Raw genomic sequence first — 144,179 nt, forward strand, 5'->3', positions numbered from 1 at the left:
CTGAGCTGGTAATATATCTAAATAAACTAATATTAAATCATTTTAATTCCTCTCAGTTTGCCTGTTGATCCAGAGTCTGGATGCTTTTTAACAAGACGTCGAGACATTTTCCAGCCGCGTCGATCGCAAACAAAACCAAAACACACAATCTTTTCAAACCCTGACCACATTTTGTTTGTCGTGCTTTAACCTGAGCGGACCAGAAGCAAAGAAGTTTCACAACACAAGGTTTCAACACGGCCGTGGTTTTGCTGAAAGATTCGCTGCCAACATTTATTCTGTCGCTCGGGTTGACGAAGCAAAACTTTTAGTCCAAAACAACATCACACAGAATAGTTTGTGTTGCAGTTAGACGCCTAAAGCAACGGCTAAAGATTTTTCTCTCCAATCATCATCAGACACGTCGTGCACCTTGTATTTTACTCTTGTAGGTGCGTTTCTTACAAATGGCTGTATTTCGCAGGAAGCCTGAAAACTGCAGATACACTCAAACTGCTGTTTCTCTTGCTGCAAACGTGTCCTTGTCCTCGCTTGTTTTCACGCCAAGACTCTTGTCCTCCAGAAATATTTTTGTCTGACTTGACTGACTGTCGTCTTGTAGCCTTACTTCGTCCCAGCTGCCAGTTTTGTAATCCTTCCCACATGATTTGAAACGAGCTCAAGTGTTTGTATAGCCGGGGATAGAAAAACAATCCAGAAGTATATTATTCTCTTCCCAGACATGAATTTCAAATAAAACACAAATTGCCAAGGGAAACACATTTTGTAAGAGAAACAAATTACAGGATGATGCAACAGAGAAAAACAACATTTGGTGCGTTTCACTCTTCTGTCGGAGCAGCCGCCGACAAACAGAGCCGGCGAAAAACAAACTTGGACTTGTTTGTACATTTCTGCACACAGATTTTCTCCATCAGTGAGGCGAATTACTTTTAAAGTTCCAGATGGCGACATAATGGCGACCCGGTCGTCTCTGGTCAGATGAAAAGGTCGAGCAGGTGGCGTGTGTTTGTTGATACAGGAGCGAGGACGTCAGGGAGATCAGGCCAGATGTGATAATTGTTCACAGTCGGAAGAAAAAACAAGAAGAAGAAGAAGAAGAAGAAGAATGTGTGTGTGTGACATTGTCGCTGGTCTGTACTGAATTTCTGAAACCCTCCAACGTCCTTTCTCCTTCTCATCTCTTTTTCCTTCTGCTCTCTTTCATCTCCTCCTCGTCCTTCTTCACTTCTTTTTCCAACCAATTCCTCCTCTGTCATCGCAGCCTTTCTTGTTCTCTTCATGCTCTTTTTCTGTGATCCAGAGTGAAAAGTCTCAGCGACCGTCTACGAGACAAATTCCCGTTTGCCTTCAATTTTAATCCTCCGACTTTTCAGCCCGCGGCATCATCAATATGTCCGACGCTTGACTGACGTTCCAATCAGCGTCTGTACTTTGTGTTCGGTGTTAATTTGCTGATGTTAGCGTGCTAATGTGCTAAACTAATCAAGTGAACTGCAGCATAATGTTATCGTGTAATGACTGTCACGTGGAAATGCTTGTAGACTTTTGTTTCATCCTCGTCTCTCTCTGATCTTTTCTTTTTTGTCTCCTCACCTAGAAATTCCTCCTTCTGTCTCGTCGTCTTTTGTCTCCTCCTACCTCTCGTCTTACCTCTTCTCCTTCTCTTCTTCACGTCCTCCTCATCCTTCTTCCCTTCGCTCTGATCTCCTTCGTCTCTTCCAGCTTCTCCGTCTTTGTCTGTCTTGACATCCCTCTCCTCTCTCCATTCTCCACATTCCTCCCGTCCTCTTCCTCTCCTCTCCTTCCCGTCATCTTCTTCTTCTCTGCTTATGTCTCTGTGCACTGCTGCCTCCAGGAAGTGCCTTGTCAATGGGAACTATTGAGCGTGCCCGGCCCGGCCCAGTTGGGCCCCTCTGGCCCGTCAACAGTTGTCTTGGAGAGGGACAGCAGCGGCCAGAGCTGGCGGTCCTCCCGTCGAGCTCCTTTGACTCGGCCCCGGCCAGAAGCTGCTGGGCTGCCCCGCTTCCAGCCCCAAACAAGCCGGTCCGGAGCCAGCGGTGGTGCTGCTGGTGGAGGATGTGTGTGTGTGTGTGTGTGTGTGTGTGTGTGTGGGCTGCTTAGTTGGCTGGCTGAACTCGGTGTCACAGCACAACAAACCCTCCGGCTGACGGTCGCTGTGGAGTGGAAGCTACATTTCTGTGATTTCTGTGTTTGGCTTCTTCTCTGACATGATGTGGAGGAGAAAAAAAAAATCCCAGTTTTCTTTTCTTTGGACTCAGATTCTGATCCAATGTGCAGCGAAAGTGTTGAGACGTCTAGTGCAAGTAAACTGAATGCATGAGGAAGAGGCAGAAGACCACTCATGAGCTGAAACGGACGGACGGATTACCTGAAAGAAGAAACTACTTTCTTTTGGAGGCAAAAAAATATAAAAGGGCAAACATTGCTAATTAAACACGTGATTAACAGTCAGTTAATCTAAAACTCACTGTGCCACACTGTGCGTCGCACAGCAAAAAGAAAACAAAGCGATCGTTTCGCTGTCTTTCTTCTTTCTGTACCATAATTACACATTAAATATACGTTCTGGCTGCAGCCTCAGTGACCTTGAAGCGGATCAACAGACGGATGGATGCATGGATCTACTGTGTAATTATCCTAATCAGATGCAGCCTCTGTTTCTGAGAGAAAACGGGTGAGACACAGTCTATCTGTATATATATATATATGTGTGTGTGTGTGTGTGTAACACTGCAGTCACACCATACAGAAACTATGCTCAGATGTGGCCTCCCGTCTGAAAAAGACGAGGGCAGGAAGGTTTCGTCTGATTTTGTTCGGCTCTTCTCTGGCAAACACGCAGCGACTGTACAGTGCGGCTGCATGTGATACTATAATTACGCGATGTACATACTGCAGTGTGTAATTATACTACACAAAACCACAGCCTGCGGTTTCTCTTCCAACGAGGGAGGCTGCTGCTGAGTTAAAAAAACTGGGGAAAGCGGGAGACGTCTGAAACGCTCGAGCGCTCGTCTTCATCACGCAGACGCTCCTACGTATGTGAATTCATACGAGGTGTCGGAGGTCGAGGATACGTAGAGCTCACTGGCTTCCCACCGGCGTCCATCTTGCCTCTCCTCAGCTGTACGCGTGCATATATTACTGTACTGTATTTACGGTGAACTGCATGTGTGTCAGGATATAAATTACACATGCAGCCTTTGTTGTTACGCCACAAAGAAAAACAGCAAGATTTTATTTTTCCTCTGCTCCAAAGAAAACCGCGCTGTGAATGTATGTACGCATGAATGTGAGCTCATAATAACCACATATATACACTGAGTGCTGCTGTGTTATTATACACACCGCAGTTGTGCCGGCTCTGTTGTTTACAGAAAGGAATAGAAGTATGACATTTATATGCTTTACTGTTGTTGTAGGAAAGACATGTGAGTTCATGTAACACAAGACGGTATTTACACCATACGTAGGACGAAGCGGGGGGATAAACCACATCGCTGGGCGCTTTTATTTTGCCGTACGAGAATGACAGGAAGTGTGATAAACATTCCTAAAATGCACGACTATAAACGTACATTATGAGAGGGTGTAATCATACGTTTCCAGCAGCTGTGGGCTGAGATGCTGAATAGAAGACGTAACAGAAGAAAAATGCTTTCTTTGCTTTTGTCTGTCACGATGTGAGGACGCTCCAGATACTTCATGCACCATTTCAAACTAAGATGTGACTCCTGGAGCATCTTTCTCGACAAATATAGAAGATACATTGAGTTTATTTCGCTCTGCTTTGACCTGCAATGAAGGAGGAAAACAACAAGAAAGGAAAGTATGTTAAACCTCCCTAAATACTCTGTATAAATTCAGTCTAACCACTACAGAGACACCTGCAGTCCGCAGATGGAAATCAAATTAAATCATCCATAAATACACGACTGTATAATCGCTGTATATAAACACATTACACAAGTATGAGTGTGTGTTTAATGGATCGTATGGATCAAACATACTATGAAGCTTTAATGTAGCCTCTGAAATACGACGGGAAGATTATATGATTTTGGAAATATGTAGTCATTTGTGTACAAAACGAGGAATAAAGAAGGAACACAGTACGGTCAGAGGAATGTGGACAAAGAGCTCGGTGAACTTTTGGTCCGGGTTTCTTATCCCGGGCCAATTAGATCCAATTAAGGTAGCTCTTGCTGCTCAAGCAAACGAGGATATTTTAGACAACAATGTGCGTCCAACTCTGTGGCAACTGTTCCCGTTTCAACATGGCAGCGCCCCATTTCACAGAACCGTAACGTCCATGAACACAACACAATCGCCAGAGAAAATATTGGCAATGTACATTTTTTTTTTTTTTTTTTTGCAAAACCACGGATGTGTTGAAACTTTTTGTTTCCTTATGCTGATTTTTCCTTTTTCTTTTTTACATTATGAATACACTGTGCTAATGGTCTGGTCGGGTTTCAACACGAAAACCAACTCGGTTAGGGTTCGAGAAAACAACGTGTTTTTGGCCATAATGGTTCTCTTGTACAAACACAGTTGGAAGTTGTCCCGATGTCTCGTAATCCAGCGGTCTCACGCTTTAAAACAGCAGTCAGTAGTTTGGCAGGCAGACGAGGAGCTGAAATAACCTCCAAGTTTGACCGTCGAATCATTTGTTCACTTGAGTTGCTGAGTTTAACCACCTCGAACATCCAGATTCTTGGTTTTCATGACAAAAGATGTTTAAATTCAGAGACTCCTGTTCGCTCTACTTCCTCTCTACTCTTTGTGACGTTGCGTTCATCAGAATCAGAAATCCTTTAATTTCCCTCAGACGGGGAAATTTGTTTGTATGATGATGTAAACATCAACATAAACACCTGACAATGGAGGTGATCTCTGCTGCAGTCAGGTTGATAAACAGGAGTGAAGATAAATCCAAAGAGTTAGAACTCATCTCTGAGCTCTGGATCAGAGCAGAACCTGACGTGACTCTGGGTGTTTATTCGTCCTGAAGATCCGGCTCTGCCTCCTCCAGAGCCGACTGGACCCATATTATCATGTCTTGTGTCATGTATGGGTTCCAAATTGTGTCTTACATCGTGTTTTTGTGGTTTATTGCGACTGTGAAACCATGAAAATGACACCTGTATATGTTAACATATGATTTCACCATCTTTTCATGTGTTCACTGCATGATTCATGGCAGTATTGAATTATTTATAATATGATTTTTAGATGATAGAAGCACTCTACCGTCATACACTCCATTTTATCATCATTTTAATGCAGCTTCCCTGAACGCTGCTCGCGGTGCTTTCCAACACTGTAACTCCGTATTGATTCCAGAGAACAATGGAGGCCTGGAGGGGCTTTGTAGTGCCGAGCTCTTGACAAAGAGGCCTCGTGCCGTTTGGAGATAGAAATGCAACGTGGAGCCCAGAGCCGCCGGACTCACCTGTCACTGCACACTGAGGAGCGTTTAATCTCCCTCACAGCTCATCCATCACACGCTGACAGCACAGGAGACAGCGGCTCTGCTTACATGCACACAGTGTTCAGTCTTTAACCTGGTTACTCCAGCGTTATCAGATTTTTTTTTTTTTTTAGCGCCGGGGACGAATAAAGGACCTTTTCCCGGTAAATAATTCTTTCGATAAACCAAACATCTAAACGCCGAGACGCATCCTCCGAGGGGGGAATTTAATTCACATGCACAGGAGCAGCCTGGTTCTGATCAATGCGTATACATGTCATAACTCTGAATAACCTTGCTAAGCTCGTAATTTAATTACGTCGTCGTCGGTAGATTTGGATGTCAATAAAACAGCATGGCAGCCGAGCAGCAGCTACAAACACCGCTGCCGCGGGAATCCTCATTTATTTTCCCTGTAGGCTATTAAAGGAAGCCTCCGTCACTGAGGGAGCGCAGCCCAACCCTTTCATATTTTTTATGGAGCAGACTCGCCGAGCAGACGGGAATATTCTATTAACTTTTTCTGACAAGAGGGAAACTCAATCCCACAGTATCAAAGGTTCATGTGAAGGTCTGGCAGCTTAACCTGAATAATACTTTAAGTATGACCAGTAGCAGGTTGGATCTGGACTTGTTTTTTTTCCCCTCCTGCCGTACAGGTCGACTGTACCGACGCTCGTAGCGCTGGACGGACTTCTGTTATTGTGTTTTGCTTGGTTCCGTAGCTGTTAAAATATGTGTGATGTGTTCTGGACACTTTTAATAACAAGCCTGCTACGTGATGATGACATAACGTTGCTCTTTAGCGTTCCCTGGATGGGAGCGGCCGCTGTGCTGCAGGAGCTGGAAATGTTTTAAATGGCTGCGTTACTCAACCTGAATTTAAAGTTTAAAACATCATCTCATCGAGTGGAGTATATTAAACTAGGATTTATTGCTTTAGGAGCAAAACCTTATGACCAATTTGCACATTAAAATAACAATAAGCTTGCTGCTTTCGTAATCATTCAGGCAAAACTGACACCAGGACATCCGACTTCTTATTCAGACATTTGTAATAATGCTAATCACTGTAAATGCATTATTGTTGAGGCTATCCAATAGATACAATATATATATAATATACACAAGTAAGATCTCGTGATTCTTCTTTCTTTTTCTTTCCGATTCTTCTTCTTCGTCCTATTTAAATGTCATAACGACTACAGCAGGCTAAGAGCATTTTTGAGGCTTAGACCTTCTAAAAAATCAAGCTAATTATTAGAGCTTAGCTCAGGTAATTAGGTGAATACCATAAAACACGGCTTACATGTTTTTGGGTTATTTTGACACAGCGTATTCCCCAGTTTAGCACAGTAACAACAAATTAGCATCCAAACTAGCCAGAAAAATAGTTTCAGCAAAATGCAACCAGTGCTAACATTAGCAAGCTACTACTAGCTTCTACTTGTGCTAGTTAATTATGAGTAGATATATTATGTTAAGATTAGCAAACCACCTCACAAACATGAACCTCAGCAACATCTAATTGTAAGTTGCTTTGGTTGAAGTCTTTTTTTAAACTCAGTTAAATTGTACTTTTTTTTTTTACAAAAAAGCAAAACATTTTCATGCCCAAAAACTGGAAACAATGGAATGGAAAAACCGAAAGCTCAAGCAGGAGCTGCGTTCAACGGCTTTGTGAAAGTCAGGCTGACGGCTCAGAGAGATAAGCTTCACGTTCTGCTCTCCGTATTAACCTAACAACTAACCTCAACCAGAGGACGGACAGGAGCAAAGCAAACCCCACAAAACCCTTTGAGCTCCTCCGTCTGCAGCTGAGCTTTAACGTTTTGTCTTTTGATTTTTTTGTTTTGTTTCTTGGTATTCACGTCCACGAGGACACCGGGAAAAGTTACAGCCGTGATGTGAATGAAATGTTATGCTGTGGGAATCTTTCTCTACTGCTGTGGTGGTACTCAAGACTTGTACAGAAAAATAGTAATACTACAGCGTAACATATTCTCTATATAAAAATGTCACGGCTGGTAAAGGTGAGGCTGGTTTCTGCTTCTTTATCCTGCTTGGTTGCCTATTCGTTATCAGATAAATAATGTTTTCACACAAAGAAAGAAGCAATTTAATGTGTAACATATGCCGAATTCACAAGAAAGCCCAAATGAATAACAAATTTGTCCTTGGCAGCGTTTTGCAAAATTATAAAGGTTTCTTTTACTAAACAGCTCTCAAAATGTAGTGATTTTATAAGGGAATCTGGGTTTTTTTCCTCCCTCTTCATCTCCTTTGCTTTGCTGTACCTGCTCTGACCTACTGTATGTTTGCCATCTGCTGTTGTGCAAAACATTCCCAAGTTGTAAATTGTTATTAAGTATTATACATGTTATCCTTGTTGTAGGAACTAATATAAAAACATGAATGTTGTATGACATTTACATTATTATATAGACTGACCTCTCAGCATCTCACGCTGTGACTGAATTCTCGCACCACCGGTCACATAAACCGATGATACTCAAGTGAAGTACAGTTCTGGATAAAAGCAGAATCGGATCCATTGAATGTGCATAAAAAGCAGCGACCCGATCGGTCAAGGCTTCTGCTGCACTCTCGGTCCACAACAGTAAAGTTTAAAGAGTCAAGAACGAGACGAAGAGATGCTGATTTGCAAACTAGCAAAAAAAAAAAAAAGCTGGACAAGTTGAGGCGAACTGTTGAAAAATACATGAGCTGTGCTGTTATTTTGCGGCATAAATAAGTGTGTTTCATCATCCTTACAGGATACAGGCTGATGGCGGCGATGTGGGGAACCGCAGGGGTGATGTTTTCATCCGGTTCTTGTTATTGATCTGTTTGCAGGATGGAATCTGATTTGGCTGAACAGATGACTGAATAATCAGTCAGCTTTAATTTTGGACGCGCGTGGTGGAGACCGCCTTCACCGGGAAAGTTAAGCATAGTTAAGAAGTTGTGATATAGTTTTTTCCTCATTTTGACTTCTATGTTCTCCTCGGTAGGTCGATATAGTTGCTGGGTCACAGTTTTAGGACAGCAGGACATCTCGCCGCAGGAACCACGACTGACCGTGACTTGAACTCTGATACTCAAGAACTCGCAGCAGCAGTTTGCACTTGAGGACATCATCGCGTTACGTATGTCTGAGTTTGGAAATGTTTCTGCTGCTTTTAGTTTATTTATTTTATCCACTTGTGTGTTTATAAGAGCGGCGCTGAGGCCATCTGTTTAATCATTTAACTTGCTTAATCATCTGTTTCTGCTTCTTCTTGGTTTTTTCCTCTATGGTTGCTTCCTCCGGTCATGTCTTTCTTTCACCTTCTCTGTCACAAAGAAAACAGGAGTGTGATTGTCTGTCTACTTTTCCAGTTTTCACCTCCTCATTTTGTGTCAAAAACGTATCCCACACGACAGCCAACAACGCCACGGTCCTGCGATTTTAACCCGACGACGTCATCGTGCGTCAGCCTTCTGCTAAAATATCCTCCACTCCATCCGCCGCAGCCGTGAACTTCCTGTTCACACCTTTTCGTCCAGCTCCGACTCCTCTGCACACGGACTTGCATGAGCTCTGTCTTGACGGTAGCAGCTAAGTTTCACAGGCCCGCTTTAAATTCCACATCGGTAGCACTGTGTTACCTCACTGTCATCAGTCATGTTCATTTCTGGCTGACAAAAACGGAGGAAGTGTGTGTGTGGGTGTGTGGGTGTGTGTGATAGGAACGCTCTGCAAGGTCAAACAGAAATGTGAAAAGTGAAGGTGAGAAAAAAAGAGATGTATTGTCGGCGCTGTGTGTTGTTAAGTTTGTCATTGATGCGACTTTGGAAGCTCAGGCGTCTGGTGAAAGGGAGATTTGTGCTCTCGGTGGGTCGACTGCCTCCAGGTTATAAAAATAAAAGAGTCGGGGCACGAGAGAGAAAGTGAGTGAGAGAGTAGAAAGAGAGAGAGAGAGAGAGAGAGAGAGACGGCTGTCTTTCTTTGTTGTTTACCTTGAACGTGAGACGGACGACAGTTTGTTCGCATGTGGAACCGCTTTGCCGTCCTCCTTAATGACTCCTAATTTCACGGCTAATAAACTAAACAATGATGCCTTTGAGTCTCGCTCCGTTTATGAAGCATTGCCACAAGACAAAATCACATTCTTTTCCAGTCAAAGTGCAGCTTAAATGTTCCTTACTTATCTGCCCGTCGACCTGCGAGTGCACTCGGCTTGTTGTTTTTTGTTTTTTTCCAGATTATCTGTTTGAAGTCCGAACCCTCATGTCGGGACTTTATTACACCAAGACTACATTTAGTGGGGATTTATCTGATTACTGGCTCAACTGAATAACAAATCCTTTTCTGATTGGCAGAAATATATAGCTGGTATGTTGTATTTCAGGAGCAGGGAGTGATTAATTCACAAAGGCCCCTGGAGGTAAAAAAATTAGCCCTCATTATTCTCCTTTTGTGGTAATTACTTTAAACACCTTTTCTTTTATTGGAGCCGTGGTTCGCAGAAAACAGTAGAAAATACAGAGCTCGGTTTGGAGCAGCGTCAGCAGTAATGTAGCTCAACCAGCTGATGTACGTTACAGCCCTCGGCATTCGAGAAAGATGGCGTACGAAGAGCGAGACGAAGCTGCATCTTTGTACATTTCGTATATTGTGTACGTGATAATTACACAAACTAGATGCACGGTGCCGCTCTTGCTTGCGGTGATTTCGGAGGAAAAATGTCCCTCTATTTCCAGCTCACCACCCTGGGAACAAAATCTGGAGCCAGCACAGAACGTAAAGTCCGAATCCAATCTGATGGAACGTATACATGCAGGAGTAACGCGACTATCAATCGAATAATCTAGGTGTTCTAATCTGACTATGAGAAATCCGATCCAGTCCGATTTTAGTCAGACTATACATATACATGAATCTTAAAAATCCGATCATAGTCGGACTAACCCAGTAATTTTTTTTTTTCTTGAGTGTCATGTAAACGCACTGAGTGGTTTTGGTGTGATGACCAAGAAGAAGAAGAAGAATTCACTGTTCATTAGAACAACAATGGCGGCTCCTCGAGAGGTTAGAGTCGCTGCTCCTGCAGCATCAGTTATATCAGAACTGGAGAGTGTTTTTCATTGAAAGAAGTGCACAAATTGTCACTGAAGGATTTTCTTGATGGAAAATATGTCTTCACCGTCCTCACCACTGGCTTCCTCCAAATGAACCAATCTTCTGCCGAGTATTTTTTGAAGTGTCTGTCCTTTTTCAAACAAGGACGACTTTTCAGATGTCTGTGTAAAAACCATCTGCTGTGTGAGGTTAACTGAAAACTCTGGAGGTCTTTTTGTAAACTTACATAAACGTAAATACGACAAACATTTTATGCCTTAATTAGAAAGGAGGATGTATCTACGTGAGATTGTGTCTGAGCAGGATAAAATTACAAGATTCTCATTATCCAGTAATTTCCCACGGAGCGACGGTGTTGCTGCTGCACTGAGGGGAAAACAAAAGGAAAGAACACAAGATTGTATCTGTTGATGTATTGTTTCGTACCAGCCCACACTGTGTTTTTGTATTAATATCAACGTATTTACATAATTGGACAGCTGATGGTTTGTTTTCTCTCGCCTCCAGTGTTTGTATTCTATCTCCGGTAGCAAAGCTTTCACATCTTAAACAGCAATTTTAAATATTTAGTCAATAACAGCAACTGTATAATTCATAATTATCCCACGATTATATGAATATTCATTGTATCTGTTGCAGGGTGCTGCGCTGCGATACTGTAAGCTGTGACCAAAACATAAAAGCCTCAATCCCTGTTTGTCAAACCAGTCGTCTAAACTGCAAACATGTAATCAAATGCATGAAAATAGTGTATGTTGGAGCAACACTATAGATGGAAATGTCATGCACTCATAGGAGCACCGCAGGAGTTATGAGTTGTTTGCATGACCTTTCTCTCTGTAAATCACTACGTTAAACCACCAAAGGGAATCGTAAACGCGCCCTGCCCTCCTCCGCCTTGAATCTTCCTATTGAACGCAGAGATACAAGCACCGTGACCTACACCAACATTTTTCCCTCATGATCGCACATCATGGGTGAACATGTCAAAACAGCTCAGAGACGACTCTCAACAACCAGGGCCCTCCCGTCACCCTCTAATCCAGCAATTAGAGACAAGGCCAGGGAGATGGAACAGATGTTCCATAAATGGGAATGGCAGAGGGAGTCCTGGCCGCCGATGGTATTCCTAATCTCTCCGAGGAGGACGACCATGGAGAGAAAAAGGGAGCAGCCACCCTGCTGCAGCACACACGGAGGTCAAACAGGACTCTTCTAATAACTCACGGCGCTTGTTTTAGGCAACACTGGGTACTAGACGGGTGGGGTTTGCTTCTCGAGGAGGTCACGATGCTTCGAGTAAAGTGATCTGACAATCACCCCTCATACCTTGGGGGGATGTGTGTGCGTCAGTCTTTGTAATTTTCCGAAACCTGACATGCACCTCCACAGAAATCTAACTGCACGTCGCAGCGACGCAGACCACAGCGACTGTGACTGATCTGCTTGGCAGCGTCACATTTCTTTCTTCTCCTGAGCAAAGTTAACACAGGATTATGACCTGTAGTTGCCCCAGTAAACACATCAACCTCTTCGGCTGAATGCTGTCGCTCCAGACCGGCCGACCGCTGCTCTTCTTGGGTTTTAAGGGGCCACCACACCTCCCAGACTCAAACCAGCGGCCAACTGCTTTTATCCGACCACTCCGTTACCTCTCGTCTGCCAAAGACCCAGATTTATTCCTCAGGTGGAGAGTTAAAAGGGAGGATTACTTCCTGAACAAACATTCAGATGCAAAATCATGATAATGAAGTTGTTGTTTTAGTGTACATAATGTTTGAAGCTCTAATAAAGGTTTGTTTGGAGTTTTTCTGCCCTCTAGTGGTCATAAATCACTTCATGCAGCTTTAAATATTAGATTATGATGAGTCAGTTGTTCATTAACCAGAATTTACAACAAAACTTTTGATGTAATTATTCATTTCATAGTCTAGTGTCGTCCATACTTGCTCCACCATTGATGACTATAGATAATAGTTGTAAGCGTCCTCAGACTAAATTCTTATAAATATGTAATATATGTAAATGTTTCAAATGGCCTGTTGAGTCTTTGTCCACCTGTTTTTCCAATAATAGTATTGTTGGATGCTGGTTTAAAACAGGAAACAGCCTGCACAGCACTGTTGCAGATGGTGTGAAACTGATTTTTACAGTCCGGGTTTGGTCCAAACGCTGATGTTTTGAAGATGTGTCCAGCGGTTACACAGTGAGCTGCCTTTGGCTGCAGCGTCAAACAGTTTTATGTGCTACTTGCGGTGTCCAGAAACACAAACGCTGTGAAATCAGTTGCGGTGATAAATCGCTGTGAACTCAAGGAGAGAGAAGAACAGTCCCTCGAAATATGATTATGCATTTATGTCCTGTGTTATTCTGTTTTATTCGCTGAAAGTAACAGCTCAGCCCCAAATCAAAAATACAGCTTCTTCTTTTAACTGTCGCTCTTTTCATCCATCCAGAAAGTTTCTGTCTGAGCTGCTGAGTTTTGGAGATATCAGCTGTAGAGACGTCTGCCTTCTCTTTAATAATGTGGACTCGGCTTGTGAAGCTCAAAGCACCAAGAAAATACATTTGAAAAACTCAATGGCAAAGTCTCTTTCCAAGGATTCAGCTACCAACCTCATCACCCCGGAGAAGGTTCAACACTGTTCTGCTGAGTGGTGATGTTAGCGTGCACAGTTAGCTGTTCCTCCATTATTATTATTATTATATGCTCAACAAAAGTGTTAATGCAACGCTTTTGTGTTTGCTTCAGACTTTTTTCTGTGTGAACTTCTCTCGGATTTTGAGCTTTGTTCTGCGTTTCAGGAGCAGCAGGTGGAAAGATCATTCTGGCAAAGCAAAATGTGCTCAGTGAGACAAAGTTCAACAGATTTGTGCTTGAGATTTTAGAGATATTAGTCTTTTATGTGCACAGAAAACGTTTTAGATCCTTTACTTCAACTTGGAAGCAACACAAAAGTGTTGCGTTTTGATAATAATGGATGAAAGGCTTCTTTAGTCTCCTTAGTGTTGTCTTTTCTCCATAAATCGATTTCCTGTTGTCACTCTTATTTCATTTCTTTTTGTCCTCAGAAATGCACCGCCAGACTTTGCTTCAACTAAACATAATGTATTTGCAGAACTACACTGTGTTTCCCCAGTTTTCCTGCTTTGTTTCTGAGTAAAAACAATGATTAAAAATAGAAAAATATTGGAAACCAATTGTTGCCTCTCTGACCGACACCTGAGAAGAAAACCCCGCTGTCAGAGAGGCATCCACGACCTAAGCAGCAAACAAACCTATGTTGGTCCCTAAACCATCATCGGGTCTATTCCTGCAGCTCGGTGGGACCCGAGTTCTCCAAGGAGCGCTGAAAACCGGATTGTTTTACACACACCTGTTCCCGGACGTCACTCGGCTACACGCCTGTCTCACAGGGAGCGCAGTTAATCGCTGATTTGGCACACTTACAGTGACAACATACCAAGGTCCAGTTTCAGGAACCCAACAGACACATTCTCACACACAAATAGACACAGAGGTACACACATTAAAACACACACTTTTACTCACACACACACACACACAGTGTTACGACCACATTAGCACAATGGCGCTGTAACTGAAGTCACTGAAACCTCCTGATGGGACAAACAGTCCAGCCGCTCAGCAGCCATCTTTGATTTTCCCCCTCCGACTGTTGACTCACCAAAATAACTTCAAACTGTGCAGAACACACAGCGCTGCGCTTTGAAAGCCAGAGCTTGCAATTATTTTCAGTTGTGTGCAGAAAAAAAAAGGGTGATAGTTTGTGTATTCTGGAAGGCTTGACGCTTTGTGGCTTCAACTGAATGGGAAACAATTAAAGTGCCTCTTGGCAGCACATGAAGCCAGACGGGGATAAAAATGGCTTTTCAGCTCGGGTGAGGCCTCTCGGCTTCGGTTTGTCTGGAGTCATGAGAATCTTCGAGAGAAAAAAAAAACCCTCCTGGACTCGGGGTCACTTTCAGCTTTGTGTTTCTTCTTCTCCTCCTCAGTTCACGAGCACAGGATGCTTGTACCCACACAGTGCAGACAACTGAGAGTCACGAATGTTGAAATGACCTTTCCTGGCTAATTCATGTACCGTTAGCATCTGTGAATGTGTGATTTCTTACAGGGTCTTTCTGTCAGTGCACAGCAGCTCATGTAACCGGCAGCCAGGGCTAGCAGGACGACTAGCGAGCTACTCTGCTAGCATGAATTTGTCGTCTTATTACTATAGTAGGGTAAAAAATCCATGCTAACTCCGTTCGATGTGCTGCGCTGTTGTTGCATTTGTCTGACATGAAAGGAGCTAAAGACAGATTAATTTGGTGAAAGGCACAATGTTATTTTGGAGGAAGGTTTCCTTGATTCAGCTATTAATTTAGTTTGTTTCTCATCATTTTTGACATTTGTGAGGGGATAAAGAGACTCAGCAAGTTGATTAATTGTCCTTCTGTGTCGGTGTCGTCATCACCTCTCCGGCTCCTCCTGCTCCGGCTGAGAGGTGGTTTAAAGGTCGCACAAGCCGCCCAGAGAGGCAGAGAGGGCTTAATGACCGACAGCCAATGGTTAGCAGAGGAGGGGAGCCGGGAGAAGGAATCGGGAGCGGGGGGGGGAGGAGAAGGAGAAAAAAGTGGGACTGGGAAGGAGCGAGGAGGAGGAGGAGGAGGGGGAGGAATGGAAAGCGTCCACCAGCGCAAACACCTCTGAAACAGAAACATCCATTTAGCAGCGAAAACAAGCCCCCCTCACAAGACCTCCGTGAATGGGCCACTTCAGCCGGCCGAGGAAGTTCCAACGAGGGGCAGGATGTTCCCCTCAGGACGCACTTGAGACGGGCTGAGGGCCAAAAGCCTGAATACATAGACCCCTCTCTCTCCCTCTGTCACTGTCCAGCTTTGCCCTCCCACCCGGGCCGAGTGGCTTCAGAACCCCCCTTTCCAAAAAAACACCCCGTTCTCCCTCTGCTGGCCCGCCCGCTCCTTCCCCTCCTACCAGCCGTTTGCTGAGCCGCAGCCAGCGAGGCGGCGAGGGAGGGCGTGGAACTGTACTCAGCAAACAAAGACGGAGGGGCAAAGACTTTCCGTGATTAAAGAGCAGTTAAGATGCTATGAGAGGCTAATTTGTTCACTGTGTGACAGAATCAACAGGAACTGGGGGCAGAAATCTGTGCCGCCTGCATTTCCTGCTGCAATTTGAAGGAGAATACGGCTTTGATTTAGATTTATGGCTCGTTTAGTGACGCCTACAGTCAGTTTACTTTTCCTTCAGTGCATCCTTTATGTACTCAGAGTTTCAACACTATCTCGAAAAACAATCCTTAAAGCGTTCACATGCACACAAGTAATCGGATTAGATTAAGAAATCAGATTATAGTAAGAAATCTGATAAATGTGTTTACGTTCAGTTTGCATGCAGACGGCCTGTAACGCTGCTTCTTTGTGTGCTAATGCAGAGACACGTTTAATGCAGGTTGCACGGACGTCAGCATGAATCCCTCCAAGTTTTACCTCCAAAAAACTCACTAATTAACACGTCATATCTTGTTTATTTACTTGGTGGTTTTAGGGAGGTTATGTATCAGGCGTTTCGTGGCCAATAGAGACTTGAGTCTCTGCTTGTTGCCAGGTAGACTCACGGTAACTTAATGACCTTGTTCACAGTGTATCTGCAGGTTTCAACTGCAGCTCACAGACTTTTTTTCAGGATATAGATCGAATTAGAGCGACGTGACGGGAGGAAGAATGTGAAATCGGCAAACGTGTTTGTTTCTGTCGTCATTTTCAGCGGTAACTGTAACGAGGTCCGACCTATCTGACGTTTCTGCCTAGCTTACTTTGTGTGCTGTGTTTCTTTGCTAGAAGATAAACTGCAGCTGCATTTTCACTGTCATTAAATGAAAGAACCAAACTAAAAGCACTGGATGGTTTGCGTTGCATTCGTGGTCCCAGGAGGATGAATCCCCTGAGAATTAAACATGGGACCCGACCTCATTTCAAGTCGTATCCAACTCGTCATCCGTCCAGTCTTTTAGTCCAGAGCTTGTTTGTGCTCAGTGTAGCCGAAAGTTTGTGCCGAAAAGGAAAAAACAAGCCACCGATATCTGCGACTGTACCAACAAAGAGCTCAGACAAAACAAACCGAGACACTCAGCAAACAAAGTCTCTGACGTGTGTGTGTGTGTGTGTGTGTCTGTGTGTGTGTGTGTGTGTGTGTGTGTGTGTGTTCCTGCGCTGCTTTGGTTTCATTTCATTAACACAAACATCTAAACTCTCTGATTTGTTCGCCATGAATCACAAAGTCTGTCTGGGTTTTATTTTTTTTTGTTTGTATGTTTGACTTGTTTTTCAGCCACGGGACCCAAAAATATATATATACGCTCTCAGTGACAGACACGGCGATGACAGCAGAGCGCTATTATAACATGTTTATTGAAAACCTTTTTTGACAGCATAGTTTGTCAGGCACAGAGAGAGAGACAGAGAGAGAGACAGAGAGACAGAGAGAGAGACAGAGAGACAGAGACAGAGACAGAGAGAGAGAGAGAGAGAGAGAGACAGAGAGAGAGACAGAGAGACAGAGAGACAGAGAGAGAGACAGAGACAGAGAGAGAGAGACAGAGACAGAGAGAGAGAGAGAGAGAGAGAGAGAGAGACAGAGAGAGAGAGAGACAGAGACAGAGACAGAGACAGAGAGAGAGAGAGAGAGAGTTGTGAAATTGTTGTTTTTTTTTCTCCCCCCAGTGGGAGATGTTTGCCCGGAGGGGATGTTGTGGTGGAATGTTACAGAGGATTCATCATGATCAAAACAGGTACATCGCAACAAACAAGCTATGAATTAAAAAAAAAAAAATAAAATGAAATAAATCACATAATGCCAAAATGGTTAGTTCCACCTTTTTTTTCTATGTTAGACACATGAGCACAGAGGGAGGGGGAGAAATAAATTATGTGGGGTTGAAAACAAACGACAAAAACATGATTTTTGTCTCTATTGTTGTAGAAAAACCTGACGTGGAATGCAAAACGTAACGGAGGAGAGAATAAACTGTGTATGAAAGGTCGTTTCTTCTCTAATATTCGGTACAAAATAGCTCACACGGCTACATAAAACTCTACTCGTGTACATCAGCGCAAACAAAAAAAAAAAGCACATTTCAAACTATAAATTAATCTGGACTAATGTCGTCAGGTTAGAGCTGCAGGAGGAAAATGAAAGCTGTGTGAAAACTAACCACTCCAACCTGAAATAAACAAAGATATGTGGGTTGTTTTGTGTTGTGATCTTCAATCCTGATTTTTGTCTTTATGTTGCACATAAAAAGAGAATAAATAAGTCAGTCAGAGTGGAGACGACAGGTGGTTAAAGGCCGATGTGTGACTGTACATACAGTAAGAGTCCCTCCCTGCCGAGGCCGCGGCTGTTTATCATTCACAGCAAAAGAAAAACACTGTGAGGAATGTGTTGTTTTTAACATCTGTCTGTTGAGCAACGCACATCTGTCTCGAGGCCAATACAGACACTTTTTTCCATCAGAGCCGGTGATATATTGCAGACACAAACACTGTTTCAGATTATTATTCAGTGTTTGCACAAAAGATTTGATGGAAAAACATTTAAATTAAATTATTTACGGCACACTAAAACTCCTCACAAAAGTCAAGATTTATTATTTTTTTTGTATTTAGTTTAGGCAGCGACATATTTCAGAGGGAACATCATAAGAAATACCACATTTTATCTTCAGTTTGAGTGGGAATCCTGCCAATGCTAGGTAGCTAGGCTAATTAGCTTCCTCTTTCTGGGTGGGAGGTAGTTAGCTTAACCTGCCAGCTTCCACTTTGTGAGTGAGTGAAACTTATAAAATGACAGCTCACTAGTTGTCTGGTATTGCTACATGGGCTAAGCTAAGCTAATCAGAGCAGCCTAATTGATAGCTTGTCTGTTAGAATAAAACAGTTGCTATGTCAACATGCCTTAGCATTAGCGCAATTAAAAGCATGCCGAATTAGCTCTTTGTACTTCCTGTTTGCAATGTACCAAAGAATGTCCCCAAAAAATATTTTGGTATTTCTTTGATTCTGAAAAAACTTAAAATTGTGACAATTCTAAGGCAAGTTCTGTATTGTATTTTTCTCTGATTTCTTATTTAAATATAAACATGTTCATTACGTCTTTTTTCTCAGATCTGACTTTGCTGTGACTCAGAGATTGAGTCCTACTTTCACGCAAATTGCAGCAATCTGGCTTTACAAAGTTTTTAAGCATCTAAATTGTTTCCATGAGTCACTTCACTATTGCTGACTTGCGCTGATCAGCAGGACATTTTTAGTCTCATCACAGATATTGCTTTACTTTCGTCGCCGTAAACAAGACAGATGTCAAAAGCATACTCTTTAAAAGTGATTGAACAGACAGAGGCCGTCAGTATGAAACAGGGCAGGGAGGGCATCCGAATAAAATACAATAAAGGATAAATTAAGCCAGGAGCAAAGCCTGATGGGGGCCATCAGTATCTAGTAAAATGACTGCTCTACATCATCATCGTCATCATCATCATCTTCTGGCTCTTTAATGAAAAAAAAAAAAAAAAAACAACACTGAAAAGCAGATAGCTATGAATAAAAATACTCTCACCATAGGGAAAGCTTTTACCCAGCATGGAAGAATAAATAAAACAAAACACCATCCGTTTCATTAGATCCATCCACCTCTACACAAGTGCCTGTTTGTCCGTCTTGTTCACTTGATAAACAAAAACAAAAATAATATCTGGCTAAAATGTACATAGCCTGCTTTTAGTGAGAACTGCTCTTCTTTATTTGTATGTATTTCCTTTTTTTAGTTGCAATTATACATTCAAAACATGATCAAAATCATTCAATTAATCTCCTTTTTTTTTCTTTGTTTCGCGAAATTTATTCCAGGCACTTCATAGATTTCAGGGCCAAAAAACTGCACTTAACAACAGAAATAACCTTTCACTTTACAAAGACCTTGTTTCTGCGCACAAACCGACGACAGAGTAAATAATTTGGTGCTGGAAAAACACAAAACCCTCCCAGTGTAGCAACAGAATTAAACACAAATTATCTTTTTAAGTACTTTTAAATATTGGGGGTGGGGAGATTTCATTTAAGTACCGACACAAGCTTGTTGGGTAAATACATCACATCTCTCTCTCTACACAAACTCAGTCCACACACTGGAATAAGGCCATTGCACAGTAAAGTGTTAACACCTTTTTTCCATTTAGCAGCGAGTGAATCGTGTTTCTGAACCCTTCGATGCCACTTGAATGTCTCTTTCCCTTTTTTCTTTGTGACTTTGCTAAAAACAGACTCTGTAAACATTTCAACCCTTGCGTTTTTTTGGGGGGGTCGGCTGGAGGAAGACGACTGCATGAAAGGATAAACGGAGATAACCGTTTTGGCAATCCCATGATCCTTCGCTGCGCGCGTGCCCTCCGCCCGCCTACATTCGACAGTGCAGTTTTTGGTTCAGAGATCTGGTGAACTCGATGAAATAGACTTTTAAGACTAATTTGGCACTTTTTCCAAGCTTGAGGAAGGATCCACCACAGACTTCAGAGTCTCCTTTAACAAACCGACATATAAACTGTTTATATAACGCTGCGTGATCTGTCAGTCTCACAGCGTGCCTTCATTTCAGTATTAATACTATAGAGCAGCGATGAAATCTCAAGCGACTGGGCAGGTTTGTTTGTTTTTAGTAACACTCCAGCACGAAAGGACATTGACGGCTTTAAGTGTGCACACTGGTGCTGCGTGTCTTGCGCAAGGGCACTACAACACCGCACGCAGCTTGTTAGCATCGACCCTGTGACCTTTATCTTACAATATAAGTGTGTGAAGCCTTCAGAGAGACCTTCAAAGACAAAATCCACCTAGAGATGATGTGACACTGTTCAGATAATGATCACATACTGTTTAATTCATTTTTTAAGAGCTAGAACTAGATGCTGACACTGAGACATATTTATGTCTGTTGTTCGGTGGCGACCTCTAGTGGCAGCAGTAATTATTACAGCTGCAAAAGAGGAAGTCAGGTGAAAAACTCGGGAGACAGCTGTTTGTATCCAGTGTGAAAACACACGGCAACAGAGAGTTATTTTAATTTGTTAATGTTGTAGTATGCAACCTATGAACACTTGTATAGAAGTAACATATTTATTCTCATCCACTATGTTTCCTGAACCTGACAAAGTAGTTTTATTGACTTTCTTCAACTAAGAATAAAGTTGTTTTTCGAATGGGAATGAAAATCCAGTGTACCAGTTTATCCAAAGAACAGAAATGTTTTCTGGACTCAAAATCCCAAAATGCATTGCAGTTAAAACACAGAATAATCTCGGGTAAAGCAATGCAACTTTCCTTTCCTTTTTTTTTTGTTAATTTGCTCTTTTAAAAAACGTTCTGTTGCATGTTTTCACCTTTTTCTCAACACAACAAGTTCATGCTCCCCTGATAGCTTTCATTGCATTCTGGGAAATGTAGTATCACTGCTCACATGTCTGAAATGGCTCATGTTGACTATTCTAACATCTGATGCGTTTTGATTTAGTCAATCTATCGCTAACGTCTCTGCAGACAGTTGCAGTTTTGCATAAACACTAATTTGCAAATGTCAGGAGTAAAAGGGGAAGCACGGCATTGTGGGATTTGTAGTACAGTAGCGTACATGCCGTGGCTGGGATTTGGGAGAGAACACTATATTGGATTTTACTGAACAGTGAAACGTCATCAGCAGGAGGATTCATCCTTTAACGAGCTGCTGAGGTTTTCTGAAGGATTCTTATGATTCACAGCTATTTGTTGTTGTTGATGTTCAATTTGTCTTTAAGTACTTCAGTTCTACTAAAAAGGCCTCTCTGATACATTTATCCAAGCGCCGCCTTTTTCTTGCCCAGCAAGAGTCAAATCGTTGCTTTCATATTGCAAAAAACGTCAACTTTTCAAACCAGGTTTTGAACTCGGTTGCAAAACTTCCGGCTTCCTTCTTGCAGGAGCCTTCAGTTCACGACTCGCTCTCAAAAAAAAAAAAAAAAAAAAAAATCATCTTCCCGTCTGTCATACATTCTTAATTCTTAAAAACTGTAAACAAACAAAATAAAAACAGATGGATCATAAACCAGAGGAGTCTGCCAGTTGTGAAAAATAACGTCGCAGTTCTGTTTGTAAAATAAGTTACAAAAAACAAAAAAAAAGAAATAAAAATCTTTGCGTACAGTACTAAAATCCTAAACTAGACCTTTCAAACTTAAGAACCACATGTTAAGTCTATAAATATCTTTACAAATATACACGTTAATTATTCAAATAAACCTTTTTTCTGTATCACTTTAAATGATTAAATGATTTACACTTTCATGACAGTGTCTTCTAGATTGCTTCCATCCTAAAAACAATACTTTAAGAAAAGGTAATTTTTTTGTCTTTTAAGTACATGGCTGTGGACAGCAATATGATACATATTTGCATTTATATATTTACAATAAATCATTTTTCTAGATACATAATAAAAAAAAGAAGAAAAGCCTCCAAACTTTAAGTGTATTAATTACTGAATGGCCCTGATGCTTCGATTTTGTGCCACGATTATCACAAAACTGTTTTGTTTTTTTTTGTTTTTTCCCCCGGGATGCTAAAACGTGTCGATGGGCGTAAGAAATCGATGAGAAACACTTTTAATATGCTCGTGTTGTCCTCTCTGCAAGCTGCGACGTGTTATCGAAAGTCTACGGAAGAACAAGTCCCATCATCGAGTTGATTCTGGCTTTGCTGGTATGTTGACGGGTGTTTTCTTTTGTTTCTGAAGATCGTGAAGTTTCATCGCGATCTGCGGGCTCCGTGCAGACAGGAGGATAAAAACTCTGAGGTCCTCGCCTACTGGATCGCCAACCAGTCACTGACCAATGCCCTTCATTCCCTCCTCTTACATCCTTTTTTTTTAAAAAAGTCCTTTTCAGTCTCAGGAGGTTTTTTTTTTTTTTTTTTTTTATCCCAGTAGGCACGGAATGGTTTCATCCCCACAGATTGTCTGTAACAAAAGACTGGCCCGAGTACAAAAATATAATTTCAATTTCTGAAAAGACGAACACAAACATGGTTCAACGGCAAAAAAAATAATCCTTCAATGTTTCGAGAGTCTCTTGGGTAGCAGGAGGAGGAGGAGGAGGATTTCGAGTTTAAGACGAATCGAAGAGCTGAAGCACTGTGGAAGTATTGCATGCAGAGTTTTTCATTTCCATATCTTGAGGAGCTTAAAGTCACTGAGAGGTGTTTGTGTTCGTCACAAAACTGCGAGGGGGAGGTTAAAGTCCGACACCCCCCCTCCTCAGCTCAGACTCTATGTCCTAATCACCCCGTTACTGGGGAGCTGTTTGGGAAGACAGGGCTCGTCAGGCAGCGGGTCGTGGGCGAAAACCGAGTCGTCTCCTGAGGAGCAGGTGCTGTTGGAGTCCTGACAGGTGGGCGAGTACTGCTCGAAGGGCACCGCCAGGTCCAGGTACTCCTGTCAGAGGAGAGGTCGGAGGTCAGCGGCACGTTTATCAGAGGCGAGACAGTGAAGAATTATATAGTTTACTGCAGAACAGGTTTACAGGACAGTTTAATAATCTGATTTTTTATTATTTCATACTATAACAAAGTAAAATTCTTGTGTTTTACAGTTCAGTGTGATATGAGACTTTATATTAGCTCAGATTTTAGCATAAATGTTGCATTTTCCTGGCAATAAAGCTGCACTACAGTAACTTGCTATAATGCCTCACAAGAAGGAATAATAACCTTCCACATCATCAGTAAAAAGTTCCAGATATCCAAGGTGAAACTAAACTAACGTTTTGCGTTCTTCGCGGCGCTTCCGTGTTATCGGTGAGCAGCAGCTGTGCGTGGAGACTTACATCGGTGGAGGTCATCGATAAAACCCGGTCGTGATCTTCTACCAGCTGTCTGAAGGTCGGTCTCTGCGACGGCACCGCGTGCCAGCACTCCCTCATGATCATGTACCTGGAACAGCCATCGAAACCACACATACATTTAGAAAACGCGTCCTCAGATGTCAGGCGGACCGTTCCTAGTAAATTCTGTCGGTCTGCTTGATCTGCAGCTGCGTGGCGACGGCCTGTAATTGAGGTTAAAGACCAGTTTTCGCTTTCTGTTTTTTTTTTTTGTGTGTGTGTTTCCAGCTGCAAGCAGACACCACAGTTTACAGCAAACCAACCACAAGTGCATGAATCTGCAGCCGGGGTGTCATCTCTGTCTTTCCTATCGATCGGGTTTATCCGCTGCCTGTAAACGAGCTGAAACTGAACAATGGCTCATTAAAAAAACACCTACAGCTCGTGTGTGCAGTTGGCAGGTTTGTCCATCCGATGTCCCTCCTTCAGCAGCTTAAACAGTTCCTCGACTGGGATCCCCGGGTACGGCGAGCCTCCCAGGGTGAAGATCTCCCACAGCAACACCCCATAGGACCACCTGAACACACACACACACACACACACACACACACACACACACACAGTGAATATGGATTAGAGCCTGAAGCAGCGACGGTTCACAGAGACGCTTGTGTTGATAAAAAACCCACTGAATCTGTTGTGTGTGTGTGTGTGTGTGTGTGTGTGTGTGTGTGTGGAGGATATTGATCTTCAGTAATGTTTTCTGCACCCAATTTAAGAATCAATTTGACTTTCTTATTGTTCGGACAGGCTGGTCAATAATTGTAGATATCAACACCGCAGCCCTCGAGGCGAGAGAGGAGATGAGCGAAGAGTCAGTGGAGGTTTAGAAATGGAGGACGTGTTTCTGCTTTGTTAACGGACGCTGAGGTGAATAAAGATATTGAACAGGCTGTGTGATCAGATCGAGCTTTTACAACCCAATAATACAGCAACACAACTGCTTTGTGATATAACTGCATTAACAGAATCTGGATTTGCATCTAAGTAACTTGATTTTTATGCATTTTAGTCACTAGGACAGTAAAAAAAAATGATATATTGATGTTGTAAAATAACGTGAGCGGTACAAGATGTTAATCCTGTGGATTTACCCTGGATGACAGTAAATCTCTCCTTCACGCCTGAAGGTCTTTTGTTCTACTGGACGCTGATCATATAACTGATTTACTGTCGAGCTTTTCTATCCTTTAAATCATTTCTGCGAATGACTCGACGCCAGCAGCTCTCGTGTTTTGGGCGAGCACCGTGTGTCGCTCTCAAGGTGCGCTGAGGTTTTCCCCTCTGCTGATTTTATAGAGTAACACATCTGAAGCTTTTCAAAATAAAATCCTCACCTCCACGAGAATTGGCAGTGGGGGTAAAACTCACTGGCGGGAGAATCAAGGGGTTTTGTTTCAGCCTGAAACCCAGCGAATGGATTTTATTGTGTTTTACTGGTGGAAGCTGTCACTTTGAATCACAACGTGATGATGCAAATTCCTGTTTGTCTGTGTGAAACAACCCTGTAAAAAAAAAAAAAAAAAAATCCTGACAAAAAAAAAAAAACATGGCTGCCTGACGGTTCTCGCTGCCAGTTCTGCTCTCAGAGCTGTAACCGTTTTGGAAAGCTGCGAGAACTGTGACGCCAAATGTGCCGTGTGAGCTGCTGCTGCACGCAAAAGTTTCCTTAAATTTGCTCCTTTTTTCTCGCCGTTTGTTTCGTTGTCTGACTGTGAAAGTGTGCGACGGATTAGTCTGAATGTGTTTTAATTGTTCGCCGTCTGTTCCAGAGTAAGATATTTCAGTAAAAAAAAAACCCAAAACCCATCAGGGGTCAAAAGTCAGAGTCCCCCCGGGGTGTGTGAGAGTAAACTGGCTGCAGAGCGACTACTGTATGAAGGGAGGAGGAGGAGGAGGAGGAGGAGGTTTGGCGGGAGGATTGACTCTGTAATCCAGACCTGCTGAAATAACAGAACAGGCTGATTCTCCTCTCTGCCTGTTCCCAGTCTGGTGTAATCACACGGCGAGCCAGTGTTGACAGGGGCCCGTGTTTGGCTTGGATGGCTGTGCTGGGGACACAGCGTCTGGCCGAAGCCGACAGAAGGAGGGGGGCAGTTCGGTTTAGTCGGAGGGGTTCAGCAGCTACAAAACAGATCGACTGTGTGACCCCCCCCACCCTCCTTCGCCTAAACTCGCCTTTCTTCTCCTGATCGCTGCCAACGCCGGAGCAATCAGAGGTCGTAAAAAAAGGCGGTGTTCGTCTGATTCCTTTTGAGTTGTTGTGGAAAACACCTTGCGATAAATCCACTGACCCTCTTTATCTCCTTCTGTTGGATTTGCGCTGATAAAACAACGGTAAAGATCTCCGTCCGTGTCTCTCGCTCTCTCTATCTGATGGAGATTAAAGAACAAACGCGGCGAGGAATGCGGAGCCGCTGATACACAAGAAGCTCGGGATTATCGAGCCGGCGCAGATGACAGCGAGCGGGAGAAGGGAACGCCGCGATTCCATATTCACACGCACAAACTCCGGCGTTTGATGCTAACGCGCTCAGTCACGATATTTCAACACCCGGATTCCTCCGCTGTGCGGCGGCTCCACATGAGTGGACGGTTGGCATGCGACGGCCGGTTTGTGCAAACTCACACATCGCTCTGGTGCGTGTAGACCCGGTCGAACAGAGCCTCCGGAGCCATCCATTTCACGGGCAGGCGACCCTGCAACAATAGAAGACACAACAGAACCGCAGCGGTCAGCAGAACCATTCTGTACAGAGCAGACGGCAACAACATGAACCCAAACACACGCAGATCACCGCCGCCACCGTCCTCACACCGAGAACTTCAGACCGCCACAGTACGAATATGAATTATAATCTACTACATATCGACATTAAACTTCCCCAGTTGATAACTTACATTAAAACATTGCATACATCTGAAAATACTGTACACAAAATCATGTTTTTAGGCATAAACAACTTCAACATGAACAACTTCCTCTGTGAAACCATCAGAATAAAGAAAGTACACACATATTTAGACCAAATGTAGCGTAAATTTTCCTACATTTTTAACAAATACCCCCACAAATGTACATTTTCATCAGACATCTGAACTAAAATCAACATATAAATGTGTATTTTGGACATTTCCTGTCTAAGTTATGGAGGTGAAATGGCCTGAAAATTGACCAGAACATGAAGGATTTCATCTCTAATATCAACCCTCAAAAAGGTTTTACTACCGCCACAAAAACATATTAAAGATTGAAGGGGGGATTAATCACACTGGATGTTGGATATTGATCGTCCTGTTCTCTGAAACAGGTCCAGTTGTCGACCATTCAGCACTAAGAGCTCTTTGTTCTTGGACAACTGAACTCTGGCTGCTTGAGCATCAAACCCACGTGACAGACGTTTGATTCTTTAAGTCTTTAGTTGTTAGAAACTCTGAATCAAAGTGTTCTTTCACATAGTTTCATTTTTACTGCCTGGATCGTGTTTTAAAGGTTTTCTCTCTCTTCCAGCACACCTGATTCTAATGACCGGGTCGTTATCGGGCTTCAGCAGAGCCGCAGATGACGAGCCGATCATTTGAATCAGGTGTGCTGGAGCAGGGGAACATCTAAAACTGGCCCAGAAGAGTTTTTTTTATAACATTTATCGAGTCCACAGGGAAGATTCTGGAGAAATTCTTACTTCAAAAACAAATGAAAAGAAGCTGTTTCATGCTTTCAATGGAAACTGTCTGAAAAAAAAAATATCCTTTATCTCACTAAAACCCAACTTCTTGGTCCAAAATGATTATCGGATACTTTTCATCATGACCGACGGAGACTCACGTTCGTGGTCTTTTTGTAGTAGTCTATATTGTGCACGTCTCTGGCGAGACCGAAGTCGGCGATCTTCATAACGTTGTCCTCCGTCACAAGGACGTTTCTGGCTGCCAGGTCTCTGTGGATGCACTGAGGGAGGAAGAACAAACGGATCAAACACGCGTCGCACGGACACGTTCACGCTCTCGGTCATGAGCACAGGCGCACTGTAGGCTGACAACTTCCATTTACTGCTGTCAGACTTAATTACTCGCACCAACATGGTGGATTCTGACCTTTATTTCAACCCTGGAACCTCATTCTTACTCTGATACGTACTCCGAACCATCAGCAAACCTTAAAACTGATTCAAAGTGAACCTCAGTGACGGTTATTTGTATTTTCCTTAACCATAATTAAACTAATCTTTCCTAACATGCTTTGAAAAATGTTTTTAATTTCTGATTTTCTTTAGAAAGCATCCTGAAGCTGGAGGATTTTCCTTTATATCCTCCAGGATGATAATTATTTCCTCCACAACATGCACGAGGCGGCTGACCTTCTGCGAGGCGAGGTACTCCATGCCTCGGGCGACCTGGTAGGCGCAGGACACCAGGTCTTTGAAGGTGAGCTGCTCGTCGGGGATTTTACAGGTGTCGAAGGAGTAGTCCATGCCGGGCGGCCGACGTGCCCGCAGGTACTCCCTCAGGTTGCCTTTGGATGCGTACTCCACCAGGACGTACAGAGGACCTGCGTGCAGCACAGAGCTCAGAGTCACTTTCAGAACACAGTTAATCATCGCGACAATCGTCTCGATAATCCGCGCGGAGCTGCGGCCTCACCGTCCTGCGTGCACGCTCCCAGCAGGTTGATTATGTTTTTGTGTTTTCCGATCATCTTCATCATCTCCATCTCCGACACCAGGTCCGACAGATCTTTATCTGTGGCGTCATCTGGGACGAACACGAGGGAAAGAAGACATAATTAAGGATGTTGCAAAGGACACAAATATATTCATTAGTGATTTTATAAGATGAATTGATTTCAGTCCTAGAAGGAGCTTTTATCTGATCTCATTTTAACAGTGATGACTCTTTATGACCTACAAAGTCAAACGAGACCATCTGTGAGGAACTCAGCGAGTTCGATTCTGACTCATCTGGGTTGGAAAAGTCATAAAATTGAAGCTATCTTTATGGTGGAGTGCTGAGGATGAATTCTCACACCCTGACGCTGCGGCAACAACAGAACCAGAACCAGAACCACCAAAAACTCTTCATTTACTGTCATTAATGACAAAGAAAAGCAGCAAATCTTAACGTTTAAGAAGCTGGAACAAGCAACTGTTTGACATGTTTGCTTGTAAAATTAATTTTCTTTCAATCTGCTGATCAATTAAAGGAACAGTGTCAGGTTATTTACAATTATGACCAATTCTATTTCAGCGTAGAAGTTGAATTTCCAGATGCTAGACGAGCTGAATGAAGCCGTTTTATGATGAAACAAGTCTCCAGCGACTGTGATATTTTACTGTAGAAAAGTTTTGTGGACTACGAAGCTTCACCCGACGGATCAGCTCGGGCGTGAGGAGATAATGGATGAATTCAGAGGGAACTGATCCATTTTATCGACTAATGAACGAAGACTACAGTTTGAGCATTTCGCAGGACATGAGACCAAATGAAGCAGATTAATTTTGATGTCTATGCAGGAAGGGAATCACAGAGCACAGTAAGATCACTGGCTTTGTATTGATCACTCACCTTTCAGCATTTTCACAGCAACAGTGAGCGGCTTGTTGGGCTTCTCCTTGTCGATGCCGACGGCCTCGGCCATCACCACCTGACCGAAGCAGCCCTCGCCCAGAGGTTTACCCAGAGTGAGCCTGAAACAAAAGCAGCACGATGTAAGACCTTCGATTTCCACGACACAAGCTGCTGAGCGCTGCGTTTCATTTCTCTCCGCAGTTTGCTGAATGAGACTCATTTGACTGCCAAGCAGAATGAGCATGGAGGAAGGTGTCGCGGCGACCTTGATGTATTGACGGCTCGCGTGTTTTCACAGCACGTCGCGCCACAAGGACAACAACACGGTGTCTGTCAATCCTGAAATATGTCGCCTGGCCGCCATGTTTCCCTCCCGACAGGCGTTCAGACGGCAGTGATGAATGTCGAGCTGTGGAAGTATTTTTTCCTTGTTTTTTCCTCACCGTGTTCGAGGAAACTCCCATTTGGGGTCGGAGGGCAGCTCCAGCTCCGAGACGTTGGCGAGCATCGGCCCGTCGCTGGAGGACAGGCGGGCGATCCGGACCAGCGGGGTGTTGGAGTTCATGGAGGAGTTGGAATCCAAGGACACCTGCTTGGGTGCAAAAGACAGACTGTTATAGTCTCTGAAGAGGAGGACATGATGTGTGTTGAGACAAGAAGACAGAGGGAAGAGACAGAGGACCTGACTGTCCATCAGCACGGAGGCGAGTAGATGATTCATTTACATTTTTGGTGAACTCAAAAGTCGATTGTGTGTTCAGCTGCTTGAGTTGCTTTAAAGAAACTGAATTAATTTCATTTCATTGCTGCTGGAATTCATACATTTTGTATCTATTTGACTTTAAATGTAAAAGACAAGGACATTAAGGTAGTAAATAGTAAATCTAATTAAAACAAATATTTCCTGCTAAGATGCTGAGAAAGACCTTGTGTTGGTTTTCTTGATGTAAAAACAACGTTAACAAATGAAATAAATGATTAAATAACTCGTCGAGATTCTTCAGACTGCGACTCGGGACCGACGAGCTCTTTCAGCAGCTCCAACTTTCTCTGAAAAACATCCTGACTTCTGACTTTTACAAACAGCCGGCCTGTGGCTGTGCACAGGAGGAAGCAGGAGGTAACAAAGACAAATGAAGGAGGACGCGGAGGTGGGCGAGCGCGTGGCGAGGCGAGATGGACGTCTCGATCCATCAGTGAGCTCCGTTCCCAGACCGGCGGACCTGCCACCGAGCCGGCGGGCTCCACGTCCTCCCACCATTTATCTGACTGCTGAGGGGAGCTGATGGCTCCGGCCCGGCTTTTTTTGTTTTTTTTGATGAATCTGTTTGTGTCGGAGTCTGCCGGCTCGGCCTCCTTCAGGTGGGGTCCTCAAACAAACATGTCCACTTACCAGACTTCCCTCCTCAACTTCGTGACTGGAGGAAAATGAGAAAAACGCTGTGAAGCTTAAAAAAAAAAAAAAAAAAAAAAGCCCTGAACACAATTTCAGAGGCATGAAAAGTAATATCTGATAGAACATGCCAGGGGTTTATGGGAGATTTACTCAGAGTTATGAAAAAGAAAGGAGAGAACGGGGAGATTAGCTTTACAAAAACTAAGCAAAGATTACAGAAAAATGCAATAAGATCTTTCCCTGTGCTACCTTATAAGAGCATTTATATAAAGGTAGCCGAACAGAGAGGATTTGTGGGCTACAATTAGAGCGCCGGTACCTGATATAACCCAACGAGACCGCTTTTATGTAACAAGCACAAACAAACTTGGAGTAAAAATTCACGTGTTTGCTTTCCAAGAAGAGTTTTCTTTTCTTTTGCATCTTTTTTTTTGCATTTTGAGGAGCTCAAACCTTCAATTACAGAGCTGGAAACAGCACACAGCTGCACATGGTGGCCGTCCAGCAGAGAGAGAGAGCCGGATGACAAACTCATCTGTGTTCACATCATCTGTACATCCACAGTCACAAGATCGCAGTCTGGGTCACCAATATTGCAAAAAAAAACCTACGAGAACGAGAGCCAAACTGCACTGGCTGATGTTTTTCAGAAGATTATATGAGACAGAGAAGTAATAAGAAATGAAATAGGAGCTCAGGAGCTCAGATTGAGGTCTTTTCGTGAGAATAGAGGAGAAGACGAGGCTGAGGGCAAACTAATTAGAAAGCCTGAACTCTGTCCGGTCCTCAGAAAGCCTTTTTCCCTTCTTGGACACGTTCTGACTCAGACTCGTCCTGGTGGAGCTGCTGATGGATGCTGACTCAACTGTATTTTCCCCCTGCTGGTCTAAAGAGAGCAACACCTCAGAGCGCTTTCCGCAAAAACACCCCCAATTATCTCTTCCGCAAATAAAGATATTTTTGTTGAGTCCTGTAATCCTTCAGACTTTGTAGAGTCTTACCTGTTTTCAGGGCTTAACTCAGAGGATTTGTCGCCTGCTTGGGGCAAGAAAATGCCACCTAATGAGCCTTTATGAGCCTCAGAGCGGGCAAACTTTTTAATTATCCTGATAACGGGACTTTAGCCGGGTGGTGGTTTTACAGGATGAGGGTGAAACTCCAAATATGTATCGCACAGTCTGCAGGGAGCTCAGTGGCAAAGCAGAAACAGTCACTCTCTGAACCAGGTATAAAAAAAGAACATCACCACTGAACCCTGGTTTCCTCATCTCGTCTCGTTCTGTTCGATTCTGTTTGGTCTTGGATTCGACTCGGACCCGACCGAGGCTCGTCCTGAGACAGGATGACGTGAGGACTTCTGCAGACTGCAGGCGGCGGCGATGCAGCTGCTCCACTTTATGTTTCTCTCCAAACAGTTGAGGGGCGAGTGTGCGTTACACCGAGAGTGAAATCTAAAACTAACACTGACAGTCGCAGGAGGGCATAAATATCCCCGGGCTGAATCGCCTCCAAGATAAATGTGAACACATGTCACCAGTGTGATGTCTTCCAGCGTCCGCACAGCGTCATCAAAACAGCAGGACGGAAAAGAGATCTGCGACAGTTAGACGCACAATAACCACCTCTATTTATTTATACTCTGAGCGTGCACGAGTCCTGTTCGTCTTTGAAAGTAAAAGACAGATATTGCAAGAAGCAGAAATGCTTCTGCAGGTTTCTCATCGTGGCACCGCCGCTGAAGAAATTACACTATTTTTCCACGACTCTCCGTAACTACTTCAGGGTGCTTCCTTCACTTATTATTCGACTTCTTCCTTGAGGTTGTTTTTTTTTTTTCAAATAGACTCTGAAATTCAGCTGGAAAAAAACAGCAAAAAAAAAAAAAAAGATGCAATAAATGTGTCAAACAAGTTCCTGATATGTTTTGATTTTTTAAAGATTTTAGTTTATGATTTGTCCCGTCTCTTTTCTGTGTCTGGAATACAGGCTGGAAATTAAATGTTTTCCAGGAATACCAGGACGCACAACAACCTGTAATGTCTCCAGACCTCCTGATGAAGCCAACGCAGAGGGAAAAAAGGCCCTCATGGTCCATCACGTTGGACCAAAGTTATTATACGAATGCTACGAGCTAAGCTAAGAAGACAGGGAGAGAGGAAAAGAGGGGAAAGTGTTTATACGAATCTTGTATCTACTTTCTGTTACCTGTCTCTTGAGGGGGAACTTTGACAGCTTCTGCACGGGCGGCGTCGGCAGCGTCTTCTGCGTCGTCATCCTCATGCGGCAAAGCACGACGATGATCACGGCGAGGATGAAGAGCACGCAGCCCGTCACGTAGATGAGGATGTCGGCGTAGTAATCCTCCTTCTCTGGGCTCACTGCTTTGGGAGGAGGACGTCAGAAACATGGACTGTCAGTCACTTAAGACTCATTTTTCTTAACAATCAAGAAGAAATATGGCTTTGCTCAGTAGCACGTCCCGTCCCAACACATTCTTGGAAGCAGTTTTGGAGGTAATAACATCTATAAATCAAAACAAGAACAGATCAGAACAAGGTTTTATCCTGCAGCAGGTAATTGCACCTGTGATCTGCGTCTCCGCAGGGAGGTAATTATTGTGTTCAACACCTAACACGAGTGTCTTTAAATTGCCTTGTAGCCTTGAGACATTTAAACAGACGATCTGCTCTGATTAAAAAGCGTCTTTCAATGGAGGCGGGTTGGCACGTTCTGTTTGTTCAATTAAAGGGGCAATGACACACTTACGGCACGTGTCGACAAGAAAAGATCTGCGATAATGTACGATAATTAGTTTGAAAATGAGCGTCGAGGGTTGAGGGTTGTGCTACGGAGCAAAACACAGAGGCAGCAATCACAGTTTATAACATCTGAAGTGGAAGAAAATCCGGACCAGAGTCCAAAAGACCCGGAGAGAGAAGAGGAATATACCTGGAAGCACCGTCAGCCAGGCAGAGTGGTAAGCATAGCCGATAGAGTTCCCTGCCAGACAAGTGTACTCGCCCGCATCCTCAAAAGACACATTGGTCAAGAAGAGAACCTCTAGCTCCTTATCTGTAGTGTTAATACCAGCCGTCTGTGGAGGATGAGAGGGGGATAAGATGGGAAGAAAAAGAAAAAGAGAGAGAGAGAAGAGATATCATGAGCCCAAAGCTTCTAAGAGGAAACACCAAAACACACCCTGCAGGAGAAGATAGGAGCGCCAGAAACACCTGAAATCACCCAAGCAGCAGCTTCACCTTCACCTTCACCACGCTGCGATAAAAAACTCGCTGGTTTAATCTAAAAAAAAAAAAAACACACACAACCTTGAAACTTTTCACACTGCAAAATATATCTTCCTTCCTTACAAAGGATTTTTTAGCCTCTAACAGGTTCCGAAAACAAGTGAGAGAGTCCGACCGCTTTCCTCTGAATTTTATAAAAAAAAAAACTGGTTGAAATACTGATGTAGTGATGTCGGAGTTTAATGGATTTCTTTAAGAATGGCTTGATAATGTCAATTTTTGCAGTGCAGGGTCGGAAGTTTCTCTCGGTTGCTGCTCCAACACAAGTTTAAATTAAACCAGCGTAAAGGTCACCTGGCGCCAAAGCAAAGCAAATCCCTTCACCGCTGCAGAAATGATGAGCCCTTCTACCAAAACATCAATGTGGTGATCAAGAAATCTTCCATTTTAGACCTTCTTTAAACATTCTCATCGGCTGTTTATTTGACAGAAACACTCTTTGGATCTTTTGGACGTTTTTCTTTTAGGTGTGCCCCAGGGATCTATTCTCGGTCCCTTGCTTTTTGCCATTAAATCTAAATTCATGATTTGTAAAGATCTTAAATACGAGATTCAATAAGAAAATCTCCACATTTCTGATCGTCTCAGCTGAGCAAACCTACTTTGCAGTACCATTAAGATTCATAGTTACCTATAAATAACCCTGAAATCACTCATAAAAGTGAATTGCTGCAGTTGTGGCTTTTCCCCCCCCTTTGACTAATGACTGGTGTGATGACCTGTGGCGGAGTCCGTTTCAAACCCACTGTCTGATGTGGCCCGGTGGGGGGATTCTGGTTCCTGAGGCCTCAGTAATGAACAGTGACATCCAGACCGAGTCATGAATCAGAGTCCCGCTGCATGCTTTCATATAAAGGCACATTAATACAGCTGGAGAGTGCACTCCAAGGGAAATCAATACCGGTGTGTGTGTGTGTGTGTCGGCGGGGGGCTTTTATATATACGTATGTGTGTTTACGTGTTTGTGTGTAAAGGTGGTTTGTGGGGCAGCGAGGGCGAAGCTTCTGAAGTCACTGCAGTAATTAAAGGTGTGTTATTGTGTTTGTTATTGATCGGTGCAGGAAGACAAAAAGGCACCGGGCGTTAAAATGGATCGCTAACAGAATGTGAGCTTTCCCAGCAGAGGACTGTGTGTGTGTGTGTGTGTGTGTGTGTGTGTGTCTGTAAGGAAGCCAGAGTGAACCAATCAAACCCACAACCATGAGGAAAAGGACGAGACAGCGGAGGATCAGAGGTGGTGGATGGCGGCCGTCGCTCAGGATTTACCTGGATCGTGCACCTTAAGCCAGAAAGCGTTTTCCGACTTGCCTACAAAGTTGGAGGCGCGACACCAATACTTCCCGGCATCTCTGTCTGTCACGTTGGACAGTTTCAACTTACTGTGGGCCTCAGTGTGGTTACTGACAACACTCTGTGAAGGGGAGAGTTGAGAGGCACAGTGAGGCCTTTACAACGAACACAGAACATCCACACAAATTCACTCCAAACAGGTGAGATTCTTTCTGATTTTTTGTACTTCTGTTTGTAATTTATTGCAATTTGTTGCAGTGAAACTTGCAAATTGAAGTTAAAACATTTCAGATGCGAGTTTCTTTTGCTTTTTTTGATCAGTGTCATCAGAGGTAATACTTTATTTTCATCCAACTGAATAATGTCCAGTAATATACTACGATTTTTTTTGGGTGGGGGGGAAATATTGAAGGTTGAATTTAGGCATTAGGACGTTTAATTTCCCCCGACCAAAGTGCTCACCAGAAGTTAAGCAGGAGAGTGATAGAAATGGAGGTAAATCAGGGGATGAACAGACTTTCACTCAGTGGAGAGTGTCGCCCGCCACTGAGTGAAAACCAAAATCAGTTGGGGTTCTTACGGTTGTCTTTCGCTTTACGGTAGCTAAACGAAAAAGCTAAACTGGTAGTGGTAGCTGTACAGTTTAAGGTTCTGTAGATGTACTGCTAATTTACATGGAAACCTTGACACACACACACACACACACACACACACACACACACACACACACACACATGAAGCGAAGCAGGCCGTCTGTTTTGTGAGATTAAAAGCATAATAACGTCGAACCTGTAAAACCACAATCACACACAGACACTGCACAGCGACACAAGCTGTTTAATAGTAGATTAAAAGGCATTACAGTATGTCAATCTCCTCAGAGTGTGTGTGTGTGTGTGTGTGTGTGTGTGCTGCGTACATGAACACACACACAGACTAAACTCACACACACACATTGCACGTGACGGGCTCCCCAGCAGAGAAACTGCTGATGAATAATTAAACGGGCAAAGCACATAAAGAAGAAAACATATCATGTTTTACAGTTGCTTAATGAACATCCAGGGCTCGGCTCCAGACGCCTCCCTCCCTCCCTCCCTCCCTCCCTCCCTCCACGCTGGGGTGAGTTGCTCATCGTTAACTCTTTTTCCAGGCATCAAAAGAGCGATTCAGGCAAAAAAAAAAAAAAAAAAAGGAGTTGCATGACCCCCTCCTCCCACCACCACAGATGTATTTAAGTCCTACAGTATATACGCCACACATGAGATGTCGCAGAGTCTGAATGAACTGTGGTGGGGCCGGAGACACACACACACACACACACACACACACACACACACACACATGAACACACGCGAACACACACATCTCGGTAAATACTGTTTCAATTATGTGGTAGTCGAAAATAGAGCGTGGAGCCGCGGTCTGGGCTGACAGGCTTCTCTCCCGCCTCTCTCTTTCTTTCTGTTGGCCTCCTCCTCTTTCTCTCCTCCCTCCTCCTCTTTCTCTCCTCCCTCCTCCTCTTTCTCTCCTCCCTCCTCCTCTTTCTCTGCCTCCTTCCTCCCTTTGCTCTCAGTGTGTGTCACCACCTCCTTTCTCTCCCTCCAGATTCACTTTCATACAATGTTCGTTCGTTCTCTCACGTTGGAATAAACAAAGATATCGATTGGACGTCTCTTAATACGTCTGTCATATAAATGTATCTTTAATTATCACTTGTTGTGCTGAAAGAAAAACAACTTCGCGGCTGTTTCAGGCTGTTAAATCAATCATGAATTACTCTGAATGAGCCAGTTGTAAAGGAGCAGTTCCACATTTTCTTAGTGAGCTGATATTTTCCCAGCACTTATGTCAACCAGCTTATTTATCAGAAAGTCTCTTTACGTCCTCTAAAAGAACCTGATGAAAGTCTGCGTACCGAATCGCTATTAAATTAAATGCACCACAGATTTTTCTCTCCATAATTATCAGTAAATTATGTAACTAAGAAATCAGTTTAAATAAATTCTGATGCACCATTATTACGTCAATTCCTGCTGTAATCTTACTTTCAAAATGTTTTTATAATCCGAGCCATCATGTCAGCACTGCGTCTCGACAAATTTACCAAGATTCAAGACAAGTATAGAAAGTATACTTGTCTTATCTTTCTTCCAAACATCTCATTGCACTTATTATCAGACAGAGTAATGGGAGGGTCGACTCCTCTAGATCTTGATGAGAAAGACTCCTTTAAGTTGTTATGTTCATTTAAATTTCACAATTCACGCTTTTTATCTCGTATAGCTCTTCAGTTTAGTGTTTATTTATGGTGCATTCACTCCTCAGTCCTGATTAGCGGCGCTATGAATCCTTTTTGAATGTTTCATTATGTTTGTCTCTTCTCAGTGTTGTGTGAAGATGGATGTTGTTGAAAAACACTCTGTGTTTTCAATCTAGTAATGATTATAAAACTACAGGATTACAGGATCCACCGGCGAGAGGCTGCGTTGATACTGAGGGATATTAATTAAGGCTTCAGCTGCACAATAATCCATCACTGATGCAGAGCGCTGCAGAGGTGAGAGCCCGAGGACGCTCTCCTGCCTTCATATCATTATTTTTCAACTTACTGCTCAACAAAGTCGAGCTGCGAGGAAGCGACGAGGCCTGAAGTGTTCATTTTTCTGTCTCTCTTCTCCTGTTTCAGTTTCACCACTTTTCTTTCTTGCCTTCCCCTCCCACTCCCTCTCCGAGTCTCTCTCTCGCCCTCCATCTTTACCCACCACTCTGTCACACATTCTCTCTCCCTCGCTCTCTCCCTGCTGACTTTGCCCTTCCTTGTGTTCCTCCACTCATTTTTTCCATGGCTTTTTTGGGTGCCTCTTCCCTCTTTCCTCTCTCCTCCTCCTCCTCAAACCACGCGACGCAGCACATCTGACGGCAGCGGCGGTTAACAGAGCCCGTCTCTCTCCCTGCGTTGCCGCCACCACGGCAGTTAACTTAGTCCAAACCAGATGTTTGTTTTATTCCCTCGCTCTCTCTAGAGGCAGGAAAAAAAAGAAAAGGGAGAGGCCAAATAAGAAAGCAAAAAGGCCTTCTCGGGCGTTTCGATGGGAGTCTTCCTTTCTTTACTCTAAATAAAAAAAAACACGCCTCACAGCGGGATCAGGGTGTTGTCCTCCTCACTGAGGAATGCTTTCTGCTCTATTCTTTGACACCAGCGCTGTCTGGGGAGGAGACGACACCTCCAGCTAACAGTCTTAACACGATGTGACGCTGTTTGTTTAACATTTATCTCACGAGGGAGCGTCACAGACAGACAGACAGACAGACAGACAGACAGACAGACAGACAGCATGCACGGGACAAAACGAGGAACACCTGGAGACACGAGTCAGGTGCATCAGCAACAAGGTGCATCAAGTGAAGCAAACAAAAGTTTAAAATCTGACCCTGAAGGAGTCATTTTCTAACTTTTATCTGTCAAAATGAAGCTCAAGTTGTTGTCGACTGTTATTTATCTGTACGTCCACATCAGATGTATGGACACATCACAACTGATGGGATCAGCTTGTGTTTTCTCCTTCATGTCGAGATTTTTGATGGAGAAAACAGCATGAAATGAAAAAGAGAAGAAGCTCAGAAACTTGTGCTTGTTTTTCAGCAAATATTGATTTCATCCAGCAAAGGAATCTCTTTGTCATTGTGGCGACCGTCGATCCGTCTCATCACGACTCAAACAACATCATTGACAGCGTGAAAAACCGAGCTGATGGTCAGACGTTAATTTTCAGGCTAACTGAGAAGTATGAGGAAAAGATGCGTGGTTTTTTTTACGTTTGGCCCCAGGTGTCATATATTAGAACAGAAACCTACAATGTGATTCACTGTTTGGTTAATGAGAGCTCATTTTCTATATGCTGCTGTACGAAAAAGTGCAGGTGAAGCTTTTCTTCTCTGTAATGAAGGTGCAGCGTTCGAAGGACGGGCCTCGTCAATTACACGCTGCGGTGAAAAGAGCCGTGGGCCGTGCAGACCCACCTACTGTAGAAACTCATTAAACAAGACATTTAGGAGAGATTCATTATGAGAGAAATTATCATACGCTGAATCTACTCCAGGCAGACGAGACTCATTAGAGCGTCAGGCTGCAGACCCACCTTCAGGATGTTGACGTAGGGAACGCCGTCGGGACCGTAGCGGCTGCCGTTGACCTCGATGTGCTTCAGCCACTGGATGTGTGGCTGGGCGTCGCTGTACACCTTACAGTGGAACTCCACGTCGCTGCCGACCACCACCGTCTGATTGGCCGGCAGGCCCGCCTGGAGGATGGGCCTGTGAGGGGAGCGCTCTGCGAGGAGAAAGTCATTAGAGGAGTCAGGCATGGGAATGATGCGCTGCAGGAGATGTAGACGTAGGTACACTTAAAAATATCTCTTGTGGGTTTTTAAACCACTCGTGCATGATAATTTATTCGTTGTTTACACAGACGAGAGAGAGCGAATGTTTCCGGCTTGTTTACCTAGCACATCCAGCTGGTAGGTGTGGGTGATGGCGCCGTACTTGTTCTGCACCACGCAGGTGTAGTTCCCCCGGTCGGATGGCACGGCGCTCTCCATCACCAGGCTCCACTGCTGGTGTCTCAGCTGAAGGGAGGAGAGAGAACAGAGAAGTCAGGAGGGAGCTTGGTGTCACATTTCCTCTCGTGATAACAGAATCAGGTCCAGTTTGTGTGGATGTCTCAGGACTTTCTACATCATCCTGTACAGAACATTTTGGAAGCAAAACACAACACGAATCCTCCTTTTTTTCCACAAACGGGCGCTCTGTCCGGAGCGAACCATCCTCCCCCGGCGTCAGATCTCTTCCCTCGCTCCCTCCTTTGATATCCTCTGGTACAAAACATCACAGAGCTTCCATGCAGGTCGGTAAACAGCGGTGTGCTGTGTGCGCCGCGTGTTTACTGAGGTGCAAACCCCCTTTGAACCGACATTTCAAATGCTAATACAGCTCAGACCGCCTTTCATTAACTTGCACGCTCGTTTGATGCGGAACAGAAGTGATTTGCAGAAAATCTGGACTCGGTGTCCGGTGCAGACTTTGGCTCGTGCTTAACAGAAATGTTTGGACGCAGAAGAAATGTGACAGGACACGCATAATGATTCTCAAGATGCGTGACTGCTTAATCAATTAAACAACGTTATAAACAAAAGCGCAGAGTGTTAGAGCGATCGTTTCAGACGGGAGAGCAAAGAATCCTGCAGCAGACAGACAGACTTTTTTTTTTTTTTTTTGCACCTTCTGAAATTGGTTCCACTGTGCCAGTCAAGAGCAATCCATCCCCGGAGAGTCGAAGGGTAAATTTTGCGTAGTAATTCAAACCAGGTGTGCGTGTGTGTGATGGCAGCGGCAGACAGATACTAACTCGACAGATTCGGGAGCTGCTCGGCGGCACGAGCGAGGCGAGAACAGAGAACCCCGCCACGCATCGATGGGCAGAGTCTCCACGGGCCAACGGGGATGACCTCCGCAAGCGTAAGTGGAAACATGCGGCCGCTGTGCGACAAGCGTGGAGCGAACGGCTCCCGAGAGACGGGTCAGAACCGCTGAAGACGGGAGTGAGTGATGTCAACAAAGAGGCTTTTCAGGGTGGAACACTTCACATCACCTGCGTAGGAAAATGTGCCAACCCGGAGAGGGGCTTCGTGTTTTCACAAACGTTTAACCCCACGCGTTTCGGTGAGCGGCCAGCCATTCACAGAACGTATATATTTGGAGATACACTCCTCCTCCTCCTCCTCCTCCTCCTCCTCTGTCTTACAGTACACACTCCTCCACTCTCTCTCTCTTGGAGGCGCACGCGGAAAATAATGTAACAGTGTAAATATTATGCCTGTGTGTGCTTTTTGCAGTTGCGTGGTAACATAGACCAGGCTCGACGCTGGCAAATGGTTTTTCAGAGCGGCTGGCTCCACCCCGTCTACCCCCCTCTCAGAGCCGAGGAGTCAAACTGGAGTCAATGGCTGCTCTCATGAGCAGATGAGTGACGCCTTCTGCTGCGGTCGCCGAGAGGAGGAGGAGGAGGAGGGGAGAAAGAAAGGGAAAAAAAAAAAAAGTCGGCGACGCATGACGAGGGAAGCTAAAAGGTGGTAAAATACGAGCTGGAGTCGACGCTCAGAAGAGGCCAAGACCACCAACAGAAACAGAGCGAGGCTGTGATCCGAGTTATGGTCTTCATTTCAAGAAAAGATCTGATTACATCTCAAAAGTGGCTTTTAAGTACTCGTGTGTACTTTCGTACTTCAGGGTTCATACTCCCTCTTAAACATCAAGGACGTTTCAGGGCTCAGTCGCCTCAGACCCAGCACAGTTTGAGACCTGGATCAGCATCATCCAAAAGTCTGAGACCACACTGAAAAATATTATCGCTTAAACCTGGAAACAATCTTGATTCAGAAAGTGTGAACGGTTTCTAACCACACGGTGCACAGAACTTTAAAACACATCAGTTGCATCCACAGCACGACCAGGCCGACCCAAAGCTCCAGCACCATCAGAAGATCAACACGCCGGGCTCGGTTACCCACAACATCCGGTTCTGTCCATGCCACATTCACCATTAATCCCAATATGAAGATATTGGAGGACATGTTCTTTTCAACGACCCGTGTCTATTTATGTCCATCGTCAAAAACTTTTTCTTCAACCAAGGACTCAAAGACTCGTGGGAACCTTCGTCCACTGGACTCCTGACCTCACTACATTCATCTGACAGCTTTACTTACTGTACACATTCTGATTTTTTTTTTACTTCAACCAATTAAGATCTGAGCTTAGTTTCAGCTCAATAAAACACAAATGTTTGACACAATCGTTGGAGTTGTGCGTAATCCTTTAACTGAACCTGACGGCACGGAAATCCCCAAAAGTGGACGTGAAAGATTTACAACCCGGCAGATTTTTTTTTTGTCCGGTTTTGTTTCAACACGTTTGATTATTTCAACAAATCCAATTTTTTTTTTTAACAGGTTTTAACAGAGCAAACCTTCAAAATAAAGGCTCAGCTCTTGATGCTTTGAGGCTAATACGTGTTGACCTTTAATTTCATTTCTAATTCTGCCGCTGTTAGACTATGTTATACATTTGGGACAAACAAATATCCCATAAATAAATTGTTGTGCTTTAAGATCTAAATACTGGATTTTTACTGCTGCAGCTCCTCAAAGTGTGGATAACTTGACGAGAGAGGCAACAACCCTCCCTGAAGTTAATAACTGTGTGCTAATTAACAACTCTGAGTGACATTTACACTTTAATTCTCGCCTTTCTTTCCCCTTGGCTTTTTTTTTTTAATTACTCCCCTCCCACACATGCCACTTGCTTTTTATTACCATGTTACACTGGCTAACCCCCGTTGAACCTGCAGCATTAGTCCCCAAACGTGATAATCCCATCCATTCCAATCACGCCAGATTCCAAACAGAATTAAATTATTAAGGAGCTTACGTCCGAGTCGTACGAGGCTTTAAAGGTTTTAGGGCTTTTGGCTGTGGACCTACAGAAGGGCACAAGCCATGGGAATGGACGGGGAGCTTATACGCTGCAAAAAGTGAGACTGTTGAAACCAAAGAAAGGAGGTTGGGATTTGTGTTGAGTTGCATTAAAATATCTTGAGACGAATAAAGTTATCTGCATTGTTTGAAGATATTTGCTTTCCTTTCAGCCTCGCCATGAAAAACAGCGGGGCCGTCTCACCCTACCGGGTCGGATCTGCACTTAATCGAATCAAAAACAAGAACTCGCGCTCGCTTTAATGCCTCATAAAGACGCAGACATTTCTTGCAGCGGAGCAGTTAGGAAGCTCTGCTCCCTTTATAGTCCCAAACCCTCCGTCTTCACCTCGCAAAATAGCCCTGTCAGAACCAGCGGGGCCAGTTACCAGAATTTATGACTGTGTCAGAGCGGACCAGTGGCCCGGATCTGCGCTACCGTCTAATTTGACCCACAGAGAAAGCGGAAGCTGATAGAAGCGGCCCTCAGGGCTCGCTATTAAAGCTGGAGAAGTTTGTGGGTCTGTTGACTGAATCTGGCTCCACACGCCACTGCATCAACCTCGACGGAGAGGACCGAAAAAACTGAAAGTACGAGGGGTTCAAAGTAGAGAAGAAATGGGTTAGAAAACCATAAATACCATAATCTGTCTTTTGATATCAGCGGTGTGTTTGGGTAAAGCGGCAGGGGAGAAAAAAGCGGAACGACCGTGGCGGGTCTAAAATTAAAAAGGAGTCCAAAAATAATCTTGCAAAGTGTAGGAATTCCTACGCGGCCTACGGAGACTCACAATCCAGCCTGTGTTAGAATCTGGATCGGAAAAAAGAAGAAAAAAAACCAAAACACGGATTTAAAGTGCTTAAGGTCTTAAAAGTAACGGCGTGGAGGCAGTTTAAGAGCGCGGCCTTTTGGAAACCTGTCAAAACAGGGATTGAAAAATCAGTTAAGCGCCGAGCGACCTGGACGGAACGAAACACGATAATTACTTTACACAACTTTTTTGTCTCGCTTGTGCCGCCGCAGTTCAGCATGAGCACAATAAAATCCCTTCTGCCATATGTGGCACCATACAACAGCATTGGCTTTGGCTGTCGAAGGCTCAGCCCGGCTCAATAGGCTGCCGACACGCCCATCTCTCCCCACCTCCATGTGATGGCTCAATAGAGGGGTGACCTTTGACCTCCGGGCCCGGCCCCTCCATAATGGGAGCCGGCTCGGAGCGCCACAGTTGTCTGGGAAGGCGCACAAAGCTCCTGCTGGAATTTTTTTTTTTTTTTTTTTTTTCACACATCCTATTTACCGTTTCATTTAGTTTCAACAAACGTACCGTTTAGTTCTCAATGGACTTACAAAGCGCTCGTGAGGTAGAAGTGAAAGTCTGAACGGCCTGACGGGACAGAAAACACTGAGAAGATGTTCCGACTAGTTCAGGTCCGCAGAGCTCGAGAATCAGAGGATTTGTCGGATTTAAACGCTGATATTAAGATCTTATTTTGTGGAGACTCGGGCTGTAAATCAGAGTCAAGTGTTTCTCTCCACACTTCAGTTTCGTGTTACCCTGAAAACAAAAATAGTCGGCATGCATCCCCAGAAACACGTTCCGTCCGTGACAGGCATGTGAGAAATTATCTTTCTTAAAAGCAGCGTGTAATTACATGTATTTTCATATTAATGTTCCTTTATTTATATACATTTGAGCATTTCTCACCTTCTTTTAGATCATTTTCACATTGCTGCTCCCCTCGTTGTTAAATAAAGTTTACATCAAAAATATAAACAGTATCGTCAAAACTGCCTTTGAATTCGGTGACTGTAACCAAATTAAAAAACACCCGTCTGTCTGAGTCTCTTCACAATAAAAGCAACGTTCCTTTCCACCTTTCTTTATGAAGAAAAAGGTTGATAAATGTAATTCATCCTTGATTAAACTGACAGTTCAGGAAAACTGAAGTAAAGTTTTGTGTCCGTGAGACGTTCACTGGATATTTAACTCACGCAACACTGCAAAAAGTCCATCTCACATCCACAGTCAGTTCTATCAGGACGCGAACATGATGCGACTCTATATGTCTTCATATTTTATATAAATAAATGTCATCTCAGGCTTGTATAGAAGATGAGGACTAACTGTTAAAATGAGAGTCTTTAGGGAACAAAGGAGAACACGCTGCTTCCCCAGAGAGAGCCACTTTCAGCCTCTCCTGAGTGAAGACAGGAGGCTTTTCTGTAGGCGGGTAATGGACCCTAATGGTCCGTTCACTCGGTAACTTTTCCGTCACGCGCTGCAGATCTGAAGGCACTCAGACTAAATGACAAACTCACTGGTGGGTGCTCCATTGTGCTCATCAGCACGGCTCGGTTAGCAGTCAGCCTCGGGAGGCGTGCGACAGAATCATCCAGTCGCCCGTCCACAAACCCGAAGAATCAGACACGGGCTCGAGTCAATTCAGCGTGAATTAGCCACGGCTGTCAAATCAAAAGTGATCGTGTCATTTTAAGACGGCGGCAGCAGGAAGACAGCTTCACCTTGGAGGGGATAGAGACTTTAGGAGGCCATTGTCGGGCTGTCAGGACTCCGGGTGTACCCCCCGTCTACCCCTGACCCTGCTGGGTGAACTCGTCACAGGCAGATGTGAGGTGGGGTGACGAGGTCTGTGACACGGTGAGACTCAATGCAACGCAAAAAAAAAATGTCTGCCCTGACAGAAGACAGTGTCTTTGTGTCTATTAGGGGTCTGTCCGAACAAAGACAAGTCAATCTTCAGCCAGGTTATAAAAACACAGGTTGTTTTCTCGTTTAAAAGTGAAGTCAGACTTTTTCAAGCTGTTTTTTTTTGTGTCAAGGTGGAACAACTTTACATCGACTACGTGAGCTGTAACATAAACCAGAAAATCACACATTTCTTCTTCTTCCTCCTAATTGTATGGTGAGAACAGAACAAAGAGAAGCAAATAGTGATGAAAAGTGCTAAAGAAACAAGCCGCCGCCGGTGTTTCTCTCGCAGTGTTTGACGGACAGACGATCGCTGGGAAAAGCAAACAAGTGGCAGGAGGGAAAATGAGCATCTGAAGGATAATCATGTTAAAAATGAGGTGACAGTATAAAAAGAATCAGACACGTCACTCAACCTTATTGCGGATAATGTGACTTGATCTGCAGCGCAAATATCTTCAGTCGCTGCCGACGTGAGTGATTTCTTGCAGCGTGCAGGCTGGTGGTGGCATGACCACAGGCTCTGAATGTAGGACGGGGTGAAGCCGTTACCTCTGACCCCTCTGAAGCCGGGCCGCGTCACCCAGCACCCTGATTATATTGAGGGCTGACCTCTCTGCTCGCCTTCCCTGCAGGCCCACAGCCGCCACATGGTGATCGGCTAACTGGATTTTAAATCAGCTCCGGGACCAGGAGGGAGGGAGGGAACGCCTCGATAATGCCACCTCGATCTCCATCACACTCAATTACTCAAACCTAAAGACACGGGATTGTGATCTTGTTCCAGATAAAGAGATGATATCAGTAAATAAAGATTGATTGATTGATTGATCAGTCAAATCACGAGCTGAAATCCTCACACGGACTGAAATTAGATGCAGTTTGCCTGGCAGGGAATTCACAGAGGGGAGAAGGAGCGAGAGAAATGTCTCAATCAGGCCTCAATCACCTCTTAACGTCTCTATTAGAGCCTGATGATGGAGAAATACAGAAAGCCAATTTAAAGGAGCAGTTCACCCAAAATTAGAATTCAGTCGTTATATCGTCACCCACACGCTGATGGAGAATCGGGTGAAGCAAAACAGCGTCGCAGCGTTCCACGAAACAAGTGAAACAGCCGGGGACTTGTTTTAAAACACAAGAGTTTTTAGCTGAATGTTCCTTTAATATCTCCCTTAGAGCTGGAATAAACTGAGAGAAATCTTCAAGCTGTCTAAAGCCGAAGCTGAAGTTAACAGAACGTGAGTTAAAATGGTAAGTTGTGGTTTAGATGTTTTAACTTTGACCCTCACAAAATAAAGACAGCTGAAGTCGTAGAAGCCGTTGAAATATAAAAATCTAACGCGCCCCGGTTGGACACTTATCCTAAACACTTTTTACAACACCCTGAGTGCTTTTCCTTGGGTGGCCACGGTGCGAACTACACCCACAGCGTAGAAGGTCGGTGCCAAGCTCGACCCGTCTGAGCGGAAAAATGTCCAGGAATGAAGTCTCAGTGGCTCGTTGACAACTTACAGTGTCACAGCTCACACTTCCACAGCACGGTACAAGGCCGAGTGGACCTCACGATGGATACGCAGCTACACACATCGCTCTCTAATTACACATTAACATCCTATAGGAGCACGGCACAAAATGGCTGCAGAGGGAGATGAGCAAGTGGTCTACTGTGAGACATTACACTCATTAACTCGCCGCCGGTGAGTCGTTTTACAGAAAAAAAAAAGGGGACACGAGGGGATTCAGTGGAGAACTCAGAGATCCGGTGATCAGATGGATTAAATATAAAGAGCTCCGACTGGTCAGTTTGGGATTAATACTGCTTAGAAAAAAAAGAAACCAAAAAACTATATCGTGCACGCCGAAGACGCTAAAAGTTGCTGTCGGGGAGCCTCGCGGCATCCTGAGGCCTGGTGACAGGTGTGTGTGTGTGTGTGTGTGTGTGTGTGTGTGTGTGTGGACAGAGGGAGGGAGACAACTGCTGTTGGTCTGCTGGGAGCAGATGTTGGAGATCTTTGTAAACTGTTAATAGCTGCAGGATCTCATTACATTTAACTCTTTAAATGCCGGAGCCTCCGCCGGGCAGAGAGGGAGAGGGAGCGTCTCTCGGTGCCTCGAGGTGGAAGATGCCGCGGAAAAACAAAACAACTGCCTCCTTTTCCCTGCTAATCGTCTTCATTACAGAATCCACTCAGCGAATTAAAGATTATGCAGCCTAATGTTTGATGGAATAAACAGAATGAAGTCAGTTTTAAAGCGACAAAGGACAACTGTCCACCATCACAAAGACTGAATGTCACCGAGCTGAAGTTAACGAGGACGGGGCGAGGACAGAAAGGGGTTGGGAGAGGAGGAAGAATTCACATCTTTAGGGCAAAATTTGAGGATTTAGACATCATTAAAGTTTGAGTTTATTTTCAACCAAAACACACGTTCTGACTGTTTGAATTCCGATGTCCTTAACGCAGCGAGCTCGTCTTTTAATCCTACAGCTCCGGGGCCGTTTAAAGCAACACAAAAGTAAACCAAGCCCTGTTACTTTAAGCAGTGCCATTCCACATGAGCACTCAGTGTTTAGAGTGAATCCGATGACAAAACTGAGCACAACAGCTGTTTGCTGCACTGCATTACTGTCAGCGCTGAGCTATCACGCGAGCACGCACGGATCTGTGGACCACTCGGTTTTCAGCACAGCAGCATGACCCTCTAAATTTATTCCCATCAGGCCCCGGGGCCCTGCTGGAGGCGGGCGGGAGGGGGGGGGCGTCCGACCCTGAGGTGACTTTCCCCCCAACCTTTATTTACCGTGAGAAGATTCACCGAGCATGAGCGCACTTTCAACACTCTTCTTCACACTCGTCCTGTTATAGATATTCACACCAGGGAGCATCGCAGCGCTCACACTGATCTACTGACGGACACACAGCAGCTCCACTCGACATGCGTGGGATTAAAATGCCTTGCTAAAAGGCACTTTGATGGGCAGCTGGAGGAGCGCAGAGCATCGCCTCCTCCAGATTTGAATCTTTAATTTTCATTTTATCCGTGTTTGAAGGTCTCTCACCTTGATGCCTCCCATCCTCTGCTCCCCCTTGAACTCTTTGCCGTTCTTCAGCCAGTGGATGGTCGGCGTCGGGTTCCCGGCCGCCGCACAGCGGAACTTGACGGTGTTGGCGGCAGGAACGGCCAAGAGCTTCTTGTCCATCCGGTCAGGCCTGGTCCAATACGGAGCTTCTGTTGGTGAAGACACAAAACAAAGATGCTGCATCAGTCATGAGAAACTAAACATACACATCAGGATAAGACAGTGAATATCGAGTTATTCGCGACATGATCTGAAGGACGGTCAAGGTGAGCGAGTCATGACACATCTCACGCCTCCAATTCTTTAAAATCAGTGCGAGGAAATTATTTGAAATAATTCTCAAGCATCCAGTTACTCAAGAAGTCAACGTCAAGTCTCAAGTAAGTGGAGCAAGTCAAGATTCGTCTAATATCGAGTCTCCAATCCCTTTTAAGAAAAGTCAAGAAATACAAGACAAGTTAAGCCTGAAGTTTAAGTTTTACTCAAGTTTAAGCCCTGATTCAGTGGAGATAAAGTGTCAAGACTTTTGGGGGTAAGAGTGAGACTCAAGTCAAGTCTCGAGTCCATCAGGGCAACAAAGTCTTCGTGTCTGTGACTTGAATCTGACCCGTTCTGCCGTGACGAACCTCTCTTTACCTTTCTGATGTCTTCTTAGATCATAGAAAATTTGGGGGAGACCCTGCAGGAATTCATCGTAACATGTTTTTGTAAATTGCTAGAATGCGGCACAGATGGTGAAAGTTGCTCCTCTGCCCTGTCTTCAAATTGGGCCATCTTGTGCGAGTTATGTGCTTTGCCAGAGCAGATGTGTGGTTGTGGTTTCCCTGGAGGTCTTCCCTCGCCGCTCTGGTAAACAACACGCAGTACCTGCACACATCTCGCTCCAGTGTCAGGCTCAAACCGCTCCGTCCGCAGAGATACAGTTAAGTTTAACGGTGTAAAACACAGTTTGACGGATGCTGAAAAGGACATAAAATGGGTGCGTGAAGCGTCACGAGGGGGCCAAACAACGCTCATCATCTCCTTCCAACCCCCCCCATCCAGATAACAATGCTGGAGTTCATTTGAATCGTCCGATCCTGAGAGTTTGGAAACCTGTCAGGGCGATTTATTGAGTTGTATTGAGAAGACGGCGGACAAAGACAGTGGAGCGAGTCAGAGGGAAGCTATTGTTGGCGGCTGTGCGGGTGTTGGAGGGGGGAGAGCGCCGAGGCATGGCTCACTCACTCTCTTTATACGTCTGTGTGCGAGGACAAAGGCAGGGGAGGTGGCTGACCGGTCATCAGATGTCTCTTTTACTTTCTAAATGCAGCAGCAGAGAGAGGAGCTAATTACCATCTCAATGTCTGCGCTTGTGTGTGTGTGTGTGTGTGTTAGTGTGAGTGCTGTTGGACTCAGGTCTCAGCCCGAAGCAACGCGTGGGCTCCAACGATAAGTCGATCAGTCGACTGAGAGAAACATAAGTGCAGACTATTTTGATTTGATAAGTTTTCAAGTAAAAAATGTCAAATATTTACTGGTTCTCTTTGCAGTTTATGGCATTAAATGAGGAGCTTTTGGACAACAGAAGAGATCTGAAGAGGCCAGACTCAATCATTCAGTGAAAATAATCAACAGACAACAGATGACTGAGGTGAAATCAGAGCGGTGTTGCTGTGCTAAAGTACTAAAAGACTCTTGAGAACTAACTGTGACCAGTGATGGAAGGTAACCAAGTAAATTTACTTTTACTTGTGCTTCTGATACTTCAGATTGATTTAAAATCATTTCTTCACTTTGCTCACCGGCTGCAGCAAAGGCCGACCGTCACATCGCCTTCGTGACGCCTTTGCTTGGCGCGTAACGTTGCACGTTGAACGCACCACAAAGACTCCAGCAACTTTCCAAACCACGAGGCGGTAATCGTCTGTAATCGTCACTCCAGAAGGGGAAACCGGAGGACTCGTGACTGCAGATACACAAACTATCTTTAATGCTGTCGCTAAGACAGGGTGAAATCATAAAAAACAACAGCGACAGGCTCAAGAGGCTTTCCCCCTTTTCTTTTTCCACTTCTCTTCTTTGCACTTATCCGCAAATGAGTGATTTGTCTCGCCTAAAAGTCTCTGCCGAAAGCCGCCAAAAAGGGCCCGACTAGTGCTAATGATGTGGGACGCTCTGCTAAAAATAAAGCCTCAGATGCAAACCAACAACCTCGACGTTGGCCGGCGGCTGACCTTCGGCCCGGCGCGTCACATCCCTCAACCACCAGCACGACACCGGCAGGTTTTCATGTCAGCGGGACAACTGATCAGTCAATCAGAGAGGTGTCGCCATTAAAGCATCACCTGTCTGTGATTTGTCTCTAATCCCCCTCATGTGTTTGTGAGTCTGTTTATAATCACGTCTGGGCTCCTCTGATACATTTCTGACACACATCTCTTTGGCTGCTGCCATCAAACTCTGGCTCCGGCTTCACAGGAGTAATTACAACCAGACGGAGAGAGACAGAGACGGAGAGAGAGAGGTTCAGTGATTAAAGACGCTTCTTCTTATAAAGCAAACAAACAGAGTGTTTCTTCACCGTATCGAACGGGTCCGTAGACTCTGTGTGTGTTTATGAAGCTCTAATGGAGCAGCTGAGCAGCTCTCTGCTTGAGTTCGAGACTCCCCAGCTCGCTAAGACAAACGCTCTCCACGTGCGACGGCACACCGACCGCCTCCACCTTAAAAGGGAAATCTCTGTTAGATTTCATTACTTCTCCCCCTCCGCGTCTCCTCCGTCTCGGCGTATTTGGAGCGACAGTCGGCGCAGCGCGGGAACAACCCTCCAAGGAGTCTGAACACATTGTTTTCTTGGCAATCGTAATCAGCCACACACACACTCGGTCAAAGAGAAACACACACTGAGTTTTTTAAACAGTCTCTTTCCCGATGTGTGGTCCTCCTCCCTCCTCCTGCTGCTGCTGCTGCTCCTGAACTCATCTGAGCCTGAAAACACCTTCTTCTTCTTCTTCTTCTTCTTCTTCCTCCTCCTCCTCCTGCTGCTGCTGATCCTTCAGCCACAATGACGCTTTTAAAACCCAAAATAGCTGCATGTGTGGATTCAGCAGAGCCGGGGTTCCCGTCTCGTCTCCATGGTGTTGTCCCAAAAACACCCCGGGGTTGGTTTACTTGCTGACCTTTAGCGCCGACGTGCTATCTGCTATGTTTCTGCACAAGATCGCCTGTCAATCACAGCGAGTGGGCGGTGCTGTGACGTCTTCTTTAACTTGATCTTCTGGTAAAGATGGTTTGTTTTCTGTTGTCATTATCTACACAGCACTTTCCGTTTTAAATCCCGCCTCGTTCGCTCGTTTAGGAGAATGCTCCAACACTGTTTTACTGACTGAATTTCTGTTTTTGGGGCGAACTGTTCCTTTAACAATCAATGAAATCCTGTTGCAGAAGCTCAAAATACGCTTCAGGTGATCAAAGACGAAGAGAAACCTTCTATCAAAACTGTGATACAATGAAAATTTCACCTCTATTTTCTTTGATTTCTTTAAGATTTAAGTGAACAAGAAGTTTACACCGAATGAAAATAGGTTGTTATTATCAATTTGCTTTATTTTGGTTAATATTGTGGTTTTAAAAAAAAGCACACAGCCAAGAGTTTTTCTTTCTTATTCTCCAAAGACTGATACAGACACAAGAAGGTAAAAAATTCAGCCCGCTTTTCAAATCCAGAAACAACAACAGTGGATATTTGTATTCCAGCCTGAGTTTGATTTACAGCGGCGTCCTGCTCTGTATGCTCAGCAACACGCAGGAATCCCATCCCGTGTCTAATTGGCTGGATGGTATTTCCTCAGCAGAGGGGAGTGGGATTTTCTAGAGAGTGGAGGAGGGAGGTGGAGGGTGGAGGGTGGAGGGGGAGGCCGTGGCAGATACCCCTCAAACCCCCACAGGGCCTGGGGAGGGAGGGAGGGGGGGGGGGTCTGCAGAAAACCCTGCCCTGCATGGATCTGCAGCCGCTGTGGTGGAAAGTGGTTTACCATAACATCTCCTCTCGGTTACACCTGTCAGCTGCCGAGGTTAAGTGAGGAGCGGAGCCTAAATATACTCTCCTGTTGTCGCTGTTTGTTTGGTTTACGTTGGATAACAGAAGCGGCAGCAGGGAGACGTCGGTCGGCAGGAAACTCACATATTCATATTCATAAGATGGATTCACCGAGGGGAGGTTTTATATTACAGCCTCACAAATGAGGTTGACAGCGAATACAGGATCAGGTTATATATATTTTAAGTTTTCAAGCAGACGTTCTTCACACTTTACAACATCTGCTGCTGCTTAAATATCTCTTTGATTTAGCTTCTTTTTTTTTTTTTTCTCCTGTCAGAGTTGGACGAGATCACAGGAGTGTCTGTATCAGTCTGACGTTTCCACTCAGGCTGTCTGCAAATTGTTACAGATCTCAGTGAGAGTCGGTGGAAACGAAACAAAAAGAAGTGATTACGTTTTGGTGGCGATACAGGAGTTCCCCCCCCCTTAATGATTTATTTTCTCTTAAGATTTTAAAGGTTTTTCGATATCTTTCTCATGAACTGCTCGCTGCTGTTACTCAGAAGGAAAGAAACCTGGCGCGTGAATCCAGTGATTGTCTGCCACTGTGTGTATTTTGATGCCGATCCAGACGCAGATTTAAATTCTTTCAATACTTTCTATCAGTGAAATAACACGTTGTGCAGCCTGTAAATGCTGAGTGTGATTACACTTTTTCTTCGCCGTCACACTCCTACACACAACCCCCCTGCAGCGCTCGGCTCACTTTTCCTCTGACTCCCGGCTCCGTGTTGCGGGTCGGAGGAGCGTGACTGTGGCTGTGCATCAGCCCGACTTCAGCGCAACAGCAATTAGCCGGAGCAGGAACACGCCGCGGTGCCGATCGCCACGGCACAAGGCCCTTCAACGCTCAGACACCGATCTGGGGAAAAGGAGGAGGAGGAGGAGGAGGGGAGGTCTAATTGTGTAATTGTATAATTTGCCCTCGCTGACGCCTGCGAGCACACAGGCAGATTTCATTACAGATTACACTGGGGCTCTTTGAAGGCAGGCTGCCCCGGAGGGCCTGCAGGGACTCAAGGCAAACAGAGTCGGAGGAATGGCGGCCGCGGAGCAGCGTAGCGTGGCCCGGCGTCCGGCTCTCTGCTCTCCTGCCAGGGTAAACAAGGAGGCTGCATAGCTCGGGAGCACGGCACAGCACAGATTAGGCTCTGTTAACATTCCTCCCCCCGACACACACACACACACACACACACACACACACACTGCCCTTTCACTACACACTGAATGTGTACGTCGCTTTCCACACTGCAAAAAGTAGCCACCGTATTAACTCAGGCTCATCGTGTGCGGCTCTGTCTCCCACCTCTTCTTATTTACTCTCTGTCAGATCTGCATGAGGTTTAAAACTCGCTGCATCTCACCAGTGAGGTTTTCGGACAGGAAGTGCCGGACATTCGGTCCAAACCAGAAGAATATTTTCCGTTTCGACTGCATCTCTCATACGTGATGATATTTCTAAAATAAGATGATGCAACCTTGATTCCAGAGTTATGTGTTAATATTCTAGAATTTTTCTGAAAATTATCCAAAATGTTCAACCCAGAGAAAACAGTCATTTTGTTCAAAGGAGGAGAAACTTGTAGAAAAATAAGCTGTATAACATTCAAACGAATCTGTAAAACTGCTTTACTTCTCTCGTACGCTCCCAGGTTCACTGAGGCAGATGCTGCTTATTCCGTCTTAATGGTTCTCAGGTTGTGTTTTTGCAGGAGAACACCTGAATGTTTGGTCTTAGATGTAGCAGCTGTTTATTCTATGCATTTTTGACTTTTGTGCATACGTAAACGACAAGTCAGGTCACTGTAAATGGACCTTTTGCATGGCTGAAGATACTCAGAAGCTCTTTTTGTGTCTGCACAGGCAGAATCAGGTTTTTGTCTCATCTCTGTTGAGTTCAGACCCAGGTTGGAAAGTGTTGGGATCTGAGTGTAAAACTGGGAAGACGCAGAGTTAACAGACACAAATTCTGGTGTCACTTCGTACAAACTGGTCGATGATTCCACTTGTGATCAGCGTCGTCTCCACAGGAATGACTGTGGCTGCTGGGAGGGCGCCTATCTTCTCTGCCTTTTTCCCAGAAGGCCTTGGGAGACAGCTGAGCAAGTCCCGGAGGCTGGTGGAGAGTGAGCTCATGGCTGCAGCAGCCTGTCTGTGTGTCTGTCCGTCCTCCAGCATCTCTTCAACAGCTCAGAGTGACTCAACTCTTCAAATATTCTCTCCTCTGTGCCATCGTCTCCTTCTCGCTGTCAATCAGCGACTGTTTTCCCTCCCCTCTCCCTCATTAATGTCCCGACCCGTTCACCATCTCCTCGTCTCTCCCTGCGTGTGGACGTGGACGCTCTTTCCGCTCGCCGGCGAGGACTCTCCGCCTGGCCGAGTGGCTCGTCACATGGCTTCCTTCCTGCTACAGCCTGCTAATTAGCGGTGGCTTAGCGGACATTAAGCAGCGATAGGGGTTTAACGTTTCTGGGCTAATCCCTCTGCTTTTGGCCGGGAAATCGGAGCCTCGTATGTCATGAGGTAGACTTACACCCAGAGATTAAGTCTGGCAGTCTGAGGCTATTTACCGGCATTCAGGATGTCTGCTGTAAGCTGCCGCCGCCGCTACCGCTGCCACTTCGGCCCGTTCAGAAAACACTCACAGGCTTTCAGCGCCGCATTCAGAACACATTCAGGTCTGCACAGCGCAGGTGTTAAGATTATCCACAGCACAAAGACAGCAACAGGAAGCTTTCTGCAGAGTTTCTCTCCAGCTTATTCTGCTGCTTTCTTCTGTAAATCTCTCTCTCAGATAAGAGCATCAGCTAAACGCCTTCAGGAGAAACAGGCAGCGCCGTATGAATACAAAGCTAGATTACATTTTTAATCCTGCAACATACAAATGAGCAGAATGCAGGGATTAAATGCTGGAAGTGATCGCGCCAAGACAAAGAACACATTCCTGTGTTACAATAGTAACGATTATTGTTCATTTTGAAGTCATAAAACAAGAGATTCAGATAAACGATGAGGTGATTATTGATCTACAGCTGCGACTGCACTCAGACAGCAGCTTCAGTAACAGTCTGTCTCTGTCAGCGCTCCTCCTGCACAACAACTGCCTCATTAACATACACGTTTCTTTTCTTTCTTACAGCGGGATCGAAAAGGCAGAAGCTCCCTTGAACTTCTTCACACCTTCTGCATCAGCAGACGTCTCCAACACTTGAAGGGAAACTCCTTTTTGGGGGGTTTTGACATGATGTCTTCACTTAAAGACAGGCTCTTTAATGCATTTTTGGGGCACTTTTTGCTTTATTTTGATAGTAGAAAGAGGTGTCAGGGTATGAGGTGCACCACATTACTGGTGGTAGCACTCTTTGAACAGGATGTAACCCTCGGTAACTGTAATCTCCTCAGTTCCTCACTCTCCCTCGCTTCATCTCTATCCCATCATCTCTTCCTCTTTGTGTCGTCTCTCTCCGACTGTTTGCGCCTCACCTTCTGGCGTCTCCCGGCGTACTCCTCACAACAAAAGCGGCGCAGTGTGGCGTCTGGCTGGTCGAGAGCTTCGCCGAGGGGGCGGAGACGCTCTCCGTCTCCCCGGAGTGATGCCGGCTGACAGAACAGAGCGTGTCAAGCGCTCGCAGCCGGCAGAAGCCGTCCCTCGTCGCTCTTTGTTCACCTGCACCTGAACTCCTCTGCGAATGCCAAAACAGCTCGCATCGGCGCAGAGCGCTGAGAGAGGATGTAACCCGCCAGAGACGGCAGCGGCTTCTGATCCGCAGCACTAAGTTTGGTGCTCTGGGGAGACGCTTTTAATGTGAGCACAGTGAGACAGCGAGTGCTTATAAGAGCCATACAATTCCAATTACAGATAGAAAACTCCTAATCAGTTCCATAAATCCAATAAAAGTCACGTAATTGCCGATAAAAAAGCTCCTTTCTGAGCAATCCTGCGGCTCCTGCAGACAGAATCCTTCATCACAGCGACGAGTGAAACGAGTCCAAACTCTGAGATGCAGATTAACTGTTGACATGAACAAACTGAAGGGAACATTTGTGTCTCACAAGCGGACTGAGGGACTGAAATAAAGACTTTACTCTCGCTTGTCTTCATGTGATTAGGTCAACTTATCATTCAGGGATACAGCAGCAGCACCAGAGGCAGCCAGGGTGACACTTTCTGCCCGTGGCCCATCATTTAGTTTCATCTGTGGCCCACATAAAGGGAAAAAGTTTGGGCGTTTCTGCACGTAACTTCTTTTTAAGGACTGTTTTGCTTTGTTTGTCTTCCCTTATATTGTATTTCCATCCAGCTGGATCCTAGTATATCGTTACTAAGTAATCACAGCCACTAAAACCTGGACTAATGAAACGGTTGTGATTAGTTTGGTCGATCGATCCGCTTGCAGCTTTTCTCCGCACACAGGTATGTTTTCATTGCCTTGGCCGTGAATCTTTCTACAATCTAAGGGAAACAAATCCGTAGCAGAAGTTTAAATCTTCGTCACTATAAACACATTCACAGCAGAGTGTGAGGCAGGTGCTGCACATTAAGCTTAACGACACAGTTCACGGTGCCTTAATGGAAGTCAGGTTGTATTTTTGACGTGAGAAACACGTAAATGCTTCGTGTTTAAATGGCGAGACGACCGGCAGCTGGAGGACGCTTTGTTCTCTTTACACGAGGGCTGAATTTTGAGATTTCAACGACAAGTTCTGCAAAAATAGGCTGAAATTAAGGCTGCGAAAGGATGCCGGTTCCATACAAGGTTGTTCATCATGACACCAAACAGCAGTGTTATCTACTGATGTTAGTCAAGAAGTAGTAATTGAGAATTCACCATTTCCATTACCTGCATCTTCTGGATCTTCGTCGTAATCTTCATCATCACCGGACGACAGAGAATCTGAGAAGGGAAGCAGAAACATGGCGGAGGAGTTAGTCAAATCTGCAAGTTCATTCATCTGGACGACTTCTTCATTTGAACACAGTGTGTCATTGTTTAAACTACTTGACCTGTTGACCATCAGATAACACTGAAATCACATCCGTAAAGCTCGTCGAGTTAATCATTTCGTGCACGACGAGCGGAGCAGAGAGAAAAAAAGAGAGAGTTCTGTGCGTGTCAAACGCCCGGCGGAGCTTAAATGGTGTGTGTTCGCAAACACGATTAGACAAATGTACACACACACACACACACACACACACACACACACGCTGGCATGTGCATGAGTGCGTACTGAAACTGACTCTGCTCACTGAGAAACTCATGAATGAGTCCACAGTTCTCTGCAGCGTGGCGGCTCGCTCGCATGTTGCAACCAAAACATTTCCACAGATGTTAAAAATGAGAGGGTCATTAGTACTGCTCGCGTGAGTGTGTGTTTTCACATGTGCATGAACACACACACACACACACACACACACACACACACACACACACACACACACACACACGGCCTACAACAACAACTCTATCTATGTAACACGCACTAACTCTTTAGCGTAGCAGTTAGTGTGTCAGGCGACGTCTAGGTCTAATTACTCTCCAGCAGCAGATAGGACTGTTTAGATTTGAACGTATCACACATTTCCACGGCGCTGTAATTATTTTTCGATGTGACCTTGACGCTTTCAGGGTTCAGCGCCGCAGGTCTGGTTAATGAGAGCCAGCTGTTACCTCAACAGCCGCGGTGAGCTCAAACTGCTCCTGAAACTCCTGACTAGCAGGTTTTGGCTGTGCAGCTCAGCGGAGAGGAGCTCGTTTTACTCATGTTACAGTCCAGACTGAGGCTAATGTCAGTGAGTGATTACTGAAGCTAGCAACTGTGGACACGTAGCCTGCGTTTGCTGCAGTTAGTGCTGTTAGCGTGTCTCATTATCTCTTATACTGTCACTGCGCAAAGTTTACTGTGCAGACATTTTTTCTTAGTGCTACAATGCTCATGTTTAGTTCTAATTTTTGCTGTGTGAATCATCTCTGCGTAGCGTTTATTTGCATGCTAACATTTTATTAGCACTAAACACAAAGTACAGTTGAGGCAGGCAGGAATGGTTTTTATTTTGCAGATAATCGGTCATAAAATATGTCTAAGTTGTTGAGATATTTCAGTCCAAGAACCAAAACTGAGGACAAGCCAACAATCAGATGGACACTCTTGAAGTCACACCGCTAACGGGGCTAAGAAAACAATAATTTCATTCATAAATATAGAACAACACTCGCTGGAGTCCATCGAGACGATCAGATACGTTTCCAACAACTCCAGATTTATTGTAGTAGCTTAACAAAACTTTTATATACAAACACAGACAAATGCACTCACACTGTCCTGACTGCAGGACTGCACAGTTGAAGTCAGTCTTAAATCAGTCAATCTTTATTTAAATTTATTTTATTTTTTGCTTAATTAAGCAACCATTTCTGTATGTATGTGATCTGCTGCTCGAACAGAAGTAAGGAGAGTAGAAAACAAGACTCAACTTGAAACAATGGATTCTCTGATCAACTGTTGACTGATGCCAAAGAGTCTCAGTAAATTTGGAAACAATTAAAACACTATTTGTTTTTGCTACAAACTGAACTACAACCGACATATTTCACCAGTTTTCTGTCTACAAGAAGTTCTCTGATCACCCTCCAGATATTCATGCTGCATTTACAAAACCTTTAAACACAATTTTCATACATTTCATGTTGCTAATAACTTCTTTCATCCCCCTCACATTACAGCGTGTGTGTGTGTGTGTGTGTGTGTGTGTGTGTGTGTGTGTGTGTGTGTGTACAATACGAGCCATCTGGACGCCGTCCAGGTGCTAAATCTGATACCGCTCCTAAATATCTGACACCTTACTCAAATATTTGAGGAAAAAACACAATAGTCCATGTGTGTTTTAGAGTCTGTGTTTAGAGTGGAGGGAGGTGAACAGGATATTGCCGCCACACACTGTCAAAAGTCTGATTCACAAGTAATTTAAACATGTTCGGAGCGTTAAAATGATCTGAAATGTCTGACGACGGGCTGCGATGGATCCGCTTCCTCCTCGTGTGGTTTTCTCTCCTGAGATGGAAGCGAACGCAGTTGTTCCACCTCAGTGGGTGACGTTTAAAGCAGAGCATGACTTGGAAAAAGATGGATGTGCTCCTCGTTTTGAATCAGTGATGTGGGGAGAAGAGAGTGTTTGCATGTGTCCTCCGGCAAGTCTGGAGATGATCTGTGAGTCCAGGAGGAGAAGCTGTCCACCTCTGATCAGCGCTGGAAAAGGCCATTTTCTCGCCGGCTTGCAGCCAGACACATGCATCAATGTGTGTGTGTGTGTGTGTGTGTGTGTGTGTGTGTTTGAGGAGGTGGGGGGTTGAGTTGAGAGGGAGCGAACTCTCTCATTTCTTGCCACCCCATCTGTTTCCAATGATGAAATGTTTCGAGCTAATTGCTTTCTAATTAGTTGTCAATAACAGGCTCAGCTGGTGTCCATGAGTTTAACGGGAAAGAAGAAAAAAAAAAAAAGCCGGCAAGTCTTTAAAGCTACTGCTCTCTGACACACACACACACACACACACACCTCCTAAAATCCTATTAGAGCTCTGTTTGCATCACACACTTGTTCAAGACTTTACTCATCCCCCCTCATACGATAATGAATTCCACCTTTGACTGTGCATCAGGAGGGAAATCTGCGTGGTGAAACTTGGCCGGTGGAAGTCTGAGCCGGTGTGATGCTGTGTGTCTAAGTGTGTGTGTGTGTGTGTGTGTGTGTGTGTGTGTGTGTGTGTGCAGCTTTGGCAGGCAGCTATCCAGGAGCTGAAACCGAACAGGAGGAGAAAAATAATAGGACTTCTGCTCCCGAGCTATAAGTTTTCACTGCGTCTTTTTCTCTCGAGCCGTTATGAAAAGCTGTCGTGTTGAGACGTCGCGGCTGTAAGCGCTGCGCTTTGTTTATCCACAGAAAATACTTTGATTCTCGGATGTCTGTCAAACGGGCAGAAAAAAAAGCAGGTTGATTTTTTTTCTAAGAGCTCCACACGGTGCAGCCAGAGTGTCTGTTTGCATTGGAGCTCTGCTGCCGACTCCAGTATCTTTAACAATTAGCGTGTCCTCGGTTTTATATTCTATTCAAATGCCACTGAATGTGATTTCTTTGGTGAACTCTTATGTAAGAGTCGTCATTAGATTGTACAGATAATATCCATGTGAAGGGATAAAAAGAAGAAGAAGAAGAAGAAGCCATTTCTGATTCCTGGCAGATGAAACTGCTGCACTGAAAGCATTTTTTTCTTGGAAATCTCTATAAAAGTTGACCCACTTTATTGGCTATCGACCACTTAAATCCAAAGTTATGGCGTTAGTGTAGATTGTTAAGTAAACAGCTGAAGTTTGAGCCTGTTTTCTCTCTCAGATTATTTAATTTGAAAGCACTTTTTGTGGATTTAAGAGGTAAAAGTAACCACATTTCCACTATAATAAAGAAAAATAATGGAGCTGCAATGATGAATCAATTATTTGTCATGCAACGCAGCCACTGGAGGCAATTAGATTAGATTATTAGATTTCATGCAGCTTCCTCTGGAGCCACAAAACATTTTAGTTACCCTTCAAATGTGAATATTTTCTGGTTTCTTTGACAATGAACTGAATATCTTTGGGTTGTGGGCAAAACAAGACATTTCAGGACGCCATCTCAGGCTTTGTGAAACGCTGGTTGTGTTGGTCAGGGTTTCTCTCACCTGTCACCCGGATGGTGTAGTTGCTGAGCAGCGTGTTGCTGTGGGCGAGTCGGCACGAGTAGACGCCCGAGTCCTCGTACGACACGTTGATGATGCGCAGCATCCTCTGGCCCAGCCGCGTCCGGTTGCCAGGCACCAGCCCGGCGCCGTCTTTGAACCAGACGACGGGCTCCGAGTGGTCCTCCAGGTCACATGACATTTCCAGGGTGTCCCCCATGCCTAGAACATAGTCCTCCAGGAAGGCTGTCTCGCTGGACACAGAGTCTGCAGAGGAGAAGACACAGAAGAACGTTTGAATACAACATCGCTGTAAATTTAATAATTTGTTCCTGGCAGCAGCTCACTAACATCAGGACACACGTTCAGGTTTTCTACCTGTTTAAGCATCTTTTCTCCTCACTGGTGTAAATACTGTAATAATGAAGGGTTTAACATTTTGCGTAAACACCTTCTTCCTTATTCCACAGCGTAATTAAGAGTCAAACTCTGTCATAGAGTTTTCTTAGTCTAAGAAAAGATCCTGCTGAAACAAAGACGCAGTGATGCTGAATTAGCCGCTGGCGAGCTATCAGCAAATCTGCCTCTGGAAGTCAGAAAAGTGCAACTTTTTTCTTCCAGCAATGAAGACGGAGACAGATCATGGCTGTGTGGAAATGAACCTCCCCCCCTTCCTCTCCTCCTCTCCTCCTCTTCAACCTTCCCTGTCAAACACCAGCTCATTTACTCCAGGAGCTCCGTGTGCCAGCCCGGTCCGAGCCAGGGAAAAATCAACATGTTTACAGCCTTCACTAAGGATGCCGGCCTCGGCTGAAGATGGAGGGACACGTCTGGATAAATAAACAGTGGGAGCCCTTGTGTATCCTCTTGTCCTCCCGTCGGAGGTGTCATCTCATCCAGACCTCAATTACACATCACGGCCGTCAGGGAGAGACAAGAAGGACGACCTCATGCACGCTCTGGCAACGGTGCGAGGGAACGCCACGACGTGCACAAACAGAGACGTGCGCATATTTCACATCACAAGCGAGCGCTGTGAAAGTCTTTCGACGAGCTGCTCGGGCAACAGTGTACACACAACACACACTTGTTTGCACACACGAATGCACACGCACCCACCCATGGGAACGACTGAATGAGGTGTGTTAAGAGCAAGATTTATGATGGCAAACACACCCAACTGTTGACCCGTGGAAAAGGCCAGCGGCCTCCGGACGAGCGGCGGACTTGAACAAAGAAAGCCTCGAACTCGGATTAGGAAATTGGAGTTGAGAGGCAAGGTTGAAATCAGGAGCTGCCCAGACGAGACAATCTTCACGGGGAATACATAATAGGTGCTCTAAATTATAGATGGGCCCTTTCAAAGTGAGGCAAGCTGCTCTTGCGGACAAGCGCGAGCCGAGGAGACGAACGCAGACAGACAGAGGTGCTGTTTATGTGGGAGAAGCAGCAGGTAACGCCGCCAGAGCGCCTTTGAAACACGTGCGTCTGTCGGCAGATCGTCAGTAATCAAAGTCAAACTACAGAGGGAGCGCTCGACGCTGTTAAGTGAAGGGAGTAAAATCACAACAAGGTGACGAAGAGTCCAATCAATACTGGAGAGTCAACGTTCAAGAAAATATTAAAGATCAGACAAAGACGACAGAAGTACAAACGCACCTGAGAACTAAGATAATTTTTGCACAATTTTAATCCAGTTGCTCAAAGATTTGTTAGACTTTGCAGCCTGGACGTCGAAACATTTCTGACCTCTAAATCAGCTTATTGGAATATCTCAAGAGCTTATTTCATCTTGGATATAAAACCAGAACATGAAAAGTAAAGTGTAACAGCAATTAGATAAATGCAGCAGTAAAAACACACACACACACACACACACACACCTTCCTCAGAAACAAACTGTAGTTCAGTCTGTAAAAACAGAACCAGTAGCTCTGATTTGTATTCCAGTCCAGTACTCGTGTGTGTGTGTGTGTGTGTGTGTGTGTGCAGTGAAAAACACATATGACCCTCTCAAAATGTCTTCTTCTTCTGCCTGTTTCATCTCAGCCCTGAACGCTTCAGACATGCTGAAAGACTTTCTCTCCTCTGTGCTGCGGCTCTTTAAAAGACAGTGAACTGAATGGATGAGTTGTGAATTGTTTTCTCTGTTTTATTACACCCATTAAAAAAAAAAAAAAAAAAAAAACTACTGGAGATGTTAAAGTCAAGTAATACGCTGTGCTGTTCCTCTGCGCAGCCTCTGGCTCTGACAAGGATATTTACAGCACTTTTTTTTTTTTTACTTCTAAAGCAAAAAAGGCCCATTCAGGAGAAGAAAAACAGCGAGGCGACGGTGCACGGAGCATAAATCCAGCCCCGGCATGAATGGGGTCTTGCTACTTTGGTGTATTACTCATGACCTCTCTAAAAGAGAAGGAGAAAATCAGTCTTAGAATATCTTCAGGTCTTTAACATGAGGAATTGGGCTTTATGGGGTAGATATAATAATCTCCAGAGACTCATAGCTCACTTCAGCTTTATGGAGCCTCGGCTCTCGAGCTCAAACCTCCTCTGGCAGCTGTGAACGAGCAGCAGCAGCAGCAGAACCGTCGACTGACTGACTGTTTCTTTGTATTAGGTGCATATTTCTGGCTTAAAGGGTTAGTTCCCCTCCATTACAAAACCATATTCTCTCCCTTACACTTAACAGTGTCTAACCTGGCAGACAGTTTGTGTTTTATGTGGTAAAGTTTCGAGATATTTCTATGATCCCTTTTTGCAGGTAGTTTGGCTAAGATGACTTTTTAAAGCTAAGAGTTCAAAGTTATTCTAGAAGTTGTATTTGTAGAAATCCTCTTAACTTCCTGACAGTAGTAAAAAAACAACAAACAAACGACAAACAAATTCACTGGCAAAATCATTGTGCATGACAGAAATCTAGTTGGATAACATTAGCACAAAGCACACCTCCCCTGAGCCAAAGATCGGAGCCACGGTGGCAACAACATACTCCTTTAGCGGCTAACATTAGCGCAAAGCAAGCAGCCCCTGAGCCCAATTAAAAGACCTATTGCAGAAGGAACACACTCCTTTAGTGGCTAATGATAGCACAAAGCACACCGCCCCTGTGCCAAAGATCAGAGCTGCGGTGGCAACAACATACTCCTTTAGCGGCTAATGACAGCACAAAGCACACCGCCCCTGGGTTGAAAAACAGCCGAGCTAAGCCAGCAGGCACAAAGCACACACCCGCAGCAGTGAGCAGCAACTGTTGTTTTTTGTAGTAGTTAATTTATGTATCCATTTGATTAAAAATGCTAAGAGGCTTCGTTGAACATAGAGCGCTAGCAGCTAACACATCTCCCAGCTGTCGACCGAGACCTACGGGGCAGTCGGCGTCTGTTTATTATTTGGAAACTTTCAAACTATGTGTTCAAAGTGAAGTATTTGGCACAAAATAAGCCTGCTTTGCACAAATCGGTTCTTGTTCTCTACATTACACGTGTATTTAAAGCACACTGTGGCCCGTGTGTGTGGGGGGGGAATATGGATTAGACATTACAGTTTATTTAATTAGGGTTTGTTAATAGCAGAGCAGAGAAACGCATTTGTATGATGCCGTTATAAAAGGAATAGTTTCTCTTTGATCCAGGGAGAATAGATGGGGAGGAACCGCCTGGATGTTTACCCTGCCAGAGGCTCAACAAACGCAATTTACTGAGAGAAGGAAGCTAAACAAAAGATAAACCACTCATACATTTATATATAAAAAAAAAAAACTCAATTTCTCAGGTGTCACACAAAAGAGCAAAGCCTCTTTCTGTGGTCACCGTCAATGACAAAATATCTGCTCCTGCTTCAGATCCGACACTTTGAAATGCAGATTTAGAACGTGGAGAAAAAAGGGGAAGCTGCTTTGAATAAAAGTGGATTTTAGTTTGAAAGGCTTCACTTTGTGCCGCTGCACAACCTTTCAGGACGGATCGAGCGACCACTGAGCTTCAGCGGAGACAGAGGCTGCCGTGTCGGGGAACGTCCTGTAACGTACAGTCACAGGTTTGATCACGCTGACAGGAGACAGTTCTATGAAATCATGCTTGTGTAAAATGTGTAGCAGAGAAATATGCAGAGAGGGATTCAGAATTAGTAAGAGAGCATTTTTAAATTCCTGAAAAGAAATTTCCAGCTGCTGCGTGTCCAGTTGTGGATGGATGTGAAACTGGCCGTTACTCGGTCACCTTCCTCTGCATGTGAGCAAAGGTTAAAAAAAGCGGAGGGTTGGAATCAAACCGGGCCAGTCCGACTCCTGTGGTTCTGAGCATCTGACAGCGAGGGATAATGGAAAGACTGGAATTAGGTCCATATTTTGACCTTTTAAAAGCAACCCAGAATCTCCAGCTACACTTTGTCACCAACTATTTCTGGTACTTGATTAATTGTTTTGAGTCATTTTTCTAAAGATAAAATTGTCTGATTCCAGCGCGCCGCAACACGTGAACACATCCGATGATCAGGAAACTGGCATCTGGTCGCTCAAGCGACAGTTGAAGCTCCCAAACAAGTCAGACAACAGCTTTGCATATCCAAACAAGTCACACAGCAGGAACTCACAAAGAACAACTTTCAATCTGCAATCCTCAAGCTCTGCAGATTGGGTAGATTAAAAACATAAATATGCAGCAGAGACTGAGTTTGATCGAACGCACAAACGAATAAAAGCGTTTGACGATGTGGCTGCGGTCAGAGAAGAATCTGCACGGCGACAAATGACAAACGGCCTCATTTGTTGTCGTGGCGGTCCGGCAGATACAGAGATGACTGCGTCCCACTGATGCCACAAAGAGAAATTCCTGCACACACACTTTACTAGTGTGTGTGTGTGTGTGTGTGTGTCTGTGTGTGTGTGTGATTAAAAGCACTAATTCAAAGGCTTGGCTGCTTAAATCTCTTTGTTCTCTGACGAACCTGTTTGATATAAAAGCAGCTCATGAATTAATCAGAGCCCGAAGTGATTCTGACGAAGCAGATAAATGAGAGCTCAGCTGCGGGTTGTTCTGGTCGCCGTCCGGCGCTCATATCAACATCTAGACGTTCCCGCTGCTCTCTCGTCCGGTGCCGGCATGTGTGAGCTATCGGCTGCCTGGAGTGTGTGTGTGTGTGTGTGTGTGTGTGTGATGGTGTGTGTGTGTGATGAGGGGGTGGGAGCGCTCTTTGCCGGAACCTGGAGCCAGCTGGAAGCAATGTGTGATATGTACTCTTTGAGTGTGTGTGTGTGTGTGTATCAGTGATTGTAAGTGAGGAGCTGTGTGTGTGTGTGTGTGTGTGTGTGTGTGTGTGTGCAGTACAGGCTGGATGGTCACTCCATAAATCAAGGGGCCCCTGCCCTCCTGGCCCTTCCGAACCCTCTCGGCTCAATATCATAACAAATAGCCCTTCAGAATAATATAAAGTCTCTCTTTGAGATACGCCGTCCGCCGCCACGCCGCGTACAAGACTCCATCTTTTCTCTCCGCGTCTGAAGAGGTTTATTTATCCTCTACAAACTTCTCCAGGGGCCGGCGGGCAGGCTGTGGCCCTGGGGATAAAAAGACCTCTTTATGTGGGCAGCCTTTCCACGCCGGCCTCTCTAACACACACACACACACACACACACACACACACACTCCGACACACACTGAGTGAGGCATCGCTCAGACCAGGCGCCACGGCTGCTGTCGTATCAGGTCGCAGGAGGGAATATGGATGACGGCATTAAGAAGACTTTAACTTCTTTACAGCACCGTCTGTAGGCGACTGATTGAGCTGCTGCACTCACATCAGTGACTCAAAGAATGAATTACCTGGTTTAACATGTTTGTTTTGTTAAGTAGGGCTCTTTAGAGGGATTTTTTTTTAAGTTGCTAACTGATTTAACTTCAATTTGGCAGCAAAGAAAAGGCCTTGATCCAAGGAGAAAGTGATTTTAAGGACAGTTTTTTTCATTTTCTAACAAACTCTTGCAGTTATTTATCTGAAAAATATGTCAGATGCATCAGCAGATGGTGGCAAACTGGCAAAACTCACTCAGATACATCCGCTACAAGGTAATATCCAGATAAATCTGGCTAACTTTCACTATTTTAAGCTAATGGTCGCACCAGACCAATCATGACTGCAGCAGGAAAACACCTGAGCGTACTGAATTACAGTTACACAAGGGACATTTGGATGAAATTGTCATTATTTCACTTTGTTGGAATGAAAACAGAGCTAACAAACGAGCCAAGTTGTAATAAATTATCATTTAGAGACATTTTGTGAAGAGCTGGAGACACACAGACAGACAGACAGACACACAGACAGACAGACAGACAGACAGACAGACAGACAGACAGACAGACAGACAGACAGACAGACACACAGACAGACAGACAGACAGACAGACAGACAGACAGACAGACTGGTTGGTTGGTTGTCAGATGAAGACACATTTTTGGTTTCTTCTTCTTCGTATGTCTTGAATATATTCATCACTCTGACATCACTTCCTGAGCGTTTGACGTGAAGGTTTTGAATTCACAGCAGGTTAAAAATGGAAAAAATCAACTCCACATTAAAGTTACAACGAGACGACTGTGCATCTCGCCTCCATTCTCGCATTTCCTGACGCGTCTCCCTCTTTAGAATTCAGCCAGGAGAGTGTTTTTCTGGGGCGTCAGTAAACAACTTAATCACGACATCACCCTCTGCAGTTTGATGAATTCATTTTCTGCTCTGGAGGAGAGAAACGCAGAGTTTTCATCTGTGCTGTGCTGAAACCTGCGGGTCTTCAATTATACCAGAGATCCTCAGAAAGAACTTTTTTTTTTTTTTTGCCAATTTGGTATCCTCCAAACTTCCCACAGACTCTGCAGACTGATTTACGACGCTGTTTCACAATGACGTCTTCTCTTCTTTCGGCCTGCTTCTTTTCGGGCTGCTTTGCATAAAGACGTATCCCCGCAGGTTCGAACAGGCCGGCGAGAAGACGGATCGCGAACAGTAAAAAGATTACAAGACTCTCTTTCTTCAGGGGAGCTTAACGGGTACTTTTACCGAGTCTGGTAGAAAAGCAGCGACACATACCTTTTTAAAACCATATCTGCACTTAGGGCGCTTTTGAAAAGCGATGGATTCCAGATGGGCCGGTGGAGACATTCATCTTCATCAAGCTTCCCTTTTGTCCTCCTCCTCCTCCTCCTCACTACGCCGAGCTAATAATACAACAAGACCACGTTTCCAACATCTGCAGAGCGCGCTGCCGCCTCACCAGCAGGAAAACAATCCGGCGATAAATGGGCTTTTTTATTGCAGGTAATTAGCCGTTTGCTTCCACTACTGAAAACGACTGGACTCAAATACGTTCCACATTTCTGTGATCACTTACAGTTTGTCTGCACACATGTTGGTCTGAGTTCATCTGTGAGTATTTCTGCAGTGAAAACAGCTCATATGTTCAAATTAATCTTATGCACGCTGACCTTAAAGATCAGTCCAGTTTATCACAGCTTATTTTTCTTTATTTCTCAGTTATGGCTATAAATGCTAGTGGCTACGATAGCGTAGCAGGCTAATCGCTGAGATCTGGACGTGTGGCGACACCGCAAAAACAACAAAACCAACACGAGGTGACAAATACGAGCTGTGCGTTAATCACGACTGGATTTAAACATGAAACATTTATACACTAACGAGTGATCACTGCACAGACAAACTATGTGAGCACCACTAACAATCAACACTACGAGTAAGATTAATTTAAAAAAGCTTTAAAAATAATAAATAAAAGTTAAGCTGTATTAATAAGAGATGATGTTTTAAACTCATGGCTGCTTCGGAGCGTGATGTCCTCCACAGCAGCCGTCTGCTCGCTGCGTCCCGCCAGCAGAATTCTTTTACTTGCTGCTTCCTATGCGAGAAAAACCGGACCGGCTGCCAACCGTTTGGCACACTCACCACCCCCTCAGACAAGCCAGCATCACATGACCTTCAAACAGGATCTGTGGAGTCCACCCCGCCCACCAGCACCAGCACCAGCACCAGCACCACCTCCACCTCCACCACATCACCCAACTCCCTCCTCTCCATAAAGAGCACATTTCTCTTCCTCCATTTCACAGCTATGTCACTTGTAAATCCTGCTCATCCGGAAAAAAAAGCCCCCTCTTCTTCTTCACCCCCCTCTTCTTCTTCTTCTTCTTCTTCTTCTCTTTTCTGTGATGTGCAGTGAAAACCCCTCTAATCTCTGTTTAATGTGGTTTGGCCGGATGTAAATACCTTCGGACAATGCCCTTAATCTGGGCCAGCCTGACAACCTCACACCGTTTGGTGGAGAAGCCTGCCAGGAGGAGATGGAGAGAAAAGAGGGATGGCTCGGCGGAGATCAAGGTGGAGAGGAGAAAAGAGGGGAGAAGGGGGAGGGAGGACGGGAGGAGAGGGGGGGCTGGTTTCCCCCAGCTTGTTGCCTCTATTCTTCTCCGAGCTGAGCCGCGCTTTATCAAAAGAGCCTCTAAAATCAAGTTGAGGATAGACGTTGCCTCTAAACATCCCGCCCCGGCCTGTGCCAGCCTCACCCTCCCTCCTCCTCCTCCTCCTCCTCCTCCTCCTCCTCCTCCCTCGGTGCATTGCCCTCCACTCGGCTGCGCTAATGAGCATCGGAAGCTACTGTACGTCCAGAGCATCTTGGCAGCGCCCAATCGTCTTTGCTCCTTTCACACCCCGCATCATCACCCCCTCCTCCTCCACCTGCCCTCCGTCCCTCCAGCCTCAGAATAGGGCCTGGGTTTGGTCCATGGTAATTGTCATTCCAAAGACGAACTGGCCTAGTTTCAATTCAACAGACAAGTGTAAGAAGCTTCGGCCCCACAAAAGCCAGGATGTCTGCGAAGTGTGTGTGTGTGTGTGCGTGTGTGGCTACTATACAACATAATTACACTTCCCTCACAAACACGGAGGAACCAATCCGATTATAAGGCGGCTTTTCGGATCTCAGAATTTGGACGTCGAAGCGGCTTTTACCTAATTTTCCCCCGAACAAAGACAGCGGAGGAGATATTTTAGGAGTCAGCTGTGCAGTGTATTGATTTAAGGCCGCTCTGGGACTCCACACGTAGACTTTGGAGGGAAAACTGACGCTCGGTCAGCACAACTGTATCCTGAGAGCACTGCTGATTCAGGGACGTGATCAGAAAAAGACAAAAAAAAAAAGCACAAATGGGGGCAGGAGTGGAACAAAGTTTGTCCTAGATATGAAGAAGCACAGAACCAAAGAACAAAGGGAGGCGACTGAAATCCAAATATCTCCTACAGCGGATGACTTAACCTGTGATGCAGCAGGTTCAGGTGGAAAACTAATTAATATAATGAGTCATGATGGCAGGAAGTGGTTTTTGAAATCGTCATTAAATTGATTGATTTGCATGTTTTGTCCTCTGTAGGCTGAGGTTTCATATATATTGTTATATATAGTTAATTTCCTGGAAATCTGATGGATAGGAATGTGTGTTTTTTTGCTAATCTGGTGATTTAAATGCCTTAAAAATCAAAATAAGTCTTACTCTGCAAGCGAAAACCAGACGAATAAGGATAACTTCTACCATAAAACAGAATATATTGTGATAAAACCAAACAAAAGTTGCACAAAATCAAAGTTTGACGTCCAGGATTTGAATGATTTACGTGTTTCTCAAAGTTCGAAGTCTGAATGAGAAGAAACAGCTGATGGAAACCGTCTGCGGACACACTGACGCAGCACTCCTGATTGAAACGTTAAACTTTGACCTCTGCCCCGACCGCTCAGCGTGGCAAGTGTACCCCCACACACACACACTGACACACACACACACACACACACACACAACTTTTGATTCTCTCCAGCTGGGATGACCTGCCCCTACAAATAACATGGTGGGCTGGTGATAGTGTGTGTGTGAGGTGACAAAGACATCAGTGTCATGGAGTGTATCAATGTAAAGGCCCCCTGGTGTGTTTCAGGCTCGAACACACACTTTTTGGTCAAGCAACACAACAGAAAAGCTTTTCTTCAGGCTCTGAAACATCATTTATACCCTCCGAGTCGCTCATCAGTCCGGCAGGTTCTCCCAAACTTCCAGCGTGAATGTATAAAAAGTTTGATCCGATGTCGGTGGAGGCCGGAGGTGTGTGTGTGTGTGTGTGTGTGTGTGTGTGTGTGTGTGTGTGTGTGTGTGCGTCCCCAGGTTGAGGATCAGCGGGACATAAAAGCGTTTACTGCTCTGTTTACGACGCTGTTTATTAGTGCGGTGGGACCGCGTGGGTCCGTCTCTCTCTCCGCCCGGTTGTTACCTCTCTACGTGAAACCTGCTGCTGGTCTCGGCTGCCATGTGCTTCTGATCACCCAAACAACGCTTCCTGTGGCTACTGAACAACCAACCACTGCACTCTTCCTCTATCTTCTGTCTTGAAGAGATGGAGGGAGAGCAGAAACGACATTGTGTCTGGCAGTAATAGACTCCGCCGGGTCTGAACACAGCGAACGCACGACTGGTGTGTTAAGTGTGTTTGCTTGTGAGAGCAGGACGCGAGCAGGAAAGCCTGTAATCCCGTCATCCCTCCCTCCTCCTGCTTCCCTCCGGGATCTGCCTTCACTTACAGCACAGAGAGGAGCGTCTGTCGGGGGGGAGAGAGGGGAGGAACAACTGGAGCACAGTTGTCCTGAGACATCCAATGCAAGACGTCTATACCAGCGCTGCAGCTCAGGACCTCCTGCAGCAGAGTCCACGTCAAGCAACTCCAGTTAACTTCATATTTCATATTCCAGCTTCATAAAAGAAATCTGCAATGCTAATGTGTCTCAGGAGAGACAGGAGTTAGCATTGCTAACGAGTTAGCCGTGCCCCGCAGGTACCCGGACAGCCCCACGTCTCCATGGTAACCACTTCAGTATCCAGGGTGACGCTCTGCCATTCATTAAAGAGTCAATGGAGTTTTTTTTCCCAAAGCGGCACAATGCAACAGTATAGAGCCTCAACGCATGACAATGTTCGGTCGCTCTGCTATTCAGCCGCCGCCAACGTGCCATCGAGCAAAGCGCCTGTACTTGACTCCCAACCGCTGCGGAGAAAGCAGCTCGTTGGCTGACGGTTCGACGCCGCAGAGCAGAACAATCGACTGATGACATTTTATTGTTTTCATGGCTGCAGGAACTCAACTGGACAGTTCAGTTATATGCAGTGCGATGCAGTTCTACTTTATTCTACCACTCCACTAACCTCAGTTACTAGTTACTTTGCAGGTTACACAGCAAAATTAGCATATTTTAAATTCAATTTATCGGTAATCAGATTAAAAACGCTGATTTCAGATTATCAGACCATCATCTCTATTCCTGGATTGATCCTTCAGTCAACAAAATGACAGAAATGTGTGAAAAACTGTTCAATTTACAATAATATCAATAAGAGAAAATCATCAAACACAATTTGACATGTTGGAACCACAGATTATTTAACATTTGTGGTCATTTTCGGTCAGTTTGGGGCCTGCAAACACCTCAGCCGACAACAACAACCACAACCTCCTCCTGCTGCTGCTGAGTTATTTTTTCCAGCTCTTGTTGTGTTACGTCTTCATGGGATGAGTCTGAGTGCCCACTCGTGGACGTCTGGTTTGATAGTTTCTGTCAGTTGGAGGCCGGAGCGTCAGCGGGGTGAAGCTCCTGAAAGAGGAGTTCAACCATCTCATCAGTGTCACCGCGGCTTCGTCCCGTCAGTAATGGAGTTCGATGAGAGGTTAGAAGATGACACCGCGACCCCCTTTCAAGACGTCCACTACAAAGTGATGCTCTAAAAGGAAAGTAGAGGGCTCTTTCCCGGATGAACTGAAACCATCACCAAGTTAAAAGTAATCAAATGTTTTCCGATTCTGACTTTCGCAGTGATTCACAGAAGATAAATTGCCAGCGATGAGGAGAAAGTTGTCGCACGAGGAAAAAATGCAGCAAATTACCAGATACACCGCACTAAAAATAACACTTCATGTGAATTCTGAATAAAAACAAACCCGTCCGGGGTTGTTCTGAAGAACCAGACCAACTCGGCCCGACTCGACTGTCAGTGTTCTGTTCTAGCCTCTCTCTCTTTCTCTCCCTTCTTTCCAGGGGGGAGAGAGAAAGAGAAAGAGAGAGAGAGAGAGAGAGAGAACTTCCATTACGCTCTGCAGACAGTACAAGGGTTTATTATTTTAGCTCTCCTGGCAAAATAACATGGAAGGGGGGAGCGAGGAGGTGAGGAGAGGAGAGAGAGGGGGGAGAGACGTGGGAGGGATGGAAGCTGAGTTTTTGGTTTCGATATTAGATGTGTCAGCTTGCCCTGGATGTGGGGGGGCTTTAAACAGAAGCGCATGTTGAGGTGAGGGTGCAAGTAGAGAGGAGGAGGTTAGCACAGATGATGGATCAACCGGCTGAGGGAAGAGAGGGAAAAGGAGTTATTACACAGACGCTTTGGCAATACTGTGCTTAATTATGGTCGAGCTAATGAAGCTCATTTGAATTTGTCCTGGCAAGACACAAAGAAGACGAGGAGGGACGGAGGGATGGAGGAAGAGTCGGAGAGAGCAGATGTGCAACCACAAGGGAAGGAGAGAGGTCGAAGACAGAGGGAGGAAGAAGATGAAAGAGACACACTCACGAGCAAAAGAGGGAAACACACACTCACACACTCCTGCACACACACACACACACACACACACACACACACACACACACACACACACACACACACACACACACACACACGCTGCCTGTTGGCTCCCTGTTTCCATTCACAGAAATGTAAATGGGATGCAGCCGAGCCAGACAGGACGGCCCTGCTCCCGGTTAGCGGTCAGAGAGAAGCAGCGAGAGTGTCGGAGATTAGTTCGAATATCAAATATTTAAAGTCGGACATGTGATTTTAATACGGTTTACAAGAAGAAGAGGTAGAAACAACTGAGCACGTCAGGAAGTGTGAATGCTGGTAAATGTGCAGAGGCATGTGTGTGCATGAACGCTAAAAGATAATTGATAATTAAAGGAAATTTGATCACGTTAATTGGACCATTCATGCGAAGAATGCAGCTTCACATTAAGTGGGAATTCACACTGGAAATTGCATTAGTGGAGCATCCGTGAAGTCCAGTTTCATGAGCTTAAAAGACGACAAAAATGCCTCGACACTGCAAGGAGGGCTCGAGACAGAGGGATGTTGGTTTGTAAGCTGGATAACACAAAAATTACTGATCAGATTTCCCCGACAGTCGGATAGAAGATGCGTCTCAGCCCAGAATAGCGCCCGTTAACTTTTGGTGCAGACCCGGAAAAAGGAAATCTCAGTGAATAACGGATCTTGATGGATTCAAGTAGCTGGTATCAGTCGATTCTCAGCTCGTGACACTATGAGACAGCATTTCACAACTCTACAAAGTTGTCACAGTGTCTTTTTTTTTTACATTTGTCACTCTAATCGCCAGGTAAACAGTTGAAATCCGCCATCATTGCTCTTTGCCAGATGGCGCCGCATTGCATCGAGGCAAAAAGTTGAGCCTGCTTTTTTTTTTTTCCCTCCTGCTGTGTTTTATTACCGGAGCCCTCTGTGTTCACACCCTCTCTGCATCAAGGCCCTGCGGTCTCATTTAAATAAATCGGGCTGCGCGAGGAGAAAACAGGAAAACAGTGGAGAAAACTAACACCGAGCGATAGATGGGAGACTGTTTGTGTGGTTCTGTGTGGTTCTGTGTGACAGTTGGGGTGCAGAGGGGGCTGAGTGATGGGTGGGACGGATCCAGCCTGGATTGTCTCTCTCTCTCTCTTTGTGTGTGTGCATGTGAGTGTGAGTGTGTGTGTGTGTGTGTGTGTGTGTGTGTGTGTGTGTGTTGGACTCCGTACAGCTCGGCAACACAACCTGCCATCTGTTTGCCTCTGCCAGCAACAAAATACACTCTTCCAATGGGGTTTGGCTGAACACACACACACACACACACACACATGCAAACATGTTTACACATGCATGAGGACAAGTGAACATTGGCTCTGTTTTCGCAATCACCATCCATCACAATGATTCAGTTAAAATTATGCAATTATACCAATGGAAGCCATAAATCCAGGTGTCAGCCAGAGAGCGAGAGAGGAGGGGGGAGAGAGGGGGGAGAGAGGGGGGAGAGACATTGGGAAATAATGAAAAAGAGGCACAGAGAGAGAGAGAGAGAGAGAGGGAAAGTGACGATGAAAGGAGACATGTAACTTTCAATAAAACACCATCAACCAGTCACTTCACAGCGCAATAATATTTTGTCAGATTGACTGCAGCTCCAGCTGACGAACCCCCTCCTCCTCCCTCCTCCTCCTCCCTCCTTCCTCCCCCGCGCACCCTCCAAAAACAGCCCTCCTGATACGACACAACGAGCCTCTTTGTTCCCCTCCATGTCTAGCTTATCTGTTAAGTATCTCAACAATTTCCTTAAGGGGAGCTTTGTAATTAAAAACCTGCCGTATGTCAACGCTGCTGTCAGCCGGCGGGATGAGAACCGCCCTGAACCGCAGCCAGAGGTAGAGCAGAGGACACGTACAGGTAGGTGTGTGTGTGTGTGTGTGTGTGTGTGTGTGTGTGTATATGTGACAGCACGAGCCTGCAACGGGCGGGACGGGCGGCTCAAAGAGAGATCTGAAAATGCATTAAGATCTAAAGAAGAGATAAAATGAGCAGATATATGTAAAGATTCCAGGCTTAAAATAACTTTGTGTGTCTGTCACGTGATGTCAGAGAAAGACTTCCCACTGCGGAGAAGGCGGCGGAGGTTAGACGTGCGCAGAACTCACAGACGGGTCTGTATTTTCATCCATAATTCATGGAGTGACATGCAGGGAGGTTTTCAAAGGGCATTAATGAGGTGTATTAATACATACATCGCTGTGGCCTGCAGACACGGTTCGTACGCAGGCCGCCGGCTGACAGTGACCTACTGATCTACAGCTGTCTGCTAATTTCTTCCATACAAGCTAAAGGCTCGCCCTCGGTGTGCGTTTAACCTAAACCTGCGAACGTCTGAGGACTTCTGTGACTGCTGAGGAGGAGGATGATGGAGAATATATCAAACTTTCTCAAACTACTTTCAGATTCAATCAATAAATGAAGCCATGAATACCTGAGAGGAAGGTCTGACAACTACAAAACCTGGGCTGCAGCACCAAAATGCTCCCGACTGCTCCTGAAGCTGCTGCGATTAATATATCGCGGTTAATAAGATGCTTATCTACATTATAAAGATAAATATCCCCTGATTCTGCAGTTCCACGCGGCTCTACGCAGCATTTTAGTGTCTTCCATCTCACAGTTTTTGTTAATCGACCCGACAAAATAAAACAAATAAAAGTTAGCATCAAGCTAGCAAACATCACAGAGCATCTAGCCATGTTGTCCTCAGGAAGTTGGTGCTGAACAAAACTGAGCTGAGATGTAAATCTGACTCACAACATAGAGACACAACATGAATGATATTACTGGTTCTGATCTGTTGGATCTGCAGCACACAGAACTGAAAGACAGCGACATGTTGCTCAGATGTTATTTTTTTCTAACCACAAGCAGTTGTTCGAGTACGCTGACGACATGAAATAGTTTAAAAATTGATAACATTACTAATCCGAGCTGACATTTAATCCCAGTTTTTTGTGATATTCAGTCCGACAGACATATTGAATTTGAGTCGGTACCGTGAAAGTATCCAGGTTTAATTCTCAGCCGCGGTCCTGAGAGACGAGACGCATTTTGTTCCACAATTGAGTGAGATTAAAGCTGACCACTTTCACTTCAGTCTGTGATCTGATATGAAAACCTTTAATAACATTTCACTTTCTGAACTCGTGCTCCGCTGTGTGTGTTGTCTTTGGACAGTAACACTCTGCTTAATGAAAATCTGCCTGATGCATAACGTTTCTTAGAAAGACGAGACAACGCCGAGCAGAATCTCCTCACAGATTTCTGCAAATGCACAATTCACTCCGCCGTCTTTCCAGGTGACTTTATTTCGTTGTAAACTCGGTGGGATCATCTTACAGGAGTCCAGGCGGAGCGTCCCGCTGTGATCCTTCTGCTAAACGGGACTCTGAGCTGTGTTCGGTGTTTAATTCCCATCCAACTAAGTGTCTAAAGTGTCGGCTGGATTAAGTGCCTGATGGACTGAGGATAGAACAGCCATTGTTAAAACGAGTCGTCATTCTCCAGAGCTCACACTATTTGGCCTGCACGCTTCTCAGACCTGCCAAAAGATTTCTTGATAATGTTTCCAGGGAAATGAGCGTTCACACAGAGACTCAGAGAGCCGAGAGGATGGAAGAAGAGGAATAAAAAAAAAAAATTAAAAAAAAGAAAAGCGCTCTGAGTGACTTTTCTGCAATAAAACATCCCAATTTTCAAGGGTGTCGCGTAAAGCCCACACACGGAGCGCCCGCTCATTTACATAATAGGATGATTTAAGGGTAGTGATGTTGAGTGCCCCGCAGAAAATTACACCGCCATCACACTCGAGAAAATAACCTTTCTGTAAATGCACGCTGGAAAGGCACAGCTGCAGGAGTGAAAACACATCGAACTTCAGGAGAGGGAAAGTAAAATCAGCAGGACTGTGTGCAGGAGCAACGTACCGCTCTTTATCTTCTGACATAAACACTCGCTAAGGCACTGAAGTGATCTGAGCGACCTGCACTGTCTTTGTCGTATCGTCCAGCTACCTGCAGCTCAGGTGATGCCGTCTGCTCTCTCAATAAGTACTGCACTCCTCTCTGCTTGTTAGCAGAACCGAACTGAAGACGAGGAACACGGTGCAGTTTTGTTCCGTCTCAACATTCATCAAATTCTTGATCTGATTTGGCCGCACACAGAAAGTGTCCGTGGGTTTTTTCTTTCCAGACAGATGTCGACCAAATTAAGGTAGATATGAACTGAAATAAGTCCTTGAATTGGTTTCGGCACTTTGGATACCAGAAGGGCATGTGGCTGATCACGAGGGAGCACTTGGATGGACTCGACCGACACTTCTAGACTCGTGTTGACCAGAAGGGTTCATGGACTTTACAGAGAGAGCAGATGAGAAGCCCGGAGGAGCTCTCTGGTGGACTGGAGTGAACAGAAGGGTCATTTAGGGGGAAGAGAGCAGAGAAGACGGACAAACAAACCAGGAAACAGATTCAGAAAAAAGGTAATTTAGGATGAATTCAAAGTGTTTCCATTAGAAGGAACGAGGCCGTCGTCTACACTCTGAAATCTCTTCTTGAGCCCACAGACGGCTTTAAAACGCGGCGTGTTTTCACTGAAGTTCTGAACTGAAGCTGCTGGATGAACACACACTATATTCTGGACTACAGTGCACACACACACACACACACACACACACACACACACACACACACACACACACACACTGCCTTGAGGACAACGCTGCCACTATCAAAGACTTCCAGAGCACAGGAGAGGTTTTCAAAAAGTGTGTGTTGGGGGAGGAGGGAGAAGTGGTGGTGTTGGGGGAGACGGATGAAATATGGCAGAAAAAGAAGAAACAAGGAGGGAGAGGATGACAGAGAGAGTGAAGTGACATTGTGTGTGTGTGTGTGTGTGTGTGTGTGTGTGTGTGTGTGTGTGTGTGTGTGTGTGAATTGTCGAGCCTCGGTGTAAATCAGTGCGTGGCGTGGTTTTAACGAGTCTCCTAACGACCCAAACAACCCCTGCTGACATTTACAGTCCTTGCCAGAGGGGGAGGCGAGGGAGGGTCAGAGACCTCACACCCCCCCAACAACCCACCCACATACACACACACACACACACACACCACAAACACACACAAACACACACACACACAAACACACACATACACGCCACACACACACTGTCGTTTTCTGTTACTAAAAACAACACACAGATTTGCTTTCTTCTCTGGTTGAAGGACACACTGACCACACACCCCCCCCTCTCTCTCTCACACACACTCTCTAACACACACACACACACACACACACACACACACACACACACTCTCTCTCTCTCCGCCATCCTTTAATTTTAATGTTTCTGTCTTTTCATCTTCTTTTACTGCCTCCCTTTCATAATCCGCCTCTGCTCGTACAGACATAACAGTCACTTAACTGCAGACTCCACGTAGGCTCTACTCTGTCACACACACACACACACACACACACGCAGACAGACACACACACACACACACACACACTCTCAGGAGCAATGGCAAAACTGAATGTGTTGAGTTTATGTGTCTGCCCTGTTTCACAGAAAACGTCAGAGCAGAGGAGCCACATATTTTAACTGAGCTCCACGGGGGCACCGACGGGGAGTGTGTGTGGTCAGTAAATACAGAGGGGAGAAGAATAATACACGCACACACACACACACACACACACACACACACACACACACGCACACACACACACACAGCCTCTGCTCTTTGTCATCAGTCTCTCACGTCGTGTCAACTTGGAAACATTTGGAAATGCCACCAGGCTTTGGAGAAATAAACAGTGCGGCGCTCTGAGACAACATTATGCCGGATTTAATGGAAACAAGGATTTACACCTCACACACACACATTCACACACCTTCACACACACAGAATAGGGTGTCTCCCTTATGTCACACACACATATATAAAGACCAGGGGGATAAGTGTCTCTGCAGCACTCTTCTCTGTTATTAAATGCAGTATTTCTTCGGCAGAAAGCTCATTTTTCTTCCTAAAAACAACCTACGGTGGCCTACGTGGTCACATTCATATATTAATCCATGACAGCTCCACGAAAACAAGTAAACAAGTTTGAAATATGAACGAGGCGTTCCAAAGTGCAGCACAATTACTGTAATTTATATTTATGGGCGTGCTATAAACTTTTCAAGGGCATTTTTGCCCTCGGCGCCGGCTCATCGCTGACCCTGCACATGAATCAACACACAATCACACAGAAAACACAAACCTATGTCACAACTTTGCAGCCCGGCGCTGCGGCGGAGGGGGCTGAGGGGAAATCGTGCCATCTGCCAGTAAACGACAGTCATTTTATCCCTACTGCTCGTCCATCTGTGGATGTGCGGAACGGCGCTGGAGGCCAGCGGGCCGCGGGGGAGACGAGACCGGAGACGCCTGCTGGGCGTAAAGGCCGCTGCATGTGAGCTACGTCACCTCCTTATTGTATAGACAGATGCAACAGGACACTGAGGATCATGGAGGTTAAAGCTTAAGAAGATGATTAATCTTGGATATCTGTTAATCCTCTGTATCAATGGCCTCGACACAAGAAAAATCCAGAAAACTGAAGATATAAATGTTTTTTTTTTTGGCTCATTTTGAGTATTTCTGCATTAATGTTTTCAGTCAGAAGTGCGACAGGTTATGAGTTTATCTGACTTTGACCTCTTTACTGTCTCTGGCTGCAACTACAGTTACTTCACTATCCATCCATCTGTCAATTATTGTTTTACTTTGTTCAAAAAATCTCTGACAACGGTGAAAAAAGTCGATGAGATGACGTATTTAAACATCTTGTTTTGTCCACGATGTAACGATATTCACTTTACTGTCACAGAGGAGGAAAGAAACCAGAAAATATTCACATCTAAGAAGCTGCAAGAGAATTTTTACTCTAACTGAGAAATGCTCTCCTTTGGCAGAAGAAACATCTTTTTAAATTGAGTAACATGAGGAAAAACCTTCTAAATGCAGGGTCAGAGACCTCTATCATATAAAAGGTGGACAACACAGACCAAAAAGACAATAAATGAGTCTAAACTTCTTTCCAGCATCAGTCTGAGCAGAAACAACCGTCCGTCGCACCAGGGAAAGTTGCACGTTCTCACCTGAACCATCATCCACTTCACATCTGATGAATCATCGCACCTGAACGTGACAAACATTAACAACCTGAAACACCGTCGTCCTCGGGAGCGACGCGCCCCGGCTGTACCTGATGCAGGTTAGGAGGAGATCACAGCCGCCACCCGGAGGGAGATTAGAAAAAAAAAAAAAACACACTCTGCCTTTTCTGGATGATGCCGAGCCTGATCGTGTGTGATGGCTCCCAGCGGGGAAGGCAATCAGGCGCACGGAATCATAACACGTTCGCTGTAACGTCGGGGTTTTTTTTTTTTTTTCACACGAGGGAGGAGAGACGGATCAGAGGACTTCACACCCAGGTAGACGAGCTGTCGGACCGGAGCTGTTTCCAAATCTTTTGGGGGAAGTTCATGTCATCACCTCTGAACATTTTCCCTCCACCGCTGAGCTAATCACACCTTTTTTTTTGCATAATTGAGATGGAATTATTTCAGCGCAGAGGCCTGAAACTGAAACACACAAGCTCTACTTCACTACTACTACGTTCTTGCTGGTCCGTCAGTAAAACACGTCATCAAATCATCATGTCTGAAAGTCTCCAGTCTGACCTCAGCGTGCACCAGTTCACCGTACGTCCACGCTGTTGCAAACACACATGCAGGATATCTCGACTTGCATAAGACGCTGGAACGTCTCCAGACAAACTCCTCGTCTTTCTCAATCCACTGTAACATGTAAAGTGTGTCAAAGACTCATTTAAAAAAAAAAAACCTCTCACATGAAAAGAAAAAAAAGGGCAGGGAGGGAGAGAGAGGAGAAAAAACAACACTTGGCTGACGCCTCAGAAAAAGATTACTCTGCTGTGTTAGTTTTCTTTTTTTTTGCGCAATATGGAGAGATTAAAGCAAACACAGTCGACGTTTACTTTGGCTTGATCTTTGGGTATTTCTCTGCCTCCAGAACAAAGAGGGGAACAAAATTGCGCTAAGCTCAGCCGACCAAGAAGAGTCCAATTAAATCCTCCTCGTAAAAAAAAAAAAAAAAAGACGCCGCCACATTCATATAAACAATAAATGTTCCTTTGGAAAAGTGTCTATTTGAAGTGATGAACACACAGAAAACACTGAACATACTTCTAAGCAGATGTCATATTAGCGTGGAGGAATAAAGCGAGGGACGACTGTTTGTCAGTCTGAGTCAGAGTGTGAAGCCGACGCGAGGACACTTCCAGGCTTTTTGTTGTTGTGCAGCGAGAAAAGTGTTGCTCTTTACTTTTTCTCACCTCACGTGTGACTGAAAAACAAAACCAAACACCAGTTCGCTCCAAAACCCAGAAGATACTCAACTCACAGTGATGTAAAACAGAAAAAGCAGCAAATCTAACTCAACATTTTTGCCTGATTGATGAGAAACAACTAAAGCTTTCACCACTAAACAACAACAACAAACCAACCAGAACATGCTGTCACCAAACAGATATGCAGCTCTGTAATCCTTCAAGCTTCTTCATGTGTTTTATTCTTATCCCATCGTGATGCCTTCATGAACACTTTCTGCTAATCGAAGCAGCAAATCAAAGCTTGAACTCGTCAGTGTCGATGTTTTCACTGCCGACGACACCCGGCACAAACATTCAGTCACTTCTCCTCATAAAAAGCAGCAAATCCTCAACGTACAGAGGCAGGAGCTAATCAATATTTGTCATTTTTACTTGTTGAATGATGAATGATTGACAACAACTGATGCTTTCACCACGAGCAGCGGCCAACAGGAGCACTGTGCAACCTTCAGGTTTCTTTGTACGTTATATTCTTATCCCATAACAGCCATGATGCGTTCAGGAACACTTTCTACACATGAAAAGCAGCAAATCTTTACATTTCAGAAGCAGGAACCAGTTCATATCTGGCATTTATGCTTGATAAATGACTAACATGTATGTATGTATGTTTGTCTTCTCCTCTGACAACAACCTATGCAAACGTGGTCGATAAAAAATGATGCAACTCTGCAAACTTTTGTGTGTTTTGCTCCTATTCTTGCAGTAAAATGACGCTTTCATGAACACTTTCCCTGTGATGGTGACAGAAAAGGTCTAAAATCATTCAGCAGTAACTCCTTGATTGTGTTTCAGAGCAGAAAGTTTTATTTTTTGTCCTTAAAATCATCAAATGTCTTCAAAAATGCTGCAGGAAGTTTTCTCATGACTTCCTTAGATTTCCTTGAGGACTACCGGCCGTGTTGTGTCAGCAGTGGAATCAGCAGCGTGTACGAGGTTCGGTCATGTGTCCTACCTGTGGGCTGAGCGGTGGGCAGCCTGGCCGGAGCGACGCACAGAGGCAGGAGGAAGGAAAGCCAGAGTGAGCACCACAGAGCCGTCATTCCTCTGGACGACGAGGTGAGACGCAGAGCAGCGAGGCCCGACTCCGACTCACGCGACATCCTCCGTTCGCATGCTGTCCAGCAGAAGGGCGGCCTCTGTCGCCGCGAGAAAGTATCCAACAACTCCCCGACGCCGACCTGAAAGCAAACAACAACAACAGCACACGTGAGGAGAACGGCAGACGTGGAACAAGCAATCAGGATAAGAATCGACACAAAGCGCCCCGGGGTCTGCACACAGGCTCCCATATTCTGAACTGACATTCCGCACAGATTTCAAGGATTAGGGTGGAAATCCATCTTTGCAGTTTTTCTCAGAAGCTTTCTCAGGAGCACCTGATCGCTAAGACGGCTGGATAGGAGCTCAAATATTGGTACAGCTGAGGAAAACCTTCTGCGGCCTAGAATCTGAGTTCATCAACCAATCAATGAACTCTCCGGCAGCAGGATTAGTTAAAGAGGGACCTGAGCAGCTCCGTCATTCCTTCCACGAGACTCTTTTTTCTGCTCGAGAAACTCTTCTGCATGCTTTAGCAATCGATTGACACGGATTCACTAATCTTCCCGCAGGATGAGGAATGCCAACGTCTACAGTATCAGTTGCCCGACGCGCCCGACGGCTCGCAAGGAGGAGTAGACGGAGGAGGAGGAGGAAGAGGAGGAGGAGGAGGAAGAGGAGGAGGAGGAGGAGGAGGAGGAAGAGGAGGAGGAAGAGGAGGAGGAGGAGGAGGAGGAGGAGGAGGAGGAGGAGGAGGAGGAGGAGGGAGCGTGACGGCTACGGCGAGCGACGGCGGAGTGCTCTGCTCTCTGTTTGCTTAAGCAGGGAGAAGCTGGAATGCGGCGAGGTTTTTTCGCGGAGAAAGCTCTGAGAGAGGTGCCCAGAAAAGCAAAGCACAGAGCCCCCCCACATATACACACACACACACACACACACACACACACACACACACACACACACACACACACACACACACACGACTGTTAGTTTAAACTGTCCGGCTTCAGAATAGCCTTGGCGGCGAGACGTCCACCCCGACACTAAAACACATGCACAGGTTTGGTCGAACACACACTCGAACACCTCTGTAAATGGGGCTCTGCCTGCACACACAGAGGTGTATTGTACACACACACACACACACACACACACACACAGTCAGGAGAAAGGTTGTGTTGTCTCAAGTTTTAACAGTACTGTTTTCTTTTCTCTCCCAGGACCTGCGACCCACACTCCTTACTCAGCACAAGCCTCGGCCCGGGTTCTGTTTGCACATTATCGCTCCTCGGCACAGAAAACACCGACTGTGGAGAGGGGAAGACTTCACAAGACACACACGGATAGATAGACACACACACACACACGCACACTGATGCACACACTTTCATGCTTCACCATACTGCAGCCTTTTATGTTCTCTATACGCTCTCCTCCTCCTCCTCCTCCTCCTCCTCTCCGGGCCCATCCTCACCTTCCTTACAACAGCAGACGCCTACACGCTGCTGCGGTTTGTTTACACAGCACGATAAGGCCTTGCGGAGGTAGCTGATTGCAGGCCTCTCTGTCTCTCTCTCTACAATTTGGAACTTTTTGTTTTCTCTGGCACCACAGATGAATGTAAAAAAAAAAAAAGGGGGGGGGGGAATCCCTTTTTTTTCTTTACAGGCGCTTCACGATTCAGTCGGTGCAGATCTGTTTGGACATGTGATACATGAGGAGAAAGTGGAAAAGGATACAGGTTGCAGACTAATGTGGTGACAGGAGTGTACGACGGGAGTCCTTGAGTGTTGCAACAGCGTGAAACTGAATCAATTTAAATGCTGCGTCAGAGCAGAAGGTAATAAATGCCCTTCCTCGACAAAATACTCGCCTTACATAATCTCTCTCTTTTTTTTGAGAATATTAAGTGATGAAACTTTTTGCCCCACAGTGGACACGCTGGAAGATGAACTCCTCACCACCGACTACAAACACTTTGATTTCCTCTAACGACCCTGAGAAGCAGAGAAGAAGAGAAAAGGAGGATCCCGACGAGTTCAAAGCCTCAAAAGTGTTTTCATGCTAATATTTTCTTTAAGCATGAAAGGGGAAACACAAGCACGGCCGCTGAATAATACATGAACATTAATCATGCAGAACTATCTGCACATTGTAACGGCTCGGAGGCAGAAAAACCAGGGTTCAAATCCCTGTCAGCCTCGCTCCGCTCAGCCGGGATCAATGTGAGGCGATCACATGCTCATCACACCTCTCAGTCAGTGTCAGCGGTCTTTAATAATTAAGCTGCAGAATCAACAGCCGGGCCGGATCGACTTTGTCATTTTGGGAAGAGGAGGATTAGAGGTTTTTTAGGGGAGAGGGAGAGAGCACAAGTGCAAACAGCAGCCGGGCGGACGGGTGATCTTCTCCTCGCCTCGTCTTTCTTCCTCACTGGCCTCCCAAAGCCTCAGGTGAGAGGAGACATCGATCAGGTGTGACTCAGACTCTCACACTGCGTCCTACACTGTCTGCACATGTGCAACAAAACAATACCTGTCCTCACGCATGACGCCGAGGACACAAAAGGACACTTTAGGTTTTGACAGACTGGAGGGGATGAGGTGGATTAAGCACTTTAAGACACAGATAGCTCTCCTCGAGGCAGACACCAGGGGAAATTAAAACGTTATAAAGCTCCGAGAGGTCGATATAAACTCTGTTTTAACGGCCTCGGACACATTATAAGCTCTTACAGGGATATTATAGAGAAGCTGTGGGAAAAAGGGAACATCATTAACTACTGTGGTGCCACTTTAAACACTCTTTTGATTGATACAGGCTCAGTGTGAGTTCTGAAAGGGAAAAACAGCACTGTAAAGCTATAAAATAGGAAGAATGAAGTTAATATAAGAGTGACAGAGGCGACATCAGGTCGCTGCTGCAGCCACTCAGGTTCTTTATTACAGGAATAAGTGAGTGAATTGGGAGTTTGCGCGTTTCTTCTCAAATTAGACAAGTTGGAGCCAATTAATGCGCCATTATCCCTCTTTTCTGAACCAGTAAGTGAGAAAAAAGCACCCAAACTCCGCGCACAGGGACGATCTCAGGCCAATTCCGGTAATGAAAAGAGGCAATCAGCGTCTCGTTTGGAGGCGAGTGTGCGCTCTGATTGAAAAAACGCAGCAAACTGCTGATTTCTCGGGTCAATAGATTCAATTAATTTGCAGCATTAGCGTGACTATTATCGTGCGCGCTTGTTTCAACAGTCGGACCCCCTCCTCCCCTCTGATGGGGGCTATCATCATCGGGGGAATTTTCTCCGCTGATGACTTGACGCGGCGGTGGGGGAGTCAGAGCCGAGCTGAGTGGCCAAAAAAAAAAAAAAAAAAAGACTCACCATCTGAATCCTATTGAAGCGCGCGTGTTTGAAGAGGAGGAATGACTGATGTGCTGCTGAGGGGAGAGAGAGAGAGAGACGCACAGCCAGTTCATTCAAAGGAGGAGAGAGAGAGAGAGAGAGAGAGAGAGAGAATCTGCTGCTTTCTGGAGAAACTTCAGAGATGATGAGAGGCATTAGGGAGCGCGGCGCTGTCAGAGAGGCTGATGCGTAATTCATATTTCAGCTCCTAAGCAGAGAAGACGTCACTGTTGCAGCGGTGGAGAAAAGGCGTGTTCGCCCTGACGAGGCCGGGATGGCGATGAAAGTCAATGTTTCACTTTCTGATGGTGAAATTATGCATGCAAACGTTCGATTGATGAAACATGGAAAGCAAACTCAGATTAGAAAGCATCCACCGGGCGTTCTCATCCATTACTGATGGACACACACCCGCGCGTAATTTCATAATTCATGAAAAAAGATAAAAAAAAATTCCACCACTTGGTTTCACATATTTCGACTCAGCTCAGGAATTTTCTGGAAACCAACGTGTCAATATTTCAACACTGGACGTGGAGGATTCTCAAGCAAGTTGATTTCAAGTGAATCCGATATCCACCTCCAGAGGAAAAAAATGACATTTTCAGACCCGCAGCGTGCGTAATTTCATGCGCCACACGCGTGAAACAGCCGAGAAACAGAAACTCTGCGCGCTTTTTCTCTCCAAAATACGCGCAGGAGGAGTTCCGAGCTTCCCCTCCGCTGACACCCGGCCGGGACGCGCCGACTGCGCGCAGGCCGAGCAGCCGTTCCCTCTGCGGCACCTGTGCGCTGGCACGGCCGCGGGGCTGGTCCTGCTCTTCCACGCGTCACACACACTCTCTCTCTCTCTCTCTCTCTCTCTCTCACACACACACACACACACACTCTTAAGCGCAACACGGATACTTAACGCCGAGAGAGAGAGAGAGAGCTCAACCTGTCTGACTACAAGGAAGTGAAGCGATTTATTTCACACCACAGAGGCTGCACAGTTCCTCTTCAGTAGTAGTAATAGTAATAATAATAATAATAATAATAATAATAATAATAATAATAATAATAATAACAATAATAATAATAATAGGTTACCTACCTAATATGAAAGTATCCCGTTGTGATGGCAAATATCAGCCTTTCAGATTTCTCCAGGCATTCAGAAGAAGCACAAACAGCCGTAATTCTCCTTTAAACTTCCCAGAAACCCACAAAACTACGTTAGAATCCTGCGCGTCCTCGCGCCTCTGCGAGCAGTTTGGCGACAGCGGAAAAGAAAAAAAAAAGAAGAAGAAGAAGAAGAAGAAGAAGTCAGAAATCCCCCTCACGACTTGACAGCGAGAGTCTTCGGTCTCGGGCACCGCCGCTGCGAAAAACCAACTTCTCTCCACTAAATCCTGATCACCGCTGCGCGCTGCTGCGGTCCAAAGAGTCCAGACCTCCAGAACCCGTTCATCCTGTCGCGGTGTGGAGGAGGATGAGCAGGAGGCGGACTGGACGCGGGTCACTCCTCGGTCCGCTCCTCTGGATGCCAGTTCGGTGCGTTTCGTCGCCTCGGATCAACCAACTCGGACTGGTGTCTCTCCTCCGCCGGCTGCCTGTGAAGTACGAGCTGCACGCTGCTGGAGTCAAGACGGAGCGGCTGCGGGGGCAGGACGACTTCCGGTCCGGAGCTTCAGAATAAAATACCAGGCGACGGACCAGTGACGCAATGCTTTCACTGAAAAGGCTTGAATGCTACACACACACCTCATGTATTTAAGTTTCATCCTATCTTGTAAATATATTAATTTGTGTAATCGTTGTTCGATGTCCTTCACTAAGCTTTAATTGTGTTGTTTTGTATTGTTCTGTGTGTGCTACTGTTTTATAAACGGTTTTATTTTTCAATAAATTGTTTGAATAATGTTGAATACGCTTAAAGTGGAACATGCAGTAAACAGAAATAACATTTTGCAGAAACATAAAACATCTGTTTTTGCACGTTATTAAGTTAAATAAAACACATTTGTAGTAATATATTCGTTATTTTGCATGATTGCATTTATTCTAAAACTTCTGTTTCATAGTCTTCCATGTTTTTGTCAGGAGGTATTTTATTAAAAATGTGCAATTCTTGTTATAAAATCTGCTCAGAAATAATAACTGAAGAAGAAACATGACAGTAATGACATGAGTGTGTTAGATAAAGGTCGGTTACACGTGATCCAGTTGGAGCTTAATTAAGCCATCCATCTGCCACGCATCTGCCCCAAAAAGACTTTTATTTTGAAGGCTGAGCAGTCACACGTGTTCCAGTGTGTGTGTGTGTGTTGCGGTCTTGACGCTCCTCTCCTCTCTCTCCGGTACCACCTCGGTCCGGGATGCCTCCGGGCTGCTTTTGCCTCCGCCGTGCTGCGCGCCGCCGGGACACACCGCAGCAGCAGCAGCGGGGGGAGGGAGATCAGATTTCGGCGCACCGCCCCTCCGGGACCCGCTGCAGGCGGCGAGGGAGGCTCCGAGCTGAGCGCCTCCCACCTCTCCTCCTAACTCCTTCAGTGAAGCTCAATCAAGCGAGGCGGTGTTACAGAACCCAGAGCAGCTGTACGAGCCCAGAAGTGATCTCTGAAGACTTGACAGACAAGTGGTGGCCAATGGGGGGTTTGGGGACCACAAGGGGACCTGGAGGAGGATCCTGGTGGACTGAATGTCTGGAGGAGTTATCTCCAACAGCGCCAGGAGGGGATGAAATCCTGAGAGTGTATCAGGGGCCCCGGAGCTGCTCGGGGGCCCTGGAACCTGTCAGGGATTAGAGATAATACGTGTGTTTGTGTGTCGGAGCTGCTTTCATGTGGCGTTCCTGCTTGTTTTTCCCTCCGATAATTAAAATATTGATGAACAGCCAAAAAATACGTCCTGATGGCGTCCGATCGCTTTCTGTGACGTCATTCTCATCCTCAACCACTCAGATCCTGTTGTGCTTATGCAAAAGTATTTGAACCAAGATATATTTCAAGTACCACAAATAAACTCATCATGCAGCATTTTTCAGGATAATGTGCATCACTTGTGTTGGAGGTTGACACTTCATTGGAAGTGTACGAGCCCAGAAGTGATCTCTGAAGACTTGACAGACAAGTGGTGGCCAATGGGGGGTTTGGGGACCACAAGGGGACCTGGAGGAGGATCCTGGTGGACTGAATGTCTGGAGGAGTTATCTCCAACAGCGCCAGGAGGGGATGAAATCCTGAGAGTGTATCAGGGGCCCCGGAGCTGCTCGGGGGCCCTGGAACCTGTCAGGGATTAGAGATAATACGTGTGTTTGTGTGTCGGAGCTGCTTTCATGTGGCGTTCCTGCTTGTTTTTCCCTCCGATAATTAAAATAAATCACCAGTGTTTTCTAATAAATCAGTTTGTTGCACTCTCTGTATCTGCAAAATCTCCGTCTGAGAAGTTAATGTGTTTTGGTTTTAGTTTCGGTGGCTGACAAGAAGGAAAATTGGAAAATCTACTAAGAAAATCTACACCGCTGCACACTTTGACTCGACTTGTCCTCGAGAATTGGACCAAACGTCTTTTATTTTACTGCCATTTCACCACGACTATCCCTTTTTGTCACATGTTAATCCGTGTTTAGCCGACTGCCACCGGCTCACACCTAAATGTTTGACCAGTCGGCCCTGAAGTGTGCTGAGCGAACAGTAAATTACCATTAACCACCCATTAAATCCTCCATATAGTGCAGCCTCTGGGCTAATTACTGCTGTCAGGACGGAGGTGATAGCCCTCTAAACAGCACGCCAATTACTGTCATCTCTTAAACTGTGTTTTCAGAAGGCGGCTTTATGGCGCCATAAAGCGGATCGGCCCTCTGCTAAGTGAGTGGACGGAGTGTGCCGGCGTCCCCGTCGTCCATCTGTGTTTGTCCAGCGGAGGTGAGCTCCTCACGAGGATCTGCGACGGTCAACACCTCGTAAATAACAGACAAAGGGAGACAATCACGGAGGTTTATCTGTTTAATGTGGTTGTAAATTGAATTTTTGGGAGATTTTGGCCTCAGGGAGCTTTTTTTATAAACCGAATCAGTGCTTCAATCTCTTCAAGACCCTTTAACGTTTCACTTGGGACCTCTTGCAAATGTTTAAATCCTTCCTAGACTGAAACTTTGTGCAGCAGAATTCAGATTGTCTTATTTCCCTTCCCGTCATCGTGCAGCTCGTTGGGCTCACCTTGCGAACCCTGTGGGGGGTCTTTGCCTCGTGGGAACCACCTGAACTTTTTCGATGAATCAGTTAATCATCTGTCAGATTCCAGTGAAGTTGTTCACAGGTTGGAAGTCGAGAGTTTAGTTCCAGACATTTGCATATTTTCCTGCCAAGTCAAATATATATTATTTTTGGGAAATACCAAATTTCTGGTGGTAAGTAATCAGGACTTGGACGTCAACCTGATATTATATTTACAGTAACTTCACATTACCAGCGTGTGAGTGTTCGGTTCTTCCTCCTCTCTTGCGTTGGACTCCCGTCACGCCTGGCTTCACTTTAATTATAAATATTATAAACAATAAAACTGATGAACAACATCTATACGAAAAGTAATCGGTTCCCTTTGGAAGTGAAGTAAATTAAAGATATAATATGCAACGTTTCTGCATTAAAACACCTTTGTTATATGTTTTATTGTGATTTGTAATATTCCTTGAGGTATCGTTGTGTTTTTAGATGACACTTCGCAGAGTGAAGACGGACATCAGGAAACAAACAAAACATGGAACTTAAAATCGTTTCCTCGTCTGTGAACATGATTTCTGCCTCAGTCACAACAGATAGATTTTTAATAGTAGAGGTGGATGTTTTACAATGAGGACAACAACTCCCATGATCCAACACTGCAACACTTATTTGTTATTGTTTTTTTGCAGACAATATTTTGACACCAGTTACAAGAGATTTCTTTCTCAGCTAAGCTCTTCAAAAACATCCAACGCCCAACAGGTGATGTTGTTTCAAACCTCGTGGGAAACAAAGTCAAACGAATAATCAACCGAAGTAAGAGAAGAAGAAGAAGAAGAAGAAGAAGAGGAGTGATGATGAAGGCTCGGCGACCCCTTTTTGGACTTCAGCGCCCTGTGAGAACGGATCGGTGGGAGGGAAGAAGAGCCCGGGAACAAAAGCCAGCCGGTCAGGAGGAGAGAGGTCATACAGATGGTGAGAAGACTCAGTCAGACAGCTCGAGTACTGATGGGCACACTGACCAGATGACCTCACACACACACACACACACACACACACACACACACACACACACACACACACACACACACACACACACACACACACACACACACACACACACACACACACACGTTTGTAGGAAAAACAAAACTCCTCCCTGCACCCCCGCAGCAACTTCTAATGAACACACACTCACGCACACACACACACACACACACACACACACACACACACACACACACACACACATTCCTCCTCCCCCGAGGATCAGATCAGCAGGAGATGAAGGTGTGAGGCCCTTTTCATTTAAAACTGGAGTTAAAAATTAAACAACAATGGGGAGTTCAGCCTCAGAGTTCAGCCTGCGACGGTCCACAGACACAAACATCCAGATTTATTAGGAAACCCTCTCCTGTGTGTTTGTCCCGTCGCTATCAGGGCAGCATAGTTTCACTGATAACCCTCTCCAAGTCGAAGCTGGCACTTGTTTTTTTTCCCTCTGTGGGCCGGGTGGCGTGTTGCACATCGCCTGTGTGGGCAGCGGCCAATTGACTCGCACCGGCTTTGTTGTGTTGTGAGAGGCGGACAAAAGGCAGCAGGACTAATCATTAACACGAGTGACTGTGGCCGCACAAAGATGCAGCACAAAAGGGAGGGAGCTGATCGCCGGGTTCACTTCACACTCGACTGGACGCCGCTCGCCGCTCCGTGCCGCTGACCCAGATACACAACGACTGGCTCGTCTCTGCTGCTGTCACACACACACACAGAAACACAGAAACACACACACAAACACACACACAAACATACTGTAGGACAGTTGTTCCCATCACAAGGAGGCGGGCCATCCTCGTGAAGGGTCACGGCGACGAATCGGAGGGTTGGGGAGATGATTAATGGGAGAGATAAGGAGGCAAAAAACAACATTTGTATTCATTCATTCGGACTTCATTAATCTTTGCTGTTTTGTGTGAAGCAGCGGAGAGTCGGGAACACTTGAGGTTAAAAGGGTAAACGGAACATTAAAGGGTTGATGAACAGCCAAAAAATACGTCCTGATGGCGTCCGATCGCTTTCTGTGACGTCATTCTCATCCTCAACCACTCAGATCCTGTTGTGCTTATGCAAAAGTATTTGAACCAAGATATATTTCAAGTACCACAAATAAACTCATCATGCAGCATTTTTCAGGATAATGTGCATCACTTGTGTTGGAGGTTGACACTTCATTGGAAGGTGCTGCTGGACGCTCGCTGCCACATCTTTTGTCTCATCCACTCGTGGACTGTGTACGACGAACAAACTGTCCACAAAAGCCCTGAGATTCAATTAAAGTTATTAGATTTGTCTCAAACTTTCAGGCCCCTGATCAAGACCAGAAAAATTCATTCACCAACGGAAATAACCGTAAAATTCAGCGCTGTCTTTTCATTATTCAACCGTAATTGGATGATAAACGAGACGTGTGTTTTCTTGTGAATATCCATTTACTTTGACTTTATTGATTTGTCTTAGTAAGACGTTTATTGAAGGCAGCCACATGAAGGAGTAAACAGCTGTGAGACTGAATCTTAACGCCTGATGTTTTGTTTACCTCAGCAGCAGATATTTCATCCTGATACCTCCTCACATCTTCTCCACATTAAAGAATATTTTGTTTGTTTGTAGTAGGGACCTTTTTTCTTTTTCTTTTTCTTTTTTTTTTTTGCATCGTATTTCATCACATAAGCATCTCCTCCAGCATGTTGATGCCGAGATGCGGTCGATCAGAGAGCAGCATGCAGCGACTCCCGTGTAACCGCAGATTGCGATGAGCACCCACACCTCAAAACGATGTGAGATCAGCGGCTTTGAAGCTGGATGTGAGGTGAGCTCCGCGGGGTGCCAGCACACTGTTTGTGTTGTCTCTCCCCGTCTCTGCTGGGTGTAATGGCCTCAGTAATGGGAGCCTTTTTGGAAGGAGAGGGTTGAGATAAGCGAGCCGGTCTTCCTCGCTCGGCACAGTCGCTCCCGTTACACTTGTGCCGAAGACCCACCGAGCTGCGAGTCATTTTCTCCTGACGGCTTCCTCGCTGTGAGAGAGGAGGGCTCGTTGGTGAGGGCGCAAAACAGCTTGACAGCTTGACTCCGAGCTCCCGGGTGTTTGCTCGGAGAAACACATCTGAAGACCGAGGGAGTAAATCACTCAGGCACAACTGGATCACTGTGCTGGGACTCTCAGAGCCAGACTGGGCTCCTGTGAGTGGGACTGTGGGTCAGAACAAACTGACTGCTGGTATTCACACAGGACTCATTATGTACCTGGAGACTGGAATGTGATCCAGATCCATAATAACTGGGGATTCATTAAGACACTTGATTTTCATTACTCACCTCCTCCTCAGGGTGAAGTTTGGACCTTCCGGGCCTCCATCCGCTCCGACAGCACGGCATTTATCAACAGAACTGCAACATTTCAGGAGTCATTTTCGAGCGTCAGGGGGCGTCTGGAAGCAAAAGTCAACGTTGATTTTCTGCACGGATGGTGTTTAGGTGACACACTAAAGGACATGAAACCATCCATGTTGAATCATTTGTAATAACCGCTGCAGCGGCCTCTCAAAATGACCCTGTTTTGAACGGGCCTGATGCTTTTTGTTCTGGATTAGCAACAGCGCTGATAAGACTCGGGCAGCATCAGGCCACAGAGCACCACAAACTGACATCCATAACACAAACTTGTTGTATCATAAAAGAAAAAAAAAAGTTCAACATCTTGGAAAATACGCTTCTTCGCTTTCTCGCGGAGCGTTAGATTAGAAAATCAATTCCCCTCTCAGAGTGCTATTGATCAGTGAGAACACTGAACATTCAGCCTGTGTGCGACAAAAGTTTCTATACTTTTCTGTAGATGGCCTTTAAACCAAGAATCTCAAACTGTATCATCGTATATGATAAAAAAAAAAAAGCGACGTCAGTAAGACTACAGATAATTAACAGAGTTATAGCTTAATATGTTATAGTGCTGTTTAGTTATGTTGCATTCTGGGTATTCTGGTGGCCATAATCTACCAATTAAGAAGCTGTTTGCATAAATTTGAACTTTGACTCTAGATACATTCTGCAGCAGATTTTTTCATATCAAATATTAAATAATAAACACCGTAATCACAAGTGGTGATAACATATCAGGAGGAAGAAGTCTGTGCGACGTAAGGAGGGCGAGGAACAGCGGCAGAGAGGTGAAGATGTGTCTTTCTTCAGGTAACTGAGGATGATGATTTATATATTTTTATGCAGAATATATGAAAAGTGGCTTACAGCTAAGAATATCCTGTAAAGAGAGTTCAACAAGTCATGCAAAGTTTGTCCCTGTTAAGGCAAAGTTAAATTGCAAGAATTCTAAAGGGGGTTTGGTGACGTAACCCAGCGAAAACCAACTAATGTGGCCTTTCAAAGACATTTTTTGCTGCTATTCAAAACTAGATTGACACAAAAGCAAAAGACAACAACAATAACTCACGTCCATAACATAAAAGAAGAAGTTTGATACTAGTTACAGACACAAGAGCGGCATTGATCAGTTAAATTAGCCAATATTTGGATTCTTTATGGCAAGATGATGATTTTTCACGCGTTTATTTTAATGCCGAATTCATCAACAGATGCTTATATTCAAGTGTAGGCTGTGCAAAGTGTTTCACAAGCTAAACAAAGTTTGTCCCATGAAGTCAAACCTAAACAACCAGATTTCCAAAGGGAGTTCTGTGACTTTTTCCGCTATACGACAAAGAAGCCTGTTGTGGCTGCTGTAGCTCGGTTGTGAATCTTCCCTTTCTAAAAAAACATTGAATCTTAGGCTTTGAATCGTCCTCATGAAGTAAAAAAACCCTCCATCGACGTGGACCTCCGAGTAAATTAAAAGAAGTTCGTTAAAGATTATTTGCTGCTATTCAAAGCTAGTTTGGCACAAAAGGACGCTTGCGATGCTAAATCTCGTCTGTGTTGTCCCAGCACACAGAGGCCGGTTGTTCTACGTCCGGGGGCCTTGGCACGCTCCGTCCTGCCTCCGTCTCCAGCTTCTTCTTTACCTCCCTCCTGCTCTGATTATGAGCTGAGGTGTAAAACGGAGAGAGTCAACAGAGCAAACAAAACAAGCCCTCAGCTGTGTTTGCATTCGCACTCACCCAAAAAGATTTGAAGAGTCAAAAAGCTGCTCTCTTATTTTCTTATGCCTCCCCCCCCCAACCCCGCCGCCTCCTTTCCCGGAGAGAAGTCAGAGAAAATCTGCTGTTTACAGGGGATAAACAACAGAAGCACTCCGCCACACATATGCATTTATATTTAAACTCAACTCTCAGACGAAATCAAACAAAACGTCTGGCTTTGAGAGAGTCTGACTGTGTTTGCACGGCAGCCAAGAAAGGAAAGATTTGTAGGAGAAAAAAAAGAAAGAAAGAAAAAAAAAAGCAGAATCAGATAAAAAGAGGCGACGTTTTATGGGTAGTTTTCTCTTCTCATGCAACTTTTTTTTTTTTTTTTATCCCGGCGCAGACTTAAACGCTCCAGTCTGATCAAACAGAGCAGCGTTATCTAATCGTTCGACCTGAACGTCAAGTGATATCTTGGTTAAATAGGCAGCTGCGAGTGTTTGGCAAGAAGCACGGGGTTAGAAAAATACGACTTAAAAAAATGTGAAGCTCAGCCTGCTGCGTATCAGCTGGAGGAGCTGGCCGGCTGCCTCGCTGCCAGCCAGACAGTGTGAAAAGAGTAAAAAAAAAAAAAGAAAAAGAAAAAGAAAGGCTTTATTGAACTTTATTGAATCAAGGTGGAGATGTTGGAGACGCTGATCTGTGGCCTGGATTACAGCGAGATGTGTTTTTTTTTCACTCACAGTCCAGAATAGATCGCGACATGTGAGTTTATAACTGAGCTTCAAGATCACAAACTGAGATGTGATTCAGATAAACTCATCACTTCATCAGTTTCCTCATTTGTTATCTGGTCCATGTTCCCCATTTCCTTCCTCCTTCTTTCCTTACTTCCTTCTTTAATTCCTCCTTTTCTTCTTGCTCCAATTTTCTGTTCTTATTTTCTTCCTTGAGCATCTCCTCTCATCCTTCCTCACGTCTTTCCTCCTCTCTCCTCTTTGTTCCTTTGTTGTCTTCTCCTTTCATCCCTTATTTCCTGCCACCTGTCCAACCAACTTCTCTTCTTTCCTCTCCTTATTTCTTTCTTCTGTTACCTTTATTTCATCTGTCCATCTCTTTACGTCATGCTCTTTTTTCCCTCTCCTTCTCTCCTTCTTCACCTCCTTCTTTGCCTCCTTCTCTGCTTATGTCCTTCAACCTCTTCTCTCAGGTAAACAAAAAACTGAGGACGAACCAGAAGAAACCAGGATCACAAGGAGCGCAGGAGGACCGGGGAACAGGCACAGGAGCACAGATCAATGGAGGGACAGGTGAGCAGGAAGTCGGTGACACAGCTACAAAATAAAACAGGAAATCAACAAAACAAAACACCCAAAACCACGAACCTCTCCTGTTTATTTCTTGCCTCCTCTTCCCCTCCATTTTTTTCTTTACCTTTCTTTCATCTGTTCATTTCTACGTAAACTGAAGTATTAAGACAGACAAGTTTTGTGTAAATGAAATTCACAGCTGAGGTCCCGTTTAGATCGTGGAGAAATGAAGTGCCGTGTTGGCAATATTGACGTGTATATTTGTTTGTGTCTGTTTGTTTTTGTGTTTGTCTGTGTGTGTGTGTGTGTGTGTGTGTGTGTGTGTGTGTGTGTGTGTGTGTGTGTGTGTGTGTGTGTTTTTCTGCATTCAAATCAAAGGGAATATTTGGGTTCATGAAAATAAGCGATCTTCCGTGCCACCTTTGTTTTTCCATTGTATTAACACGCCTCTCTCCTGCAGGACAACAAGGGATTCTTGTCAACAACAGACATGATAAAGATCTGAAGCCTTTCTTATTTTGATATTAAAATTCGGACTTAAATTTAGCTCCCGTAGCGAGCGAGAGGGTTCATTTAACGCTGTGAACCGTCTCCATCAGCACAGAAGGGAGGAGAAGTGGGAGCAGAGTGAAGCTGAGGAGAGCAGAGGTGAGTCCACACTGTGTCATGTCAAATCAATCCATTCTGAATTTAATTATTATATTTTTTAGTTGTTTGATGTTCGGTATTGAACATAGACTCACTAAAAACACTACAAACTTACAGTTTAATGCTCTGTTTTTGTTCAAACTGTATCCGAGGGGTGTTTTTCAATCAATCAGCAAGTATAACTTGTTGTCAACTGTTTTTTTTTATTGCAACTGTAATTTAATGTAAAAATAAATGGAGCATGAAGTTTGCCAGTTAAATAATTATAGATATTAAACTGTATAATTGTGATAAATCAATACAAAATTAACCTATTAAATTGAACAAAATGGTGAATAGAAACAAAAGTGGTGAAAATAACAAAAGAATATCAAATTTCCCATTTGAAATGTATGGAAATATGAACAGCCAGAGGTTGTTATTTGTTTATTCTGTGGTTTCGTTGCTCTGGTCTGTTCACGTATCTGTCTCTCTTCCTATGAAAAGTTTTTATCCGTGTCTTTATCTCCTGACCTGAATCGATGGTCTCTCATACGCTTTAAAAACAAATCTTAAGCCCCCTGAGGAAGATTGTAATGTGTGATTTTAGGCGATAATTAATGATAAAAATGGAAAAAAACCTTCTATTTCTATCTGTGCATTATATTCAGTCTGTGAGGTTTTTGTCTCTGGCTTTAGATTTTACAGTTTCCTAATTTGAAGTTGTAAGCATAGAAGCAACTTTCCACCTGAGAATTAACACAAGTCCCGCCCACAGAGCTGCAGCTGGAGCTCTGATTGGCCAGCTGCTGTGTGTTGGCAGGTCTGTGTATTTAAGCATTTACAGCAGGGTTACACTGATACTGTACGGGTGTTTCTGTTATTTAGTCCACGCCCGGTGCACTGAACCACTGTGGTGTCTGCTTTGATTATGATTTGCATGTTCACCTTTATGTTCCTTTGTCTTATTTAGACAAACCTTGAGTGAGAGCAGCTCGACAGTTAGTTCAGCCCGAGCAGACAGGAAGTGAGTATTCGCTGCACACAGTGGAGATGCAGTGGAGTCTGGTTCTGCTCGTTCTGATGGGTAAGTGCACAAACCAGTACCAGCATCACCTGGATTCATAAAGCAGCGTCACAGTTCTCTGTTATTATCACACGAAAGGTGAAACATCCAAGAGTCTCATTTGTAAGTAGGAGGTGCGTCCTGACTACCTGTGATTTTGCTCCATCACTGCAGTGTTTTCTCTGGTTTTAGGTCGGCGTTCCCTCTTCACATGTCAGCTCTTTGAATACCACTTCATTAACAAGAACATGGGATGGGGTGAAGCCCAGAAGTACTGTAGAGAGAAGCACACAGACCTGGTCACAGTGTACGAAGAGACAGACATCAACAGACTCCGTCAGTCTGCAAAGAATCATGACAGAGACGCCTGGACTGGACTGTACATCAAACAATCAGAATCAGACAAAACTGAATGGAATTGGCGCTGGTCTCAGGCAGGGGTGGAGTACACTGAAGATACAGCAAACTGGCTTAGTGGAAAACCAAATAATGTCAGACATGAATACTGTGTGATGATGTGGGCTTCATCTAAATACTGGGTCGATGTCTCTTGTACGTCGAAACATCGATTTATCTGCTACGATGGTAAGAATAAATTGCAATAACCCAACTTTGTACATTCTGATTTCATCCTGTGTAACAATTGCACTTTATGTTGCTGCATCTTTTTAAATAATAATAATAATAAAAAAAACATTAAAAACTAAGAGACTATCTGGGTCGTGAACATGTTCCTCTGTTTACTCCACAGCAGAGAATTCATCCGACAAATTCTATGTGAGTGCATATACCAAGACCTGGCCAGAGGCCCAAATGTTTTGCAGAAAGTATCACACAGACCTGGTCAGTGGAACAAAACAGCTGGAAGAACGAATCAGTACAATAACCGGTATACCTTATTGGATCGGCCTGTTCAGAGACCCCTGGAGGTGGTCTGATGGGAGGAGCTCCTTTTTCAGACCCTGGAGTCAAACCTTTCCTGGCAATCAGCCAGGCAACAACAAATGTGCAGCGCTGCATAAAGACGGCAGCTGGAATACTAATGACTGTAACTCAGCAAAACCCTTCTTCTGCTACAGCGGTGAGTTTTCCACAGTTTGGTCAACAGGAATATCACCAGAGACAGTCCGAGGATCTGTCTGAAGTCATATTTGTGTCTTTGTGTGTGTGTGTGTTTTAATTTCCCTGACAGACAACGTGATCCTGATCAAAGAGAACAAGACCTGGGAGGAGGCCATCAATCACTGCAGAGAAAACTACAACGACCTGATCTCCATCACTGACGCTGAGCAGCAGAGGTGGGTCCAAGAGAGAGCCAAGAACGCCTCCAGCTCCCACGTCTGGCTGGCACTGCGCTTCACCTGCATTCTGGAGGCCTGGTTCTGGGTCACCGACGAGAGAGTCGACTACAAGAACTGGGCCTCGGACGTAAAGATGGACGACTGCGACATGTCTGGAGCCATGGAGGCAAGAGGAGAACACAAGTGGATCAAAGAGGACGATATGAGGAAGTTTAATTTCTTCTGCTCGAAGTTTTGAAGCCTTTCTGTTTTCTGGTGGCGTATTTCTCTCAAACAAGCTGCCGTTGTTGTGTGTGTTCTCTGGGTTTGTTCAGCTTGAGACAGTCAGTCACAAAAGTCCTGCAGGATTGCTGAAGATGATAATCTAACGTGTGATACTGTGATGCTGTTTCTAAAATGCGAATGAGTCTCTTGACGGCTGGATGCCAAAACATGACGGCCAACAACAAGCAGTGATCGTTTGTTTTTCCTGTGGATATTTTAAATTCATTATGTCATTTTTATCCTTAGTAAAGTGTATCAAAGTTATGTTTTAACTTCCATATGTGCTGTATAATCACTGTTGAATATGTTATCTTTAATTGCTAAAAGTTCAGTTAAGATCTGGTGGATGAAGGTAATAACATGTAAAATCATATTTCTGTCACAATCTCATATTTGTGTAAACATTTCATTTGCTTCAGTTATTCTAAATAAAACTTTGAATGGTACATTTTGTCATATTTTTTATTAACTGTAACCAAAGCGACTGACTCCAGCTTTTCTGTCCGTCACTGATTTGTCACAGCAGGACCTGGTGTTCGGTTCCAGCGGACGGTCCGAGACTCACAGCGGACAGCAGACTATACATTTCACTACACAAACATACATCGAGCACAGCGGTGAGCCGACGCAGAGCCACAACAGTATCCACGCTGTTCTGATGAGGTTACACAAACCCAGCTGTCTCTCCTCCTCTCGCCGGGTCAGCTGCCGCTCGCACAGCCTCACATCGTCAGAGCGTCTGAGGTTTATCTCGCTACGTTGGTTCTGACACGCAGGCAGCTGGGAGGTGTGTTCACCTGGAGCTGCTGCTGATACAGCGACAGAGGAGTGGAGCAGATATAGGTGGAGGCCCCACGGAGAGGAAGATAAGCTGCGGGGAAGTGGCATTAAAGAGCAGAAGTATTATGTGTCGGGGAAATCTTCAGCAGCTTGGAAATGTATTTTTATTCTGAGTGACTCTGTGTCACGGTGACATATTTTTGCAGAGCTCAGAGTAAAATGGTAATCGTCAGGTTCGGTGTCAGACTCTCAGAGTCGAGGACTGAGATTTTCTTTTTTTTTTTTGCAATTTCGCGCCAGCGATTAGCAATAACAGACGGAGGAAGCCGCGGTGGAAGAAGCACGCGGGCCATTTCCACACCGACAGGGTGGAAAATGTTTTCCAAAATAGAACCAGAATCCAAATCAAATACAGCTCGAGTCTCCTGCTCGGTACTGTGACGACCCAGCAGAGGACACGGTGATCTCTGGGAAATACACGTTCATGAAGGGTGAAGACAAATATACATGCACAGTATTAAGATTCATCTAGGAAATGCATCCAAAATGTTATAGATCCATCTTATATTGATACATTAAGAAAGCTGAAGAAATCATTCAACCAGAAAACAAATCAGATTACAATCTGACTCACACATGTTGGACACGTTTCCTCTAGAAACTGTTGGGAAAAGAGGCGGCGCATTCATGAAGTAACTCAGCAGGTGATTGGATGAACCGTCTGTCTATCACAGGCTCTGTCGCCACACCAAACACGTGGGGAAAAAAACCTAAAACCACCGGAGCTGTTTGAGTAGCTGATTACATCTGAGGTGTGGGCCGTGAGTCAGGCTGAGGTTTGGTGACTAACAATGCCGAAAAGCAACCGCCGCCAAATTCAAAGTGACCGAAACTTGACTTAATTCACTTTCACACATCGTTTACTTCATTTCACTTCACTTAAATGTTTGCTGTGAGTTACATTTTTGCAGTAAATGTGATAGATTTGCTTTCGAGCCTCAGAATGATCCGATGCAAGGACACCTAGCAGATAAAAGGCGTAGTAGAAGTGTAACGTACTATCAAGACTTTACCACCTTCAGATTGTTGTCATTGATAAAAAAGGAGCAGAAGTAGAACAGATATCATTTCTGTCTGACTGCAACACCTGACCTGTTCCCTGCTTCATCCTGCACTGATTAATCAATTATCATGCGTGTTTTCAGCTCAGGATTTCCTTCTCCTCCTCCGTCAGGGAAGAAGGCAGCGGAGAAAAAGGAGGGCGTGCTGCAAAGGCACATGAAAGGCTATTTTCTGCCCGCTTCTCTTCCAAAAGGCTATTTTTAGACTCTTATTTTTTTCATTACCGCTTCCTCAGTTTCTTACCGACATCAAAAAGCCGGCGCTACAACCGAGGGGGCTTGAAAGAAAGATGGGAGTCAAGAGATGAGTTTCAGAGAGAATATGCCTCTGTGTGTGTGTGTGTGTGTGTGTGTGTGTGTGTGTGTGTGTGTGTGCAGGTCAGCGCTAACATAGCTTCAGCGGCGTAGCGCAGAGGTAATCAAACAGGTGGGGGCGATGATGGGCGGGGCTTGTGCACGGTGATGTAACAGGGGTTGAAAATGGAAGCGATCCCGGCTACTGGCTGAATGCAGCGGCGCCCTTTCAACTGCTGCCAGCTGTTATCACATGAACACATTAAATGTACCCTTCATCTGACAAGAGCGAGATATTTTTCCTCTTTTTGTCTCTCTGCTGCATGTGGCTGCTTTTAATGAGCGTGTGGGAGGGCGGCGAGGCGGATCTCTGCCCCGGGTTCCTCTTTTTTCTTTTTTTTTTTCCGCAGCACAGTTCTGCCGGGCTCGTCCGCTGGATTGCGAAGCGGGGCGTGGGAGGAGAGCTGGAGGAGAGACTCACGCGGCCAGTCGGACCTGTTTTTTTTTTTTGCGGAGGTGAGCACACAAGAGCGCCGTGATGAGTGACTTCACGGCGAGTTGATTTACAATCTGCCAATCAAGGCTGATGTTATCTCAGAGCGACACAAGGCCTCGTTGATTCAGCGCCGTCACTCAGGTGTGCACGACGAGTGTTTCGTTCTGGGCTAATTCCTTTAATCGCCGTTTAAACAGACTGACACACACACACAGACACACAAACTAAACTGTGGATGAATACATGATGTTCTTCTTGTTCTCCTGCTACTGTTTGTCGTTCCCTTCTCACTCGACCTTTCTTCATCGCTGCTCGCTGAACCCAAACCAAACAATCCAGGTGAAAAATGCAAAAGAAAAGTAGGACACAGCTTGAATATATTGCTTGCAAAGGTTCCTGTTTTCAAGGGACACAAGCTGACAGCTTGAAGCAGAAAACTACCGGGAATTTAAATACACACCGAAATGCAGCATTCAGTGTGTGTCACAACAGAAAAGGTTTCTTCTAGCGAATGTAGCCGTTGCCAGGAAATGTTCCTCACAGTAATAAAAAGAGACGAGTCTGCGGTGGCACCATCACTTTCACTGGATTTATCACAGAGGAATTAACAATGAAGAAGTAAAAGAAAAGAAAAGATCTTCAGGTTTTAGTTTTGAAAGTTCTCTCCAGGATCTTGAGGACATGTTGAAGGCGTCGGCTTGATATCTAACAAGCTACACATCTGGTTTAGTCTCAGACGGGTCAGAGCGAGCTTCAGAATACATTTACACAATCTGTTTGAATACATGGTCATGGCCTGTGCATCCTCCGTCCACTGATGTGTTCAGATTACGTGTATGTGAACTGACTTTCACTGACTTATGAAGGACGACGGGATGATCGTGGCGAGACAGCTGGGTAAGAGAGGCCACAGTTTGAGACGACGTTTCAACAACCTCTGGATAATCTTCACACGACGCTGGGACGATCTCCAGCTGTGTTTGTGGTGACAGAACCAGGTGCCGTGAGCCAGGATGTGATCTTTTCTTTTTCAAGTTGAATGTCAAACATGACATTTTAAAAATGTCGATATGTTTGAAACTTTTCTATCTGATAACAATGAAACTTTATTTCTTTTCTGTGCTGATGCGTGAACCGCTTTTTAAAATGTCACAAGACTTTATGAGACCGTCTCCAAGTCTCATCCACCAGCCGAGGGACTCGGCTGAGGTAATTTGTTAAACTGACACAGGATGTTTCAGATCTTCTTCTGTCGCCGATGTGTAAACAAGCGATGGCACACATGAAATCAGAGCCTCTTGTGTGCACAGAGGCTGTAAATCTTCTGTGTATGCATGAGCAGCCTGGTGTAGTAGAAGTAGAAGTGCTGAGAGGTGGTTTCACCTGCGTTCCCGCCCTCAGCTGCAGGCCTGTGAGGGAGGGTTGTTGGCAGACGGCAGGTATGTCACAGCGTTTATCCATCATCGCCTCACGTCAGCCGGCCCCGATCTGTCACATGAAGGCAGAGAAATACCTGATGGAAGCCGGCTGAGCCGAGACGTTACACAACTGATCGTAAACGTTTCCCATCACACGGTGTCGCTGGCAAGTGCTCTGCGTGATCTAATGTTGGAGGATTTTATTCTTTGTTTCTTTTTTGTTTCTTTGACAAACGCTCCAGCATGATGTGCCTGTTTGCACAACCTGTCTTTGCATTAAAGTCCAATCAAGAGTCAAGAATCAAGAATTTTCTGTCCGTCACAAAAACGACCACAACTTCAACCAATCCCTGTGATTTATGCACAACCTCACAATTTTTGTCAAATCATCGCAACTTTCTGGCAAAATCATGCAGTTTCCTGTCAGTTCCTGGGATTAGACCCCTGCAAAAAAAGGGGCCATGCATGTTCCAAACCAAACTCACTTCCTTGGGTTGTTACGATGCAGAAGCAACACATCTCACATCTACTGACAAACATTACAGTTAGAAGACTTTGCAAGGCAAGTCATGATGTCCTGCACGAAAACAAGGGGGGGAAACTTGGAAGAGCTGCCGTGAAATCAGACATTTCACAATAAAAGCCCAGAAGATGACATGTTTGCTTTTGCAGAGTTTTTGTTTGGGCTACAACTGATGCAACCCGATAGATCAACAGTGTAGGAAGTTGTGGGTTCAAAACTATTCAAAAGTATGTGTCTGTCTGTTGTAACAGAGAAAATAATGGTCCGAGTCCAACCGAGAAACAAAACCCATCTGTTTAAAGACAGCAGAGCAACAGTGTTTATTGATTGGTCATAGTCTGCCCACATGTCCGTTTATTGCTACATCGCAGCTAAGTGATAAACACAACTGTGATCGGCCACCAGTCGTGAATGTGCTACAGTGTTGAAATCGCATTTTGCACATCTGTTTGTGCGCTCGCACATGTCCACAGCTGCACCTGCGTGCTCTGTCACATGCTATCAGCGCACAAACACTGAACTCCACATGCAGATTATGATCTCTGCTCCCTGACGGAGGGGAATTTGCCAAGAGCAGCTCAGCACCTCTCTGCTGCAGAGCGCGCTGAAAAGAGCAAAATGTGCGCGGTTTCTACCTCGAGGCTGCCGGATCGAACACCGAGGCCCCTCAGCGGATTCTTACTGAAAGATCTGACACAGTGAAGTTTTGTGGAATAACATAAAAGGCAGATCAGCCTCGTGATACCTGCGCTCCCCCCTCCAGGAGACACTTTGTGACAGCTGATGAATTTGCCTAATTCTGATTAGCCTCCCGTTGCTTTGCCTCTCTGTTTGTCGCTGGAAGGTAAATCTGATTCAGTGGTTTCTTTAAGTGTGTGAATGGGGCAGGATGGGCGGGAGGGTGGAGGAGAAAAGCCCCCTCGCCGCTCCAAAGCTATTAGCTTGCTCTCTTTCCACCTGTCACACATTGGTGACTTTATTTCGACTCGGCCGAGGCCCCCTGGCAGATATCAGAGAGATCATCTCCGTCTTAAGCTAAACGACTCCAACAAGCGTGGCGGCCCTCCCCCTCCCGTCCCCCCGTGACCCAGGCGACCCCTCGGCACCACGGGCCGCCTGAGGGGCAGAGGTCTGAGCCGGGCCGAGGAGGAGGAGGAGGAGGAGGAGGAGGAGGAGGAGGAGTGGCTACGGGAAGAAGGAGAGAGGGAGATGGACTGAAATGAGCTCTGCCATGCAGAAAACTGCAGGAGGGGGAGGCGACGAATACACACTCCCACCCCCCACAGATATGCACACACAGCTGGGACAAAGAGTGACACACACACACACACACACACACACGCACACACAAACTCAACTGCAATCAGGCTCAGTTTTCTCTTTCTTCCTCACACTCTCTCTCCCTTGTGTTTTCTTTCTCGCTCTCCCTCACATTTTCCTTCCTCACCCTCTCTCTCCCCCTCACTCTCTCTCTCTCTCTCTCTCTCTCACTCACTCACTCACACACACACACACACACACACACACACACACACACACACACACACACACACACACCACACAAACACACAATAGCAGCTGCAACAAAGCCCTCTGCAGGATTAGCCAGCCTTTGTTGGCAAAACACAAATTACAAGTCTTTTAGCGCTGACTCCTCCCTGCCTGCAAGTGAGTGAGTGAATGAGTGTGTGTGTGTGTGTGTGTGCTTCTCGCTTAATAAGATGCATGTACGCGTGCACAGGATCTCACGTCTTGATGCTGGTGTGTCATGTTGTGTGCAGGCAAGTGAAACCAACTGTGTGTGTGTGTGTGTGTGTGTGGAGTGTTTTAAACAGTGGGTTTTGTTTTCAGGCCAGCAGAGACAACAGGCGGAACAGAGGAGAACCCTCGTCTGAAACACTGACGAGGACCAACTTGTCAATTAGAGACGTCTCTTTTTTTTAAAGAAAAACGCAGTGCAGCTGAGTTTTCTGAGCTTTTATAATCTTTGTGTAGTCACATCTGCAGCACACACACACACACACACACACACACACACACACACACACACACACACACGATGACGATGAGGCTCCGGAGGAAGATGAAACAAGGAGGAAGGCGGCGACGCTGCGGGCCGTTTGAGTCACTGTGTGTCATTTGTCTTCATTCAGGTGACGACACATTTCCGGTTAAACTCTGCTGAGGTGCAGTTCAGCCTCATTACTGCGCTCGGCTGCAGTTCAGGTGCAGTCGGCTGCTGAGGGATGAATGGAGCGACACACAAAACCTCAAGATGAGAAAATCCTTAATCTGAACACTTGATTCTGTCACGGCTGTGCAGAAGGAACAAAAATCAAATTATGTGACCACTTTTAAAAATACTGCAAAACTCAATGACAAGTAAAACTACTGATATTGAAGTAATACTTAAGTATGAATACAAAGCAGTCGTCTTGAATGCAACTTACATTTTGGGGTATTTTGTCTGTTTTCAGTGGCCACTGATCAGAAAACATTTGTTGATGTAAACTAAACTATGATGTCAAAAGTAACTAAGTAGAACTTAGAACTTAAAAACAAGTTAAGTTTCTAAAATTACAGACTTGAAAATAAAGTACAAGTACCCAAAAAATGACTTAGTCACAGTAATTTTGGGAGCTGTAATAAGTGACTTCCCCGTCGGCTGTAACATACATTACATGAAATTCATATTATAGTGACTCAAAAGAGCTGTAAGTGATTTTTTAGGGTGAATAAACTTGTTTTTCTTTTATCAACGTTTCTTAAATCAAAGAATCTTATTTTTGAAAGTTTCAGAAATCCTCAAAAAACCATCATGTCGCATTCAAACTGTGAGAAGAAGAACTGTCAGTTTCTCCTTTATTACGTTATTTTCACATCAGCTGCTTCACTGAAATGAAAAATGTCTCCGACTTCTTTCTTTCAAAACACTTTTCGCTCTTTGTGTGAGTTAGTCCATATTTCTTTTTCTTTTTTTATAGTTTAGTAGAAATCCATATTTCTTATCCACGTTTCCTCTGAGAGTGCACTTTGTCCTTCACAATCGTCTCCTCGAGCCACAGAAACAAGCGGAGCAGTTATTGAGTATTGATCCGTATGGAGAACAGCAGCTCAGTAATCATGTGGCCTGTGGGGTCAGAAGACAAACACATGAAACACGTAACGCTGGTTGTTCATCCTTTACAGCCTAAACATCATGTTAAACTAACTGCATTTTGAATTTTTGGACAAAAAATTTGTCTCCTTCTGTTTCCCCATCCGTTTTGGTCGTGTCGCGGTAACGATCATCTGACAGGACAGTTTAAAACAACGTCGCGAGTTGAGCAGGAGAAATAAGAAACTGCAGCATCGTAATAAGAATAAAAACTGCACGGCGGCATTTCAAATTAAAAGCCCTGGTTACAAAAAAACACAGAGACTGCCTGGATCATCTTTACTCATGTGATTGCAGGGTGAACTTCAGATGAAACATGAGCCAGATAACTGTGAAACACAGCTCACATTTTCAGGCATCGCCCTGGTAGCTGTTCGGTAAACAGCTGGGAGATGTTACCGCCCTTAATCAGTTAAGCAGCGAGGTCAGCCGTGTCAATATTTTCCCATATCTGCTCGGCATTGTCTCCTTTATTTACCTTCCCTCTCTCCGATTGGAGCAGCATTCCACTTACATCTTAAGATGCCCCCAGATCACTTAAGCCACTGACCATATGTCATAACTCTGCACGGGATTAGGCACATTCTCCACTTTATGGGGCTAACTTGTGGGAAAGTGTGCGCAGTGCCGGACTACCAGTATTACTTGGAGAAGATCCACCTCGGATCAGAGTCGGCTGCAGCTTTTATTCCTCAAACCTCTTCAGAAATGTGAGCGGGAGTGAGTAAAATACCTGCGAGCTGGGAAATTAGCAGCAGCAGCGGTGAAGCAACAGTGACGCCCAACACGTGGAAAAAACATATATGAATAAACATCTAAAGGCTCTTTACTCACTCGTCACACTGTGAATACATGCATACGTAATGATACTGATGAATTAATGATGCCACATGGTAACTGTCGATGGCACAGTGCTCTTGTTTTGTTTGGTCTCCATCTTTGTTGCTAAGAGCTAATCTGTGTGCTCTCTCTGCCCTTTATTCACCTGTCAATCAAACACAGAGGGCGGTGCCGTACGCTCCTTCGCCACAGGTAACTCTGTCGATAGAGTTACTCTCAGGTAAGTACAGGTACGAGGAGCTCAGAGCAGCTTTAAAGTTGAAATGACTGTCGGATGGTGACAAAGTCCTCAGCTGTCCGTCTGCTTGTTAACGGTCTTATTTGTGCTTCTTCTTCTTCTCGTGTGTTTGTGCAGTTTAATGAAACACCATGAGACCAAATCAGTGTGACATCACACGACAAGAACAGCAGCTTCCAGGCAGACGTCTGGAGGATGATTTGTTTTGCAGAGATAAGAGAAATCTGCAAACTTGTTACCTCCGCCAAGGACACTGTGTTTTCACGTGTGTCTGCTGGATGTGGAGTAGACGCGATTAACTGTCGGTGCAGATCAGGATGAAAGGACGGATCCGTTTTTTTTCTGTACATTGCAAGTTTTATTTTTTCCTAACCAGCGACCACATGTGAAGATTCACCCCAGTAATGATCGTACAGCGTAATGATCGTAGCAGCAGGGAGCGATAAGAAGACAACTTCCCCTATAAAGCTGCTTTAGTGCTGCTTTTATGTAACACATAACCTTTTTATGTTCCACCTTCAAAGCCTGGGAATCAATGCGATACATAATGCATGTTGCAGATGAGGATAAAAAAGCAGTCGTGATGCGTTCGGACGGTTTGATGCTGGCCTCCATATCAGTGATTGTGTGAAAACCCTCCAGGGTTTGGACCTCTGGAACAAATCCGACTGTTTGTTACATGAATATGAATAAAATGTTGGCAGTGTGTGTTTCTACTTAGTACAGATACGTTGTTGTTGTGTTCTTTATGTTTTCTTCAGTTTTCAGTTCCGCGTTGTCACAACAACACTTGGTTAGGGTGAGGAGAAGAGAAAGTTTTGGCTTCTTGTCTCTATCGGCACAAACACGGCTGGAAATTGTCCCAACGTCTCGTTAAAAATATCCAGCGGTTTCGATTTTACAAGTGTTGAAATGCCGTCTCAAACTGTGGTCTCTCTCACGGCAGCTGACTCGCCTCCTCCAAATGTAGAAATGTTGATACGTCACGTGTGAAACAAACGATGCACGACTTTCTGCCAAAAAATAATAAACTCGTCTCCCAGAGAAACGTATGCTTAAACTCCATCTGCTGAACATTTACTGCAATAGTTTTTTTGTTTTCATTTTCAGCAAATCTCTCTGTAACTTCACACAAACTTTTCCTACATTTGCACAAAGTTGATGCTTGTTGAGGCGACTCCCTTGCACCTGATTAAAATTCAATTCAGTGAGTATTTTTGCATCACGTCACACAACATTTAGTATATTTTCCTTATATGAGTTCATAACGTAATATTGCTTTTCACACTGGACACAAAACCCACTGACAGAAGACAATCAGGATTCATTCCTGAATCAAATGAGCTTGCAGTAGTCAGTCGTGTAGTCGGCTGTGATTTAAACGCTCCAGTTTCCTACTTTGCACGTTGATGCCATGAATTTAAGGACATAGTTGCATGAATAGTTTTCCATCCGTCTCTCATCAGGAAGATATAACTGTTGAACTGCCACTGGATTCAGTGTTTCCAAGCATTTTCCGGCGCGTATTGTGAAAAAAACAATTTGTCGACTTTTGTGAAATGGAGCCAGTGATTAGAAACCAAACCTCTCTGTGTGAAGTTTTGGAGGACATGGTGTTAATGACAGGAGTGTCAGGTTGCTGTAAACATACATACAACCTGCCTCGCTTTACAGGATCGCCCTCGTTCCTGCTCACTTGTCTTCAGCTTGTATCGCAGACCTGCGAGGCAGCGGTGAAGAATCTAAGACATGCAGTGTTAAACCGAGGTGGATAACAGCTCGGCGCTCGGACCGGATATGTGACAGTCTTAAGATTCTTTTTGTGTTGAATACCTGTGTTTGTGCCCCCGGGGATGACGAGCTGCTGCCTTCAAATACACCCTCCACTCAGCACGCACTCGAGCCACCACACAAACAAACACAGATAAAGTTTGAGCATCACGTCAGAGGATAAAAAAAAAACAAACTTCCCGACTCGTGCACTAAAATGAGCTGATTCGGTTTGACGATATCTCCCCTGCACGAGTGCAAACATCTGGGAAATCAGATTGCGTCAGATAAAATAAATGCATTAGTGAAACGACTGTTTGAACGAAGCAAAACAAAAGCAGTCCAATTATTAGGAGCGCTGATTTTCAGTTCAACAGAACGAGCGAGCTTCATTAGCTGATTATAAAAAAACTGTCTCATTAAAAGCAATCATGACGATAATACTCAAAATCAATATCTCCGACTCCCAGCGGTCCCGAGGGTAATGGTGTGATTAACGGTGGCGGGTAACCTTAATTGGAAATAAACACAGAAAAAAAAACAAAAAAAACACGTAAGGCTGTTTGTGTTGCATCGTGGGAGGAGGTTCGCTGGGATGGCGGTTGCCTTGGAAACAGCGGAGGGGCGGTCCTTTAACGGGCTGGAAACATTCAGACAAAAAGAGTCGAGTTTACTGACAAAGAGTCCTTCTTAACTCTTGTTGTGTCTATAATCAGGCAGTTTCATCTTTGCATGTTGTATTTGAGTTGAGACGACTCAAAACCGCCTGATGAGATTTGTTAAATCAAGTCAAGCAGAAAGAAACAATCACATAATCACAGGAAATTAAATTCTGAATGTCTGAGAGCCTTTATCTTGAAATAAAGTCTTTTAAAAATGTGTTTTTAATGCAAAACACTGTTTGACATTTTGGGAAAAATTATTCAGTTGGTCTCGACAACACGCCACCCTTGTGTCTGTCCGTCCATATTGGACACGCCAGTTAGCTTAGCTTAGCATAAAGACTGGAAGAGAGGGGAGGAGCCGAGCCTAGACTGAAAAATCACCAGAGAGCACCTCCAGAGCTCAATGATTCACTTGTCGCTCATGTTTATCTGCACAAAAAACAAAAAGAAAATTACTTTTATTAATCTCTCGCATCTCTTCCGACTTGCCTCTGCATTGTAAGGCATGAACACCAACACCGAGAATGATCATGACAGCCCAAATTATTAAGACTTGCTGTAGAATATGATTCACAAACTCTATACTTTATACTCTTTAAGTTTCTTCTGACTCAGCAGCTACAAAATTAAGTGAGTTTCAAAGGGAGACTGGGGAGTTTCTGCACGGACAGCAAAGAAGTTTAGGTCAATAAAATGTTTCTTTCTGGGGTGAATATTGAAATCAGTCGTGTCCTCTGAGAGCTGCGACGTGTTGGCAGGTGAAACGAGGTCGTGTGCCAGGAAACTGTGTTGTAGGAGGTCATAATTATACACAACAATCTCTCTCTGTCTCAGCCTGCTTCTCAAACACTGCATTTACATCTTAGTGGTTTATTTAATGATGCAGTTGTGCACAAGGAGGGAGACTAACACTGATTCTGGGTCAGAACCAAACCGTCCCGAGGATCATCCATCATCTGCAAACAGCCCTGTCTGCCCTGACAGCGTAATAACACCTCAGCGGACCGGACTTCATGAGGCTGGACGGAGGAGGATCCAGCTGGACGGGGAGCTCGGGGTGCTCCGGGTGGTTCTGTCTTCTGTCTCTGGATCTGGATCTGGGTCTGTCTCCTTCAGTCTGGGTGTCTGACCGCCTCTCTCTTCCTCTGCCTTTGTCTGCCTCTCACAATCAAAAACGTGATAAACAACCTTCAAAAGAAATCTCTGAGAGCGAGTTCAAAGTCAGTCAGCCCTCCTCCTCCTCCTCCTCCTCTTCCTCCTCCTCCTCCACTCTCCATCTTCCTCCTCCTCCTCCTCCTCCACTCTCCATCTTCCCCGTCTCCATATATATATAAATATATATCCTCTCCTCCTTTTATTGTCTGGCACAAGTGGACGTTTGCCCACTTTCATGCTCCCTCCTGCTGTCAGCGCTGCTATATCGCAGGCCGGGACGCTGCAGTTAAACACGGGTTACTATGTCTGGTTAGCGGTTTTTGTTCGGTGTGACAACGTAGGCCGGCTGTTCTCCGAGCCCAAACATTTTGTGTTATGACAGCTAAAAGCAGGGAGCGTAATTACTGCAGCATAGTAACCTGAGTGTTTCTGTGGGGGCGAAAGGGCGGCATAAACACACACATCACTCTTAAATAGGTCGCATCCAAAATAGAAGACCGCAAATAACCCACAGTAATAGAAAGAGCTTTGAGAGCACTTCAGCGCGAACAACCGCTGGCTGCAGAGTGCTTTAGATACAGAACAAATCCTGATATAAAAGCCACTTTTCTCTCTGTTCGTTTGGCTTTATTTAATTCTGTAAACTAATATTTCATATATGCAGCTGTCAACACTAACTAGAGTGGTCGATCAGGAGGGAGGGAATAAAAGCTGCATGCCTCCACCAGAGCATCATCATCCTGTAATCCTTGGTTTTTTAAATAATAGAGGTTTTCTTAAATCTGTGTCCGGGTACGGATCTGCATCAGAATACACAAGGTGATCCTGGAGAATTGTGGGAAACATGTGTATGCTGGTGAGTTCATGAGAAAAGTGAAAAATATTATTTGTTTCCAACCAAACCTCATTAAAATCTGTCGTGAGTTTAAGAAAATCCAGTAAATCCTGTTTTGTTTCTGCAATTTGATGCTGCAAGTTCACTTAAAATCATGTAACACATTATTTTGCACGTATTTATCTGCATGTTTTGTTACTACTGGATTTATTACTATGCTGAGAATTTTAAAGTTGATCTTCGGTCAGATTTTATTTCACATAAACGACCTCTGCTGGTGTCTTTGCCCTCCAGTAGCCGGGCCTTGGATTCTCACGATAGCTTGTTTTGACAGGAGTTCACTGCTCCAGACGGTCCGAGTATTACTTGACTCCAGACCTCCCCCCATAAAAGTGCTGAGCCTCGCCTCGCCTCGCCTCAGAAACCCGATTAAAGCCCTCGGACAATAATCTTCCTCAATTTCCACCCTCTCATCTTCACTCTCGCCTCCCCGCCGCCCCCGCCGAGCCCCTCGGTCTCAGCCAGAGATCCGCGGTTTTGGTCAAAAAAGCACGGCGAGATCCCCGGCGCCGCGGCCCGTGTGTTTTCACAACTGCTGGGCTAAGCGCTCGGAGCAGCCTGTCAGCTCCACCGTGTCCACCGCTGAACGCTCAAGACAAAAAGGATCTTTGAGGAATGGGTGTTAATGTCAGTCAGTCCATCCCCCCGTAAAGCCCTCAAGTGTTATGTTTCAATCCTGCCGGATTTACTGAACCGATTGACTACTGCTGTTCAAAGATCTGACCCGGGCAGCTCAGAAGCCGGACTCCGTCTTTAACCTGTCTTTCCTCTCCTCCACCTTTGTTTACCCATCGCTCAACCAGGCGGGGTGCTGAGCCGGCACGCCGCTCTCCAGAAACATCCTGTTTTACATGCAAATACTGCACTTAATGTCTCAACTCCACATTAAACACAGTGAGCTGCGAACCTGCGAAGGTTTTGAGAAGCCTGCAACTAATTTTATGACTATTAATCAATTAATATTTTTGTTTTAAAATGCTCATTACAATGTTCAAGGGCCCCAGGTGAAAACCAAAATGAAACAGAGACAAATTAAGTAGGCTATACTTGATGCCAGTATTCAAATAATCAGCTCCACATCTGTAGCCTGATAATGACCATTAATTTGGGGTCTGGACTGGGTTAGAAAAAGTGAAGCAGGGACATTCATTCTCACATAAACGTTAATTTTATGAGCATTAAAATCTACCGGCCTCCCTCAATCGATTCTCCGAGTCAACAGAACATTTGAAAATATAAAGAAAGCTGCTTCCTGTTCTTGCTGCTGTTCAATATGATTCTTATTTATGTGAAGAAGCAGCTAGCCGAGCTTAGCATCGTCGCTAACTTGACTTTCCTGAGGACGGCATTAAACCTTCCCAGCGTCGCCTCAGGAAGCTTGTGGATCCAGACTCGTCCTGCGGTGTATTCAGTCTGAAGCAGAGCCAGCGGCTGGTATCTGCTGAGTACAAGCCTTAACAGCAGCATTACACACCTCACATGTTCTCCTTGTGGTCACAATCTCCCGCCTGTCTAACCTGCTCAGGATCTGTGTGCAACATAAATCACTGCGCTGTGGTTTACTCTGCAGACGAGGGTGCAGGTTAGTGGAGCAGAGATCACGAAGGCGGGGTGTGTCTGCAGAGAAGTTAAATTTATATGTTACAAGGCCGCATCATACAATAGAAGTTACGAGGTGACGTAACCTTCCTTAAAGCCCCCGTGGTGAAACAAACCCTCAGTCTACAGCTTTTTATATCTTTTGTCTGAGAACAGTTTTTATGAAAACATCTCTTGATTTTCATCACGTTTCGTGCAGAAAACTGCGAGTTGAGATGATGTTACAGAGCACCAACACATCGCTTCTCATCTCTTTATCGTCTCTTTATCCTTTGGCAGCCTCTAAAAGCTTTTTGATTCAATTAAACGTAGATTAATGTTGATATCTGCTGAATCGCTGCTTTTGCCACTTAGCGAGAAAACAAAGATGTAGCACGTGTCAGAGCTGCGTCTCTGAAACATGGAGTTGATTCTACAAATGTGCTTTTTCCTCACATTTTATTAAACATCAGCTTTATTGTCTTTTTGCACAATCTTTTGAACTTCATTAACACATGCCAGCCCTCCACTTTTCTCCCTTTTTGCTCTGCACTTTCACACCCTTTTGGATTTACAACCAGGCTTTTCTTATCAGATTGTTCTCTCGGATTAGATCCTCTGTTTGGATTCTACCGATACTTTTCCCACCGTTTCATGACAATACTTGCAGCGCAGGACATGATTGTGAGCCAGAAACAGCTGACACAGAGCTCAAGAGCTCTCCGCCATTGTCAGTGTTCAGACCGCAGAATTCATCAACAACAACATCAACTGAGCAGCAACAAATCTCATCACAGTTTCTGTTTCCTTTGCATACAACTAAGTACACTTTCCCTGCAGGGCTGCTGCTTGTCAGCTTCATGCGATACAAAACATTAAGAACATGATCCGAATGTTGGCTGAGAGCCACGTGTTGGGCTGGAGCCAGTGTGCCGAACCACATTTTGGGTGCAGCGTTAATAATTGTTGTTTAACCAGCCTCCTCTTCTTCACCTCTATTCACGACCGAAGCGGACTTAAGAGGTAAAATCAATAACACTGTGAGTGTGTGTCAGCTGGGTCACCTGCAGTCTGTGTGTGTGTGGCTCTGAATAATGCAAGCACACACTCAAACACACATCAATCCACCTTCCCTCCCAGCATTCAAGGTGTGCCAAGTCGATCAGCAGAGAAGAATTGCAGCAACACACGTGGGAGACAGCAGAAGAAGAAGAAGCTCATTGTGTAGCCACGCCTTCGGGCGAGGGGACAGAGTGAAATAACCACGGATATCAATCATCCCGCGGCTCAGCTGCTGGCTGCCGGGCCTGCGCCGACGTCCCCCGGCAAGTGTGAAATACCAGCGGTGAGAAATAATTAACGGAGCGGTGAAGCGAGGTAACCTCTGATGGGCTTTCTGCACACAGAGCAGCGGCGTTTTTCAAGACTCTCCGTGCACCCGAGTTTAGTTGTGCTGACTTCAGTTTAGTTTAGTTGAGGAATTTCCTAAATAAGCACCGACTGATCTCTGATGTTTGCTGACCGTCTCCTTCAGGTAGAAATATTTGTGGGAGTCTTGACCTCGAAGTATTCAATGACTAAATCCTCTTTAAAGTGAAACCCTCACATGTATGACCACAGCTGCAGTTTGTGTTTCTTGTACATGGTTTCATCGTTTCAAGCACGAAGTACAGAGAAAAGATGGTGGAGGGAAGCAGGAAGCTGAAAGACTCTGGTGAGTGCTGACTGCAGTCAGAGTCTCAACCAAACACCCTCGCTGTCTGCTGTTGTTCACTCGCTAATTGCTAATGTGCAGTAAGACCATCTGGATGTCCAGGGTTAATAAAATCCATATAAATCCAGTCTTGCACAAGTCATGCAAATGAGGAACCGTGAAATTCACTTGTTTTTCTTAGTGCAGACAGCGAGCTCGTTAGTTTCCTCTAGGTGGACACGTTTCAGGAACCAGACTTGATTGGACTTGCCTCAACGCCAGACCGGAGTCAGGTGCTGCCAGGACGGCTGGTACCGCCCGCTTTGAGCTTTAGAAGCCTGTGAACTTGAAGGTTTTGTGATGCATCTCAAAATGGCGTTTAAAATGTGCTAAATGTTTCAGATTGGCTCACAGGCTGCAATTCGACAAACTCTTCTTTGTTTTCTTTCTGTTACATTAAGCAGAGCTGATTTTTCCATTATTACAAATGACAGACACACACAGAGCATATTTATCTGTATGCATGATGTATCTGTTTGCATATTTGGCACAAAAACTGCATTTTGTTGGTGTAAAAAAGACTCCTCATCCAGTCTTTAGTGGATCAGTTCTGCTTATGTAATCAATCCAGGAATTAAAAATAAAGCCCTTTCGTGCAGAATGACATTAACAGGTTTGTGTGTGCAGTCGATTGTACTGGACGTGGGCGGATGTCTGGTTACGTTGCATCAGATTTAACAGTATCTTGTCTCATGAAACAGGTCGGAATGTGGAGACGAACGAGGACGAGGGTGTTGGCTCACCGCTCGGTGCGTTGGGGCCTTCCAGGTGAACAAATCCCATCACTGATCGCATATTTTAATTGCGGCCATAAATCCTGGCATCCCCCAAACCCCTTTACACTCAGTCTGAGCACCAATCAGACCCCCATTAGTCAGAAAACACTTAAAATAAAAACGCTGGCTGTTAAGAGAGTTGACATTAGTAATTACATATTTCACATGTCCGTGCTTGTTGCGCTTGAAAAGCGATGGGGCGCCATGTCCTTCGGCAGCGGCTGTTGCTTTTTTTAACCCCAAACAATTTACCATTACAGAAGCAGAGTGAAACTGTGCGTCTCATATCCACACCCAGACTACACCCTGTGAGCCACGCACACTCACGTCTGCTGGCTGCAACGCCCGCGAACACTAATTTCTGTGGGAGTATTTCAAGAGGCCAAATATGTTGCTTGCACATGCACGTGGGCCTGCAGCAGCAGCAGCAGCGGCAGCAGCAGCGGCGGCTCTTCAAAAATCTGGTTCCACCGGTGAACTGTTATTGACTTCAAAGATCTGAAGTCACTCAGGAGCCTCGAGGTCGTCAGAAATCAATCGAATCGCTGTTTCGTGTTTGTTGTTGACAGCCGCGCACAAACACGGCACGCTTTGATTCTGCGCTCAGATTATCAAGGGTTGGTAATTAGCCCCCATTTTTTCAGGGCTCAAACTAATTTCATTGCCAAAACAAAGAAGTTGAGGGGAGGGGAAAATGTTTAATTCATACAGCGTATATTGGCATTTATGGAAGACAAACGGTATGGAGCAAATATCGCTCTGGAGGAACTGTGTCTTCCTGGAGCCCTGCAGCTTCAGAGCTTCCTCGTCGGCCTGGAGGTGTAGCTGCATGTTCGCCTCCCTCAAACCCTCACAGTGACTAATTACACTGCACTTTCTCTGCCATCCTTAATTAACTAATGTTTGTATATGACTCCAGCAGCTGAGGATCTCCCAGACAGCCACGGCTTCTCCTGGCGAGGAGGCATATTGCTTCCCACCGCAAAGTTAATAATGGAGGACGGCAGCGGCAGCCAATTTCACAGGCATGTGTTGAACTGATGACCTGCTGCTCAAGAGAAAGACCGTGAGGTCACAGAGGGAGTGAAACGATAAAATGAGTGTCCCTGGATCTCATATTGGAACGTGTAGACGACTCCGGGTCTCCGTCATTTCAGCTGTTGACCACTTTAGACCCTGACGGGAAATCTTGATGGGATGCTCCAGTGTAAACACGGACGCTTCCCACCTCGTCACGGCTGCACAGAGGAGGTCTGATGCAATTCACTGTGGGTGATAGGCGGCAGACTGGGAAGACTGCGCTGAAATATGAACGTGAAGAAGGTGTGTGAGGTTGTAGCAGTCACATCATGCATTAGGACCTGCTGTCTTGTTTTAGCTGAGTTTCCTCCGAGCTGATTGCAGTGGAGTCAGATCACCTGTTGCAGATTGTGGAGGCTGGTTTCCTGGATTCTCCTACCAGCCAGTCAGGGTGTGACGAGGATCCTTTAGTGACGACTTATGAGAGGTGAGGAGTGACACGTCTGATTCAGTACTTGACACACTGTAGATCTCACCTGTATTATTTTGTTTTCCCAGCTGTCAGGTAGCTGTTCATGTCAACATGATGAACGTAAGGAGGCAGCCTGGTCACGCCAAATGATATATAAAGTCATGTAGCACGTTGTCAAGCCATTATTTTAACTTTTAAGTGTAATTTATTGTGTCTGCATTGAGTTTGTCAGGTGTTGTTTTAGGTCAAAATGCCCAAGACTCATCGAGTGATGAAATCCACATTTTAGGGGAAATATTTAACTTTAATATCAGGTACGCAACGTCACGTATGTAACTTACATAAAGTTATTTCAACCCTCACCGTGATCTTTACCTAAACCAAACCAATTAGCTTTGTTGCCTAACTGTCACCATTTCACCACATAACCAGGTGTTTATGATTGTTACCATGGCGATGAGGTCACCTGACTTCGTCCTCTCCTGCAGATGAAAAGATCATAAAATGCGGAACATGTTAAGTGACACACGAAAGGCTTCGATCAGCTTGATTTCAACTCTGTGCCGTGAGATTGTTTATTCAGGATTATTTTCAGTCCTGCATGTTTTGTGTGACTGTGATTCACATTTTAACTCCCAGAAGGAAGCGCAACATTTCTTTTTGTTATTGACATTAAATCCTCAAGGTAAGACTCTTTCCCTTCAGCTCTGACGCAAAAACTACATTTCTGAGGTGCGAGAAAAAGACTTAGAGTTCCCTTTTTCTCTGCTCAGAGTGCACAGAGACCCTGAACGATGAGGGTTTCATCCGTCTGTATAGGACGGAGCATGTACAGGCCACACGGTTTATTCCCGAGCACCCAAATAGTCCAACGGAGCGGTGGAATAAATCAATCCGGGGGAGGTTCACGCCACATGAAAAGTGTGTCATCCTGGAAGTAATTGCATCTGTGTGTGCAGCAGGGGCCGACTGTGAAGAAGCCACATGAAGAGACGTCATTACTCTGAGGCCTTTTCGCTGTCAATGCTGTGATTCATACGGGGCTAATATATGGAAAGTAGCAGCTTTAATGCTGCAGAGCTGAATGTAAAGATCCTGTACGTGCAGGGAGGCTGGAGGAAGACGAAGCTGAAGCACGTGTGGAGACGGGAGAGATTCATACGGGTGAAAGATTTTGCATCATGTACTGAGAGACTCACAAGAGCTCAAGGAAACAAACTCTAAACTCGTGTTTTCAAACGCAGTTTTTATCACTTCACATTTTGACGTGCAGGCTTGACATTTCAATTGTTCAGAGAATGAATACATGACAGCTCCCACATGAGCTCTTTCACTGTTTTCCCTTTTTTTTTCCTCTTGTACTTGTTGCCTTCATATTTCTGAGCCAAACGGGAAACACGCTGACGTTACCTGAGAGGAAAAGACATGAAAAGACTGAGAGGAAAAAGTCTTTTAAAGCCACATCTCAAACTAGGACGGCGTTCAATGACCGTTAGACAAAACGCCTGAACACTTCGGGAACAGGAACAGATGATGCTTCAGTGCTAAAGATGACGTAACCGATGTGTCTGCAGCTGGTGTCGCCGTGCAGTTTACAGTATGGATCAGTGATGAACGCAGCTCTTTATTCTACATCAGATAAAATGCAGCACTCGTGTTGCAGAAACGTGTTTTTCTCCCGAGAAGCTTCAGACGGTGAGCGAAGTGTGAGTGACTGAAAGCTTCCTGAAGGTGTAAACTCTTCAGCAGAGACGGATTCTCTGAAGCTTTCGTGCAAACTCAGCTTTGATAAACGGCGGAGGTGCAGCGCAGACAAACTTATTATATAACCTGGTTACAAAACACAAGAGCTTTTGCAGACTGGAGATGTTATTGTGCTTGTAAACTCATTTCCTATCATTCCTTCAGATGTGTTTGCCTGATTTGATTTGTAAGTGCCTGTGGCCACCTGTGAAACCACTTCTTTTTTAAATACTGCCTCTTCATCTGTTCACAAGCCTGATTCTGATCCTCTCTCTACATTTGAACCTGCTGAATATAATCTTACTGGAGTCTCAGCTTGAATCTTTGTCTTCATTTGAGTGTCACCTGTCATTCTGATTCTGTGTGGACCTGAACCTGTCTTCATATGAGCTTCAACTAAGCCTAGCTTGAACCCAAATCTGAGTCAGCACCTGAAACCTTTTCCCAGTTGAGCTTGCACCCAAAACACTCAAGTATCCACATTTATTGTAATTCTCACACTTTGCATGTATCTCTGTATTTCCAAATGAACCCTGTAAGATTCTCTCGAACAGTGGAAAAGTTTTTATACTGGCACTCCAGTGTCCTCATCCCTCATGTTGTGCATCATCAGACATGATGTATTTTAATAAGGCAGATCCTGTAACGTCCCCGCATGCATCCTGACATGGCAGACGGCTGAACAAGTGGGGAGAAACAGTGGCAGGCTGGCAGTCAGGTGGGCAGAGATGGATGAGCAGAGACGCAGGCTGACACTTATTACTCTTACAGCACTAGTGATCAACAGTAATTATCTTTTCTGACCAGGGGAAGGCTGCCTTTAATGCCTCCCTCGCCGCTGACAGCTCATTAATCTCCAGCAGCTGAGCAGAGAGCAGCAGCAGAGCGCAAACCTGTTCCGACAACCTAGATACATACCTGAGAGATGACACAAATAAAATCAGTCAACCCTGTTACCTAAAGAGGCTGCATAGGATCCCGCTCACATATATAACTGGATGAGATCAGACGAGGCTCAGACGTGCAGCAGAGAGTGACGGGACTGTGTGACAACACATCACTGCTGAGATCATCTCAGTTTATCGAAGATGATAAATGCATGAAAGATATGAACGCTGATCCTCTTGTTTTTTTCAGACACCATCAGAAGTGTTTTTGACTCGATGCACAAATAAAAAGTGGAAGTGCTGCGGGATGGTGGACGCGAAGCGAGACGCCAACAAATGAAAACAGAACAACCACGAGCACAAACTGACAACACAATCAGCTTTTATTTAAACATGATGAGTTGAAACTGGACTCTAAAGAACACGTTCGTCTCCATTTAATACATATATACGTCTGTTTTTAAAGAGACGCTTCTCTGCAGACACACTTTAAGCTCTTCGGCGGTACTCGGTTGCGACTGGTAGACGCATTCTTCCCCATTAGAGGCAATTTTCAGAGAGTGAACCAAGACCAGATGCTGTTGTGAGTTCATTTTCAGGCTTAACAACTCACATTGTGTAAAGCAACAATAAAACATTGCCTCCTTGGCCGGGTGGCCTGCTATAAACAGGCGGGCATACGAGGAAAAGAGCTGGAGGACTTCCAGTCATTGTTAACCATCCGTACGAAGGCAGCACGCTGCTGTCGGACTCATTTACCTGCAGAAGGTGGAAAGAATTAAGTGTTTTTAATTATATTTGACCTCTGTGTTCTCGCTGAAATCCACATTTCTGTGCAGATTACAACCAACTGGACGCTCCTCGTCTCCCTAAATCCAACATAATAGACCTTTAAGTTACCAGGGTTCATGCAATAAAAGCAGCTTCCTGCAACAGATGTATAAGTCTGCTGATTTGAAGTGTTTTGTGTGCTCTTGACTGTGTGATGTGTAACTTAACGCCCTGCTGTGAACTCAAACTCTCCTCGTGGTGTCGAGATCAACTCTTCTTTTGCCTGTTCAGTGATTTACGGCAGGGTACAGTTACATGTTTCAGTCCTGACAGCTGCCTGTCTTTGGCGGCAGGTCTCTCCGTCTTCTGACAGCCTCACTTATCACCTCACTGCAGAGGCGAGGAGTGAGAAAGTGAGCTCCGGCTTTGTGCTGCTTTACCCCCCTCCAGCTGAGTCGGTGCCCAGAGTCTCTGGGATTGGCAGGGGCCTCGCTGTATAATGACGGTAATTCATTTCTATTAAACAGGTCCGTTATTATTGTTAAACCATTAGAGTGGCGTCGAGGCGATTAACACACGCTGCCAGACAGCAGGCTGAGCGAGACAAATTAAAAAATCCAGTCACCTCGGCGGCCACCGCGTGCACCGTCACCGCCTTCACACAGCCGGGAGAATACAAAGAGCTGCACACACTGTACTGTACGGTCAAATCAGACACGAGGACACGCGGCGTGGATCCATATATTACAACCACTGGCTGCTAGGAAAGAGAAGATATTCAACGTAACCGGTGCTGAAAACCCCCCGGGAGATGACGCTGAAATGTCACCACTCGATAAATCATAAAATGACAACAATAACAACGACAACAAAGGCGTGCAGATGGCGAGCTCGCAAACAGCCGCCGTATTAATAAGGAAATCTAAATGACAAAAACAAGACAGGGAGTGACAAAGGGAATACAGTAGATAGGAGATGGCACCGTGATCAGAATGTGTCGTCTATTTTTAGCCGTGCTCACGGTGTGGCTCTGGGGAGGAGTGGGGGGTTCTGGGTAAAATGTCTTAACAGCCATTGGACAGATGTGTACACACACTCAAGTTCCCCTCAGGGTAAATTATAGGATGTACAGTATGACAGAGCTGCTAGCATGGCTGCAAATCTGCTTCTCTTATAATCCACACAGTGTCGATGCTCAGATCCAAGCTTGATCTACAAGGCGTGGTGGCCAAGTGGTAAGGCGTTGGTCTCGTAAACCAAAGATCATGGGTTCGAACCCCATCCATGCCTGCCGTGTGCAGCGTGATCTCTGTGGCAATCATGAAACTTTACGTCTCTGGAATTGTAACAGAAGCTGTTTTGTGGGCGGCTGTGTCTCAGGGCTGGAGCCAGCGTCTAGTTATCGGAAGGTCTCTGGTTTGATTCCCCTGGTCTGCATGTCAAAGTGTCCTTGGGCAAGATACTGAACCCCAAAAGCTGGTCGGCACCTTGCATGGCAGCCACTAACATCAGTAACCCATGCAGATGAGAAACAAGCATGATTTGCATGCCGTCTGATTGTAACCTTACATCACCGTGTATGTGTGTGTGTGTGTTTCTCATCAGGACAAAATGTGGTTTTGGAAACCCGCCATGTGTCTGTCTCTCCCCGTCGACAGTTTCTGTCACCGCGTCAGGGTCACACAAACCGATGTGAGGCGGAGCTGAGAAAGTTCAACATGGTGTGGTTGAAATAAAAATAAAGGCAGAGTTTGAAGATGGGTGTGGCCCGAGGTGAGGCGATGAAAGCAGGTGAGGAAGGTGCCATCGCTCCCCCGCATCCACCGCCATTTTGTGCCTCTTAGCCATATTGTTTAGAAGCACAGAAAACTTTACAGGTGTATACAGGTGAGGAAAATACACATTTTTCCCCCTTATGTTTCATTTAAGTAGAAAGACAGACTCAAGGGTGTTTTCTTCTTCAGCGGCAGTACAGAAAAAACTGCCACCAGACACAAAATGAGTCGACTTTAACACTCAGGAATCAGCTGTTTGTATCCTTTTATTGCACACAGCAGACTTATTCAAACTGTGGATGAGCCTCGGCAGTTAAAATGCCTCCTCTTGTTTTTTCCCGCCTGCCAAACTTTGTGTCTTTGGCTGGTGTTTTTGTTCTCGGGATTCTAACGATGTTATTCAGGGATCCCAGAAGCAATATTTGCAACATTAGATGTGAATAAGTCCCTTTAATAGATTTTCCTTTTCCACCCCTCCGGTTTTATTTTTTATTATGTCTGTCTGGCACCGCAAAAAATATCTCCGGAGCCCATCCAGAAGGGAGGGGAGGAGGACCCGGGAGAGGGAGAGGAGGGAGGAAAGAAGAGGAGGAGGAGAGGGTGAAGAAGAGGGGAAAGAGATGATACGGAGGACAGAAAGAGGGAAGGAACAAAGAAACAATCAAGAAAAGGGGAGGGGGAGCGAAGGAGGGAAGAAAAAACAAAAGGGAGAGAAGAAGCGAGAAACAACATTTTCCTGTGCCGGTCTTAGATAATCCCTCGAAATGGCAAAACGTGATTCACCCACCGTGTGACTCATGTTGCAGATCCTCACTAATGGTGCCAAATGTACAATCCAGCGGTAACACTATCGCTCCGTCGACTCCAAACAAGCTCTTCAGACCCGCTGAAAACACGTCGTACAAGATAATCTCGAGTTTTAGCTGTTAGCCTGTGAGATCGGAGGGCCGTTGCCGTGAACTCCGACCCTTTTTAGCGATGCCAACTTCCACCGTAAAGAGTGGAAGTTTATTCTTTTTTTAAAAAGATGTGTGATGGAAAATGGACAAACAGCCACTTTGCTGAATACTGAACAGTTGGCAGCGTGTTTTTTAGACGCATCTCTGCAGCGACCTCCTGATCTTTTTTTGGTTTTTACACGCTCATGATGACCGGCTGCAGGTCATTACATTACAGTAAGTAACCGCTGAAGTGTTTAATCCACCGTGTGCGGGAGGCGACACCTCCTCCACTACAGGCTGGGCATCACGGATACAAATGTAATGCAAATGGGATCATCCTGATTTAGAATTAAGAGATTTAACTGTTCATGTATCAGTCTTAGTACTGCACTTAGATTTATAAAAGAGGGATTTAGATTCTTGCAGTTGTGAGTATCAAAGTGGTTGAAATGGTAAAATATAGCCTGATGGTACAAGAGGAGAGGAAAGAAAAAGTGGAGGAACACAAAGGAAAAAAGACGAGAGAACAAGACAGAGAAAGGGAGATGAAGAAAACAAAGAAAGACAAAAGGTAAATATGTTTGTTCTCATAATTGACCTTGTTATCTTTTGTGGCGTCTTGTTTTTTAGTAACACAAGATACAACAATATCCAGGCTGAACCTACCTGCTGCTGCCCACATTGAGGACGAGAATAAAACTTGTATTTTTTTGTGGAGGGCCCTGATGACTGGGTTTGCCTCAGGCCCCCAAATTACTAGATTTTCATCCCCAGGCTGATGCACCAGGTCAAACTCAAACATGGAAACAGGGTTCAACTGTCTCTGTTTGTTTAGCAGGATATCTGTTATGGATTTGTAGTTTCCGAGCCTGAAGATAAGTCCGAGGATGTCGCACTGACCCTTCAAGGTGAGAATCATGTGCCGACGCATGACGGTCAGACCTTCTGATCGAGTCGTCAGTAAACTTCTCACCTGGCAGACAGCATCCCTCCTCGTGAGCGAGACAGGGCAATCATTTAATTATGTAATTTGTCACTGTCCATGGTGCATTGTGGGTCAGGATCTCAGCATCTTAATTATTTATTTAACAGGTGGTGGAGACCCCACAGATCTCGGTGTTATGACTTGTACCGCCACGCCGCTTCTGGCTCCACAACGCTGGCATGCTGTATGAAATGACACGCCGGCGCTGATCGGTTCAGTGTGAACAAACAAAGACAACATTAAGGTGAGCCTTCTTTGCTCAGAATACGCAGAGTCTTATCATCAGGGTTTATTTTCTTCTACCATGTAAAAGAGCCTCAGAAGACGTGAAACAACCATTATTACTGGCTCAGTATCTAACCCGGTCTAATCCGACCCCGGTCAACACAACCGCTGACGGATAGAAAGGTCACGACTTACAGTGGATCAGTTTCTCAGAAGACCAAACCCTCCGTGTAGCCGTCTGCTGGGAGCAGTGGGCATGTTCCCACGTGATCCACTTCTCGCAACCAGAGTTATAATTGGATCTATTTATAGCGCGTGCTGATCCACCACTTGTGTCGCCGCACCTTTGCCTTCAGCGATGCCGCTGCTTGTTTGATACCCCTCGATCCTTCGCCAAGCTTCTGTTTTCCAGTTCTTTCCCTCAAGCTTCTCGGAGGGGTTAAATACGTAAGCTGTGCAGGTAAAGTGAGGTGAGAGCTCCAGGAGAGTTTAAGCACACAGGAGCGAGTCGGGGAAAACAATGAGAAGATTGTGATTCCAGCGAATTTGTGATGAACAAATTCCTCTGGAGCCAGAGAGGTATTTTAGTATAAACCTCCTAAATGCCCCTGTGTGCAGTAGCAGCAGCAGCAGCAGCAGCAGCAGCAGCAGAAGCAGTTGCGTGGTGTTGATGGAAAAAAGTTTTATATCCCAATAAAAGCCGGTTTACTGCAGACTAACTGGGTGTGTATTTATATCTATAAAAATAAAAAAACAGAGGGAGGACTCAGAGGCCTGTGCGTGTTTTCTGATTCACAGAAATGTGCATGTGTGTGAATAAAGATGTTTAAATAAAGTCGCCCGTGTGGACTGAAACAAATGTGCCCCCTTAAATGCCCCCGCTGGACGGAGCCGAGTATGACTGCCTGTTTTACTGTCGGGGCAGCGGAAATTTGCTGGTGAATTTAATCTTAAAATAATCCTGTACAGATTCTTTGTCTGACCGTCAACAGTGAGCAACAGTTAAGTCACTGAGTTGAGGACAAATGCGCTAAAAATGAACCCAGATTCTTCTTTATTCACCTCCAAAAAACCGAGGCGAGCCTCCACCCATCGCTTCAAGGTTGATTTCTCCTCTCAGGTTTTATTTTGAAGCGATGCAGCGTCGAGCTCCTCTGACCAGGCTTTGTGGGATTGAACACTAATAGGATGAAGCTGGAGTTGTTCCACTCGGAGGGCCAGAGGGACGACCGGGACACAAACAAGACCTAAAACCGGTCTCTGCAAACAACCGCCCTGTGGTGGCGATGCCCACGGCACAGCTGCCGTTTCCCCAAAATGGGCGAGTAAAAAAGCTGCATTGGTTCCTGCGTGAAAGTATATAGCTGTTATTCAGGATGCTAACCATGTGTTTTCTATGTGTGTGTGTGTGTGTGTGAGGGGGTATTTGGGCAGCATGTTATTCTGGTTTGCTGAGCTATAACTGGACAGCTCCTTACCGTAACCTCCGACCAAAACACTGGCTGCACTTTACTGGATTCACCCCGCTGTTACAGCCGCCCTTCTGTAGAACTGAAAGATCCAGACCGGAGCGAGCGCAGCGAACGCAGCTGCTGTCAAGTTGTTTATTTTAACGGCATTTCAAGTACGAAGTTACGACAAAAAAAAAACTGTCTGTGCCTCGAAAAAGAAAAGATAAATTGTTGCACGATAATGAAGAAAAATGAAACTTGCTGTTAGAGAGATCAAAATATTCTTCAAGCAGACACAAAAAAAGACTTTTTACAGTCCAAGTGTGTCAAAATGAGGATTTTGCAACCTGTAGTATATTGAGCACGATGTCAGTGTGTTTAGTTTCTGACCTTAATTCTCATCTGAACAACAAAACAAGTGTGATGAGATCAACCATCAATCAACCAATCGATGTCTTGTTCCCTTTGCAATATCTTGTTGTGACAACATAATTCTGTCCACAGACAGACTCAGAGAACTCACAATTACTTCTGGGGATGTTCCCATTACAAAAATCGTCTCCAGGACACACACACACACACTCACAAGGTGAATTATCACCTGACGCAGTCGTCGCTGGGCATAAAACTTTATTAATTCATCCCTGGAGCAGCTCACACATCAGATCAGAGCAGTCGATGGAACAAGATTCAAAACTAAATCTGGTGATTTAGTGTCCAGAGACGTCTGTTTGCATGGAAAACAATGACACGATGCTGCAAAACTAATTTTTGTAATTTAACCAAGAACAAGCTGAATCTGGTATTTTTTGTTCCAGTTCATTAGAAATGACACAACACTCATAAAATAAATGAAGTGTAATTTGCCCGTCTGAAAACATCGGGATTTCTTCAGTCTGTCTTGATTTGATTCAGACTCGTTTAATTTGCGGTTGTGAAATCACGTTGAAGGCAGAGTGAGCAGCGTTCAGTTCACTGGATCTGTACAAACTGCACAAACTCAAAATCCTACAAAATTTCTGTTCATCGCTTTTTAAAACTTATTCTAATTTCAGCCAGTAAATCCAGATTGTATATCTTTTCCTCCCTGATTGAAAACTTGCCATGAACTTTTCATGCACCGAGTCACTCGGAGGTAAACGTCTTGTTATCGTCGCACCTTCACCTCCTCAACTTCTCCTCCCTTGTGTTGAAGGAGTGCTCGTGCAGGGATTTTTTGTTGTTTGCATCTTAAAAACACCGTGCTTATTTCACCAAATGTCATGAGACCAGGCTGTTCCATTTTTCATGATGCGCGAAGTTCAAAAGTTCAACAGCTGCGGGATTTTTTTCTTTCCAGGAGTTTCCTCTCGCTCGACTCGCAGCATAATCAGGTATTCGACAGTAAGAAGTCTACCTGTGACGGCTTGAACATATTGATTTTGAGCGTGAATGTCTGATCTATCCGGTCAAGCTCTATGCAACAAGGGATGCTCGGCCACGTCTGCCGTCGCCCTGATTCCTCCGACTCTGTTTTTGGCCTCGGGGGACGACACACACACAGACGGGCAAGGCAAAAAAAAAAAAAAAAAACCCTGCAAACTTCTCATTAAAGGTTTCGCTTCAGCATCACAAAATATTTGCATAACAGAATCTTCTGCTCAATTTAAAGTCTGCAGCGTTTTCGACCGAAGCGCCCCGTGGTTAAGCTTCTGGTTTGGTGCTCCTCTCTTTTCTCATGAACGCAGAGCGAGATGAATAATGTCAAGCTTGAATGCTCGACAGTCAGCAGCAGCAGCAGCGGTGGTGCTGGGACTGTGACGAACTTAGAAAACCTCTCTGGAACATATTGAAAGTGCTCATAAATCAGCCCTCGTCCAAACCTTTCCGCCCCTCAGTGTGTGTCTGTGCACTCGATGCAGACGAGGGCCGCGATGACATCGTCGCCCCTGCAGAACAAGTCGGCCCGCGTGACAGCGCGGCCGGACCACCCACACGGACCTACGTCAGCTGGGCTGTCTGATACTGCAGGGCTGAGACCCGTCTGCTGAATCAATGAGGATATTTTTTTTTCACTGAGGCTGATTTAACTGCACCAACAAAGAAGCAGCAATCGCCGCAAAAATGTCGAACACGGGGGGGAAATGGGTGGTATATTTTTTTGCGAAGGATTCAAAGCAGAAATGACAGAGTGGAGTTTAATGCATCTTTAAATCAAACTGCTTTGTAATTTCAAAACTTTTCTGTTGACATTTGTTTTGTGGTAAACACTGGAGCACAACAAACTTGTATTTTGTTCATGCTGAAGATGAGAGACTGTTGAAAAGCCCCTTTCTTTTTTTTTTCCTTTGCCTCTCCATCTGCGACTCCCAGAAGGCTGCAAATTGCACTCCTCGGCATCCTCGACGAGACACATGGGTTTTCAGAATAAGGTGGAATTTTTTAGCATGAAATGAATCTTTTAAAGTTTTAAGCATTGGGCTGACACCTTCATCCAGAGCAGTCACAGGGAGCTGAAGCTGAATCTACCGTGCTAATTACTACCATGTGCAAAAAAAAACTCGACAGCTTTCCTCAGTTTAGTACCTCATTAAGACCACTTATGTAAATGAAGTCAGTCACAGTTTTCCAATCAGGATACCTGAGGCTCATTTTAGATACAGATTGCTCACGTTTGCACGAGGGAAACACGTGGTGAGAGGTTTTATCAGAGTTTGTCTTTGCCGTTCTGATTCCTCCTCCTGCTGTGAGGCTGACCGTAATTTCTTTAATTTCTGACGGAGAGAGAGCCTCAGATGGGCCGGTATCATTAGAAGCCCTTCATCACCACATCTTCAGGACGAGCAGTTAGAAATCTTGCTAATCCATGAAGATGTATCACCAGATCCCTTTTCCTCCACATGCAGAAAAGCTTGTGCGTTAAAGGCCGAGAGTGCACGTTTTAATTCACAGATAGAACTGGTGTAAGTCATGTTTGAGTCAGGCTCGAGTCTATGTGGCAACACTCTGCTCCAATACGGTTACATGATGGTCATATTGGATGGTTGGTTTTTAACTCGCATTTCAAAAGAGCTCAGACTCTTTTTGACACATACTCAGTTCAAAACAGTACAAAGATTATGCCTAATTTACCTAATTTCTCCCTAGACTAAGCAATAGTATTTTGTCTTCCAGCGGGCACACGAGGAAATGGAAGATGAATGATTGAAAAAAACTTGAGTTGCTGTTCGTGACTGAGGGAAACAGCCAGAGGGTGAAGTAACCAAGTGTTTTAGTTGCATCACCCTACAATATTTAAATATTCTATTTGCCATTCCACAATCTTTTCATAACCTTACAGATAATTTACAACGTGCATCCAAAACTGGCACCTTTTGACAAATACGCGCCACCAAAAAATGCTCAGTACTGCCTCAGAAACACCGCCGCAGTATATCTGAAGGACACGAAGCTTTATCGGTGCTCAGACCTGTTGCGTTTGACATTTCGTCCCTCGGCGCTTCTCATTTATCCAAACACCGACGCGGGACCGGAGCGATTAACTGCTCGAGGTCAGACGAGCCTCGGTAATTGTCTGCGGTGTGATCGGTCACACCTCTGCAGTCAGCACTGTGTTGTGTCGCTGCCTCTGAGACTTTGGTCATACAAGTAATTAAATCCCTCCAATGGGCCGGGCCTGCGAGCGAGATAGAAACCACAGACTCCCTCCATCCCTCTCTCTCTCTCTCTCCATCCATCCCTCTCTCCATCAGCCTCCTCCTCCTCCTCCTCCTCCTCCTCTCAACTCGCAGGCTCCGGCATTCCTTTGGCCTGACTGCATCAAACTGCGCTGAATTATAATTAATTAGTGGTTGGAAAAAAATAGAGACTCGGCTGGCTTAGAGAAAATTATATAGTGCGCTTCCAGAGAATAAAAACTTAGAGAGAGAGCGAAAGAGAGGAACAGAAAAACACTCCAAGTCGAGTCTGTTGAAAGCCGCTGTAGCAGCAGCAGCAGCAGCAGCAGCAGCATCTGTACATACTCAAAGAAGAGGAAAGAACACATTAGAGGAGGTTCCTGTAAATTCCCTTTCCGAACATTTTATTTAAAGATCCCTGGCGACCCGCACGATGAACCGTACTTCCTTTAAACAGCACAATGTGGCATAAAAAGGAATGTAACTGACCTAAATCGAGATGATTTGCTGTAGAAGTTGATATTTTTGTCTAAATTAATTACAAACTATTTTTTAAAAAAAAATGTGTTACTCAATTTGTTGCACATCAAATTATAAACACATGTGGTGATTATTCGCTTGTTCCTGATTTTGTGTGTGGAACAAGAACATCATCCGACTGAAATCCAGCACAGGATGAGCACCTGTTTCCTCTTACCCTTTCCACCCAAATTCAAATTGAGTAGAACGTTGCCCGGTTAATATTTTAATCTTCGTTTTAAAGCCAATAATTGGTCTGGTGAAAATCACCACTCAGGCGCGTGAGTGGCATTGCTGTCGAGTTACGTGTCCGACATTTGTAAGGGCGGGGACGGTTTCCACCACAACAGATTTTGAAAGCCAGAGAATCTCAACATGCTGAAGCAATCTTTGACTCACTGGTATGGATTCACACCCATTTCAACTCCCACAGGTATATAAGCGAACGTGTTGTATTGTATAGCTCACCTGTTTCACCTTTATCTCATTCATTTCCCTCCAAACTACCTGCCAGCTCCAGCAGGTATCACCCTTAAAGGATGAGATTGAGATTAGCACCATGATTTGGGCAAATGTAGGTCGAACCCCCCCCCCCCTTTTTTTTTAAACCATTTGAAATTGATCCATTCCCTTTACCCCGGATTCATCAATCTCCTCTGACGTGAGAGAGTCTGATTATATCTGCCCCCGAAAAGTGCAGCATCCCTGAACTCCTACGCAGACTCATTTATAAAGACCCGGTGTGCTGATGGAGAGAAGTTCTGTGGAAAAGTTAAAAGTTGTGGTGTGACTTTGGTAACACTCTCATTACAGCCGCGGTTTTACTGTTTAAATACATTTGAAAGCAATGAAATGGAAGGAAAAACGACCACATGTTGACTGTGCAAGCAGCTTGTTGCAGCTCACATTTATGTTTATTGTTTGACATGTGACCTCTAGTGGTTGTACTGATTATTACAGCAGCAAAGGAGGAAGTCAGGTGAAGTATTAGCTTATCATCCCACTTACTTGACTTATGTACTTACTTGTCATGTATATAGGAACACAGTTACTCGATGAGTTGGGAAACATCAATATTAATAACAGGAGCTTTAAGCTGTGCATATTATAACAAATGAACCCAAACCAACACAACCAGTGGTTGCAGTTTTGCCCGCATCCTTCGGAGGAGCATTTGAAGGCCAATTACGTCACACGAAGGCTGTTCCACTTCGAAGGCTCCTCCAGATGCTCCTTCTTTTCCCTGTTTATGGAGGATGCACCGCTACGATCCTGCGTGGCCTCACAAAAACGAAGAGAGAAAGAGAGAAAATGGCGACATTGCATGGTGTAGATTGTCGATTTCCGGGGCCTGGGCATCAGAAATCGTGACGTAAGGGTAAAACATCTGGTGACGCAACCAGGAAATGCTCCAAAGGCTAGACCGTCCAATTTAACAACGGCTGACCAGGTTAACAAGGTCTCTCCAAAAGACTCGCCTTCGAAGACCACAGAAACCAGGTCCTTCGAAGGATGCAGATCCTGAATTAAGACACGGCAAGCATTTAAAAACAATGACACTACGTGCAATTGCACATTAGCCTATAGTGAAGTGTAAAAAAAAGCATTTAAGTGTAATCAAACACAAAGTCTCAAATCTCAAATATAAGTATCTTTTCGGATCACTATTTCAGCTGTGGCTATTGTGTTTATGTAATCAAAGTGCAACCAAATGATTGTGAATCTTGTAAGAGAGTAAAATGTTTTGTTGCTTTGAGATATACAGTACAGAGAGAGTTCGAACAATCAACATTGTTCGCTAATCACATCACCGTGTCTCAGACTGATGTGGAAAGAACCCATCACATAGTCTTTTTTTTTTTTTTACACCAATATAAGTCTCTTGACGTCAAACACTTTCTCTTCTTGGACGCACACTTCAAGAACCCTTAAGCCAATCAGGCATCAAAGCTGCCGCTCGTCTTTCTAAACCTCAGCTTCACCGAGAAAAGCTGCTGACAAAGACTCTAATGCAGGATGACCTAAATTACTCCGAGCTGAGTCCGCTCAAAGTCATGAAAAATGTATCTCCGTATCTCCGTCTGACTCTAATTTAGCTTTGCTGGGTAAACTGTTTTATGTCACAGTTGTTTAAATCAGTGTATAAAGAGTTGTCAGGCAGCGAGGATGACTGACAACTGCGATATTTGAAAAGATGAAAGTGTCTATAAGAGGGAAAGAGAAGAGGAATGCATCACGGCAGAAGTCATGACCTTGATTTGGAGTGAGGTACTTAGGTAGTTACTCGCGTCTGCATGATAAAGAAGTTGTCAAATTTTAATATATAAAGAAGAATTAAGCACAAACCAGCATTATATCCTGTGACGCCTGGCTTTTGTCTTCAATAGGAAAGGACGCAATCACAATTACGCCCAGATTTATCTGTTTATGGGCTCCAACTCGGATCGGAAGTGATAAAAACATGACACCTGGGCAAATGTTAGTCTCTATTCGGCACAATGCCTCGATGCACATCGACTTAATGGACACTGGCACGCAAGTATCATCACTATTTAAGGGTTTAGAAGATTTTAAAAGGCACTGAAGAAGGGCTAACTTAAGAAGGTAACAACTACAACATTGTCCATGGCCTCCACGCTAGTTTCTACTGTTCCTAAATTAACGTGTTAGCTAACATCCTGCAAAAGTACACAGCTCCTGAGAAAATAGCTGTCTTCTTAGCTGCTAAATGTAGCTATGAGCTTAACCAGCTTACTGCTAATGAGTTGTGCCATTTGAAACTTACTTTAAATACGCTGCGAAACCCAAACAACGAGCTAAAAGAGGCCAAAAGCAGCGATTCATTCACACGTAAATGTACGTCTTTGGGGGGGATAAATAACAGAAGAGAAATGTATCCAAACTTTCCTTGTGGCGTGATTGTATCTGGGTACTTTCCACGTCTGTTTATGGCCAGCGAGGGTCACAACAAGGTGAGTGTGTCTTGGGTGGGAGGGAGTCGAGGGTAAAGAGCACAAGAGAGCTCTGTCAGTGCACCGGCTGAATACGGACCATTCAAGGTGAGTCACACAGGCGACAAACACAGGTATTTATTCAGCAGTTTATTTATCCAGTTTAATATGTTTCGAATGCGGCACTGAGACCTTGTCCTGCCTCTTGTAAAAAAAAACTGAGCGATGATAACGTTATGAGTCGTTTTGCTCCGTGTTGCTGCGACTCCTTGTGAGGTCAAGGCTGTCTCTTCTGTGTGAGTGACGGAGGCCTATAGGCTGCAGCAGCGTATCCACCACAGGCCACACACACTAAGTTATATTTATCCCCCCATGTCTCCAGCTAGTTTTCCTTTCGTCGCAGGGTCTCTGAGGCTCTTTTCAAAGCGCCTGTAAATGCTCCTTGTGTAGACCTGCTTCCTAATAACACAGGATTTCTTTTTATTCTGAAAGTCACCTCTGTCTTCCTGAATCACAGGGTCTGTGCCCCCCCACCACCCTCCAACACCACCACCAACAGCTTTTTCCCCATTTTATGTGCTCTAATATATCAAAACCCTTCAACCTTTTCTGCCTTCAGTTGCTTCTTTTCACAATTTATTCACTTCTGACCTTCTGCTACGATGTCTGCTCTTTTCAGCGAAATGGAAATTTTGGCTGAACATTTGTAGGATTTATTAGAAATATCAGTTGTACAATCCACGGCTGGGATGTTAGAGCAGGCATCTTGAGTTCATATGCATATACGCTGTATGTGTGTGTATAACTGAGACATGCTGGAGAGCAGATTGTGGGATTTAGAGAGTTGTAGTTTGTAAAATATAGCCAGAATTCAGAGGCAGCTCCGGAACCAGCTCTTTGCTAGCTATTCACCGTGAAGCCAGTGGCACTGTTAGCAACATGGAGCCTGGCTATGACCGCAACGGGATCTGAGGTGGTGGTCCAGGCTCAAACAGGCTCATCTGACCCCCAGTGAACACGCTGGACACCAGACTGGGAATAAAAACAGCCTCTGACACAGACGGAGGTTAATTTCGAACACAGGATAAAGTATGGAAGCGATTTACAGCGACAGAGGTGATTGACCACACAACACAGTGCTGCTTTGTCCGTCCACAGTCGGATGTTGGATGTAGATACTGTTACTTCTTTTGACATTTGTGAGTATATTTCCTTTATTTATTAAACTGTAAGCTACGAGAACTTGCAGAACTCAAGCTAACTTGCAGCTTGCATACATCTACATCTACCTTACAGCAGCAAGTGGTGTTATGAGACAGGACAGACAGACTTCAACACAGTTCACAGATATCTTTGACACAACATCAGCAACTGTTTTTCTCTACACTCTGATAATGTTTGTTCATATCTCACATATTGCCTCTTTAAACTCACCAAGTCTGCTAGTTTTCTAACGAAACTGAGTCTGTAAACTGTTTCCAACAAGCTCAAGAGGCAGAAATGCTCACTTCACATTAAGGAGGTGCAAATAAATGCCACAAGTCTGAGTTATAGTGGAGAGTTTTAGCGTCGCATGATGATCCAAATGTTAATTGGGTTTGACAAGGACAAAATTGTGAAAATACCAGAGTCATTTAAAGCCAGTCTGGAGAAACTGTGGTTAAAATACTTGACTTGTCTCTTTTGTTTACGCTCATGTTGCTCTTGAACCAGGTGCTCACATAAGAAAATAAGAGAAATACCTGAAAATCCAGGTTAAAATGAAAATAAAAACAGAGCAGCGGCTGATTGACACAGCAAAAGGCTGAGAGTTGGTACACTTCAGCCTTGAAGTGTGTGTCAGTGTCTGTGCTCTGTTTCTCGAGGATGGTGTTTATGTTAAGCGGAGAGCTTTTTTTTCCCCCGAGCAGTGATTAATGTGGTGCCCTGAACGCCACGGCTTCCACATCAGAAAGATAACGGTTTTCTGCCTCCTGTCAGCGTCCTGGCCCGGCTCGGCCCAGGGAATGAACTGAAGAAAAAAAAAAAAAACGAATCTGGGTTTTCACACAAACACTTGCAGGTATGTGCTGCTGGCTTCTGTCCACAGGAACCTAAATGCGTTTATGAAACCCAGGTAGACGCACACAGGGATATGAATTGTACACACAGACACACACATGCTTATACAGTGCTCTCATTCTCTGTCACACACACACACACAGAGGCAGTGAAAGTCACGGCTTTCATTTTCCATTGTGTGACGGGTGACCCTAAATATTTACACTGCTTGGCAGCGGCAGTGCCCGAGGATTTGGGTCGCGGTGAGCAGCGAGCTCCCATTACGCAGAGACGGAGCTCCACTAGTAGCTCTGAGTATGTCCCGTGTTTATTTGTGTAACCAGCCGAGTGGAGTTAAACACAGTTCATTGTCAATCACATAAAACTACACTCTCTGTCTTCTAAATTCTTCTTATCTCTGACTGAATAAACACTCTTGGTACACCGTGATGTCTGTTCTATCACTGAGTAATGTTGGACCCGGTCTTTCCAGTCCAGACAAGGGTACGATCAGACAGCCAGACTGGGAGCCGTGAGCCAAACCATGTGTCAGCGCCGCGACATGAACTTCTGCATTAATGCGCTACTGGCAATATATTAGACCAATCTCTTACTGCAGTCTTTTAAATTTACGGACTACCAGCTGAGGAGTACCTCTCATCAGACATCGACCCAGTCGGCTGGTCCAGACTGGTCTAAGCAACTAATAAAAAATCTGCCACAACATGTTGTTCAGATATTTAAGGTCCCCAGAGTGTAAATTAATCAAAGATCCCTTTGAGGAGCCGGTGTGTCGGATCAAATAGCATCCAGTGGTGAGTTTGCAGATTGTAACCAACTGAATACCCCCCTTGGAAAGGGAGGGGTGAGTGGGGGGAAACTATGGCAGCCTACAGATAACATAAGAATGCAAAAAGCCCTCCATAGTTTGTTCCATATGGGCTGATGTAGAAACCACAGACTACGTACCAGATGCAAAGATGGCGCCTATTCACTCTAATGAGAACTGCTCGCCTGGCGCACGCGGCAAAATATTTTCTCACTTCCTGAGGCAGGTTTTACATTTTGACGATGTGTGTTAAGTGCTAATTGTGCGATTGCTGCAGCAAAGCGTGTTAGCATGCTGACGTTAGCATCTAGCTCAAAGCACATTATACCAAACGTTTCCAACAACGTTATGTTTCAAGGTTATTTAACAACCCTCATGATGGAGCACTACTCCATCACATCCAACTAAGAATACTAAAAAATTGTGACATGGTTGAAAAAAAAACCCAAACTTCCACTTTATGCCTCACTTTGTACCGGACACACTATTTCCTGCAAATCATGCTGCACGTTATGTAATTTCTCAGAGGACTGGCCGGACTTAACAGAACTAAGTGTCTGGAGATTGGACAAAAATTATTCTGCAACAGAACCGGAAAGGTCAGAGTTTTTATCTTCGTAATGATGTATAACACACTCTCAGAAACAGAAAAGGGGGTGAGATAAGTGGACAGTATTTCGGATTCAAAACTACATTTTCCATCATTAAAACATCAGGCACGTCGTTAAAACGTTGCAGAAAGCAGGCTGCAGCATGTCTCCAGTACACTGAGCGTGCTGCTGGTCTCACCTCCACATTCTGCTGACTTTTAGCAAGCTGTATTTTGGTGGAAAGTAACCAGCCAGATGTCGAACAATGGCAGCCTGCCACAGGACACGGTGTATGACAGAGGCTAAGAGGACAGGAGCTTTGCCAGGACACTTTTCACCTTCTCAGGATGTTGAAGCCGAGCCCCGACAACGTCCCGGCCGTGCCAAGAGTCGGCGTGTGCGCTCGAGCCCGCGGTCCGCATCGCTTCTGTAGTTATCCAAAGTTATTCCTGCGTGACGCAAGAGTCCTTTCTCCTAAAGCCGAGGAATGCTGAACCCAATAACAAAACGACTCCTCGGTGCCTCTTTCTCTCTGATATAATTTGCTTGAGTTTTATTGGTGTTGGCCTGTCTGGGCTTCTGTGCTTGTGGAAGGCTATTAACTTTAACAGGGCTCTGTCAGGCTACTTCGTCTAGCAGAGGGTGAGACAGATGGACCGGTGGGCAGAAATGTCATAAGACAGGCAGACGGGCAGTGAAAGCACATCTTACTATACAGCATAAATCACTTAACAGCCCCCCATTTAAAAGACATAACGTGGCTGCTTCCACTGGTATCTGTGACATGTAAATATTTATTTCACAGCTGTGGTTGAGGGGCTGAAAATGCGAGCAAACTGAAATTAAACTCTCACTTGTAACAGCAGTTTTCTTCGCCCCGGAGAAATAATTATCAGAATCTGAATGAATTACATCAGGAGCGAGCACTCTACATGCCCCGTGAGGTTTTTCTGCTCTCATTCAACATGCATTTAAATGGACTGATTCAATATTTGCCAAATCTGTCTCATATATCCATATGAGAGAAACTTCAGTCGGCGTGTTCTGGGGTTACGTTCACAGACAAAACAGGAGGAATAAGAGCCTGGAATTCCTTGGATTTCTTTTAAAGCCGCTGGAAAAAACCAAAATCCACAAAAAGCCTTCTGCTGATGTCATGTTGGGCATCATGCATATGAAAATATGCATCTAAAAAGATTTATAAATAGCCGTTGTCTCTGTTAATCCTTTTGCAACAAGCTTTTTGTCACCTACATTTGGTCTCTTTCTGCATTTTTCCCCCCATGGAGTTTGTGCAAATCCACCAGAGATGATGATAACATGTCATTTGAATCCTCCACGGTGGTCCAGGAAAAATTCTGCATATGCAGCACTCATTCACTTAAGCCTGGTTCAATCTCTTTACCCAGAAAGCTCAGGGCTGCAGCTGTATCCTCCCCCTGGACTCAGTGATTGATCATACAAGTTGCTAACCATAGATAAAATTGAGCTTTACATTAAATAAAAGAGGTTGGTTGTACACTTTTGTAGCTTCTAAGCTAAAAATGTTCCCTGTCTGAAGTGGGTGCAGAAGCTCGACAGTGCATGGAAGGTTTAATAATGTCTTTTAAAATCGATAATGGAGACTTAGATCAGGGTTGACGAGCTCAATCGAGCCATTTTAATCTTTTTTTCCCCAGTTGCTTTGGTGTGAAGCTGCAGAAATGTTTTGTGGACTGCAGAACTTCACCAGACCAGCTGTTATTTAACCTTAACTTGGATATTAAAATGCTTCTATAATGAGATACTGACACGACTTCATGCCACCATTTCAGGAGGTTTTAAAATGTTTTGTTCAGGCAGAAGAATGTTTTTTTACTTTTAGTAATTTCTCAGTTGAAGTCCATCCACCTGTCACGTTGTGTGCACACATTCCTGAACAAAGTGCGATGCATCAGAAGTGATATGAACCTGCTCTTTGTCAGAAATGAGGGCGACTGAGCGATCAAAGTGCTCAAGGTGTCAAGCAGGTGCTACAACAAAACCCCGAGCCGACAAAGACGTTTGAGTTTACACCATCACTGATTGGTTTCTCGGACAATTTTGATCATCTGCCGACGAGTTCTCCATCTCAGCCTCGTTGTGGCGAGGTTCCCCTCTTGTCGTCTGTGTGGAGTGCTGTTCTGTGCCGACCTGTTGGTTCTCAGCCAGCTGCTGAGTGAATGAGGACTGACTCACCCTGCATTTGGCCCATTGTTCCCTCCCCGGGCCTTGGATTGGAGAGCTTTTTGTTGGCAGCCCCTGACGCTGCCGCCCGGTCAAAGACATCTCTCCTGGGCCGTTGTCGACCATCTGTTTGCCCCCGGCGCTCAGGAAGGCCGTCACCTCGGCACTGAAGCTATGTGGCATGAGCAGGGGCGCTGTGTGAAAGGACTGTGTACAGAGGCATCCCATGGGAATGAAATCGCAAAAATTTAATTAGTAATGTGTTCTCCTCTGGTGGAGGGAGGACAAATCTTTTTGGCTGGAAACCACCGGCTGACATTTCAACATTTGTTACAGACTCGGCTTAGAGCAGGTATTTGCAGCAAATAATATTCTAGAGTTCAAGCACCAGCAAAGTAGCAACGGCTGTGACTTTACTGGATAACTTTGAAAAAGCTGTTTTACAGGATGAAATAGGATCTTTTACTGCTTTAATATCTGTCAGTGGTGATTCTAGAGTGGTGATCGTGTTAAAAATAGTTTGACAACAACAACATTTTTCATTTCTAGTGTTCACATTAGAATTTGTTACTATAAATAACATTTCAAACCTGGACAACTAAACAACTTCAAGACTGTCAAATTGTAAAATAACTCTTTATCATGAGGCCAGGGATCATCAACACATGAAGGGTCAACATTATTTTGTGTACCACAAACATTAGCCTGGTTTGACTCTCTTCTGTTTGGAGGTTTTCCTTCCCTTCACATTTTAACACCCAAGAAAAGAGTCTAATGTATAACGATGCTTACAGACTTCCACAGACCTAAAACCTGGAAATAAGTTCTCATTTTTGCACTTCTGGTTCCCTCATCTTAAAGTAAATGGGATCTCTTTGAGTGGGATTTTGTTAAGATGTGTAAAATAAGGTTTGTAGTTAACACGAGCTTTTTGATGTTTTGTTTTGCGTCATAAAATATGTCAGTAAAATTTTGTCAACAAGCGTCTAAATGAGACTGCTGAGTCTTCTGGGTCTTGCACCAAACACTTGTCCGTCTTTACAGGCCAACGTTCATCGCAAACTATTCAAACTCTCATTAAAAAGTATTTTTAGGACAGTGTGTGAAGCGTAGTCTCTGTTCGTCTATGTGTGAATGTATCACAGGGCTTATTTTTTCTTCAGTAATCCAAAACCTAATAGATAAATCCTGAAGGCCTTTTGTCGAGGGAACCATGGTAACTTCCAGATTAGCCTACAAAGACTCATCATCCCTGCAGCATTATTTTAGTGCTACTCACTTAACACTGCAGTGATTTATTGTCTGTCTCAATAAGATTACTTCACAGTGTTGTCCGAGAAAGCAGCGTGAGATAATCTTTGTGGTTCAGAGACGTATCTTGACGCCGCTGCCGGTTAAATAAGAAGAACATGCAAACTAAGACCAAGATGCAAAACTGTGCAGAGGAGTTTTGTCCTGATCGTATCTGAAGCAGCTCCTTTTCATCGTGCATGAGCGTAGAATAAAAAACAGCAACGTTGGGATTTAGTATTTCACTTCTGATTGTGGAGGAAGTGATGAAAATTGATGCAGAAGAAACAGATCTGTCCCGTGTGTTAGTCTCTGAGTCAGACTCCACAAACACTGGATGCTTCACTTAACACAATACAATTCGTTTTGGTTTTTTAATTCATTCCTCCCTCGCTGGTAAACAACCCACGTCTTTCAAACTCTGTGTCGCCACTTTGTAATGCGGGTTTTCTGTTTGGGGAACAGTTTGACATCACTGGAAAATTGTTTTTTTTTTTCTTTTTTTGCTGAGAGTTAGATGAGAAGATTGTTTGGTTCCTACGTAAACAGTGATGTGGTTTTGAGTGGGACCGGGAGGTTTACGTGCTGTTTGTATCCTGCAGAGCAACAGTTTATCCGTCCGTCCAGAACATCCCGTGTGCCCAAGAGTAACTCTCTCTGCAAGCCCAAACTAAGATGACCCTGATGGCATTAAAAGGGTTCACCTCTCAAATCAAACACAGCTTCTTCTTGCAGGACAGGTAGTGACTGGATCCGACGTGTAAAACCAGTGCAGCTCTCATTAATGTCTTCCAAAGTGGCGCCAGTTGGACCAGCTCCAATCTAAACTTCCTGACGCTGATACGCAGAGAGCTGACTGCAACGACGGCTCAATCTATAAACTTCGGCTGACTCGAGGAAGACGGTTTTGGTCCCAAAATCAGGCCGTCCTGTTCTCAACTTCTGCATGAATACCAGGGCTTCCGACCCCCCTCGGTGCTGGGTGCCCACAATGGAGCTGGTGGCGGTGGATGGGGTGGCCCGCTGAACTGTGGGTGGGGGGTGATCGTGCAAGCCCGGCACAATAGCTAATCCACGGGCTAAACACTCAAAGCCCGGATCTGTGGGCTCTGATCCTGGCTGTGTGAACAGTAGTCACGACTTGGGGGACACTGGATAAACAAGGCAGTAAACCTCCCCCCCCCTCCCCCGCTACCACTCACAGCCACATCGCTCCACATTTAAACCTCTTCATTGTTCATTGATCGGCAAAAATGAGGATTTACACAGTCTGCTCTGTCTCTGTCTGTACTTTTATTAACTGGATCTACCTGTATGGGATGCAGATGTTCTGGTTTTTACAGCCAACACAGCTCGGATTGTTCAGTCTGATACTGCGAACTGTTTTTATTCTCCTCTTTTTGAAAAATCCTTACGGTGGGTGGGGTGAAATATGACTTTGGGGGTTCAAAATTGAGGTATTGACCTCGTTCCACTGGGTCCCTGCATGGCATGAAAAATGTTTTATAGTTCTCTGCCTGAGGAAAGAGTCAATACCAGAG

The 144,179-nt window shown here is 45.0% G+C and overlaps 2 protein-coding genes and 1 non-coding gene across 12 annotated transcripts; 2 read left to right on the forward strand and 1 right to left on the reverse strand.

The window, feature by feature from the left end:
* Window positions 1-17,250: 17,250 nt before the first annotated feature.
* fgfr3 (fibroblast growth factor receptor 3) lies at window positions 17,251-88,883 on the reverse strand. Of its 10 annotated transcripts, none has more exons than XM_037071347.1 (18): window positions 88,015-88,883; window positions 83,436-83,661; window positions 61,297-61,560; window positions 57,412-57,477; window positions 48,478-48,647; window positions 39,672-39,795; window positions 39,310-39,500; window positions 35,144-35,288; window positions 32,772-32,953; window positions 29,620-29,765; window positions 29,174-29,295; window positions 28,253-28,363; window positions 27,970-28,160; window positions 27,438-27,560; window positions 26,241-26,311; window positions 23,991-24,128; window positions 23,492-23,660; window positions 17,251-23,163 (listed from the first exon to the last, which is right to left on the reverse strand). In XM_037071347.1, exons 2-18 carry the CDS (start codon window positions 83,581-83,583, stop codon window positions 22,999-23,001), a joined length of 2,526 nt encoding a protein of 841 aa, XP_036927242.1. In that variant the 5' UTR covers window positions 83,584-83,661; window positions 88,015-88,883; the 3' UTR covers window positions 17,251-22,998. The 10 variants fall into 10 exon arrangements, with proteins under 10 accessions (XP_036927242.1, XP_036927244.1, XP_036927241.1 ...); XM_037071349.1 differs by lacking the exon at window positions 35,144-35,288 and adding an exon at window positions 33,522-33,666 and having other exon boundaries at window positions 32,772-32,950; window positions 88,015-88,882; XM_037071346.1 differs by lacking the exon at window positions 35,144-35,288 and adding an exon at window positions 33,522-33,666 and having other exon boundaries at window positions 88,015-88,882.
* An 8,671-nt stretch (window positions 88,884-97,554) lies between these two features.
* Window positions 97,555-101,202, forward strand: LOC119004437 (C-type mannose receptor 2-like). Its single transcript, XM_037071357.1, has 6 exons — window positions 97,555-97,571; window positions 98,032-98,219; window positions 99,172-99,285; window positions 99,457-99,849; window positions 100,016-100,345; window positions 100,457-101,202. Exons 3-6 carry the CDS (start codon window positions 99,252-99,254, stop codon window positions 100,801-100,803), a joined length of 1,104 nt encoding a protein of 367 aa, XP_036927252.1. The 5' UTR covers window positions 97,555-97,571; window positions 98,032-98,219; window positions 99,172-99,251; the 3' UTR covers window positions 100,804-101,202.
* Window positions 101,203-124,399: 23,197 nt separating this feature from the next.
* trnat-cgu lies at window positions 124,400-124,471 on the forward strand. Its single transcript has one exon. It is a non-coding gene; the product is annotated as a tRNA-Thr (tRNA).
* Window positions 124,472-144,179: the final 19,708 nt, after the last annotated feature.

This window comes from Acanthopagrus latus, chromosome 16, assembly GCF_904848185.1.
Source record: "Acanthopagrus latus isolate v.2019 chromosome 16, fAcaLat1.1, whole genome shotgun sequence".
Taxonomy (NCBI): Eukaryota; Metazoa; Chordata; class Actinopteri; order Spariformes; family Sparidae; genus Acanthopagrus; species Acanthopagrus latus.

Excerpts from the sequence above, each read along its gene's own strand:
- LOC119004437 (XM_037071357.1), top strand. The coding sequence starts at position 99,252 with ATGCAGTGGAGTCTGGTTCTGCTCGTTCTGATGG. Across the intron at positions 99,286-99,456 it reads GGTTCTGCTCGTTCTGATGG|GTCGGCGTTCCCTCTTCACA; the intron begins GTAAGTGCACAA and ends CTCTGGTTTTAG. Across the intron at positions 100,346-100,456 it reads ACCCTTCTTCTGCTACAGCG|ACAACGTGATCCTGATCAAA; the intron begins GTGAGTTTTCCA and ends TTTCCCTGACAG.
- fgfr3 (XM_037071347.1), bottom strand. The coding sequence starts at position 83,583 with ATGTCGCGTGAGTCGGAGTCGGGCCTCGCTGCTCTGCGTCTCACCTCG. Across the intron at positions 57,478-61,296 it reads CTACACCATCCGGGTGACAG|ATTCTCTGTCGTCCGGTGAT; the intron begins GTGAGAGAAACC and ends TTCCCTTCTCAG. Across the intron at positions 35,289-39,309 it reads CCTACGTCAACATCCTGAAG|AGTGTTGTCAGTAACCACAC; the intron begins GTGGGTCTGCAG and ends TCCCCTTCACAG.